A 144,179-nucleotide genomic window follows, 5' to 3' on the forward strand; every position below is an offset into this window, starting at 1 on the left:
AAATAAATAGGGGAAATATATGATTTGCCACGTGGCATTAAGTGCTATGAAGAAAAACAAAGCAGAGAAGGGGAATCGGGAGTTGGTGGGCAGTGGGTGATGTGTGGTCTGGGGGAAGTTCACATTGTAAATGAAGAAGTCAAACAAGGGCTCCCAGAGAGGGTGACATTTGTACAAAGACCCAAAGATCACCTGAGGGAACCAGCTCTGCAGATATTTGGGAGAAAGATATTCCAGAGAACTGATCATGTAAAAAGCCCACAGGGGGAGCGAGCCTGGCATGTATGGGGAGCAGCACTCAGGCCATTTTGGCTGCAGTGGAGTGAATAAGCAAAGGTAAGGTCAGAGAAGGTGAAGGGACGGGGGTCCCTCATAGGGTGAGATGCCACATAAGCCATGGTGACGATGTTGGTGATGAGTTGAAATGGGAAGCCACTTCCAAATGAGAAATGCAGGCAATGAGAGACCGTCCGGAGCAGTATGTGTGATGGCCTCTTCTTATAGCCTATTTTAACTTCCATTCCTTCCCAATAGCCTGTATCTGAGGTTTACAAGAAGAGGCCAAACCTCAAGATGTGGAGTCCTACTGCTCCGGGCTCCCCTGTGGCTGGGAGGTGAGGGACGCATTTATCTTACTGAAGTACCCATGATTTATCTTACTGAAGTCCTTGCGGACTGATGGAGGTACAACCATGGTAAGAGTCCAGCTCCTCCACGGGTATCCATCAGCATCTTGTTTGAAGAGTGCTCATTTCTGTTTCTGAACATCCATATTGCTGGGAAGTGGAAGCCGGAGGCCAGGCTTGGTACCAGAATCCACACTCCATTACGCTCCAGGTGCTACATGAAGCCCAGAGACTTTCGTCTCATGCACAGACAGACCAGTGTTGAAATGAGTTACCACGGTTGTTGTTCCACACCTAAACTACGCCAGGCGTGCACAGGGTTTGGGATACAAAGTCCCTGGTGTCATGGTCCTTAACTTCTAGAGGGAGAGAGAGAAAGTGAACACATAAACTGATGTGCACTCTTATGTCAGCTACTGATGAATGGCCTGTGGAACGATTGAGCAGGCTGTGGGGGTAGAGAGAATGGTTCTCCGACTGAGAGAGCAGTGCCCTGAATGAAGGGAGGGACGACCCATAAGACCATCAGACAATCTGGAAGAAGTGCATTGCTGGCAGAGGGAACGTCGGGGGCAAAGGCTCTAAAGTAGGAAAGAGCTTCGCGGCTCGCCGGAAAAGCGAGAGGCAGGTGCAGCTGGGTCTCAGGAGACCAGACTCTGCAGAGGGAGGCAGGGGCCATGCGAGAGGCTGGCCGGTGATAAGGCACTGCAGGTGTCTTCTCTGTGGTGGGCATTGGACAGTTTGGGGCAGAAAAGTGATGTGATCTGATTCCCATTTTGAAGAGATGGTTTTGGCTTTGTTGTGGAAGCAAGAGATACCAGGTAGGAGATGAGAGAGGATGGTGGCTTGAAGGTGAGAAGAGGGTGATGAGAAATGATCACACGTGGGCATATTGTGAAAGTAGAACCCATAGGATTTGCTGAGGGATTGGATATGAGGATCAGGAAGGACAGGAAGCTAAGGAAGACTCTTCGATCTAGATTTTTGGGTGAATTTGGGTGAAGTCCTAGGAAAGGGTTGAGGAAGTGTGTGTGTGTGTGTGTGTGTGTGTGGTGAGCCCAGGTTAAGTCTGAGATCCTATTGGACACCCTGGGGGAGATGAAGAGGGTTGGCCACAGGATATGGGATTCAGGTCAGAGATCCAAGCTGGAGGTTCCTCAATAACAGGGACAGTGGTGTTTGTGAAATTCTGGGGACGTTCTCCAGTAACTTCTTTCAGGTTTGTCATGATAATTCGTAGTATTGATGGAAGAAATAAGAGCTAAACTTTACCATGTGTTTCTAAAGTGATGAGTCACGATTCGTTTTTAGAGAATTACTTCGTTGAGTATGTCAGCCTGCTTTCCAAGACCATGTTAGGCCACCTTCACACCCCAACCAGTCTTCTACTAAGGAACCCTTCCTTGTCAGCCTTGCACTGTGCACATTCAACAGCTGGGTGTTGTGAAAAGAATAATGGCCGGTATGACCTCTGGGGTTATGAGTGCAAGTCCTGCCTCTGTTATTTACTGGAAGCTTTGTTTTGGGAGCACTAATGTATAAAGCTTACAGAATGTCTCCCAGGCAAAGTTCAGCTGTGCCTGTTGTCTTGGCTTTGCTATCCATTCCTTCTCCAGGCAGCAGGCAGCTTATGGCAGCATCACCTCCTCTAGCCAACGTCATTTCCTGGTCGTGCCAGCCTGATTACTTCTAATTGTCTTTGCTTCCAGCTGGGTCTCCTAGCTGGCGTTCTATGGGGGCACACAGCTAGTCTCCTAACCATCTGGAGGAAGAAGATGGGGAAGGAGATGGAAAAGAAGGAAGCAGCTGGTACAAGTCAACTGAGAAAGCTTTCCAGTGTGATTGGTAACATTTTTTAAAAAGCTAACTCATCCAAGTAAGAGAATGACCCATCTTTGACAAGACGAATGATTATATTTGTTGACTCCCCGCCAAGGCAACCAACAATTAACTGCAAATGCTTTTAGAAAGTTATCAGAAATACCCTCCCCTAGAACAGAGGGGGTCTTCCTCTCAGCAGCCATGAAACTCGGACTCATTTGAGAATCAGTGAACAATGACTCACTCATTTATTCAACAAATATTTATTGAACAATGACCATGTCTCAGGCACTGTGCTAGATGCTCTAGGGCAAATAAACTATCAAATAAAATAGCTCTCATTCTCCATGGGTCTAAAAGAGAGAAAAAGAAAGACATTCATAGTAACATAGGACATAAGAAGAATGTGAAATGAGTGGTATGACGTAAGAGAGGATGGAGAAGTGATTTGCCCTTTGCAGCTCACTGACTGCAGAGGGGTTTATAGGAAAGGGGACATCTGTACTAGGTAGAAAGGAGGCAGAGGCTGCAGATCAGAGGTGGGGGTGGCATAGGCAAAGGTATAGAAATGAGGAAGCCTGATCTGGGATGAAGACAGCTGAAATTTAGCGCCCAGGGAGACCCCAATGGAAAGATAAGAGATTTAGTTTAGGATAATTAGGGAATCTTCAATGCTGGATGACTGCTTTTCAACCAGATGTTTTCTGCATATCTAATATGAGGGCAATACATTGCTTTGTGTACTAATTTGTCTTACATGTAGGAATTTCTGGGGTTATTCCTTATTAAACAAGGTCATTTCAGAGAACAGGACCTGTAGTTCAAAAACCAGTTACTAAGCCCAGGGAGGCGTAGGATTTGTACTTCTCTTTGGCATCCATCCTAGCTGATGGAATTAGCAGTGAACTTGAATCAAACCCAGTCATCAGGCTTGAAAAAGATTTAATGGGCCTGGTTTTTCTCTCTCTCCTTCACCCCTTTCCTGACCTCCACCCCGAGAGGATGATTAAAAGGAAAGAAAATCTCTATTTCATTGTAAATGTCTTCTACCATTTCTGTGCCTGAAGCTATTTTTTTTTAAGGCCATAAAGACACTTTGACGAACAATCTCTGACATTCGCCTCACACCATAATAAAATTTCTAAATTTTCATATAGAGCTAATGTGCTGATATTAAAAAAAAGAAAATTATACTCTATTAATACAACACTGGGAGAACTCCAAAACCTTTTCTGAAAGAAGATTCAGAATGGTTTTGTCCCCTAAGTGAGCTCCGCATTCCTCATTTATTAGACAGTTGAACATTTACTCTGTAGGTTCTGTGCTGGTAATCCAGCCTGCAACCTCCCCCCCTCCCCCCATGTTACTGTCCTCTTAAAATGTGATCATTGAATCGGAGACGTTAAAGTGATTGGGTGGGCCTTGCAGAAACTGTGGGGGTGGGGTGGTGGCAAACTTAAGCACATCAAGGAGGAACACATTTGCTACTGTATCTTTAATATTGGGAAATGGAAACAGTGAGAAGACTCACAGAAAACAGCTCAGTCATAACAAGGCTGGAGTCTTGTAGCATGTGAATAGTTGATTCTAGCATACTATTTAACATGAGACCTATTTAAAATAGAAGTTTCTCTGGGTCACTTTTCAAATGGGCCAGATCCCTCAAGACGCTGAATTAATGACAGCTGTTCCTCCTCCCACCAATTTCAGAGTATTGAGATGGATCGTGGTATGCCGAACTTATTGGCTGAGGAGTCAAACGAAAGGAACTTGGCTAGGACCGACTCTTCCCTTCGGACTTGGACGTTGTATGATCAGGGGTTAAGTATGCATTAAACATTGGCGCCTTTTATCCGGCTGCTCAACAGGTAGCATTTTGTAAATGCCTCCCCCTACCTATCCTCGAGCTTCTCCCTCACGAGATTCCTCGTTTGTAGTTTGAGAAGACGTTGGGGAACCTGGAGAAGATCAGAATCGCCAGGGCAGCTATTACTTGTTTATGAGGGATGAGCACAGTCCTCGGGCGCGAGAACAAAAGCCTCTCGGAGCGGGGAGCTGGCCCACCTCGTCCCGCAGTCGCCGGCAGCATTTCAATGGAAAGCAAAGGTGTAAACGTACTAGCAGAGGTTTACACCTCTGCTACGCCCTGGTTCCTCACATTGCTGCTGCTACTATTATTGTTGCGGTTGCTCCTCCTCCAACAGAGCCATCCGGTCTGCATGCGAGCCTGGGCAGACGCCCCGCCACCTCCCCATCCTTCCTTCCACCCAACCATCCACCCAGGGTCCAGAGGGCCCTACAGTGTGCCAAGCCCTGGGCCGAACACTGGGCATCTAACCCACAGTCCACGGGGTGGGGAGCCTCCCTCCCCTCCTCCTGCCCCGGATGGGTGCGGCTGGTGGGGGGTTTCACCGCCGAGAGGTCCAGAAAGCCCAAGTCCAGAATCCCGGCGAGAGGCGCAGCTGGAGGCCGCCCGACCTGCGCGGCTGGGAGCGCGCGTCTTAGAGGCGGCGGGGAGACCGGTCTGGTGCTCAGGTGGCTCCGCCGCCCTTTCTGCCGCTCCCCTCTCCGGACCCTCCCCTCTCCAGCGAGGGTCGAGTGTGGCTGCTGCGCGCCGGGAAGGAGGGGCTACGAGGGATTTGAAAGTGCACAGGCTGCGGAGTGGAGCTCGCCTCTGTTCCCGCCGCCCGCGACCGGATTGAATTTCTGCAAATTCAAACTGAATGGGGCTTTCTTCTGCTGCCTTCCAGAGGGCGCCTGCAGCCCGCCGCGCGCTGCTCTGGGGCGGGAGCGGCCGCCCGGCGCCCAGCTAGGAGCGAGCCAGCGAGCCGGACTCGAGCCCGTGCGGGCCAGCCCGCGGCTGCAGGGCGAGGGCTGCGGGGGCGCCCGGGATCGCGGACCCAGGCACCGGACCGCGCCCCCGCCACCCCTCCCGGGTCAGCGCTGCTCCCTGCGCCCCCCGGCGGGGGGACTGTCATCAGCCGCCCTGACGGGACCCGGCGCAGAGTCCAGTGTCCTGAAAGGAGCCCAGGCGACCCTCTGAAGAAGAACTTCTTGGGGGCGGTTCCCTGGGACCCGGTTGCCTGGCGGCCGCTATTGTCTGCACGCGACGCTCGGCGGCGGCCCGGGGCGCGGGAGACGCGGGCCGGGCGGGGCCGGGCCCGGGGCGGCGGCGGGAGGAGCCGGGTCAGCAGGGGGAGCCGGAGCAGAAGGCGGAGCTGCGAGAGCGGGAGCCGAGCCGGAGGCGCGCGGGCCGCTTCGCAGCGCGATGCCCGCGGCAGCCGGGGACGGGCTCCTGGGCGAGCCGGCGGCGCCCGGGGGCGGCGGGGGCGCGGACGATGCGGCCAGGCCGGCGGCGGCCTGCGAGGGAAGTTTCCTGCCGGCCTGGGTGAGTGGCGTGCCCCGAGAGCGGCTCCGTGACTTCCAGCACCACAAGCGCGTGGGCAACTACCTCATCGGCAGCAGGAAGCTGGGCGAGGGCTCCTTCGCCAAGGTGCGCGAGGGGCTCCACGTGCTGACCGGAGAGAAGGTGAGCCGCCCGGGGCCGGGGGACCCTGCGGAGCGAGCGCACTGCGCGGGGAGTCCCGCTGCGGACTCCTGGCCGGCGCCCCCCGCCGCCCGCCTCTCTTCCCGGGTTGGAGGAGGGGTCCATCCCAACGCGCGTGCAGGCCCTCAGAGTTGGGCTACCCGTCTTTCCCGAGGGGTGGTCTGGGGTCAGCTTCCCCCGGGGGTTGCTGGTTTATTCTTGAAGCCGCCCGCTGCCCCTTTGCTCTGGAAGGGTGCCGCCTGGCGGACACCAGCGCAGGGGTGGGGGGCTTGGCCCTCAAAGCCAGCAGGGGCTGATCAGCAAAGAGGCAGGACCCAGGGCCCGAGTGCGGGAGTCCTTCTGTGGAGGGTGGGAGGGCCGCTCAGCCAGTCCTTGTGGGAGCTTAGAGTCTGAGCCCCCTTGTGGGCTCAGGGGAGAAGGAGGGGGCCAGTCCTCGCCACCTGTGGACGGGGGCAGCTGGGGGAAGTTTTTCGTTCTCGGAGGAGAGTTTTCCGCTCCCCCCTTTCACGCACCCTACCCACTCCTGTTCCTTCCTCTCCTCCATTCATTCCCTGTAAGGACCCTGCTCTGGAAGGTACAGACCTACACACTGAAACCCCCAGAGGTCAGAGGGTGAGAGATGCCTTATGTTTTTGGAAAAGGGGAAAGCAAAGGTAGTCCCCCACCTCCCCGTGACCCTGAGGGGCTCAGGCTGTAGCCTTGGGAGAAGTTAGAAGTTAGCTGTGAACCCCACCAAGCCAGGCCGACGTAGATCTAAGCGGTAACTTACCTCTGTGAGAAGAAACCCAAGATATGATGACTTACTTTTGAGGTGAGTGGCCCAGGCACTGGTCACCGCAAACGGTGAGGCCGCCCAGTCTGGGGGTGGCCTCAAGCTTGGAGCTGCTTCAGACCCAAGCTCACTGTCAGCTCAGACGCAAGGATCCCCCCAGCCTGGGGATTGCTCAGTGCTGGCCTGGGCGCAGCCCCGTTTTGTGGCCCATTGTCCCAGGAGGGCATTGGCAGTGTGGGAAGGACGGATGCTTCAGACTGCCTACCTACATTTCTGCCTGCTGACCTGAGATTCTCTGCCCGGCCTGGGAATTCCCGGGGATGTCCTGCTGTGGGACCTCTGACTGCAATGCAAGTTCCTCAGCCCTCCTGTCCCCAGTATCACCTGGCTTTCCCTCCTCCGTTCCCCACTGTGTCCCAGAGCACCTTGCATTTGAGCAAAGGTCTCCATCACCCTTGTCATTTGTCCCCTAGTCTTACAGACGCTCTGCATAGGGTGCTCCTTTGTTTTGGGTAAGTGGGGTTAGATTGAGTAGTTTAAAAAGTGCCTCTTGCTTGAATTTCTGTGCAGAAAGGGAGTGTTCAGGATGAACTCACTGAATTGAGTAACTTTTCAAGATGAAAAAAAACCCTCACTCCAGACCTCATTCTAGTCCAAAGGGAGCAGCAGCACATTTTATGCGTTCTCAGCTGGGCCCGACTTACACATCCTGTCAGGGCCCAGCTTCTTAATTACAGTGCGCTCACTTCTCCGTCCCTGTTTCAATTCATGTTGGCACGGGTGGTAGAACTTTATTTTCATTCCAAACATATAGGATTCAGTCTGGTTGTGTATGTTTCCTCTTGAAACGTAGCAAAGAGACGAGGCTTTATGCTGACAGCATAATGGCCAACATTACGAGCACATTTATCTCGCCTGCCCTGCTGTGAGGCTGCTTCTGGCTTCTCTCCACTTTCCCGTTCTGTGTCTCCAGCTCCTTACCGGTGCATTTTTGCTCCATCCCATCAGGCTGTTGGCCTTGGCTGAACTGCACGAGGTCGCACTCAAAGCTCCGTCCCTCCCTGGCTGCTTGGGTTCTGGAGCTCTGTGCTGGGTCCACACACACACTGCAACGTGGGAGTTCTGCCCAAATAGGGTCCCTGTGAGGAGCCACCTGCACCCCTTGGTGCTCACACCCCTTCTCTCTCATCTTCCTTAAATGATCAATCTCACTTCTTCTCAGCAAGGGGAGAGCTGTTAATTGGACATAAAATTATTGTGCTGGACTAATGGGTTGGATGTAGTTAAGGACGGTGTTTCTTAGCGGGAAGGAGATTGGGAGATGTCTCTGACATGCTCTTCTCCAGCCTGGAGCATCATGAGAAATCTGGATTTTAGTTCCCCTAATTGCTCGCTTTAAAGAAACAATGAGTGTCATTCATAGCTTTTATCTCCTAAATCATCCAACACCTTTACTGCTAAACTAACAGATTTGGGTTTTGGCAGATGGTAGAGATTAAAATGTGTGTGTGCCTGGGAAGGTTTGCTGAGTTCATGAGTCCCCATCCCCACTCAGGTTCTGGATATTGTCTGACTAAGGCTGACACAAAGGTGAAGTCAACCTCACACTACTTGCTGCCTTGCGTTCTCTTTAAAAGGTGAGCAATTAAGAGGGTTTCCCCCTGGGGAAGAGTTACTCATTGAGCCAAGCAAGGGGAGACCTTGAGGTGACAGAACCGGAGGAAGGGAAATGAAGAGTCCCCCACAGCGGGTAATATGAGTGGCCCAGAAAGGCCTCTTACCCTGATACTTTCCCCTTTTAGGGGGTGCATACTTTTTGGATAAAACACTTCACTTTTCTCCTTTCCTGTTTAAAGGGACACAGACCACAGTGGGAGGGGAATTAAGTCATAAAATCTGTAGTAAGAAATAGATGTATGCTCCCACACCACTTCCTGAGTGGAAGGATCCAGGGCAGCTAGTGGTGGAGAATCAGTTCATGATAAAACTGGAAGGGGGGATGGAAAAAGAGAAAAAGAGGGGGTACCCACTTTTGGCCCGTTTCCCAGTTGCAGTCTTAAACTATGCACTTTGTAATTTATGCCAAAATCCATAGAACTGTTGGTGTGTGTGTGTGTGTGTGTGTGTGTGTGTGTGTGTGTTGCGTTTTAACTTGGTGCACATTTCCAAAAAGATTTTGGGCGAAATCCTCCCTGGCTTGCTGAGAATTACTGTCTGAGTTCAGATGACAACCACCTACTTTTTCTGACTTTCATTTCAGGGTTCAATCCTATCTTATCAAGAGGCTTTTTCTTTCCCACCACTGCCTGCAGGGCAGCATTTTGCCTGCTTTTCCTCTGAAGTTGTTTGTTTGAAAGTCATTTGAATCTAGATGGCCCTTTTACTGCTCTGCTCTGGGCGAGACCTCATTTTGTCCTCATTAGCTTTGAGTTGAAGCAATCTCTGTTCATGTGGCTTTAAAAATAAATAATTCTCTTGGTCATGTGAAACTCTGAAGTGGTACCTTCTCAGCCAGGGCTGACTGTCTTTGAATAAACTTAGCTTGATGTTTGGAGGAGGAAAAATGATCAGAAAATCAGATTTTGAAAAGTATTCTCTGTGGCTCTGAGACAAAGAGGAAAGTTGCTGAACAGGAGTATCCAGTGATAACTTTGAAAGAGCCAGATAGATTGTGCTCACTGCCTCTGCCATTGGTCTCTGATACCTGTGACATGCATAGTCTCTGGCACATAATAGGTTATTAGCACATTTAAAAAAATGATAAAATATAGTTGGAAAGGCTTTTAGAGAAAAGCATAGGTATATCTCAGGTATAGAGCTTGTGCCATAGGCTGTAAAAAGGGGAAAGCAGTTGAAACCGCAATTACCTCCTTTAATAATTAAGTCTAAGATACGAAGTTGGGTACATACCGTGGTTGGTTAAGATGTTTAAATATCTCGTTCTAACCTTTGGTTAAAAAAATAATCCTGTTTATTGCTTTCATTGGAACTATTTTTGGACTGAAAATAAAAACTGCCTGCTTAGTAAGTTGCCAATAATTATGTGATTTGAGCACGATTGCCAGGTACCTGGAGTGAAGGAGTTACTAAAAATACAACTTACTATGTTTTGCAGAGCAGGAAATATGACTAATTTTAAAGGTGGCCTTTTGGCAGATCTGTTTTTAGCGAGTATTTCTGAAACAAACAGGTGCTAAATCCTGGTTTTTCTTTCTTTCTTTCTGGGTTTTTTTTTTTTTTTTAAGTGCTAAAAATTCAGGGGTAATAGCTCTGAGGAACAAGAAATGCTTAGAGAACTGGAAATTCCAATTAATCCTCAGCAGGTATTTCTTGGCAAAAAGGAGGCGTTTAGCAAAAGCACCTGCTCAATGTTGTATGTGACAAGGCAGTGCCTATAATTTCTGAGATTGCATGCTGCGCTGTTGGGCACAGTCTTTTTTAACTTCTTGCCCTGCCTCATCTTTTTGATGTGCTTGTGAATGGTGGAAATTGGCACGTAGGGCTCGGCTCCTAGTGTTCATTGATATCCAGGTTCCATGGACTTCAAAGTGTGCTTTGAGTCGGCACAACAGTGCTGAACGGTGCCCACGGAGAGGAGTACAACCCGAAATTTTCTCTGCAGGTGCTGGGTCACCCGCATGGGCTGGGTTCGATGGCAGCAGTCTGCATGTTGCTGGCTGTTACATTGCTGTGTGGCAGTCATTCTTCCTGGGGGTTATCCTCCCCAAGGTGTGGAAAGTGGAAGCTGTGTCTGCCCGAGGACATGGACAGGCTGGGTGTCCTCTATGGGAAGGTGGTTTGGGCACAAGGTGTCATTTACGTTAGGATAGGCACCCTGTTTTGATGATTCATGGAAACTGGCCGACCTGCTTTGTAAGCTAATTGAAACCCATAGATCCATCCCCAAGCCTTATTTTAGCAAACTGGTGAAACCACTTCCTCGGCTCAGCCTGGACTCTGGCCACTCCCAAGTGCTAGCCTGAATTGAATTTCACACTCCCTGATGGGGTGCTGCTGGCTGGCTGGTAAGATGACCAGTAGGAAAGTGGTGAACCACGGGTCTGAATAGTATCCGAGCAGGCTGATACCTTGAGACAAGGTAGTGAGAGCTATTGTGGCTCCTTTATCGTAAATACCAGCTCAGTGGTATAGTGTTGTGTGTTTTGTTTAAGGTCCTCCACGCATTTTTTCATTAGATGCTTGCAGCGACCCTGGGCATTAGCTAAGTGAGGAATGCCTTGAGTAGATTTTCTTTCTGGCATTCTCTATTGCTAGGCTGCCTAACGATAACCACAACCTAGGGGGCGTAAAACAACAGAAACTTATTCTTTGACAGCTCCAAAGGCCTGAAGTCCAAAATCCAGGTGTCAGCAGGACCACACTCCCTGTGTGGGAGAATCCCTCCTTGCCTCTTCCAGGTTCTGGTGCTTGTCCGCAATCCTTGGTGTTCCTTGGCTTGTAGACGCAGCACTTAAGGCTCTGCTTCTATCTTCACATGGTCTTCTTTCCTCTCTGTCACCTCTGTCTCCATATCTCCCTCTCCTTCCGTATAAGGACACCGGTCATTGTATTTTGGGCTGACCCTAACCCAGTAGGACCTCATCTTAATTCCATCTGCGAAGACCCTTTTCCAATAAGGTGACGTTCACACGTGGTTAGGACTTGAACGTATTTTGCGGGATACCATTCAACCTATAACTTCTTCTTAGATTGTTAGAATTGTGTTGCAGGTGATTTCCTGGTAAGCAGGCCTTGAGCAGGAGACAAATGGGGTCTTAGGGAATGTCCTCAGGATCAACACCTCTGAGGGGAGTGGTAGGGAGCAGCAAAGCGGTGGGAGAAGCTGGGCTCCAGTGCCGTCTGAAGCCCCTGACCCTGCCATGGTGAGCTGTGGACGGAGATGGCCCTTCAGAGGTGTCCAAATTGGGTGAGAGGACTGGCCCTTTATACCTCTGCATGAACCTGTCATTGGGTGGGGACAACCCAGGGAAGGGAGCATGGCCTTGGACAGTTGCCAAGGGCAGTTCCTGGGGCGAGCTTGTCCCTGAAAGCCAGCAGTGGCAATAGCTCGGGGAGGGAGCTCTTCAGCCCTGAAGCGAAATCTGGACATTGGGGCAGGGCGTCTACTGCTTTCCAAGACAGACAGGACCAGGGCCCAGGGGATCTTAAGTCCAGGCCAGTTCCACAAACACCTTGCTGACCCAGCTGTGATCCCTGGCAGCCTGAAATCTACGTTCAACCAGCAAATCCACGTTCCAAGCACTCTTAGTGTCCAGGAAATATTCTGGCCACATGTTTCTCTTCAGTTGGAATTCTTGGGGCTCTGTGTTGTGTTTGTAGGTACTTTTTTTATGCTGTAGTTGTTTCCTCTTTGATTGGGATATTCAAGTGGGCAAAAAAACCGGCTTGGGTCAGAGCCATTTCTTAACCACCTTTCACCACTTCCACTGTGCCAGCTCTGTCCTACCTAGCTAGGCAATTTCTAACGACTGGGTTCTTTTTGGTTTTTAATCATTTTTATGTGGTTTTAAGATTCATTTGGTTAAGTGTGGTGTAGTTAATACGAACACATGGTCGAACAGGCAACCCTGTTGTTCAGAGCTTGCGTTCTAACCAGCTGAGCCATCCGGCCACCCCCAGTGTCTTGCTTTTTTCCCTTGGCAATATGTCTTGAACATCCTTCCCAAAACTACTCCAGGACAGACTCATTCTTTTTGATTACTGGGTAGTATTCATTGTATGGAGGTACCATATCTACTTAACCATTCTACTAGATCGGCAAAGATCAAAAACTTTAAGAGTACAGTGTATAGACAAATCTAGTAGATTAAAGATGGTCCCTTGTTTTATCAATAATATTTCTTATTTGCAGGGTGAGTTGAGAATGTTTTCATATGTCCAATAACAATGAGCATATAATTTTTGTTAGTTGTTCATGTCCACTCACCATTTTTCCCTTGGGTTTTTGGCCTTTTCTCTTATTGATTTATAGGCACTTTTTATATATTAAGAAAATCAGTTCTCTTTCAGTGATATATTTTGCAGTTTCCTCCATCTTGCCCCTTTCCCTGTTTATTCTTTGTTTTTGTTTCTTGGTGATTCTTTCCATTGCAGAGGTCATTTCTTTGGACTCTACTACTAGAGAGGGATCATAGATGACCTTTGCATGTCCATGAATCTCCATAAATTGTATGTGTGTAGTTATATTCCTGGAGAGTGGGTCCATGACTTTCATCAGATTCTAAAAGGAGTTATTTACCCACCAAATGTTTTAGAGCCACCACCTTGCCCACCCATCAGCTCTGCTGACCGATTGAGGTTTGTGCATTACTGAGATGAGAATTTGGGTCACTTTGGTTTTTAGCACCTGTGCTAATTGGCCTAAAGTTGCAGAATACATTCAGCCTAGGCAGGCTGGTTATACAACCATGACCTTGGACTAGGGTCCAAGGATGCTTGATTTCTGCCCCTTGCCCCACTATGCCTGGGTCACAGACATGTAGATGGATCTTTGGAAAACCTTGACTCTTGATGGGAAAGCTCTGAATCCACGTCCCACCATCTCTTCCCAGAAAGGCAGGAGATACAATTTATGGCAGGTGGTTGGCAAGAAAGAAAAAGCAGAATATCAAGGGAAATGAAAACCTTTTAAAGAGCAATAGTCATCACTTAACTTGGATATAAAATGTACTAAGTGTAAGCACATGTACAAAAATATGCCTTGGGATTTGTGTATGCGAGGAGCCCTCTGGGCTATGGTCCTGGTGGAGGCAATAACTGGGTCCTGCCGTTTGGACTCACAGAGGTCACATGGCCTTGCTCTGATGACCTTGTCTAACTGCTCCTGTCCTTGTCATTCTCTGTATCGTCACCCTTTTTGTCTCTCCTCAGAGTGCTTCCCATCCCCTGTATTAGATTGCGAGGGCCACTGTAACAAAGTATCACAAACCTGATGGCTTGAATAGTAGAGATTTACTGTCACAAATCTAGAGGCTAGAAGTTCAAAATCAAGGTGTCAGCAGGACTGGTTCTTTCTGAAGTCTGTGGGGGAAGGACTTGTTCCAAGCCTTTCTGCTTGGTTTGTATTTGACTGTCTTCCCCCTGTATCTCCTGTCATTTTCCCTCTATGTGTGTCTGTCTCTGATTTCCCCTTTTTATGAGGACACCGGTCATATTAGGGTGTATCCTAATGACTTCACTTTACCTTGATCTCTTCTGTAAAGACACAGCTCCAAATAAGGTCACATTCTGAGGTACTGGGCGTTAGGACTTACTAATGCCTGAATGTTTGTGTCCTCCCACCCCAAATTTGTGCCTTGAGCTTGGACTTCCTGCTTCCAGAACCGTGAGAATTGAACTCCTGTTATTTATAAGCCACTCTGTCTATGGTATTTTGGTACAGCAGCTTCAATGGACTAAGATAAGACTTAAACATACAAATGTTTTGGGGGGAGACACAATTCAACTCATAACATCATTTGACCCCACGGTATGAGTTTATGGGTTGATGTGTTTACTGTTCATCTCCCCAATAGACTGTAAGCCCCACGAGGAAGGGATCATGGCTCGTATCCCTGGTGCCTGGAGTAGTACCTGAAACAGAGAAGGTGCTTGGGAAACGTGTTTTGAATGGATCAAAGGATGCTTTGATATTCCCAGTACACGAGGACAGTCTTCTGGATGACAGCGTCCACAGTGGCAGGGAACAGTCCTGGAAGCGCTGTCTCTGTTACCCCTTGCAGCTCCTGGGTGTGCCCGTGTGAGTGAGGAGATTGAACAGGTTGTGCAGCTGGCACCCTTTAGGAAAAATCCCGGCCCCGGAACAGCTGTGCCTTCTGCAGGGACTTGTTAAGGAAGGTACTTAGGTATCAGAGTCACAGGTGACCAGCCAGAAGCAGGAAAATATTTTGCCATGCTGTGGGATTGTTAATGGACTCCCAGTGCTTTCTTCAGGGAATGTACCAACAGTGCAACAGACGGGTGAAATTGCTATTTGCAAACATACATTTTTTTTTTTTTTTGGATGTTGCCCATGGAGATATATGGAGGTTTGGATCTGTCTCTTTTGACTGTAACTTTTTTTATATAAGTTTGTCAGTCTCCTAAGCCAAACTACTGCCAAAACATTTTGCAATCCTTCTTGCTTCTTTTGCCCGTTCTCTGAGCCATCTGATTCACTGTCATCTACGCCCTTGCGTTCCTTCTGCCATTTTTATCCCAGATTGAGTTCTTGTCCTACATCCCACCCCTTAGTTTTCTGGTAAGGGGTCTGGCTATCTTTCTGGCGCTGTTCAGACACTCTCGTTCCGTGAAGCTCCTTGGTCACCACCTGCTCTTTGCTAGAGCTCTGTGCCTGGCACTTAGGGGAGTGGACCACAGTGATGGGTGCCCACTGAGCCCAGAGCATGGTCCTGAGAGACCAAGGTAACAGAAGACGTAGCAGCTGCCTTCATGGTGTCTTGCTTTCTCTGTGCAGAGATGGTAGGCTGAAGTAATGATAGACTGCCACCAATTCCTATGTCTACCTGGAGCAGGACAGGGACTTTGTGACCTCTCAAGTCACCAAATACCCATAGGAAAGAACTGAGTCCTGCTCTTTGCTTTGCTCATGAGGCAGTAATACCGATGATGATAATGAACATTTATAGAGCTCACGCTATTTCTTGGCTCTGTCCTAGTTGCTTTGCTGAATAATGTAATTTATTCCTTATAATGGCCTTTTGTGGTGGGTACTGTTGTCCCGATTTTGCAGATTAGGATGACCAGCTGTCCCACAGTGTCTAGGACTCTTGACTTTAGCACCGAAAGTCTTGCATTTTGGGAAACTACTCAGATAATGGCAAAACCAGCTTCACCCAAGAAAACATTTTGATCAGAGTGTTTGGCATCCCATTGAGGGTTTTCCAATAAAGGTATTAATGAGCAGCTAATCAGGTCATGAATAAACCAAAGCCCAAAGCTCTAAGCATAAGTGGGATACCTGATGGGGCAAATAATCTCCTCATGTGGTTCTGGGTAGTGATGGGTGCTCCCCCCTGCCCTTTGTCCGGTATGCGAGGGTCACAAGGCACTCAAAGTCTCCAAGTGTGGTCATCAGTACTGGTCTGCCAGCCTCTATGAGTTCACTGTGAACTGAGGAGCACGAGGCTTTGTACGTGCGTGTGTGTGTGTATTTGTATAACTAACACACACAAATGTATATGTGAAGTCTGACAATGAAGTTCGTGAACTTGTCGCAACAATGTTGCTAACCTTTTTTGATATCAGAAGGATTATTCATTATGAATTTGTATCAACTGGACACAAACAGTTAATCAAGTTTACTATTTGGAAGTGCTGAAAACACTGCGTGAAAAGTTAGACGACCTGAGTTTTTCACCAACAATTCATGGCTCTCACATCACGACAATGCACCAGCTCACACAGCACTGTCTGTGAGGGAGTTTTAGCCAGTAAACAAATAACTGTATTGGAACACCCTCCCTACTCACCTGATCTGGCCCCCAGTGACTTCTTTCTTTATCTGAAGATAAAGGAAATATTGAAAGGAAGACGTTTTGATGACCTTCAGGACATCAAGGGTAATACGACAACAGCTCTGGTGGCCATTCCAGAAAAAGAGTTCCAAAATTGCTTTGAAGGGTGGACTAGGTGCTGGCGTAGCTTCCCAAGGGGAGTACTTCGAAGGTGACCATAGTGATATTCAGCAATGAGGTATGTAGCATTTTTTCTAGGGTGAGTTCGCAAACGTAATTGTCTGACATTTGCAGTTGACCTTTGACCCCTTGGTGCAAGGGTAGGGGTGCTGACCCCCTGCACAGTCGAAAATCCATGAATAACTTTTGACTTCCCCTACGCTTAACTATAGTTGGAACTTCCTATCTGCAGGTTTCACATTCACAGATTCAATGAACTGCAGATCGAAACCGGTATTTTTGATCCAAGGTTGGGACTCCCAGGATGCCTAGGGCCAACTGTATGCTAACAGCCTACTGTTGACCGGAAGCCTTACCAATAACATAGTCAATTAGCACATAGTTTGTATGTTATATGGACTGTATACTGTATTCTTGAACTATACATGTACACAGGTACATGTAACTTTTTGGTAGCAGATGTTCTTAGTGACGGAGGAGTGGGGACCCGTAGAGACTTTGAGCAGCTCTGGTTAGCATTCAGTCTTAGTTTTAGTAGCTTTCTTTTGCACTGGATGGAGAAAAATCTCTAGGAGGGGAGAGAGGATTTTGAATCACATGGTGACACTGCAAGTGCATGTGTCATGTCGCACACCCAACAGTCCTTAGGGTCTCCTTGTTAAACCTCCAAGAACTAAGAACTAACACAGGCTATTTATTTCAAACAAAGCACCACACCCAGTGCCTTAGCCTTGCTTATTATGAGACTCTCTGGAGCTAGAACAGCTTTTCCAAGCTCCCTTTGGGCTGAGAAGAGACATCAGAGGCAAACAGCATGAGGAAGTGCTGGGGTGAAAATGAAGGGGCAGGGAAAGTTGGCTGTGGAGTCTGGGAGCAGAATATTCTAGCATTTGATCTGAGCTCTACTTCAGTGAAACCAAATGGATAAAGATTAAGTGTTATCACTCATGCAATCTGGTTTTTAGTTGGAATTACTGCTGCTCTGATGGGGAAATCTGGCTTTCTACATGCATTCTTTATTCCAGGTTAAAAATTTAATTAGAGAAACTGGTCTATGACTCAGTTCTCAGTTGAACATTTACATTTAGTAATACGAATAATAATAAAAAAAAACACTTGTTTTGGAAACACTTCTCCAGGTTTGTAAAGTGACATTTTATTCTATTAAAAACTAACGTTTGTGAGCAGTAGGTGCAATTTCAAGCCCAATTTGATGTAATGAAACTTGAATTTCCCTCTGGAGGGAATGTGCTACATGGCTGTTGAACTCCCACCTAATTCATTACTCTGAGATGATTTTTCCTAGATCAGAATGAGCTTTTTATCATAGAGAGCCATTAAATTAAGGCACCAGAGAGTGTGTAGAGTGACAAATAGCTTCTTTCCAATAATCAGAATAATGTCTTCCAGGTTCCAAAAGGGGCATGTTTATGTAAAAATAGATACAAATCATTTAATATAAATCAGTGTTTTTCTTATGGTCATATATATTTTAAAAATAAAATCTTAAAGTATAAATATTTTATTTATTTTAACGATTTATTTTAAAATATAAATAGTTTAAAGTGTAAACATTTTAAAAATAAAATTTAAAGTAATTTGGACCAAGTAGTTAAGTGTTTTAAAATTCTTTAAAATCAGTCTAGTCATAGGTATATTCTAGAATATTTGAGGTTGTTAATCAATCAGAATAAATCCTGGGCTAATATTTGTTAATTGCCGTGTATTTTTCCTCGCATAGCTACTTACATATACACTTTCGTATATGCTTTTCATTATTAACTCTGCCACTTGCTACCATGCTTTACTTATCACATTTCATTATCTATTCCCCTTCTGTTTTAGGTACCTGAAAAAAAAATTATCCTTTTTCTTTTGAATAATTAAACATGATTTTTCTAAACTCCTGGTTCCTTGTGGGAAATAAACAGAAACACAAAGAAGAAAATAAAAATCACCTGTAATCACACAACCCAGTAATAATCACTATGGACCATTCAGGTGTCTGGGCTGGGTCATGTGAAACAGATGTATTTATGCATATACTTATACATAAACATATTCATATAGGCATGCGCGATATAACATTGTGGTGAACAGTGAACCAGATATATGATGGTCCCATAAGATTATAATAGAGCTGAAAAGTTCCTATGGCCTAGTGACCTCGAGGCCGTCCTAACGTCATAGTGCAATGCATTATTCATGTGTCTGTGGTGATGCTGGTGTAAACACACCTGTTGAGCTGCCAGTCTTATAAAAGTATAGCACATACGGTTATGTACAGTACATCATACTGGATAATGATAATAAACGGCTGTTACTGGTTTATGTAGTTACTACACTATACCTTTTATCTTTATTCTAGAGTGTACTTTTTATGGAAAAAAAAGTTTGCTGTAAAACGATATGCCGTGTTACACTGGCAGCCACCTCCTCATACATCTCGTGTTTACCACGTCTTTTGATTACACCACATTCTCTTGTGCTTGATTTAATCTCGTGTTTTGTACGATAACGTGCTATATAGGTTTGTCACCTAAGAGCAAGAGGCTGTACGGTATAGCCTAAGTGTGAAGTAGGCTGTGCCATCTAGGTTTGTGTAAGTGCACTCTATGGTGTTTGCACAATGACGAATTGCCTAACAACGCACTTCTCAGAATGTATCTTCATTGTTAAGCAGTGCGCGACTAGAGTTGATTTTTTTCCCCCTTTGAAGCCATATGTTCCAAAATGGAGATTACGATGTTCATATTGTAATCTTACTTTTCCCCCATCTTAATGATAGAGAACATTTTCCCATGTTGTTAAATATTCCTTTAAAATTTGATTTATGGAGATAAATAGCATTCCATTATTTGGAGTCACTGTAATTTTAAAAACTAGTTTCCAACAGTTGGCCACTGAGGTTATTTCAAAATTTTTCCTACGTAAGTAATACTGCTATTACTATCCTTGTAAGTACATCTCTGAACAATTCTTTAGAATAAATACTTAGAAGGCTTTCGACATATTGCCAAATTGCGCCTCAGAAAGACTATGTGAAATGACACAACAAGGTACGGAAATAACTTCTTAAAAGGGCAATTTTATAATAAGTAGGGTTAATCATAACCTGTATACTTGATTGAAAATTAGTTTCTTCTTTCTACTATTGTTAATGATTTCCCCCATTTTTCTCCTGTTTGTCTTACTGTTTTAAAGAAACTCTTTACATATTAAGGATACTAGCCTTTTATGTTTGTTTTAAGTATTTTCTGCCAGTTGGTCATTTGCCTTTTGATTTGTTTTGATTGTCTCCTTTTTGTGTGTGTGGAGGGGGTATGTAGAAATTTTATGTTTTGTCTAGTCAAACCAATTAGTCTTTTTTCTTTAGAGGGTTTGTTAATTGGTTTTTGCTTTATAAATTATCAGTAAGCCTTGACAGTGTTTCATTGTTGTCTGCAGAAAATATCTTTGTGTTGGGTAGGGATTTTTGACTATATTTTCAAACCTGTTGCGTAATGATTTAACCTAATGGTGGATGTCATGTACTAAAGCACAGGCTTTGGGGCTCACTGCCATGGGTTCCCATCACCTTTCAGTGACTTAGTAGCTGTATGATATTCTGCAAGGTATTCGATTCCTCTAAACTTCGGTTTCTGTCTTTGTAAAATGATGACAGTAAAACCTCATGGGAATTTGATTAAAAATATATGTGTGCATTTAAAATATATAATATAAATATACAAATATGTTTTATATATATGTGTGTGTATATATGTGTAAAGCACATAGCCTGAGAATATATTCCATATTGTGTTAGTGAACAAATAGCAGCTGGTAATTCTCTTCTCTGTTAGACTTGCACATTTATATTTAACTCTTAAAGGTATGTGTTACTTAGGCTCTTTCAGATAGCAAGAAACAGATACTTTGTCGATCATGGATGATGGAGTTCTATTTTAAGAATAAAGGGGAGGTGAGGAAGAAGATTATGGCTACACTTTTCACCTCCCTAAGGACTAGAAAGCCACTTGGGATGCCCCAGGGGGCCTAGAGGTTTGCATTCCTCCAAGTCCACTTCCCTCCTCTCTGCTTCTGCCAGGACTTTCCAGCAGCTTCCGTGGCTCCTGGGGTATGTTGCTCTGTTCAGAACTTCTCACTGTTGCTGCCTTTTCTGCCGCCTGGTATTTACTTTCTGCTTCCTCTAGTTATTCCTGGGTCCCCTTCCATTTCATGGGTTGGTGACAGTGCTAGGAAGGTATCCTTCAATCCTATTGGCCTAATCTTGTTGTCACCTTCTTGGCACTGAGAGTCCTTTAACAGCAGAAAAGCATTTTAACAGGGAAAGAAAGAGTAAATTTATAGATGATTCCTGACAAGTTACCAGGTTGGTATGGTGTGGAAAACATTACTGGACAACTTAATTCCCTATGTTTTGGCTTGGTAGCTAGCTAACTGTTTTCTCAACACTCAACAAAACATTTTTTCCTTTCCTTAGGGGTTATGATTTCTTTTACATTTGTTAACTGGCCCTTTGCTACAAGTCCCATTATTTCCAGTGTGACCTAAGATCTCTTTAGATTCCAGGGTTGGGCTGAGAATTTTGTCTTGGATTATTATTGGCCAAATTTCTGTGTTTCCAGTTCTTACAGTGCCTCCTAAACCCGCTTCCCAAAGGCTACTTTATTCTTGTACCTTTTCAGCTACATTTGGCTGCCAGGCGTCCTATGATGTGAGAATAGAATATTGATTGTTTCCTGTTGCCTTTGGGACAGGAATGCTTCTTGAATTAGAGCTAATTTTGGACTTTAAAGTATTAAATGTCAAATTTTGAAGACAGCATGTCTAAGATCTCTTTGTTATAGAGGGAAGGTCACCCAAGGCCCAGGGGTAGGAAAACGGAAAAGAGAAAGTAGCCGATGACTTCTAAATCATTCCCTCTGCACGCACAGAAAACTCTTCCCATTTTCATAATGTCCTTTTTTCTCATTTATTTCTTAATCTAAAACCATTTGCTAGGTGTACGGTGAGATCAGAATGCTCACTGCTGGAGAAATTTCCCAGTTATAACCAGTTTAAAAAAAAAAGATAAAAGAAAGCATTACCTTTACTTGGTTATTGGAGATGATCACGTGTTTCTTTAAACATTTATTGATTGTCTAGAGCTGCTGGGATGAGCTTTTGCACAAATTAGAAAAAGGTGCCTAGGCAGACCATTTAGAAAAAGATGTGCCCCTTTGGGTAGACCAGTTGGAAAAGGTTCCCCCTCTGAGTGGCTGCAGCTCCATGGTGCATGGTTTGGCAAGCAGACAGCATTTCAGGAGGAAAATAGTTCCTTTGCACCAGGGCTCACAGGTTGGCAGGCCGAGTGCGGTCTGGGTTTCTGTCCCAAATGGCCCCCTCCAGCAGGTGTTTTTGTGTAAGGCATCAGATGCACTGTGAATAAGGACAAGAATCAAATCTGCCCCCAAAGAAACCTGGGTCCTCGAGTCCGAACCAAGCTGTGAATCACAAACACAGACCTCATGGTATTACAGTGAACATGCTTCCTAAAAGAATGACAGATGAAGTGTCCTAGGGTTTTAGGGAATCTCAAGGAAAACTGCAGAATTGGTCCTGGTTCCTCTCTAGGAAAGTCCATCTTGTTGCTTTGCTCTGTAAGGGAAAGACGACGATGAAGAATGTGGGTGAGAAATCAGTTCAGTCGTGTTTGTGTCATTCACTGCCCAGGAGACACAATACATATGCCGGTATATGTAACAATTAGGATCTTGGGGAAATGCCCTTCGCTGGAGCCTCAAGACATGTGACCCTTCTGTTTCTTGAGTCATCATTCAACCTGGTAGAGGGGCCCAGGGTTCAGACTTCCTGTGTGTTAAGAGCTATCGCAACTTTTCAACTGGGGTCCCGTCTACCCCAATCTACAAGTTGGAAGAGAAAAATCTCCCCAAAGTGCTGATTGCTTGTCAGCCCCCTCTGCACATTTCCTTCATTGCCTGGGTAAATAGTGTGACAATTTAATAAGGGGCCAGTGACAGTTATATGCAAGTAGAGAGAATGAAAAACAAGAGCCTTTGAACAGAGTTTTTTTCCCCCCCTGGGAAAGGAACATGATGGTTTTGGATTTCTCTGTGTGAAATCTGAGAGGCTCATCCATCTCAGGGTGACAGAGGAAAATTTCAGCATTAAGAAAGTAACTTCAGATTTATCACAAGCAGCTGGGTGGGCTATGCCTCACTGGTGCCCAGGCGTAAGCAACCTTTTAAATATAGTTGCTCAGTGTGACTTCTGCCTCCGGAAGGGCTTGTGAGCTGGAGCTTGGGTGTTTTGCAGTGGTTGTTGAGCTCCTGTTGTCCTGACCATCTGTTAAGGTGTTTGTTAGGGGTTTCAAGATATTCGTTAGGAGTTTTAAGGTGTTTTAGAGTATTTGTTAGGGGCTGAATTATGCCCCCCCCCCCCCAATTCCTATTGGTGTTCTAACCCCAGTCCTCAGAGTGTGACTGTTTTTGAAGAAAGGGCCTTTAGGGAAGTAATTATGGTAAAATGAGGTCACTAGGATGGGCCCTAATCCAAAATGACCGGTGTCCTTACAAGAAGACAGACAGATTAGGACACAGACACAAAGAGGGAAGACCATGTGAGGATAGGGAGAAGAGGCCTCAGGAGAAACCAAACCTGCTGACACCTTGATCGTGGACTTCCAGCCTCCAGAACCGGGAGAAAATAAGTTCTGTTGTTTAAACTGCCCAGTCTGTGGTATTTTGTCATGGCAGCCCTAGCAAACGAATATGGTGTTTCTGTATCTGAATTGGCTTGGGCCCGGAGAGTGGGGCCAGCCTCGGAAATCACGCTGGGAAACTTCAGCGGGTTATTGAGACCACTTCCTGGTGGAATCCTCTCGCTTCTCTGGTAACATTTTCCTCGTGGAAAGAACCTGGGGTTTCTCTGTCACACCCCTTGCCTCACTAACTTCTGCTGTGTAGTGAATTGTATGATGTCCAGTTACTACAAGGCTGGGAACAACCTCTTCTCTCCATAAGGAGACTGATATTGCCCATTGAACTCCTGGTTTAGTTTTTCTGTGTTTTTTTTTGTTGTTGTTGTTGTCATATGGTGCTGCGTGCTGTCTAATTCCATGTGAGAATAACAAAGTCAATCAATCCATCAATCAATCAATCGATCAATCACATTTAAAAATCCCTCTTTGAAAATATTTAATCCCAGCAGGGGTTTCCATTTCCTTGCTGTATTTATTTTTACAGCCTTTAGAATAAAGAATAAAGCATTTTACATTTCTACTAGAATTTCTTAAGGGACACATTTAGGTATATGAAATTAGGAGGACTATTCACAAAGGTACTTATATTTTGTTTGTTTATAGAATATTAACACGTGGCTTATGAATAATTTGCATATGATTTGTGGGAACCCAAATGGCTATTCTCTGTACCTCTTAAAATGTTTACACTGAAAACGTTACGAATGACAATAGCATGTTGTCATGTGTACTAGTTTGCGAGGGTTGCTGTAACAAAGGAGCACAGACTGGGGGGCTTAATCAATTGAAAGTTACCGTCTCACAGTTCTGGAGGCTGGAAGTCTAAAATCAAGGTGTTGGCAGGGTTGGTTCCTCCTGAGGCTGTGAGGAAAGAATTTGTTCCAGGCCTCTCTCCTACTAAGTTCTGGTGGCTTCAGGCGTTTCTTGGCTTATAGATGGCATTTTCCCTGCATCTTCCCTCCATGTGTGCCTGTCTCTCTGTCCAAATTTCTCCTTTTTATAAGGACACAGTCATATTAGATTAGGGCTCATCCTCCTAATGACTTCATCTCAACTTGAGCATCTGCAAAGACCCTATTTTCAAATAAGGGTCACATTCACGGGTTAGGACTTCAGTATCTTTTGGACACAATTGGACACAATTCAACCCATAGCATCGTGTTAGGGTTTTTCTCCTCCTTGCCCTGTCTCGTTCACTCACTAGCCCTGAAGTAAAGAGCAAGAGATAGGCAAGATCATGGGGACAGTGAAGGAGATGGGGCACTCTGGGCCAAAATATACACTGCCTGGGCGTTGGTGTTCCATGGGCTTCCGGTAGAGAGCGCTGCCTGGACCTTCCATGGAGTGTCATCCTCTCTGTCCCCGGTTTTCTAGCTTTCTGAGACACTCAACCTGTTCCACTCCTTCTGAGATGCTAGGCACTGTTAGCTTAGTACTCATAGTGGAGTGATAGTTAATTTGGGGAGAGAAGCAGGGAGAGATGTTGTAGAAATGCAGGTGGTTGTGCTGATGATTGTCAGAGAAGATGTGGGATCCTGGACACACACCCCTGAGTTCTGCCCCTCCCCCACTCCCCGGCACGATGGCTTCCGTGGGAAGGCACAGAAGTGAGTGGCACAGGGCAGAATTTCTCAGCCTTATTGTTCATCCACGTGCCCTGGGGTGAATCCCCACCTGGCAAAACCATTTTATGTCTCATGGTTATTATCAGGACAAGATTTACATTTTAGTGTTTAATTAGGGCAAAAGGAAGTGTATTGAATATGTGTTTTGCAAGCTTTCTTTTCTTCTAGACTTTGGGATACTGTCTTCTGTCTTTTCATTACCCCTGTTGAACGTCGCTGTAGGGAAAGGTGAGACGGGAGGGGGAGGGTAGAGGCTTCCAGAAGTGTGAAGAGAAGGTGATAAATGTCACACTAGCCCTGTGTGAAGCAATGAGTTCCAGAACTTTGAGGGAAGGGGCAGTTTCTGCTGATCCTAAAAGAGACTGATTTGAAAGTGAAGCCTTAAACTGAAAACAAAACAAAACAAAACGAACACACCAAAATAAACCAAAAGAGAACAGATTAAAAAGAACCTATGAATTAAAAAAAGAAAAAAGAAAAAAAAGAAAGTGAAGCCTTTAATATCCACAAAGCATCCAATCAATATGCCTAAATAGTTGTTAGGAGGCTCTGGAGGAAGACCATTGGGGAAGTTATTCCCTTTTATGGCTTAATGTTACAAACATTTATAATGTATGTTAGAGTGGAAACAGTTTCAATGATTAGAAGTTGCTTTTAAGTTATCACCTCATCTTCTACTGTTCTGGATAGGTATGTAAGTGTAACGGAAAAGCTTATTCCACACTTGCTGCTATGGAGGATATCATCTTCAAGCCGACACTGATTACCTCCCCGGAACTAGCCTTACCTTGATCTCCTGTCTTTATATTCTGTACCTGTTTCCTGGGCCTGCCTTAAAGTATCGCAAACGAGATGGCTAAAAACAACAGAAACTCGTTGCCTCCACAGTCCTGGAGACCAGAAATCTGAACTCAAGGTGTCAGCAGGGAAACACACCCTATGAAACCGTAGTGGAATTCTTCCTTGCGTCTTCCTGGCTTCTGGTGGTTTGCCAGAAGTGTTTGGTGTTTTGTGGCTTGTATCTATGTCTCTCCAATCTCTGCCTCTTTTCATAGGCGTTCTCCTTGTGTCTCTTCTCTTCTTGTAAGGACACCAGCCATATTGGATTAGGGACCCTTCCTACCCCTGTAGGACCTCATCTTTCCTGAACTAAGTACATCTGCAATGACTCTATTTCCAAATAAAGTCCCATTCTGAGGTCCTGAGCATTAGCACTTCAGCATAGCTTTTTGAGGGAACACAGTTCAAACCCTAATACATTTCAAACCTCATTCATTGCCTCCCACCATGAACCACTGCGTCTCCCGATTACCTTCTTTGTCTTCCCTACTATTCCTGCTCCGAGTTTTGGCACCATCTCATTTCCTTAGCTCCTGTTGGGTTATTTGCAGCTCCTGTGAGTTCCACCTCCGAGTTGATTTTTTATTTCATCTCCTGCTGACTAGTCCCTTTGCCACATTTTGGTTTAGTGCTCATTAATCCTCCCCATCCCCAGTTTCTCACAGCCGTCATCCATCCTAACCATCTAGAAATGAACTCTATAATCATGTTATAGGCCTACTAAAAAAAACAACAAAAAAACAAAAACCTTGATTGGTTGGTTCCCTGTTACCTACGGGGAAAATTCCAAGTTCCATCCCCTGTATTCCGGACTCTCTGTGATCAGTCCCCAGGCTATGTTCTAGTTTTTCTCCCACCACCGTTTGTGTCAGCCCAGGCAAGGCGGGTTCTCTGTCCTCGGGGTCTCTGTCCTTTGTGGGGTCCTGCTGGTATGTCTCTGCCCCCGCTGGTGCCCCTGCAGGCCCATCTTTCTAGGCCCGCTGGAACGCCCCATTTTTGCATGAAGTCTGCCCTGATCTGCCCAGCCTGAAGCCATTTCTCCCGCTTCTCTGTCTCCTCTCATCCACGTGACATCTTAGGCATTAGAGAGCATGTGTTAGAATCCTCACCAGTTTGTAGGATCATTCAGGGTAGATCTAGGTTCCAGTCATGTTTAAAAGATACTCATCTGTGCCTGTCCTGATGTGTCACAAATACTGGTGCTTGGACAATTTGGTAGCACAAGGGTCTTCCTGTGGAAGCTCTGGCTGCACGTCTGAGGCTTTGTCATGGTCCAAAGGTTTCCTCTTTGAGTCTGGCTGCCTTGACAACATCACTCTGCTGAGCCCTGTGTGATACCTGGGTTAATCAGTACTCTGGAAATCAGCCTTTATCTAAAGTCAGCGCGGGTTTATTGTGGTTTATTTTTAACTTCCTGATGGACTGGAAGTGGTGGGAAAGAATTGCCCTGAGTTTCGGGATGGACCAGATGCTGGTAGGCCCAGAGTACTGTGTTGGTTCCCTGGGGCGGCCGTAACAAAGTACTATAACCTGGGTGGCTTAGAGCAACAGAAATTTATCGTCTCACAGTTCTGGGGGCCAGAAGTTCAAAATAAAGGTGTTGGCAGGGGTGTGCTCCCTCTGAAGTCTCTAAAGAAGGATGTGTTCCAGGCCTCTCTCCTAGGTTCTGGTCATTCTTGGCTTGTGGCAGGCAGTATAACTCTAGTCTTCACATGGCGTTCTCCCCATCTGCATCTATGTCCAGGTTTCCAATTTTTATAAGGGTGACGGTCCTATTGGATTGGGGGTCACCCTAGTGACCTTGTCTTAACTAATTACATCTGCTTCCAAAGCAGGTCACATTCTGAGGTACAGGGGTTAGAACTTCAGCATGAAATTTTTTGGGGGACACAATTCAACCCATGAGAAGTACTAAGTAAGCCCTGGCTTTCCCACAGAGCCTAGGGTGTGTTTGCTGGGGTGACTTGGGTCAGCCTCTGGGATTTGCCAGGGCAGAGCGGTGCTCCCTCAGAGGTGAAGGAGATGAGGAGGAGAGGGTAACCATCTCCATTTGCACTGTTCCCCTCTAGTCCCTGTAAAAACAATTCTGGGTCTGTACACCTGACTGTTGATACAGTGCCAGCAGTTTTTGGAGGCCTCAGGCTGGTGGCAAGAGCGACCAGCCTGGCCTGGGGATGCAGGCAGGGGTCAGCCCTGCTCATCTGGTCAGAAGGGATTGGGAGGCCCTCTCTGAGGAAGGTTCTGAGATCCCAGGGACCTAGCAGCCGTCACATCCATGTTTAGCTAATGCTGCAACTTGTGACTCGCCCTCTTCTGTTTCCACTGTCCTGCCTGGGCTGTGCCTTCCTCTGTTAAGTCAGTTCTGATCCTCGGTGTCACGGGACTACTTTCTCTGTGCTCGTACATATGGCACAGGATGTCTCATTTGGCAGGGGACTGACGCACACATTTGGAAATGATGCTTTTAAAGTGACCATTGTGGAAAGTAAGATAAGTTGTTTTGTTTTTGTTTCTCTTGGTTACATTGAATTACCTGATTTGGCCGTCTGTCATAATTAAACAACGCACTTGGGCAGCCATGGCAAGAAGTAGCTTAGCTGTGCGTTGAGAGTCAAATCCAGGCTGCATCACGTCCCAGCCGGGCAACCTTTGGGCACGTTTCCTAATCTGTGTAAAGTAAGAGTTTCCCCTCTTATAAAAAGGGAAGATAATAGGATCTTCTTCATAGGGTTGTGGGAGTTACACGGGACAACACACAAAAAATGTCTTGCTTTGTCAAGTGCTTAATACATGGGACTAGTTCCATTTGAGATTTATGTGGCATGGTGACGGGGCCATACGTGTGCCTTTTTTATTTGTTTTCACACTATGCAGCTGACAAAAGAAATGGCAATTGTTTAACTAGCTCATTAATTTTGTGTTTAGAGACAACTAAACTAGATAATTTAAATCACTAAATGGAGCCCCAGCCAGTTTGAATATTTACATAGCTGAAGTCGTCTACATTGATTGATTGACTGATTTATCTGGATCATGGAGACTCATGCCTAATTACAGTACGAACTTTTAATACTGCTCATATTATTCGTTAATCTTTTCTTTATGTAATGATAAAAATATGTTCAGTATAATGAGATTATCACTATTGATTCACTTAAAAAATACGATACTAATCAAAGTGTCTTTTTTTTTTTTTTTGTGGAGGGAGGAGGTAGGATTTGTAGCCAGTAAATCTTGTCTCCTACGACAGACACTTTAAAATCTTCCCAGCTTGATTTTGACACAACTAAGCTCCATTAATTTTGATAGAAGAAATGGATAACTATTTGAGTGCTTGACTCAAATCTATAGTATGGGACCCCGTAGGATAGGAAATCATAAACTGAGAATAATAACTCCATTCACAGGTAACTCCCCCCGCCACCAAAAAGAATAAAAAGTTATCTCAGAATTTAAAATGTATTTTCATAGTTAATGATCACATTCTTTTAAGTAGGAAACATAATTCTTTTATTGAACTCAATTCTAGAAATATTCATGTTGCTGTATGTGTATAACTTATATTGTTTATTACCTCTTCACCATTCGAATAGTAAAAAAAATATATTTGCTAGTTACTGAAAATAGTGTTGACTTGAAAATAATTTCAATTCTTGGACAAACAGGTGAACTGATTCTTGCCAACAAAATTACCTTTACAGCAGGCAGTTGACTAAATGACGAATAAAATGTCTATGTTTTAAAAGAATTCTGAATGTTGGTATCCTGGGTAGAATTGGAATAATTGTGTTCCAGTCTGGGAATTGCCACACTGCCTGTGTCACCCTGGGGAAGTCCCCAAACCTCTACCAAATATAGTTTACCCCCTCCCATGAATGGAAACAAAACTAAATGCCCAATCCAGTCTTAAATGGTCAAATTTTCAGAGGGATTGTGCTAAGAAAATTGCACTTTTGCAAGATGAGAAAGATTTTCGAGAAAATAAGAGAAATGTTTTAAGTTAGTCTTTCTAAAACATACTCAGATGGTATCTAATGGGATGAGCAATATGGATTAAAGATGGTTGGTTTCCTCTTTCTTTTTGAGAGCTGATTTGGGCAGTGTTACCCTTAAGTCATGATACCATTTAAGAAAGTTAAAAAATATCAATGGGAAAAATGGTCTCTTTAGGGGTGGGTGTGAAGTTTTCACCGGATAGTTGAAGTTACTGCAAGAGTTTTAAAGACCTTTTTATGGAAGAGGAAGCCAAAAACCAAATCTGTTTCTTCTTAGAACCATCTCGAGACCCCCTTTTCCTGTAAACTAAGCAGTTAGTCACAGATTTCTGTCCAGTATTCACATCACGACTATTCACCACAAAGGATTTATTGGCTTTTTAAGTTCAAATATTGAAATCTTGCCAGATTTTTAACATGGATGTACTTCAGGAAATCTTTTTGGGTCTGCTCTTGAGGCCCCTTTCTGTCTCTGTTTACTTTTTGCTAAACTTCAAATGGTTGAACAAATGGTAAAGAGTAGAAAGCATATTTATGTAGTGTTTCCTAAATATGCATCACTAAAAGCAGGTTAAAAAAAGCAACCCAAGGTGACAAATGCAAATAAAAAAGATGGCGGCCTTCTTGTTCCAAGATAAGCAGGAAGTAGATGTCCAAAATTAAGATGCAACAGATATGCTTATTTGTATAAAAACTTAATAACTTAAAATAGTAAGTATATTGAAATTTATAAGCAGGGAAAAGAGGTGACAGAGGTAAAAAGAAACTCATAGCACAGATTTTTGGAGTTCAGTTTACTCAAGTCACATTGTTTACACTTGGGAGTGTTGGTGAGTCGCTTCTCCTTTAGATTCGTTGTTTTCTTTCTTATTACTAAAATTTGTGAGTTTTACTGTGTGTTATAGACCAAGTTATGTCCTGCCAAAATTCCTATGTTGAAATCCTAACCCCTAGTAGCTCAGAATGTGACTATATTTGGAGATAGGGTCTTTAAAGAGGTGATTAGATTTAAATGAGGTCACAGGGTGGGCCCGAACCCAATCTGCCTGGTGTCCTTATAAGGAGAAGAGATTAGGATACAGATATGCACAGAAGGAAGACCACGTGAAGACACAGGGAGAAGGTGGCCATCTACAATTCAAAGAGAGAGGTCTCAGAAGGAACCAACCCTGTCATCACCTTGATCTCAGACTCTAGTCTCCAGAACTGGGAGAAAAAAATTTCTGTTGTTTCAGCCACACAGCCTGTGGTACTTTGTTAAGGCAGCCCTTGCAAAGTCAGACCCTGGGAGATGTTCATTAAAATGATTGAAAAACAACCTGTATCAAAAAAAAAAAAAAGATAAGGGAATCAAGTGCTCAATGTTATGGTTTCACCAAAGCAATCTCCATGCAGCCCCCACCCCATGCACACATGCGTGCAAACATGCACCCCCTCCCTCCGAGTTCCCTTGTTATCTGCTTGTGAATTCCTTGCTTTTCCTGAGAGCGCTTATCTGCTGTCGGTGGAGGCAGAGCATTCAGTATTCCCAGCGAGCAGAGCGGAGGCCAGGAGGATTTATGGTGTCATTGCAGGGTCACAGATTCTGCCTTTGTGCAGACTGACACCGTCAATGTACATGCATAAATCAGAGCGGAGTGGGAAAGAGACCTGGTTTTACCTTTCTGATGAACACAGGCACCAGGGCTACCCTGGTATTTGATGAGTGATTTAAGTGGCGAGGAAGGAAGCCCTGTGTGCAAGTGGCATGGGGAAGCCATCTGCAGATGTTTATTGAGGAGCCGCTGTGAATCCTGGGGGCAGGAGACCGCAGGGCTGTCAGGTATTCCTGAGCTCAGTTAGTGCACAGCTGTTACCTCTCCCTCCCTAGGCCTTTGCTCTTCCCCATCTGGGTGGGCTGCTGAACTCTTAGCCTCCTTGAGCAGTGCACATTCCTCAGCTTCGGAGGTCTCCAGGAGACAGCCCCTCTTCCCCGGAGTACTCACTTTCTTTTAGCCCCTGAATACGACCTGCATATGTCAGTTGTATTATTCCGCTGTGTTGTCACTATTATTTGCTCAGTTATAATGAATGGTCACAGTGTGTCCAGCACTTTATGTGATGTACCTTGGCCATCATCATTACCCTAGTTTACTGATGAACAATCAGTCTGATGTTTATTGAGGTTGAGGTTCTTGCCTGGGGTTTCTCAGTTCTGGGGCTCTGACCTTGGTTTTCTTCCCAAAAGCATGATTCCATTCTCACTACAACTGTGTAGGGTTGGTAATCGCATACACAGTTTGAAGAAGAGAAAATAGAGCCAGGCTCCCCTCCCTCTGTTCCTCCCTCCCTCTTTCCCTTCTTTCCTTCCACCACTTTTTTGTTCAGTGCTCTGACTCAGGCAGGCAGTGTGCTGGCTCCTGGGCTCAGAGGGTAAGTGATTACACTGTCCACACTGACCAGTTGTCACATGTAGCTGTTGAACACTGGAAATGTGTTTGGTCCACACTGAGATGTGCTGTAAGTGTAAAATGCACATCAGACTTCAAAGACGTAGTATGCAAAAAGGAATGTAAAATATGTCATTAAGAATTATTCACAATAGCCAAGATAAGGGAACAACCTAAATGCCCATAGATGGGTGGATGGATATATATGTTTTATACATATGTATCTCTATCTATCTATCTATCTATCTATCTATCTATCTATCTATCTATCTATCTAATTTATAAAATATAATATTTTATAAATAAATATTTATAAAATAAAATGATCTATATTCTACTTAGACTATAAAATAGAATATTATTCAGCCATGAGAAAGAAGGAAACCCTGTCATTTGTGACAACCTGGGCAAACCTGAAGGATGTTATTCTGAGAGAAATAAGTCAAACACAGAAAGACAAATATTGCATAATCTCACTTACATGTGAAATCTTGGCGGGGGTGGGGGATGGGAAGCCAAACTTGTAGTAACAGAGAATAATAGAAAGATGGTTGTGAGGGTGGCGGTGGGGTGGTGGAGAGCCTGGGGAAAAAGGGGGAAATTAAAAAAAATAAAACAGAAAGTAGACTGGTATGGCGGTTGCCAGGGGCTGGGGGGGAGGGAGTCATAGGAGTTAGTATTTAACGGGTACAGAGTTTCAGGTTTGCAAGATGAAAAGAGTTCTGGAGACAGATGGCAGTGATGGTTGCACAACAATGTGATTTACTTCCACTGAACTGTATACTTAATAATGGTTAATTTTATGTTAGGTGTCTTTTTTAAAAATCAAAGTTAAATAATAACAAAGAATGAACAAAATCTTAAGGACTGTATGTGTCACTGACTATTACGTGGAAACATTTAAAGAATGACAACTTTATTTGACTTAAAGCAATTGGACTAAACGAAAGTTGATAGAATGTAAGCTAGTCAAAGTCAAGTTTTGTTTAAAAAAAAAATCAGGGATGATGTCAGGGGGGCTGGTGCCAGACCATGGAGGATTTTTAATTTCTCGTCCGGGAATTGAGTTTCTTTTAAAGGTTTCTGAGCACCGAAGATAATCTTGCCATTCTTAGAAAGAAAACTCTGGTGCCTCAAGGCAGAGAAGAGAGAAGCAGGGAGACTGAGGGAGCTCTGGGAAGCCTCTAGGAGGCTGGCCAGCAGAAATGCGGGTGGTGAGGAAGGAACCTCGTGGAAGAGACTTGATGAATGGTTGCTGGGTGTGTGTGGGGGTTCAAGGGGGAGGGAGTCAACTGCCCAATCAACAGGTGGGGATGATGGTAGTCTCTGTGACAGGAGCACAGAGAGAGATTTTTTTTAGAGAGAAATGATGACCAGTATGATCACGGAGAGGATGGGTTGGAAGGGTTGGGGTGCAGGCTGTCCACTTGGGGTGTCCATTGGGCAAAGAGGACATTGCTGTTCTCAGCAAGTTGACAGTGCTGGCTGACAAGGGGTAAGGATAGTCACCATAACCAACTCACTATCTTTTGGATTCTGTGGATCTGTTTGCTTTTAGATGATGTCATTTGAGGCTTCTCTATATTGTCACTGAGTTATATCCTGGTTAATTAAAAATGGGGCTGACCTGGAAGAGAACTGGAGTGGTAAGAGGCTGCTGGGGGATCAGATGTGAAGGTATTTGAGACAGTTGGGTGTTCAGTTCTTTAACCAACATATTTATTGATTTAATATCTTTGGCACTTCAGGAGCCAACCATTGAGGGGAATACCATGATGAATTAATTCCCCATCGTCTCAAAAAATCTGTAATCTGTTACCGAGCTGGGCCTTTTTGACTGTTTTCCAAAACCAAAGAAATGATTCTAGCGTTACCCGCTTTAATTTGTACCTCCTTTCCCCTTTAGATTCCTGGGTTTTGGTAAATTCGTACTGAGCAAGTGATTTGGGGTTACTTTTATCCTTGTGGATAATAAATACATTTTGACAACGAAGGTAGCACATGTGTTCTAACTAACTGGGCAGGGTTTGGGGAAGAATTCCAACAGTTGCACAACTGCCAGGCACTCCTACCTTGCTATCTCAATATTCTCCGTTTTGTTTTTTTCCTCCCTTGCAGGAACCCGTTTCTGGGTTCCTACCAGCAGGGTGTTTCGAGGGTATTGACTGTAATTTGCTTTCAGAATCAGAGCTGGAATCGGGGTGCAGACAATCCCAGTGATGGGGGCTTCATAGCTCCATGGGGTGGGTCTCCCAGCCCTGCCATGCGGCCGACCTTAGTTTCTTCTTTGACTAGAGTTGAGCTTTTTGCATTTACTCCATGCTGGTTGCTGTTATTGTCACCAAGACAGTCCTAATGAGCTCTGTTGTTTAACCTGGGGAAGGAAACTTTTTTCCCCCTCATTTACAAAAAGACAGATTTTAGCTTGGAGCAGTGGGAGGTGGCCGGCAGGGAGCCAGGGGTCAGAAGCTGTCTCGCTCTGCTATATAAATAGACACAATTAATGGGCCCCCATAAAAGACAGCGATGTGAGTTTGCCATCTAGCATCAACTCTCTGTGAATTGGAACCACTCTGAAATTAATTATAAAGCCAGCAAAGGATATTTTCTGGTTTCTGTTAAATAAGTATCTTCCACACAGGAGCATGTTCCATTGGGAGGCGTTGCGTGCATTTACACATCCTGTTTCTTGGAAGTAGGCGTGACACCAATTTATTTTCAAACCTTCCCCCTGGGTCAGGACAGTCCCCACAGTTTTCAGCCCCTTCACACCGAGTTCAGGCGTTGGGGTTAGAGCCTGGAGCCCCAGACACCTTGGCCCCTTGTCAGTTTCTTCATGGCTTTTGGGGCCTCCTCCCTAGCTCACCCCTGCTTAATTCATTTCACCCAGCCTTCTTGTCACCCAGATTGTTTTGTTGTAATGTGATTTACAGGGCGAGCCATTCTGTCATTACGAATAACTTTCATAAAGGTTCTGTATAATTTGCTAGGGCTGCCCTAACAAAATACCATCGGCTAGGTATTTTGACATAGACTTTAAACAACAGGAATTTATAGTCTCACAGTTCTGGAGGCTGGAAGTCCAAGATCAAGGAATCGGCAGGGTGGGTTTCTCCTGAGGCCTCCCTCCTTGGCTTGCTGATGGCCACCTTCTCGCGGTGTCCTCAAGTGGCTTTTCCTCTCTGTGTGCACGTCCCTGGTGTCTCTTCTTCTTCTTGTAAGACATCAGTCCTGTTAGATTAGGGACCCACCCCTGTTTTCTCATTTAACCGTGTTCACCTCTTTAAAAGCCCTATCCCCAAATAGTCACCCTGAAGGTTAGGTCTTCAACATATGAATTTGCAGGTAAAGGGGCATAACAGAGTTGGATCTAGTTAGTGGAATCTTTTCCTTTCCACTGCACTTGGATTCATACATTCATTCACTAGACATTTATTGAGAGCTGTGTCTGTGACAGAGACTCTTCTGGATGCGGAGAGCAGGACAGTGAAGGAGGCAGAGAACGGTCCCCTCCCTTCCAGAGTTTCCATGGGGTCAGAAAGGTTTCACACTCAGTTAATGAGCTCTGGAGGATTTAAGAGATGATAAGTGCTACAGGAAAGTAGACTGGGGTAAGGGGGTTGTGAGGGCCAGGTGAGTGTAGCTGTATATAGGTGGGTCAGGGAAGCCTCTCTGAGAGGTGATGGTCCAGCAAAGCCTTGGGGCTGAGGGAATAAGCCTGTGGCGATGGCCCTCATATGGGAAAATAGGAGGGAGATGAAGTCAGAGAGCGAGCTGGCAGCAGGATGGGGGCGCGCAGGGGGGCGCGCAGGCATCGCCAGGAGTTTGGCTCTCCCTCCAGGAGAAACTGTGGAGATTGGTTCTTGCTTTTGGGAGCTTTCCTGTCCCTCTAGATTGGAGGCACTGGAGAAGGTGACAGTTCAGACAATATGGTTCAGACAAGGGGTACCCAGCAGGGCCATATCCCAGAAATAGATGTTAGGATGAGAGAGACTTAGGGTGGCACAAGGGGTGGCTGGGAAGAATGAGGCTTCTCCTGTGATGGAATGCCAGGGTCCCCAGGCAACACGTTTTGACACTGGTCATCGTGTCTCTCCAGCACCTCTTCTCCCTATGACTTCACCCAACTCTCAGCCAGGCTCTGAGGAAGCAGGACACTACAGCAGGGTGGATGAGGGCTCCAGTCCACATCCTTTAGCTTGGCAGTGATCCTAAATTTCTCTCTCTGCTCTGACTCACCCACAGAGGGTCAACCTCGATGCCCGTTGTTCAATGTCGCCTTTTCTACTTTCTAGCCTGAGCATTCAGTGTCTGGCTTCTGTCCAGGCCAAAGTGGAATCCACAAGGCATGCACGCAACTGGGGATGGCTGTAGCCGTCCACCCCTCCACTCTCTCCACCTCCCTCCCTCTCTTCCTTCTTTCTATCACTTGCACGTACATTGGCTGTGTCATTCGTCCAGTACACTTTTTTTGAGCTCTTTCTCTGTTCCTGATGCTATGTTAGGCACTGGGCTTGCAAGGGTGAGCCACCATAGGAGTGACAATGGGGATTGGTGTCAGGAAGGGGATTATTATAAGACTATTCTCTTATATGAGAACACTCATGTAGGAGGATGCTGGAACAAGGGTGAGAAGGATCCAGCAGGGTTGCTCATAGAGTCCGGGAAAGGTTCTGGAGTGGGGAGCGTGTTGTGCTGTGAGGAAGGAATGGCCTATTGCAGCCCAGTGGAAAAACAGAATCGAGTAGGGGGATTGTGAATGCCATGATGGGGGCAGAAGGCATGGGTGCAGGTGTAATTAGGCTGGTCAGGGAACCTGTTTGAGAAGGTGACATTTCTCAAAGGGGGCCTGTGCATCTTTGCACCACAATCATGCATGAGCTGAAACCATGTCCATAGGTGGCGTCACATTCTGTAATTTTGATGGTTGAAAGGAAAGACCTTGGTCTGCCTGTGTTGTAGCTGAGGGAAGGGAAGGCTCCAGTGGTTAGACTTACCCAATGCAGGAGTGGAAATGACAAAGAACTCATCATACTGACTGCCTGTAACAGGCTAGTTGGATCTTTCCTCCTTCTTTCCTTCCTTCTTTCTTTCCTTCCTCCCAACATTATGACCTCATTTACCCTTAATTACCTCCTAAAGCCCTGTCTCAAAATACAGTCACATTGGAGGTTAGGACTTCAACATGAAGTTAGATGGGGGGATACGGTTCAGCCTGTAACAGATAGTAATCTTGAACCACTGTAAAGAATCTGAATTATCCTCAGAATTGGGCCTGATGACCCATGTCTCTTTCATGGTGTACACTTGGCATGTAGAAAGTGTTGAGTGTCTTTTAGGTACTTAATAAATGTTCGCTGAGACAGAAAAGGTTCATTTGAGTTTAACATACAGTATTCCTTAAGAAACCAAAGTGTTCTGGAAAGAGCTCTTTTTGGCTAATTTCCATGTAAAAAGAAAATTCAGTTGATGAGGGCCTACTCTTTCCTCTGCATCTTGATTCTTTGAGACATTCCAGTGTAAAATCGCTTTGATTAAAGAAAGACTGTGAACTTTTGAAGACACAGTACACGTTGTATAATGGGTATAACATATATGTATCTTTTGTAATATTAAAGAGTTGTCTCTTTGATCAGTATTTTTTTTTTTCTTCCCTTCTGTCATATGGAAGATCCATTTCACATCTGCCTTTTCATTTTGGAGATTGAATGCATCAACAATTCTTGATGTGTTCAGAGTAATGAATTTTAAAGGCAGTGAAGGGTGATCCAGGATGAAGGGATGAATTTTAAATCCCGTTAACTCTGATCCTGTGTAGACAGTCTCAACTAAGTCAATATTTAAAGAAGATGAGAGACTCGACTGATATTAAACCACTGCCTTGGGAATTAAAAGCGACTCTATTCCAGAGAACTCAAATCACTGAAATGTCGTGCAGGCTTCTCTTTTTAACATGCTAACACTGCAGGTCAAGGAAATGCACATTTTTCCTTAGCTGAACTAAGCTTGAATGCTTTTTCACCCTTTCTACGGGCTGGTTCAGTGACAGTAAAATGGTAATGATAATAAGCGTCCATTTAAGGAGCCAGACATCGTGCTAAGTGCTTTACCTACATTATCGTAGGGACCAAGTGATTTATGGAAGTGTGTGCCATGACTGGGGCCAGAGGCTTCTGTGCAACCCTCATCCTAAGGACAACTTTATGTCGTAATTTTTTTCTCCTAATACATAGCAGGGGCCATAAGCATGAATTCCTTTCTGCCAATGGCACCTCTCTTGATGAAGTGGGATCCGCTGCTGCCATTGCTCCCCCTTTCCCATGTTGGAGGGGCTGTGCTCCCCTTCTATGCACAGCAGACCCCCGCAGCTCTTCCTGTTTTTCCTCAGGGTCTCCTTGCCTGCAGTCACCCCTTTTCCTCATTCTATGCTTCTACCCCCATATCTGCTACCTAGTCTCCTTAGATCTAGCCTTCTGTCTGTCTGTCTGTCTGTCTCTGTCTCTCTCTGTCTCTCTGTCTCTCTCTCTCTCTCTCTCTCTCTCTCTCTCTCTCTCTCTCTCGGCCTCGGGAGATTTTCTTTTCTTTCTTATGAGCTTAGCTATTTAAAAGTTAGTTTACTGAATTTATCCATCATTGGTAGGCATTTTTAATTTTGTTTTTTTTGGAGGGAGTGGGGGTGGGGGTGGAGAGGAGGGAGGGAGTTGTCAAACTGTTAGAAATGCAATTTCTCAGTTAACAAGAGAAGCTGGTGAAGAATCTGTTGGAGCTGTGTTATTCTCTCTACACATTTCCCAACACCACGAGACTTTGCTCCTTGTCTTGGAAATATGGGGCCATCTTTGAAGACAGATTTCTTTGTGAAATTTCAGGAGGCTTTGCAACTTGGATCTGGTGAAGAACTGGAGTCTTTGTTTTATTGGTCTTTCACAGCAAAATTGTTTTCCTTGATGTGCTCAGGATGATATCCAGGCTTAGACACTCCCCGACACCGCTGTCCCCTCTACACATTGAGGACCAGCTTGAGAGTCCAGTCTGGTCCTCGTACTTGCTCCTCAGTGAGCGTGTGCATATTTAATTTTGCTCTTCAAGACTCTCCTGTCTAAAGCAGTTTATCTTTTCAACGACAGACCCATCATACCAGGCATCACCCTGTAGAATCAGTGCCTGCAAACTCTGATTACTGTCAAATTAAATTAGATGCCTCCTTTGGCTGGTCATTGATTTCCTTTTCCTTAATTTTACTTCCGTGTTTCCCATTTCAGTTGTTACAGATGAAGTTGATGGAACAGTTTTGTGTACCCAAGAATGGCATTCCTTTTTCAGTATTGTCAATGCAGAACATATAAAGTTAGGGGATGAATGAAAACAGCCTGGTGAAGAGCTGGTGTTTGAAAATGGAGACAAAGCTTTATAGTAGGAAACTGTCAGGTGAGGTAGCTGAAACGTTCAGGGTTTTCACAGACAGGACTCTCAGAGCCAGTAGAACTTGGGAACAAAGATACCAAATGATGGTGGGGCACACACTTGGTATGTTAGCTTCCTGTGGCCGCTATAACAAATTACCACAAACTTGGTGGCTTTAAACAACAGAAATTTATTCTCTCAGCGTTTTGGAGGCCAGAAGTCCAAAATCAATTTCGCTGGACCAAAATCAAGGTGTCAACAGGGCCGTGCTCCCAGCAGTGGCTGTTGGGGTCGTCTGTCCTCGGCCTCCGCCAGCTTCTGTGGGCGGTGACATTCCTTGGCTGGTGGCCTATCGCTGCCATCTCTGCCTCCTTCTTCACGCGGTCTGGCCTTCCCCTCTGTGTAGCTGTGTGAACTGGCCTGCTGCCTCTGTTTGATAGGGACACTTGTGATGACATATAGGGGCTCACCTGGATAATGCAAGTGACTCGCATCTCAGAATCCTTTACTTTTTCCAAATAAGGTCACAGTCACACGTTCCAGGGCTTAGGATTTAATGTCTTTGGGGCATTATGTAACCTACTACAGGCAATAAAAGAGCTAAATAAATTATCCTCATAATAATTGTTGCTCTCTTAAAAAAAGGCAGGTCGTTTTACTGCTAGGTTTCAGGCTATTGTTTATTCATAGTACTTTGAAGAATTTCACTGCCAAAGGGTGTAATTTTTAAAACATTGCAACACGGACTCAAGCAAAGACGGAATCTAATTGTGCTCTTCAGCATCCATCTTTCTCCCCACCCCACAAGCTGATGGATGTGTGTGTGTGTGTGTGTGTGTGTGTGTGTGTGTGTGTGTGTGTGTTTTGGGGGGGTTTTGGTCATGAATGAGCACAGTTTTTAAAGTTTTTAGTCTAGCATCTATTGAACTAGATGGGGCCAAACTACAGCCAGAGTCTAACTCTAACTTCTGTGGGCAGACAGCGTCAGCCTTAGATTGACCTGGGATAGTACAGAACCCTCGCTTGTCTGGTCCCATTGGCTGATTGTCTCCTCTTTGTCGTGTCTTTGGATTAAGTGCCTGAAAATCCCCATTAAAATGAACTAGGAGGTCAAAAGGTACAAACTTCCAGTTATAAGGTAAATAAATTTCGGAGATGTAATGTACAGCATAGTGACTATAGTTAACGATACTGTACTGTATATTTGAAAGTTGCTAAGACAGATCTTACACGTTCTCATCACACACATACAAATTTGTAACTGTGTGATGATGGATGTTAACTAACCTTATTGTGATAATCATTTTGCAATATATACACGTATCAAATTGTTCTGTTGTACACCTAAAATAATATAATGTTATATGTCAGTTATATTGCAATTGAAAAAAACAACAAACGACTGTTCTCCAGAAGAGAGAACAGATTAAGTTGTTTACAGCTGTTTTTGCTTCTCAATGATTCATTCAGTTTGTAATCTATCTGTCACTTATTGTTTACAAAGTATTGTGTGTGGTGAAGAGGGGCATGGTCCCTGCCTTAAGGGGTGAGTGCTTTAAATGGTATCGCAGATGATACTGTGTTTCCCCGAAAATAAGACCTAGTTGGACCATCAGCTCTAGTGCATATTCTGGAGCAAAAATTAATATAAGACCCGGACTTATTTTACTCTAATATAAGACCTGGCCTTACATAATATGTAAAACCGGGTCTTGTGTTAATTTTCGCTCCAAAAGACGCATTAGAGCTGATTGTCCGGCTAGGTCTTATTTTCAGGGAAACATGGTAAGTGTGGAGGGAACATAAGGAAGTAGAGTTAAAAAGACTCTCTCTGGAAGGGAGGAAGGAATTGAGTTAACGGCTGAAGGAGGGGGGTGAGGTGTGGGGGATTTGAATGGGTGACGGGAGTGGCGTGAATATACAAGCTTGGGGAGTAACAGAACATGTCTTCTGGGAAAGTGAGGAGACCCGCCTGGGGACAGGATTCGGGGCTAGACAGAGGCTCGAGTGCTGGGCTGAGGGCTGTGGACCTTGCCCTCTAGGCAGGAGACCCTGAAGAGCTTTCAGAGAGAAATCAGAGTTCCAGACCCATTGATTCTGAGGCAGAGTATAGAGTGACTGTGAGGAGCCAGGATGGGCATCAGGGACAAGATGTGGGACATTGATGGCTGTTGGGGATCAGACTTTATTTTTTATCACAATCCTATGTCAAGGAAACAGCATTTGTGTCCCTTACTGAAAACATGTATGTATGTATCTACCTATCATTTATTAATACTTTATCTATTGACCCATATCACACTCCTGTATTAATACATTCAGTGCATTATGAAACAATTACACAATATACGTAAAAAAAGAGGAAGTAAATAGAAACGGAAGGTCCATTGTTTCCATCCTGCACCCGGGTGGCTCTCTAGCCTTGTTTAAGGGTGTCCCTTGGTCTGCTCAAGTCTCACTTAGAGACAGTGTGTCTGAGCACTAGGAGGCAAGGTCCTAAATGAACCAGACTGGTGGCATCATGAGCAGAAGGAAGGGAAGGTGAGAGAGGCAATTAGCAGGAGGAAGCCACGGGCTAGCAATGGCTGGTCTTAGAGAGAGGCGTGAAGATGTGAGAAAAGAAGAGGGCAAAAACAGTGGTGTGCTTCAGGACTTGGTGAGGGGTCAGGTGACTGCCACTAAGGAAAGGGGAGAGCTGGGAAGGGGTGCAGATTTGGGAGGAAAGGATAATCTTCCCTCCCCTTCCATCGCTCCATCCTTCCCTCTGTTCTTCCCTCCGTACTTCCATCCCTCCCTTTACACTACCTTCATGCAAGGCTGGAGTGTCTGTGCGTGTGACACATTGACAGTGGGGGAAGTGGCCCAGGAGGAGCATCCAGTGGGGAGTTGAGATGTGGCCATGGAGCAGCAGCAGGCTGGGTCCTGACGTATGGCCCAGAGTTCACCTTTGTGCTATTTCACCAAGGGAAAGAGGCAGCCTGGCCTGAGGGCCTCCCTGCCGCAGGGCAGAGAGAGGGTGGGGAGGAGAGTCAGGGTGCTGTGTCGTTGGACTTTGCATCCCCTCGCTCCCTAAGCACTCCCTGCAACTCAAGGTGGGGCAGCCTGGCAGTGTCAGGAGTTCAGGCTTGGGGGGACCAGAGCTGGAGGAATGATGGCGAGGCCTGAGAAGGGGCCGGAAGAAGCCGTTTGCTGGAGGAGAACTTGATATTTCATCCTGTGGTGAACCAACCCTTGACACTGACCCTTCCCATAGTCTTCCGATGACCATTCGAGTTTGCTTAAGTAAATTTCACTCTCTGCCTCAGTAATCGAATGTTTTGATCTTTGCCGACATCACATTTTTCTTTTTTCCCCATGATTCTATTTTAGATAATGTTTTTCTCCTGGTGCTGAAAGTAGTAGTATTTTCCTAGGGTTCTTGTGATCAGTCAGAATAATAATCTTTGCCTTCCGTGTCTGACAACGGCCATGTTCTTGGTGTCTCCTTAGGTGGCCATAAAAGTCATTGACAAAAAGAGAGCCAAAAAAGACACCTATGTCACCAAAAACCTTCGGCGAGAGGGGCAGATCCAGCAGATGATCCGCCATCCCAACATCACGCAGCTCCTTGATATCTTAGAGACGGACAACAGCTACTACCTGGTCATGGAGCTGTGTCCTGGGGGCAACCTGATGCACAAGATATACGAGAAGAAGCGGCTGGAGGAGTCTGAAGCCCGCAGATACATCAGGCAGCTTATCTCTGCCGTGGAGCACCTGCACCGCGTGGGGGTGGTCCACAGGTAAGGGCCACACCTTGCTGACAGTCGCTGACTGTGATGAATGGGCAGCACTGTGCTTTTTAGCATGCTCCAAGCGAGGCTGACTCGTTGCAGCATGGTGTGCAATTCTTCTGTGGTTTTGTTCCATGCTGCTGTTTTGTGACTTGGGTTCATGTCAATGTGGGGTTCTACGAGTGGCCTCTGAAGGCAGCGTGCCTGGGTTTGCATCTTGACTCTGCCCTTTAATAGTTTTGTGTCCCTGGGCAAGTGACTTAACCACTCTGAACCTTGGTCTCTTCTTCTATAAAATGGGAATCATAATGATACTTGTTTTGTGGTTAGTATAAGGGTTAATATAGAGAGCGTAATGAGTTAATAAGAGCTTGGAACAGTGTTTGGTACATAGTAAGGGCCATGTAAGTGTTGGTTGCTGTTCTTATTATTTGCGGGATAATGAGACCAGCTGTTCAGGGGCCTGAACGAGGCATCAGTGTTAAGATGGTATGAGATTGTTTTTCAGCTAGTGCTAGGGACGATGCTTTCATTGTGTTAGCTTTATCTGTGGTAGTTGCTCAATAGCTGTTTTCTTCAATTAAAGTGAATCACCATTCGAATTGTGAACTTGCCCTTAAAAGTGAGGGGTATTCCCCATAAGGCAAATCATTTTGAAAATCAAACTTGTTTTCTTTCAAATAGCCTGTTCCCTCCTGAGGAAGGCTCCATAAGGAAACGGAAGCAAAACACTATTCTTAGTAATATTGCCGTGGGTGGTGAGTGCCTACTTTTAGTGCTACACTAAATTGGAATGAATGAATGAATGAATGAATGAATAAATAAATAAATAAACAAATAAATAAAAGTGCCCTCTTTTCCTCCCAAGAAAGTGTTGACTTCACCAATAAATGTATAGTTCTTCCTTCATGGAATTATAATCAGTAATTACTCTGGGTTGCTGAAAAAATTTAGGGCTCGTGTTTAATGGATTCTCATTTTGAAAAACAAGATAAAGACCTAAAATATGTTGTATGTGTATATTCATACTCATAAGTTTAACATTTTTTTATTGAGATACAATTCACGTACCATAAAATTCACCATTTTAAAGTACACAATTCAGTTTTTTTTAGTATATTCACAGAGTTGTGCAGCTATCGCCACTATCTAATTTTAGATTATTTTCATCACCCCGCAAAGAAACCATGTACCCATTAGTAGGCATTCTCCATTCGCCCCTCCTACCAGCCTCAGGCAACCACTGGTCTACTTTGTGTCACTATGGATTTGCCTGTTCTGCACATTTCATGTAAATGGAAACAAACAATATGTGCTCTTTCATGACTGGACGCTTTCATTTAGCATAATATTTTCAAGACTCCTCCCTGCTGCAGCTGTCAGCACTTCATTCTTTTTTTATAGCTGAGTAGTATTCCATTGTATGACTATACAACATTTTGTTTATCAGGTCATCAGTAAATGGACGTTTTGGGCTGTTTCCACCTTTTGGCAGGAGTGAATAATTGATACTGTGAACATTTGTGTACAAGTTATAATGTGAACATATGTTTTCTTTTCTCTTGGAGTGTTCCACTCTTAGCCATTGCAGGGTCATACGGCAACTCTATGTTTAACCTCTGAAGGAAACACATCTTTTTCAAACTTCAACTTCTCACAGTGGCTTTTATCTGTTTGAAAGTCATTCACAGTCTGATTGGTGGGGAAAGCAGCTGTAGGCCTTTCAGTCATAGAACTTACTAACGGGATTGGCACCACGATGCTGTCCCCTGTCGTACCTAAACCTGGGGACACTGCGGGGGGAGTCCTCTGAGCCAGGCTTGACCAGGCACCATTACCGTTCAGGCGGCTTGTTTCCTCGCCAAGGTGAATGAAAGAACCTCTTCACATTCATATTTTTAGTCACACATGTTGTCACAAAATCACGCTTCATTAGAAGTCTTTTGAGTTTAGATCAGCAAGGAAGGGAACAGTCAGCCATTTCAGAGTGAATAACACTATTTTTGGCTCTTGCCAACAATACCCTGTGTAGCCTGCTGTGTCATAGCTCTGCCGTTATTAGGACAATGATGGTCGTCAGTGTGCCTGCTTTCTGTCTTTGTTTATTAGGATGACAAAGGCAGAAACCTCCTGGATGAATCGGTGTGGATTACCAACTCTATTGGTTGCCGTGGAAAACAGGACCAGGGGGCAGAGCTTTCCATGGGACTCTGGGTGTTATTACAAGGGTCTCGTGCTGTCAAAAATCCGCCCTGTGCTCAGCTTCTTGGGATTTCGAGTACAACAAAGGAAAAGCAAGTGAACTCTGGGTGTTGCTTACTGGTCTCTCCTGAAGGAAATTCTCCACAACACCTTTAAAAAAATTTTAACAAAAACTAACCCCTTTCAGCGCAATTACTGTCAGAATGTCGAAAGCATGGGTTTAGTAATGTTTTGATAGCAAAGATGGTGCCCTTTTTCTTCTTCTGAGCTGCTGCTTGCTCTCTCCTTGGAAATATATTCATAAGCCAATAATGGCTAAGGCTCAGGTCTTTGAAAGTTAGGGAAGACTGGAAACACAAGTGTCGTTTAAGAGGAATTCTTCATTTTTCTCTCTAGAAATTGTGTTCATGAGTGTCAGCACACAGGGACGGGGGTTGACTAGGTGGCTGAGACATCACATGAAGATGTTTGGTTGGGATATACTCATGTGTGGTTCTAACTGAATGTCTTGACTTTCGAAGATTCCGTACCCCTAATTTTTAGCACACATTAATCTGGCTCAGTGCAAGCATACTATTTACTGTAGCCCTTTTCCATGGTGGAAAATTTTCGCCTTCATGTAGCAAAGGTAAAATGAATTTCATAAATTATTTTGAGGCTAAATTTTTTTCAAACGAATCAGAGATTTCAGAGATGCCGGGTTGTCGCTGGTTCTGAGCAAACAAATTGGATCATCCAAAAGGACTTAGGATGAATTTTGGTGGCTACATAGTATCATTTAAAGGGCTTTTGGTTACGTGTGTTAGAGGATGCTTTAAAAACACAGTTCCTCATTAGGCTGATACTTATATTGTTCTGTCTCCTCAACTTGATGCTTAGCAGAGCTCTCTTTCCTGTGATATTAAATCTACGTATTTAGTTATCTCCCCAGAGCTATTTCAGTATCATTTAAAGGAAACAAATCTTTAAAAATCATGTAAATATGACAAGTAGAAAAAAAAAAAAGGGAACCTAAACTGGACCTGCTGTAGCTTTTGTGTCTTTTACTTACACTAGGGCTGTTAACTTTGGCAAAAGCAGAGTATATGTGGTCTTAACTCCTTTGCTCCACGTTAGCCTTGCCTGAGGTACTCCGCATTTAAAATCTAATGAGTTTTTCTTTTTTCCCTTTTTCTCCAACGTGCTCACCCAGCAGGATGCCAAAATCTGATGATTTGCCTCTTGTATATAGAGCGTTGACTCCTAACATCAATCATCAAGAACGCTGATTCTGCTAATTTGAGATTCATCTGTTCATTCAAACTAACAAAGTCCAATCAAACGATACAGACAAAACAAAACAGGGTAACACAATACCGCCATCTCTAAGCAGGAAGAGACAAGCCATGGGGCCGCAGGACTAGGAGAGGGAGACACATGATCAAAGGGGACTGGAGCCTGGGCTTGGATGTGTGTCAACGCAGCCTCCCCAGGGCCATGACCTTATTCATTCACCAATATTGGGAAGGGGCCCTGTGCGCTTAGAGGAATGCGGTGGAAGAGAGGGGCCCCTTCTTTGTTCTTGTCAGCCTGACAAGAAGCAGGCACAACCTGTACCGGGTGGTATTAAGAAGTTCTTTTAAATTTCAGGTTTTTGTGGAGAGGGAAGGGAGGGGAAGGCAGACGAAAGCGGAGTAACTTGTGCTCACATCCAGGGGCTGTGTGAGACCCCAGGGCCTTCCCCTGAGACTGAGCACATATCTGGAGCACATATCTGGTTATATATATCAAATATTCTGTGTTTAATTGGGTTTTAAAAAGTACGATGGAAATGTGAGATTTTACAAAACTCTAGTTCACCAGCTTTGTAGATTGGAGTGTACAGCGGTCAGCAGAGTGAATTCTGAAGACAGATCTCCTGTGTCCTCATGCCAGCTTTTACTGCTTCAAAGCGCCACCAGGCAAATCACTCAGGCTTCCGGGCCTCTCTTTTCACGTCTACACAATAGAAATCAAGGATTGTCCACTTCATATGGTTGTTGGGAAGATTCAGTGAGTCCATTCATCTAAAGTGCTTGATACCGAGATACTCAGAAAGTACAGCAAGCCCTCATTTAATGCTGTGGGTAAGTTCTGTGACGTTACGTGAGACCACGTATAACAAAACCAGCTTTACCATAAACAAATTGATACAAACAAGAATTAAGTTCCTACAATGTTACAAAGGGCATTGAACCACATGATGTTATTCGAGGACCGTCTGGTCTGACTACATGTAATTATTACTGAGTTTCATGTCATTTATTTTATACATTGGGGACTGAGTTAGTTGTGCTCAAGGCCGCACAGCTGTTCTACACTTGTACTGCCCTTGCCATCTTTGTCTGGCTGAATCCTACTCATCCTTCAGGTCACAGCGCCAAGATCACCTCCTCCAGGAGGCCCTCCAGGCTAAGCCCCTGGTTATAGACACGCCACAGCACTCTGCTTTCCAAGCACTTTTCACATAACTTACTTGTTTGATATGTCTTCTGCACAGGCCACAACCTAGCCCAGTGCCCAGCTCAGTGGGCACTTTGTTGAATGAATGAAGGGAAATCGAATGAATACAGCTAATGTCAATGTTAGCGCTGGGGTGGAAGCTTTCTGGTAGCCAGTCCATGTTCTTTCTGGAATATTCCATATTTTCCCTGGAATTTCAAGGAGGTATCTCCATTGACTTAGTACCAATTGGTTTGTTTTTCAGGTCACAACTTGTAGAGTGACATCTTTTTAATGAATGAATAGCTCTTTCATTTTATTAGCCCAGTTCATTTCTGGAGCATTGGGAGGACCTCAATAAAGGTTTTGTTTTGAATAAATAAAATCAGGTGCATGCTTAACAAATTATTCTTGTGTTTTACCAAACTGCCCATATTACAAATAAATCAAAGCTTAAAAAATCATTTGGTTTTAATACAGTGCCTTTGAAGATAAAAACCTAACCCCAAAAAACTATTTTTCACTGCAAAATGTTTATTTCCTTGGGGAGTTATGTGCTTTTCCTGGATGCTGTATTCTTGCTTATTACTAAAATTTATCTTGTGCCCATCTCCACAGGCAGAACTTTCTCCCCCAGACCTGATCCTATATGAGTTTGGTCTAGCCATCCCTGGGCCCCTTATCTCTAACCTTTCATTTGAGGACTAATGCCCCCAAATACTGTTTTTTTCTGCTTATCACCAAATTAATCACCCCTTTTCAGTCTTTCTGGAATCTCCCCCTTCACTTGTCTTAGAATCTTTAACTTTATTATCCTCACCTCTCACCTCTTCTCTGTTAGCATTTGTTTAGCCTGGAGTGGCCCACAAAACTCTTAGGCAAACTTCATTTTCTCATTTCCTCCTGCTAATGGCCCTGCCAGGTAACCTCATCTTTTGAGGCCATTTTTCAAAGAAGAATCAGAAACTCAGAGTTTAAGTGACTTGCCCAGGGCCAGTCAGTGTTCAGTATAGAGAGAACCAACTCCAGAGCCTGTCTTTCTTCACTTCCCCAGGCCGCCATGTTGTTTCACATTGAGCCTTTGCTCAGCTTCTCCACTTGAGTCTTCCCCTTAGCTTCTCTAAGTCTCACTCTGTCCTTCTCTCCCTTCCCTTGAATCCTGGTTGTCTCCGGCCTCCGTTTTATGCCACTCAGTTCCTCACTTTCATGTTGGGTCTCAACCCTGAGTGGCTCCCCCAGGCTCTCTCTTGAGTCCCTGCCCCTCAGTCTATTTGGGTTTGTTAGAGGCCCAACCTTTGACCTTCACTGCTGGGCTCTGCATGGCCTGGTGAAACCTGCGAAGAAACTCTCCTTCATTTCCATCCCAGTATTCTAGATGAGTGTGTGTACACATGCATGTGTGCACACGGACACACATGTACTCCCACATGGGGGCATACACACCACAACACGTATCCACACATGTGCCCTTTCATACATACCCACATATGTGCACACCCATACTATTCCCATATGCATGCATATTCACATACTTGCACATACACAAATGTTCATGCATTTGCAATATACACACACAAACCTGAGTGTGCCTACACTCAAGTGTACACACACACAGGTGTATACACACACACACACACACACACACACACATTACCGCTCCCCACTGCCCAGTACTGTTCTTGCCTGCCTCTTTGCAGGGTCCAAGCAGCGGCTTCGCCCCCACTGGGCACCATTATGTTTGTTATGGCAATGGGGTTCTCCCCTCCTAATTGTGGCTAGTTCACTGTGGCCAGTCTCCAAACCTTAGAGATTACCATCTTTAAAGAAATGCAAGGAAAGTTTAGGCGGGTAGAAGAGGAGGGCGAGGGGTAGCTTGTGGGTGAATCTTTAATTGTCAGTCGTGGCTTGTCTGAGCTTGTTCTTTTGAAATAACCTAAAACAAAGGGCTGGTGATTAGGGCTCTCCCCTTGAGCCCTCTCTCAACCTCTGACTCCCCTCCACCCACCGCGCCAAGCAGAGTAGAAAACTCGACCCAGTGCCAGGTCTGTCGAGGGCCTTGATGAGAACCCCATTGGGCAATTCTCCCTGGAACTGCCCAGTTAGCAGAGAAGGGGCCAGAAACCTCTGTGACTGTGCCCGTGGTGGCTCTTCTCCCTGGGCGCCCTCTTCATGGACATTTCCTTTGTTTCCAACATATGGGGCCCCCACTCCCTCATCCTGGGAACTCGATCCAGCACTGCTATATTAGGGTGTACCCCATTCCCTTTCTTACTTGTCTTCACTCTTCTTAGAAGCTCCTTTGGCCAAGGCAAACCTACTTCCCCTCCATCCAGGGGCCATTTTCTTCTTCCCATTTGTTCTCAGTTATAAGTTCACCCTGAACGTCCTGGCACAGGAAGGAACTCTGCACCCCAAGACCATGCAGGAAGAGCTTCCTATGTGTCCCTCCGCCCCATAGTGATCGATCCGATCAAGGAGCATTAATGTGAAATTGAGCATTGCCTCTGTCATTGAGTGCAAACTGGTCAGCTGTCAAAACCTTCCTTCCCATATGGCAAATCTGCCACTTAATAGAGCCCAATATTTTACTCTCTGGGATGGAGCTAGAGTAAACATCATGCTTTCACACAGACCACATGTGAAACCAAAGGGACGTTTTCAGGATAACGCAGGCCTACCAGTATTTTATTTTTTAAAGGTACGTGGTAACACACTAACACTGAACCTTATGAATAAATTCATCCTTTTCTATTATTTGTGAAGGTGTCTCTCAATTTTGTGGTCTCTTGGGATCATTTCTGGCCTCTTTGGTCATCGTTGAGTAGTGGGGCAGAGGGTCTGAGTGGCCCGCTGTGTTGAATGGACTGGTAATTAATTGAAATGCCTGGTAAGGCTGCTCCACAATGAATTTCCTGAGTGAGGTGCTTGTTTGTAGCCAAACCATTCCTAGTAGTCATCTCTTAGGAAAGGGAAAAATACCCCGTATCTACTTTTAAAAATTAATAGACTTTATTTTTTTAGAGCAGTTTTAAGTTTACAGAAAGATGGTGCTGAAATGACAGAGTTTCCACATCCTTTCCAACCTCGTTCCACGATGTTTTGCTATTATGAATGTCACATGATAGTGCAGTCCATTTGTTACAGCTGATGAACCAACATTGGCACAGTGTTATTAACTAAGGTCACTGGCTTACATTAGGGTTCATTAGGGTACTGTTTATATTGTACATTCTATGGGTTTTGACAAATGTATGATGCCATGTAGCCACTGTCAAAGTATCATAAAGAATAATTTCATCACCTTAAGAAAAAATGTGGCCCACCTATTCATCTTCCCCGTCCTCTCCCAACCTTTAGCAACCAGTGACCTTTTTACTATCTATAGTTTCGCCTTTTCAAAAAGGTTATATAATGGGAATCATACACTACTTCACCTTTTCAGACCGCCCTCTTTCACTTAGAAACATGTGTATGAGTTTCCTCCGTGGCTTTCTGTGGCTTAATAGTTCATTTCTTCTTATCTCTGAATAATATTGCATCATCTGGATGTACCGAAGTTTGCTGATCCATTCACCTACAAAGGACATCTTGGCAGTTCCAGGTTCTGGCAGCTCTGAATAAAGCTGCTATAAACATCCATGTCTATCAATTTTCAACTCATTTGGGTAAATAGGCAAAAGCTACTTTTAAAAATGTAAGTTTAGAGCCTGTTTTCCTACAGAGTCCAAAGGAAAGTGTTTTCCCCCTCCTTCCAGACATATTTCAAAAGACAAAGCAGGAGGTGGAAATAAATGAAGCTGAAAGAGGCCGAATGTTCCTTTCATTTGGGTAGATTAGGTATACTGATCTGGACAGAGACTAATGGAGCTAGTTAGTCTCTAACTATTAACTAGTCATGGAACCTCTAGGCAGTCAGATTGGTGATTGCTGGCATCTTTTACAAACCTTGACAGAAAGGTAATGTATGGGTAAAAACCCCTGGTTAACCAGGTTTGCTCTGAGCATTTTCCCTAGGGGCCTGGGGTGAGTATGGGATGCAGTGGATGGGAAGACAGTGACTTTTAAAGGATTTATTTTTTCTCATTTTGCCTAATAATTACATTTTTTATACCTCCTCCTTTGGTTTTATGACATCTCCCCAATTTTCAAAAGTGGATGTTTTTTTTTCTTTTGCATTTCCTCTTATTTTTAGTCTTCCATTTATATCATTCTTCTAATCATTGTGATATTCTCTAGGCTTTTGTGGCCCCAGAATTATCTCACTTAGTTTTATTATTCTTGGCAGTGGCTCTCTTTTACCTTGCATTTTAAAGCTGTTTTTTTCCATAGTATTTGTTCCGAACCAACTTTCTCCGAACCAATATTTGTTCCGAACCAACTTTCTCGATGCTTCAGCGGGGCTTCCACTCTTTCCAGGGAAAGAGGCTTAATTTTGCTGGAAACAAACTGTGGCCTTCCTTTAGATTTCAATAGTGCTGCTGCTTTATAATAGGGTTTGACAGAATCACAGTTCAGGCTATTGCTGATGCACTGTTTTGTGTGTGTATGTGTGTACTGTATATTGGAATTAAATGAATATGCTTGAATATAAGGTCAGGATTAAATCATGTCCTAAGTATCCTAAGGAAAGAGAAAGTACCTTTCAGAGTCCTTGCAAAGTCACTCGTAGGATGAGGGCATAATCTCAATTACTTTATTTTCAACAACAAAGGACTAGCTGGAGAAGACCCATTGACCTTGACTTGACTCACTGATGACTTTGGGTGCTTTGAGAAGTCACCGAAGGAAACCAGTAGGAAGGGAAAAAAAACAACCTTTTACGTGGCTTTCATAATAACTTCCAGGGACATGGCCTCACCATTGCTAGCCAGGGTTTGTGAGATCACTCTAAAAACAAATCACTGAGCGGTTATTTATAGAAATTTTTAGTGGGTACTTATTATTTAAATAGCTTGGGATATGATATCCAGCAAGTGCGTCATACACAGCTTCAAAAAGTGCTTAAATCTCAACTATCCGGTCAACTTGAAGATGGTGTTACACTGGAAACACTATACCATGACTCTGTCATCCTCGCCCTGCCTGTGACAAGTTTTAATAAAATTGTTTCATAAAAATGTGATGGTGTGGGAACAATATTTCTGAAGTTAATTATATTATCAATGTAGTATATGCTCTTAAGTATGATGGTACAGCTTCATAGATAAATAGCATAAGTAGCCATTTGATAGTTCCATTGCATTTCTAAAAATTATGTGTTTGTGTTTTCCAAAAATCTTTTTCTGAGGGCAGGGTCTTCCCACTGGAAAAGTAGGGGGATCACCTTATATTTGGGGTCACCCTGCATTTGGACATATGCGATCCCTTTTAAAGGGTGTCATCATTTTAACATATTCTGTGTATTGTTTTATTTGAGCTGACGTGAAGGTACAGAATTCTTCCTTCCGTTGGTAGCTGCAAGTTTCAATGCAGATCTCCCCGTCTCATCCAGTTGTCCAGGCTTCAGGTTACCACCCATCTTCCAATGTTGAAATTCCTGAGACACGTTTTAGAGCTCACCTTTTGTCAGCACTTGAGTCCTTACCTCTTCTTCCCACCTTGACCTGCTGCCCTTGGTGGTTCCCATGACAACAGCTCCCCCGTTGTTCTCCCCCAGTCTGCTCCCTGTGTCTGCCTCCCTCACCAGCGTGTTGTCCTGGACCTTCCCCCAACCATTCTCTACCCTCCTCCTGGGCAACCTTCTGTCCTTTCAAGGCTCAGCTTCATCTGAGTTTGAACGTTGGTGGTCTGCAGGCCAAATCTCGCCTGCAAAGTTGGCCCATTCTGTGTGGTTGTTATTATTGTTGTAAATGTGAATTTGTTGCCAACATTTAAAAACCGGGATCAAATCCAGATGTCGAACTTCTCGTGGAAAATGGGATGAGCTAGTGGTGCTGGGACGGAACTGTGAGCGATTGTCCCTGTTAAATGGGACTCCACTCTGCCATTTATGATCGTCCCCCAACTGCTTCCTTTTGTCTCAGGACTTGGACGTAGTGCTATTCGTCGCCTTGTTTGTTTATCACGATTATGCTATTCCTTTCCTTGCAATAGAGATAAGGGGTAAAAACTAAATTCTTTTGCCAATGTCTCTATTCAAAAGTAAGAAAATAAAAGCTGGACCAAGAATGCTGTGTTTCCAAACAACGGAAGAAAGCATGTGTGTGTGTGTGTGTGTGTGTGTAAGAGAAGAATATTCTTACATATTTAATATGCACGGTGTGTGTGAGTTCACAGGCTACCACTTAAGATGCTTCTAGTCATTGACCTAGATAGTTTTGATGACCAAATATATGCTTTTGCCCACATTTTGTTTTTTTCTTTTCTGAAATCCAAAACGATCTCTTTGGTAATAATGTAGATTCATTATTTACTGAGTAGCTGGGATGTGCAAAGGTACTGGGGTACAGTGGTAAGCCAGTGAGGCATATCTTCTGCCCTCAAGAAGCTTATAGTCCTCGGCACACATTCCACAGACACCTCACACTCAGCATGATCCTGAGTGCTTTTCTCTCCTACCTCCTCCTGTCCTCCACATCAATGATTGCAGACACCCATAATCTGATTAGTGATCTCCATTCCATCTGCAAACTTAATTCCCTGTGATCCTGTAACGTTAACTACCATATAGTCAGGCATAACATCAGGGATTAGGACCCTGACATCTTTGGGCTCCATTTGTCTGCTCACCAGAATATCTGCTTGCTAAAGAGATCAATTATTATCACCGGCGAATTTGTGGGTGACATTTGGACTCCACGCATAGAAGCTGTAAGGACTGACAAATTATATCTGCGTTTTGATTTTTTTAAACTGCTTTCCCAAATCTGTTTCTCACTCTGGCTGGCGTTGCCCACCATCTCACCGACATGTGGCACATTTGTAATTTCCCTGGCAGTTCAGGTAGCACCTGTCTTGATGAGGTCTTCCTCTGTCTCCTAACCCCAGTTCTATTTAACTCTCAGGTTTCTGCTTTAATCCCACTTCTTCTGGAAAGTTTTCATGATTTGTTCTGCCCTCAGTGTTCTTGGTCTTCTCTGAAATCTTCTAGCTTTTTAAAGTCTGCAACAATGAACTAGACCATGTTTTATAAACATTTACTTCTGGAGTGTGCATGTTTGGGCAGAAAGCTTCAAAGTGACTCTCAAACCGTTCGTTTTCCTCAGAAGCAAAGTGTTATCCCACTGCTTCAAATGCCTGTCTAAAATGTTGTGTGGTTGTATTTGTTTCAGAGACTTGAAGATAGAAAATTTGCTGCTGGATGAAGACAATAATATCAAGCTGATTGGTATGATTTTTTTGTTTGTTTGTTTGTTTTAAAGCAGGATTATCCTGTAAGTATTATGTTGTCAATTCTCAGTTATTTATTTCTGGATTATTGGCTTAGAAAATTATTCCTTGTCTATTTTTAATCCCCAGACAATGCTTCTAGATCACCTCCTTTTACCTCCCATATTTAATAATGGTTTTGAAAATGAAAATTAATTTTAGTAATAATTTAAACATAATTAGGAAGCTCCAATGCTGTACCCACCAAAGGTTGCTTATATGTTATTTGTGTTATTCAAGCTTCAGCCTCTCCATAAATTCAGATAGACCTGAATTTTTAGAGGGGTTATTTTTATTTGGATTCACCATAAAACTTAGTAAAAAGAGGGGGAAATAATTTGGTTCAGAAGTGTTGCCCTTAGCTTAGTTATGTCTTATTTCACTTTTCAATGAATGTAGACGTACCAAAATAAGGAGAAACACACTTTACCTTTTTTTTTTCATATAATCTGTCCAAGCCCCGTAGTACAATGGTGGTTGTGCAGAGAGAAACCCCACAGTGGGATAATTTAGAGGTCTGTACTGATCAGAACGAAGTTCCAAGAAAGAGTGAGTCATACTTAGTTCACAATTCAGAGTCCATAAGCGAATTCACTCTGTGGCTCCTTGTCCAGAAGAATTCCATTTTAGTTTACTTCAGTGATGGCTCTTGGCAAAATTTCCAGGGCATCACTTTTACCCAGATGTTAGACGGCACCGTCTTTTATGTTTCTCTTTTCTTTCTTTTTCCACCTCAAGTGCAAGGAATTTCTTCCATCTCAATGGCTTGAAAAAGATTTTTCTATTTGGGGATAAGAGAAGGAGCAATAGAAATTTGTGAATTTAACTTTTGTACTAAAGAAGGAAATTTTGTGTGGCACATGCTGAAAACTCAAGACTCTCTAAATATATTACACAAATGACCAATTAGATACTTTGGAATCTCAGTTGGCTCTTAACCCAGTACCAGGCAAGGGGCTTTGGGGACTCTAGACCCTTGGCTGGGTGATTAAGCCAAGGGTGACCCTTGACGGGTGTTCGAATACACTCATTGTTAGATTAACAATGAAGAGGAAACCAATTTTTTTCCCAAAAAAGATTTTAAAGAATGTATTCTTAGAATATTCTTGGACAACTCAAAGAGTTTTCTTTTGATCAAATTGCTTTACTGTTGCATCTTAGTTGTCTTGAGGACCAAATACAGCGGCATTAGACAAGGCAGATGGTCATATGCCTGCAGGATGTCTCTCTGGTCCTCATTTCCAGGGTCTGTGGTATTTAACACAGGCACGTCTGAGTGGGGGAAGAAGAATGGAGGCAAGGAGGGACCTGTAACTTGTCTTCGGAAAACATGGAGGTGACCGGGACAGAGTTTCCCTAACAGCACAGAGATTGTCAGCGAATAGGTTGTGTGAAGATCGGATGCCCATTACTGTAAAAGTTGGAATAATTCATTTCCCCCGTGCATCATCCAGACTGAGGCTGGTGATTCTAGCCAAGTGCAGCCCACTGGGGGGCTCTCACACCCCACTACAGCGTTGCCCATACTGTTTTCTTTCCTTCCATTTTTGCCCCACCCCCACCCCCATCTGCCTCTATGCTTACCCTCTCTTCTCTCTCCCCAAGGGATAGCTCTAGATGACCATTTATCAAACTAGAAATGTACTGGCGAATAAACAGTGTTGAAAAGCACAGACCTTTCATTGGTGAGAAGTTTGCTGAGAAGATTCTAGAGGAACCAATCACCGTAAATGGTGGATGCGTTTATAAGTAGCTTACAGGTTGGCCACATAACAAAATCTGTGCAAATAAGATGAAGAAATGATGGACCTAAACTTGAGCCCTCGTTCCCCTTGATGTGACTGAAATGGTGGTTCTTTGGGTACCAGGAACTGTTTTATTCGAATGCCCCTGAGTCTTCGCCTCTCAGTTTGGCAACAGCTGGGTTGGGTCCCAAACAGGCCTTTCAGCTTTTTGAGCCAAAATGGGCCTGTCAGAAACCAGAATTCCCAAAACTACTGGAAAGGAGGCTTTGATAATTAGATTTCCTTTTGTTAGAGCTTTTCATGTGCCTTCCAATTCTGTCCTGACCAGATAAAACCAAAGAGCCCTAACTCATTCTTGTAATCAAAGAAGACATAGTACCACCCCACAGGGCAACTGGAAACTGCATTTTGTTTAGCAGAATCTGCATTTCCTCATTTTTTTCATATATGGAGTAGGCTAAGGAGGGAAGGGAAGGTGCTGGAGGGAAGGACATCCTGGTGTCTTGTGGGTTTTCTTGCCCCTGGGTTGGGCAATTTGGATAAATGTCTCTAGGACGGTCTTTTTGCAACTTGAAAGCCCTTTGAACGTTTTTCTTCAAAGGAATTTTACCCAGTTGTTTTTCCAAGGTTGATTATAGTTATTACCACTTCTTCTAATAGTTTCTCTTTCTTTGAAATAAGTTGATTTAAATAAATTTACTGAAGTCCTGTGAGCCATGTTTCAAATGAACTAGAATTAACCGGGACTCAGATTTGATATCATCAGGATTTTTCCCTTCAGAAACAAAGCAGTCTGATGTTTGATAGTTTAGTATAATCTTAAAACGTCAGAGCCACAACTTAGAACAATGTGGCACTTCAGTTTTCCAAAGCAGCATTCAGTTGGGTATTTTTTGAGATTCATTTTTCAGCTCTCAGAAAATTGAGTAATAATTGGCTTATGTGTTCACCAAATCAAATTGAGGCCAACTTGTGTGACATTACTGGGAACTTCTCTCCGGTTTCACAATTCTAATTATAGGCATATGTGTAAATTTTTAATAATTACAATTACGAATGTGCAACGTACTGGTTATTGCTCCACGATATATTTTAAATTAAACCCTTTCAGCTAGGTCAACGTAAGTCATTAAAATGCAGATTTTATCTCCTCCACTACCCAAACCCTCTGCTAATTTATCTTCTTGAAACTGTGCTGAAGACAAGGCAAGACTGTGTTCCCAAGCTTGCCTGGGAACAGTGTGGGATGATCTGGCCTCTTATCTTGCTTGCCCTGCCCTGTCTGCTATCAAGTACTTCATTATAGACCCAGGTTCTGGGAGTTGAGGAAGTGAACTGAATGAGGTAGTTCTTTGCTGTTTTTGGAAGGAATACCGTGGAGATTAGGAATGGTGTCCTTTGTTTTAATCTCAGAAATCTAGAGATAAGTTTTCTGAGACTCCTAGGAGATTGGGCCTCTCACGTGGCTGCTGATGAACTTTTTCTTAAAATGTTGCCCTAAATAATGTAACCTTTGTTCATGGTGCTGTCTTTCATTCCACCAGAGTGGGTGCCCTTGATGCATTCGTTGTTTCATTAAAATTCCTTTAGGTTGACTTTCAAATCCAAAGCATTTCAACAGCCCATCCAATGTAAAGCTCAATATGATTTTTTTTCTTGTAAAAATATTCACACACCCCTCCTTCTCCCACTGCAGTGATATTACAGGGTGGGGCCTGAGAACAGAAGCCTTGAGAGCCTTTTGAACAGAGATCTCCTGAGATAGGAATCTGAGAGCTGGTTCCTGAAGGGCCTTCTTGGCTAGGTCATGATGAGGCTGACTGGTGCTGGCTGAGTGGAGGAGAAAGGAAATGGGGGCCAGGTGAGGGTGGGGGTGGGAGAGTGGGGAACAAAGGAAGAGAGGAGAAGGAAGGTGAAGAGAAAACAAATTGAATCATGAAAACATACAAGCAATGGAAGAGTTAAATGTGTGAACATGCAACATTTTCGGTTGGTTTGCCAATCGCTGTTGTAGGTTCTGATTTTTTATCTCCAACCCTAAGTTGGAGACTTTGGTGATTTTCAGAACCTTGAAGAGTTTTCAGCACGCTGCCCAGATGGGGTTTGGAAAAGCTCTGTCATTACACAGCGTAACCCAATGACTGTTGGGAGAATTTTTCGTGGTGCACCTGGACCCATGGTGTCTAGCATCATGGACTCGCAACCCCATTCCGTGTTTCTCCTGTCCTGAGCTTTCCCACAGCTTTCCTAACAGTCGTGCATGTGGCAGGTGGAGACATGTTATAGTGCAATTAGATATAAATCCTGCTGGTTGAGAAAGTGCAAGGGTTTTGTTCAAGCCTTGGAGCTAGTCTCTGACCACGGCCCCTTTCTGACAGCCCAGAAGGCTGACAGTCTTCTGTTTGGGGACCAAAACCCATAATATTTACATTGAAGTTCAAAGGAAGAACCGTGATCTTAATTCTGAGCTCAACAAAGATTGAGGAAAGATATCAGATAAGGACAGAACACTAAAGCTCTCTAATTACCTGTCTTTAAGATCAAAAGTAAACACAGCACAAAAAACAGAATGGACCCAGGTCGTTTAGATACTTTGGGCTCCTCTTTCCTCTTTCCAGTTGCCTTAATTACCTAGGAACAAAGCTGCTACTGCATGAGGTCACTTAAGTCTAGTTCTCACTGCTATCTTTCTGGCTTTTTTTTTTTTCCAGCCAGCATTCAGCATTGTCTAAGTCACCGAGGATATATATTTTTCCCTCTTTAAATCCCCATATGTTTGTTGCTGCATGCATTGGGAGCATTTTTAAAAGACTTGCATGAGATGAAAACATTCAGCTGAAAAAGTCAGCTCTACATGGTGGGATCGTATCACGTGGGGTGACACTGACATCAGCCAGAGAAATATCCATCTTCCTTCAGCCTTCCCTCCTGCCCCTTTGACCACTCGGAAGCTGCGTCACTGACTCCAAGGCCCTCTCCTTGTTCTCGCTTCCTGCCTCAGTCCTAGAAAGCAAAGCCTCTCTTTTTCCTGGATGACTCATTTCCAAGATTTGATAGAAATATGTTTCGGGTCAACATTCTTTTAGCGCTTGCTGGATTTTATAGTGAGGCCTGATATAAAATGTTTCCAGTTAAGGCAGGGAAACACCAGCTGACATTCTTTTGTCTTGAGGCCCATATCCAGAGGTTAGTTTGCAGCTGCTGGTTTTCCTTTTGGATATTAAATGATGTGTTACCCTGACAAAATGTTTCCTTTCCGGCTGCCCCACTGTCCCTCCCCCCTTCATTTACACAATTTTCTAATTCGGAGTCCATTGTGTCCTTCCCTCTTCACAGACTTTGGTTTGAGCAACTGCGCGGGGATCCTGGGCCACTCGGACCCATTCAGCACACAGTGTGGCAGCCCTGCCTACGCCGCGCCGGAACTTCTGGCCAGGAAGAAATATGGCCCCAAGATCGATGTCTGGTCCATGTGAGTTATCGAACATATGAAAGCGAATGCTCCCTCCTTTTGTCTCTGCTGCCCTTTCCTTTTGAAGTAACGGCATATTTGATGAGAATGTATTATATTATCGGCTCTGGGATATACATTCAGTGATTCTTTGGGGCCCGGCTTTCCTCCTCTGGTCCCTCTGGTCCTTTGCCCACAAACTGCCTTTACCAAACTGCCTTTACCAGAAACTGCCTTTACCAAAATTCATTTAGATGATGGGGAGATAAGCAAACAAAGTTCTGTCCTTCCAGAACTTGCCTCTGGTTTCAGGATCACTCATATCTTTCCCCTGCTTGAAATCCTCTCATAGCTTTCCATCTGCATCTGAATAAACTCAGCCTGGGCGCCTGGGCCACTCTCCCTGCAGGACTCACCTCACCCCCCAAACCCCCACCCCCGCTCCTGCCTCTTCATCTCCTACCCCACCCTCTGCTCCCCGTTCCTCGGACTCAGTAGCCTTTGTTTCATCTCTTCCATCTCTGGGCTTTGCACATCTGTTTCCTTTGCCAGGAATGCCATTTCCCAGCTCTCCAAATGGCCTTTCCATTCCCACATTCCGGTTTACATCCAGTGTCACCAGTGCAGAGACCGGCTCTGAGTTTCCTGTCAAAATGATCCCCTAGACTCCGTCTCCTCACCCCTTTCATTTCCTCTCCAGCACCTCATAGCCGGTGGTTTTCTTGTTTGTTAATCTGTTTAGTGTCTGACTTCCGCATGGGAAAGGGTGCTGCCGGATGGTAGAGCCCCCATTGGTCTGTGTCACCAGTGTCCAGCTCGGTGAGGGCCACCAGGGGTACACTCAGTAAACAGTGGAGGAAGGAGGCCGGGGCTGCTGCAGGGGCCCTGTCACTGCATCCGGGTTCTTCGTGGTCCTCTCATCATCATGTGTGAACGGTGCCGGAGCCATGCAGAGCCCTGGATACCGGGGTAGGGACTAGACTCCTGGCCAGTGCGCTTCAGGTGGACAGAGGGTGGGCTCCTGATTGAGATATCGAAGCTAGAGATGACAGGGACTAATTTGAAGCAGAAGTGTGTTGATCCAAAACTTTTCTGAAATTCCCGTACTTCTCTCCATTTCATTATACTTCCCTTGTCCAGGCTGGAGAAAAGCTAAAATTTACTGCATGCATAGTGTATGGCAGGCCCTATGTCATTTAATTTCCATGGTAACCCAATGAAACCATTACTCTCTATTACCCACGTTTTATAGAAGAAGAAACCGATCATAAGAGAAAGTAATAAAATTCTCCAACATCACAGAACCAAGTGGTGGAGCTGAGATTTAAACCAGGCAGTCTCTAGGGTCTCAAGATATACGAAATCTGGAATATGGTGCAGGTGGCCCTTGCTCGGCCCCAGTGGCTCGGTGGAAGCATTCTCCCTCTCAATTCATGTCCCTCTGTCCATTCTCTAGCTAACTTCACACTGTTTCCTGTCCTGTGAGCGCAGTCTGCCTCCCTCTAGATTCAGCCATTGAATGTACAATTCCTTCAGCAGGGAATTCAGTTTTCTGGTCTTGTCCCCTTTTCCTTTCCCTCTTGTTTTATGAGAGTCCCCCTGGGCAGTCCCCCTGGGCAGCCCTCCTGTCCCCGCAGGTGGCTTGGAGGCCTCCCTGTCTCAAGTCCCCTGATTGCTGCTTTCCTGGCCGTCACCCTGTGGTCATTGGGCCATTCTTCCCTGCTGGAACCTCTTGTACTGCAGGCCGAGGGGCAGCCACCCCCCCTTGTTTCAGAGATCCCGCAGCTTCTGGCACAGAGCCTGGGCTAGAAGGAAGGAAGGAAGGAAACAAAGGAAAAAGAGAGGAGGGAGGCGAGGGCGGGACAAGCATGTCATTCATGTGAGCAGAAGCTGGAGGGTCAGGGGCTATAACTGACCGAGGAAGCAAACAGAGGAATGTCACCAGTGCAAGGGTTTAGAACTGAGAGGAATTCTGGAACTTCTGGCAGAAGAGTGAGAGGAACCAGGCACCCAATGAGAGTCTGAGGCCTACAGAATTCCCTGAACTCTCCCAGAAAGAGCCAGCTCTGCCCGGAACCCTGGCTTGTGAGCAGGGGATGAAACCTGCTAGTCAGGAATCAGCTTCTGTTCCTGAGCAGCAGGTTAATCATCCCCGCGGACCCTCAGGACACTGATGGGAGGAAGGCCAGAGGCACACACAGTCTGTAAACTGTGGAGCTGTACTTGGTACCCAGGGCACAGCCTGAAGCTTGAGGGCCTGGTTATCACTGCCCCCCAACAGGAGGTGTGGTTGAGACTGCAGATGGAGGGCGTGTGGTCTAAGGACTCACCCAAGTGGCTGGGGCCACACAGAGTGGGTGGGAGTAGCAGCTGGCAGCAGTGGCAGAGGACGCTTTCTCGTTGAGGTGCCCTGGGTCGTTTGGTTGGCATTGCTGAGCCGACTCCATACTGGACCCAGAAGGGCCTGAGAATCCTTCTCGACTCAGCCCCACAGGCAGCTCCTCCCCATGGACCAGAGTCGGTACATGAAATGAAATCCATTATTGGTCCCTTCCAACGCTGCGGAATTCTCCGAAGTGTCTGGCCCATAATTTCCCTCATTAAATATTTATTGAATAAATGAGTGTGCATGTTTGAATGTATAATCACCTTCTTTCCTTAACAGTTCTGGAACTCACTTACGCTAAATGGAAAGCTATGAAAGGGACAATTTGTGCACCAAAAAACAAAAACAAAAACAAAAAAACGGGGTGGAGGAGTGAAGAGCCTGAACCACCAAGAGATTCAGGGGTGTATGTAACTGTGGTGATGAGGGGTATGGGAGACATAGTGATCAAAGGGAAGAGGACGCTAGGTTGGAGAGCAGTAGGTTTGCTCCTGAGGATTTACTCTCAAGGGAACTGGACAATATGGTGTTGTCACCAGTTGTCATGGTGGTGTGGCTAAGCCTATGGAAGGGAACCCTTTCCAGTCATAACTGGTGAAACAGGAATCTCCTCAAAGTCTAGAAGTGGTGGTAGAAGGAAGGAGCCCTGTGGGTTGTCAGAGCTGTAGGGCCTCTTGTCCCCTCTCCTGCTAGCTGTAAGATAGGAACAAACCCTATGTCCTGTCTGGGGAAATGCAAAGGGAAAGGAAAAGCACAGGTTGCAAAAGGCAGCACCGTCTGAAGGTCAGTTTTAAGCTCCAACCTTGTTTCTATCCCTCTACCAAGTCCCTAGACCTGGGGAAGGATCTGCATTTAGTAACCACAGGTGCTCCATTTCTCAGTTTCGGGCCCCGTGATTAAAACAAAGGGACCTGGCCCGTCGCTACTTGCTGTGTCCCTATCAGTTAACCCGAACCAGAAATAATGGAGGCATGGAGGAGGGAAGGTGGAGAGAAGCTGCAGGAAGGATGGAGGTGACCCAGGACCAGGACTCCTGGACTCTCACTTCCCTCCTCCCCCCTGGTTACTTGGCATGGTTGGGCTGCTCCTGAGGCAGCTGGACAGTTCTTTGCTAAGCTCCACTTATTGCATCTTTGTTTTTTTTCTTCGAAAAGATGACATGCAGCAGAAGGTCTTCTGAAACGCTCTAATCAGGCCTCATTCTTAGTCCTGGTGCTACAAAGTCACCTATGTGAAAGCCTTTGCTGAATGGTAATGCACCTTGCACATATCGGTCTTTAATTGATCATGGCACAGCCCTGGAGGCCGAGGTGGGACCTCCCTGTAGACCAGAAACTGCAGCCCCATGGGCCCCTGTCCTGGGGCCCCACGGTGGGGAGTTGAGGTGGAGATGCTCACCTTTGCTCAGCCACGGAGGACCATGTTTTATTCTTTCTTATACGCAAGGGTTCCCTGGAGCAACTCTGGAACATTCCCTAGGGGATGAGGCTGCATGATCCATACCCAGTTCATGGGGATGGCATAAATCAGGCTCTTTGTAGAAGCTGTGATAAAGCTTAAAAAAATAATAGGAAGCTATGTGAGCCACATACGGCTGACCAGAGATTGGTTCATTCGGCAAATGTTTGCTGAGTCAGGCCATGTGCTGAGTTTTGAGTGCACGCACAGTGAGGAGTAAAACCGCCCAGGGGGACCCTGCGCCTGTTGTGACCCTTGTTAACCCTGACATACCTCCACCTGAGTGACAAGTAGTGTTCCAATGGCTTTGCCCAGATGAGCTCATCTCATCCACCTAACAAACCTTCAAGGGGATGTCCCATTATCCCACTTCACAGATTAGGAAACTGAGGCACAGAGAGCCTTAGACATTTGCCCAAATAACAGCTAGTGTGTGATAGAGCCAGGATTGGACTGAGATGTTTTGGTTCTAGGTTTTGCCTTTAATTGTCACTCTCTGTGGCTTCTCCTGTGTTGTACTTCCTCTTAACAGGGTTTGCAGTCTAGTGGGGCCGACACATTTTTAAAAGGCTATAAACTGAGTGTGGTAACTGCTGTGGAGGAAGTGGGAACAAGGAGGGGGGTGGCTTCCTGAGGTCATGACCTCAAAGCCCAATGCTAAGGATGAGAAGGAATTAGCTGTAGGAAGAGGAAGGTGTCAGGGAGGAAGGCTCTAGGCAGAGAGAAAAGGCTGTGTGAAGGCCCTGGGCAGGGAAGGTGTGGGAAGGGGTTTGGATTTCGTCCTAAGCTTAGTGAAAGACCATTGGAAAATTGTAAGCAGGTGGGTAGCAGAATGTTATGGGTTGAATTATGTCCCCCTCCCAAAATATATGTTGGAGTCCTGACGCCCAGCATCTCAGAATGTGACCTTATTTGGAGATAAGGTCTGTACAGAGGTCATCAAGTTAAAATGAAAACATAAGATCCAGTATGGCTGGTGTCTTTATAAAAGGGGGAAATTTGGACGCAGAGAGAGGAAGAACGCCACGTGACAATGAAAGCTGAGACTGGGGTAATGCATCTGCCTACAAGCCAAGGAACTCCAAAGATTGCCAGCAGCGGCCAGAAGCGAAGGGAGTGGCACGGAACAGATTCTGCTTCCCAGCCTCAGAAAGAACCAACCCTGCCGACACCTTCATCTCAGACTCTGAGCCTCCAGAACTGTGATAATGATACATTTCTGTTGGTCAAATCCTGAAATCTCAGGAAAGGTCAAAAGTCAACCGATGAGTAAAAAACTCACCACTCCTGATCTTGCCAGGAAGCCTGAACTAGTTCCTTTGTTGAATCAAGTTCGCTAATAGACAAATGAAACAGACTGAATGCTTGGTCATCTCTCACCCAACGGAGTGTAAGCCTCCATCAGCCACCCAACAGAGATCACCAGGTGTTCCAATCATAAAACCAACTTCTCAGTCATTGCTGTCACCTATAGATAATAAATGATTGGCTACGTGAAAACCAGAAACAAAAGAAAAACACAAATACGTAGAATTTTGTTCACATGATGGTGGAAGAGTCCGTTAGAGTAAGAGGGCAAATCCTAGCGCATAAGGACTTTTCTGTGTCACATTTGCTAATGTCTCATTGGTCACATGGCCAAGCCCAGCATCAAGAGGAGAGATAGTCTGCACCCCTCGATGGGGGGACTGGCAAGGAATTTGTGGCTTTTTTTTTTTTTTTTTTGCAGTCTACACACTTACCTACTGTTGTGGACTGGGTATTGCATCGCCCTGCAATTTCATCTGTGGAAACCCTAACCTCCAACGTGATGGTATTTGGAGGCTGGGCCTTTGGGAGATGATTGGGTGTAGATGAGGTCATGAGGGTGGAGCCCCCTTGATGAGATTAGTGTCCTTAGAAGGAGAGATGACAGAGACCTTGCTTGTTCTCCAACATGTGAAGACACATTGAGAAGGTGGCCGTCTGCAAGCCAGGAAGGGAGCTCTCACTAGAACCCGAGCATACTGGTCCCGTGGTCTTGGACTTCCAGCCCAGAACCGTGAGAAAATAAATGTCTGTGGATTAAGCCACCCCATCTGTGTTTTTTGTTATGGCAGCCCAAGCTGACCAAGACACCCCCTTACCTGCAAGTCTCACCTATGAACAAAGAGAGGCACAGTGCAGAGAACCAATACGGCTGCACAGCTGGGTAACTCAAGAAGGCATCGGAGGTTACTTTAATCGGTTCCTGTGGGATGAGGTGGAGTTTTCCAGGTGGAGAAGAGGAGGGGGACTTTCCAGGCAAAGGGAACAGCATATGTAAAGGCAGAAAGGTGATTACCTCTGGTACTACTGCTCTTAATCGTTGAGAAAGTGTAGAACTCCAGAGCCTTCTGTAAGAGATTAATTTTCCACTGCTTTGGGATGTTGTGTCTGAGATATAGTTAGGCTTCTGTTTGGTGCTCACGACTTTGCTGTCAGAATGGGAAATGGAAAACCCAAAGAGAATTTAATTTAAAAGGCTGTTGAAAAAGAGAGTGAAAATGGAACCAATTTTCTCCCTGGGTCAGGCATCCCTCTTTATTGCTCTGAAACAACAACAGAATGAAGAGTTCATGTCCAAAATCAAAAGTAAACGCGCCTCTCCAGAGGTTTTGGAGCTTGAAGGACAGATAGGGCCTTTCCCCAAGACTTCTGAGTCAGACTAAGGAAGAAAACCAGCTTGTCATTCAAGGAAGCCTTGGCAAAGAAAGCCCTTCCCCATACATGGGGCCTCCAAAGCCTCCTTCTCTAGTGAATCAGGAATTACCCATGTTAATGGGAAATGTTGCACTCTGTCTTGGGGTCTTGGGGGTGTTCTCTTATTCTCAATGGTCATTATTTTCATATATAGACCATATATAAATACCTTTAAACTCATTCACTTCTTTCCTTTAACCCAGATGAATGAAATACTTACATCTGAATCTCCAGTGAACTTTGAGATTTCAGATACAAAAACAAAAATATTCATTCTGGTGCAATGAACCTTTTTTATTGCTCACTGACTTTTCCTCAGAGTGGCATATATGTTAATTAAAGAAAAACCTTACATGCAGATGTACTTTGCAAATGAAAAGAATCAAAATTAACTTTATTTTCAGAATATTATAATGCTCATTTGAGAACTTCGGTGCATCTCTAAGTGTAAAGAAAATGGAAATTGAGAGTTCTATTCCCAAAAGATTGAAAAGGCAACATTTTTTCAACCAAAGCTGTTCTTTGCTCTCTTGGGAGATACCTGGGGGCCGGGGGTGGTGGCAAAACGTCTGTGTGAAGACCGGGTACCTCATGGAGAGTTGTGTACAACACACTCAGCCCACCGTCCCAGACTCAAGGAATCTGTTTTCACTTCATGGGAAAAATCTCTGTCCCCAGAGCTGTCCCTTTGGAGGATAATTTGGCCTAGGGAAGCCCTGTTGTTTCTAGCCCATATTAGACCTGGGTATTCAGGAGGGCAAGTGGGAGAATTTGCTCCAGGCCTCAGATTCTGTTTCATAAAAATACTACCAGAAACCGTCAGCTACTGCCAGGGATAAAGTATGGAAAGATAACATTTTCTCTCCATTTGGACTCCCTTAAAATGAAGGACGGCAGGAGAAGGAGACGGAAAGAGGAGACATGTGGCTCCTTTTGTGTAGTGTAGGACTTTGGACTTTTATAAAACCTAAGACATATTTTTTGTACCTAACATGTGCATTTAAAATAGAAAGGGAAAGAAGAGAGGAAATGGAAAAATGTTTTAACAATTCACATGACAATAATTTCTTGCTGAAAACAGACCATTTTATGGAGCAATTATGAAGTTTGAGATTTTCCAAATGAGTGGATCTGTTCCCACTCTACTTTGAAGACCTTTAATCAGAAATTGTATTGAAAGTTGATACTGAAAGATGGAAGGATGTTGCTTTTAGCTAGAGAGTTGTTTCTAATTTTTTTCCAAGGCAGTTTCTTTCTGGAAGAACCACACAGAAGCAAGGTGTGTTAGCGAAGGTGCTCTCAGCTGCACTCTGGTATAAACTGGGCAGTTTCTGGGGATCCTGCCTCCCTGCCCTATGAGGACTGGTAATCAGACCCTCCACCTGCCAGGAAAGCTTTGTCCCTCGTGTCTTGTTAAGGTTGCTGGCCGACCTCCCCAGGGATGGCAGGTGATACCCCAGCATTTCCTCCAGGGAATACTTTTGTGTGTCAGACTAAATATCAGGACCATCATTTGGCTCCTGATTTAATCCCAAAGGTCCTGCATTTGTATTTCCTGGGGCCCTTCCCCTCTTCTTCCAGCTGTCCTTCAGCGTCACTTTTTCTTTTTTGACATCAGAGTATTCCAAACTGGCCAGTATTTTCTTCCACCCAACCATGTGTCACATATATGTCTTTCTGCTTCAAAAAACCCGAATTGTATTTGCTTGTTGCCCTCCTTCATCCCTGAGTCTCATTCTTTTATTTCTTTAAAACTATCTCTGATTCTTGGGGGCTCCATGTGTGCCATGGAGAAGCTAGAGAGCCTCTCTGGGCCATATTTCAAAAGACACATCAGGAAATTCTGAACATGTTTTGAAACTCCTGCTAGTTCTGTGGGATTATAGAGATTTATAAACTGCATTCCACATTTTTCCTGGGTATTCTCACATACTTCCGAAAGGCCAAAGGGACTAACTAGATTTCTCTTTATCCAGATAGGAAAGGTACATGAAAACTTGAGGCGAGAGGAATAAAGATGCTCAATCTGGTTTCCCTTTTAAAATCTCCTAGAACCACATGACTGTTAACTTAGCCTTCCGTTATTATTTGGCAATCAGATACAAATTGTAGCTTCTTTCTCCGATTGTTTTTTGAAGTTTTGTGATGAATCCCTGGATCACATGTGTCAGGCACTGAATTTACGCCAGGCACAGTGTCCAGTCTTTTCTATGACTCAGTGCATTTGACCCTCATACAACTTGAGGAGGGATTATTATTATCCGCATTTTGTAGAGGAGAGATCCTTGGATGAGAGAGGTGGGTCCTCTTTAAGGATTTGTGACCATTTTTGTTGACAATAAACTCCTCCAGGAGAAGTGGAATTCTGGAGTCAGTTTGGTGAAATAACCAGTTAGAGTTACTATAAAAACCACTTGCTCAATCCTGGTCTGACCACAGACAGAGTTTACTTGGCACCATTTTTAAGAGAAGCATGTATTACCTTTATGTGTGGTCCCAGCCAGATAATAGAGAATGGCAGTGAGTTGAGATTTTTGTCATTTTCTGCAGCCAGTTGGGGACAAGGAGATAAGAAACTTGATGTCTCAAGGACTCCTTGAAGAAAGAAACTTTCATAAAGGTTTTAGAGTTGGTTTCCTGGCCCCATATTCCATTCATCGAGCTCCTTCAGTTGAATCCCATGCCATTACCATAACGTAACGGTAGCATTCTGTAACATTCGGCACTATTTTATGCACCCCACCCGTGACAGGAAGTTCTGTGTCCCCTAAAGATAAAGGGACATATAAAAAGTCGTAGGGCAGTTTTCTTGAAATTTTTTGAGTGTGGTATAGTCTTCTTGTAAAGGAAGAACATTCTTGGTAAGCTCTCTTCTTGACTTGTTATTTTTATTTAAATTTTGCTCAATGTTCACAAACGTAAAATTGAGCATTTTATTTATGGCGCTGTACAAATAAAAAAAACAAAAATAATTTACAAGTTAAATATAACCAAGACCAAAGAAACCTCCAAATACTCAAATTAGCAGCACGAATTACATGCCATGGCTGCTGTCCTGTGAGAACTGAATTGCTGAGCAGTCTGTAGTTCTCACTACTGGGCTGGACTCTTTGAGCTGGTCAGGCGGTTCTGAGATCACTCAACTCTCGCACCCCTTTGCACTCTTCTGGTGGCTTTCAGACTTGAGTGTGCATCTGAAACATCTGAAGGACTTGTAAAGACACAGACGGCAGGGCCTCACCCCCAGAGTGTCTGATTCAGCAGGTCTGAGGTAAGGCCCACGAATGTGCATTTCTAACAAGTTCTCAGGTCATGCTGCTGCCCCTGGTCTAGGAACCATTGCACTACTCATCAGCAGGACACTTTCTTTGCCACAGATATAAGCCCAGAAACATCATGGATGAATGAAGTCCACCTCGCCTCCTTTCTCAGCGTGTGAACAGCAAAAGTGGTATATTTTGGCAAAAGCTGTGTGTTGGTAAACAAATGCAAAAAAGCAGGCTCTGAAATCGAGGGTGTGCAATGGAAGGTGTATGTGGTTGTTTCGTGGTCATCTGATATCCCTGGGTAGGCTTTGTGTACAAAGCTTTGTTCAGTATATTACCAAACAGGAGATAGAAATTATAGCTGATGAACTCCTGAGATTATGTCAATGTACCTCAGTTTGAGAAACACTGTATGGGTTGGGTATTATAAAACACCTACCTGCAGAAAATATGCTATTGGTTAAGTACCAGCCTCTTCAGCCTCAAGTATGAATGTTAGAGCCAAGATTAAGGCACAGGGAGATGAGCAGGGACAGGATACACTGAGCTCGTCCCGCAACTAGTGGGCAGACGTTCTACGCAAACTTTGACTTAGTATTGGGAAGCCCCTCCTCGTGCATAGAGTTGCCCCAAATGGAATGATGAGAGGCTACATTTGGGAGACCGGAAGCAGCTTGTGTCAGAGGCTGTTTGGTGGTCTCCAGCAACTTTGTGGGATGTTCCAAGGGGTTTCCATAAAATCTTTGTGTCCAAGACCCCTTTGAGTGCAAAAATTCTACAACTTGGGGTCCCTTTTAGACTCTTCTTCTGTCAATCTCCTAGAATCCCCAAAGCAAGGACCTCCAAACACCTCCAAAATGCAGCATTGCATCGTAGGTTCTCAAACATGTAACCAGCCCTAATATTCCTTGCCTCCGCCCCCAGACTGGCTCTTCCCCCCAGCTTCCTCAGTTCTGTGACTCTTACCACCGTTCCTCCAGCTTTCCAAGTTTGAAACTTGCCACATCCTCTTCAGAGTTCTCTATCGTTAATTTGCCTTTCTCTTTCCATTGCACGCATCACACCCACTCAAACTGTAATAGCAACGTGCTGGATTTACTGCCACAGTCTCCTGTCCCTAATTCTGTGCCCCTTAAATCCGCTTAATACCAGATGACTACTCCCCAAGTTATTTGGCCATAGAACTTTAATTCACCCAACATCGATACTTATCCTGGGGAATGTGTTCCACTGCACACACACACACACACACACACACACACACACACAGGGAAACAATGCTCTAAATGGTTTGCGTAGGCTGTGTTCATTCTTATCTCCATTTCTTGGCCTATGCAGTTTGTCTTGTGCCTCCTCACATTCAGGCAGCCAAAGCCATGTAAGTTCACACACATGCACTACCCCGTAAGAGGTTTCCCATTTTCAGGTCCTTATTGTAGTTCTCTTTCTCCCTTAGTTGAACTCCTCTGTGGTCAAAAGCACACAGGTCAGTATTTTCTTATTCCCTCTGTACTCATTGCTGCTTGAAAGGATTATGCTTATCTCTTTGTTTACTTGTTGATTATGTCCCCTCCCCCCCAATCCAAGATGGTGGGTCCTTGTTTGGTTCATCCCTACCCCCTGCCCGGGACAGAGAGTCAGCCATCAAGTATTTGTGGAATGAATGTTTATGTATCTGTCTCCCTAACTAGACTGTGAGTTATGGAGCAGGAACTGGGTCTTAGCGTCTGTCTGCAATTTGAGAATAATTTCTAGCTGGAGCCTGTGGGCTCCATACCTGCCATCGTCTGGAGTGTTGTAATTCAGAGGCGCCTCAGTGGCATTGGGCCCCAAGGGTCTTAATTTCAATCAGTCTCATTGGATTTGTTTTGACTGGAAATCCTATTGCCTGTTTTTAAAACGTATTCCCCAGGGCGCTTTTGAACACTTGAGGCCTCTTGGCAGGCAGGCATTTCATCTCCATCAGGAAATCTCATCAAAATGATATTAGGCTTATACATCAGGAAGGTAAAAATTCTCCAAGAAGATGTTGCTGTTCTCTAGACTGGCTTTGAACATAAGCAGTTAAACCCAGTCAGAGGGTATTTCAACCACATCAGAGATACTGGGCCACGGCTCGGTGGCAGAACCTCACAATAAACAATGATATAAAAAGTAAGAATGGGAAGGAGACACCCCTCCCCTCCAAGGAATTTCTTTACTTACAGGCCAAAACAGAATTCAAGGGAAGAGCAAAATACCAGTTTTTGGTATACGATTTTCATTTGAAAGGGCTGAGCGGTTACAGGGCGTGTGGCTAGGCTGTGACTTGTTCTCCCATGCAGCGACTTGCCCTGTATTTTTGGGTCTGGCCTCCTCCAGGCTCCACCTTATAAATCACACTCAGAAAACCACATAATGTTGAGACTCTGCGTTTATTGAAGGTTCCTAACATTTCCCAGGTATTTTTCACATAATATGGTCTGGACTTCCATCCAGAAGGAAGGGGAATGGTTTCCTCACCTCAGGGGGGCAGCTTTTGGAGCTCTCTAGACACCTCTTACTTCCATACCCATTGTCCATGTCTCCACGTCGCCACAGGTGTGCCTTTCGTTTTTGCTGCTTCAGGGTGGTGCTGAGGGTTCTAGAAGGATGACTATGAAGAGGCCTCTCGAGGTCAACATATCAGTGACAGGACTGAAACTGGGCCACGCCTGTGCCCTCTTTGTCATCCTCTCCCCGAGGGCCTTCTGGTCTCATGCTTTGGTGTCTCTCTTTTCAGAGGTGTGAACATGTACGCCATGTTGACTGGGACCCTGCCTTTCACAGTGGAGCCCTTTAGCCTGAGGGCTTTGTACCAGAAGATGGTGGACAAGGAAATGAACCCCCTGCCCACCCAGCTCTCCACAGGTAATGCACTTGCTGTTTTGGATTCAGGGCTTTAGGACTGGGGCAATTATCCTGTTTGGGTCCATCTGAAGCTACAGCAAGGGTATTAGGGCTTATCCATGATTGTAGGTCTCTTCCCAGTATTAAAACTAGTCTCAAGAGTGGTTGGGTTTCCTTTCTCTAAATAGCCACTCCTGTCATCTCACTTCAATCCTTTGCTTTTCCATTATAATTCTGAACCCCTAACTTCCTCCTTCTGCCTTCTGCTTTAAACACACCTATGAGAAGGATCTTATAGTCGCCCCTGGAAAAATAATTACGGGCTTCATTGCTTGAAAACTCACCATATTATAATGTGGACTTTGAAAAGAGCGTTTATAATCCCATTTCTATTGTGTCTTCCCTAGTCTATTCACTGTAAAGAAATATTAGTTGAATTCAAGTTTGGTCTGTAATTTGTTTCACTATTTGAGTTTTTGAGCCCGTTCAAAAGTTTTTAAATATGCATATATTCAGTTACTTGATTAGACTGAATCATCAGGTGTGTTTGGAAACTATTCTCAAATTTTAGCTGGTTCACATTTCAGTAAACAGTTTATATTAAGGTTTGGTTTCAGATCCAATAAATTAGTACAATTTGTTCTTTTATTTGGAGTACAGTTAACTTCAAGTTCCTGGCCTTAGGCTGGTCTTGCCAACCATTTAATTGGCTCCTTAGAATAAACTCAGCTTCACTGAGATAAGGCATGTGACACACAACCTCCTTCCCTTAAAAAAATAATTATTTAATTTCAACCTGTGGTACATGGTTAAAATATAGCATTTTTATTTTACTACTGTTAATGTATCTTTCTTGAGGTTATAAAGCATCTATGAAAGTGGCCCTGAATCTATGCTTGCCAAATGGAATCCAAGCTGAAACGTATTCTTGTATGTAATTATCTAATTTGGTCCATACTTTCACCTTTGCTAGGGAGGGTAGACTCTCTCGAGGCTGAAAGCAAAGAAGGCATTATGTAGTTATGGAGTTAGGGAAGTACTTATGTACTTAGGGAAGATGAGTTACAGTTCTGTTGTTATAAAAGAAATATTTCTGCCCTGAGAGCAGTAACTCTTGGAATTAGAAAATGTGCAAAATGTTGAACGAATTGCTATTTTTAGGCTGCATAGCTTTCAGGTATGTTGAAAGTACTGCAGAGCAGTACGAAGAGTGCTCATTCATTCATTCCATAATTCATAGTCAGTTATTCCAGGAATATGTATTTTGTACTGACTATATGCTAGGAATGTTCTAGGTACTAGGAGGACAAAAGACAAAACAGATTTAGTCTTCACTCACATCGAACTTACATATCAAGGGGTGAGGCAGAAGGACAAGTAAATGTGTGATGTTTGTGTAAGTGTAATAAAATAAATCAGGATGAGGGGCTAGAGAGTAAAGATAGGTTTTTTGTTTGTTTGTTTTTTAGCAAATGAGAGTTTAAAATTTTTTTATTGTGGTGTGACTATACCTGTAAATTCACAGTTGTAAGAAATCATAGCGATCTGCCTATCCTTCACTCAGTTTTCCCCAATAGGTAATAGATGGCATAACTGTAGTGTAATGTTACCATCGGGAAATTGACAGTGACAAAATCCATTGCCCTTATTCACATTTACATGTTCGTGTGTGTGTGTGTGTGTGTGTGTGTGTGTTGATGTATATGTGGTTCTATGCAATGTTATTACAGGTGTAGATTCAGATGACAGCTATCACATTCAAGATACAGAACAAGTAGTTCCATGACAAGGCTCCCTCTTGCTACCCTTCTGTAGCCATAGATACCTCCTTGCCTCCTACCCTCCCTAACCCGTGTTCTCCATCTCTATAATTTTGTCACTTCAAAAATGCTATATATGTGGCTTTTTTCACTCAGCATAATTCCCTCGAGATCTGTCCAAGATGTTGCATGTATCAATCCTTTGTTTCTTTTCATTGCCAAGTAGAATTCCATGGTACAGACGTATCACAGTTTGTTTAACCATTCATGCATTGAAGGACATTGGGTTGTTTGTAGCTTTGGTCTATTATGAATAAAGCTGCTATCAGGTTTGGCTCCTTAAATAAACTCAGCTTCAGGTTTTTGTGTGAACATGTTTTCCTTTCTCTGGGACAAATGCCTAAGAGTGAAATTGTGGGTCATATAGTAAGCACACATATAGTTTTCTAAGGAACTGCCATTCTCTTATTCAGAGTGGCTGTTCCATTTTGCATTCCCACTAGCAATGGGTGAGTGACCCAGTTCCTCTGCAACTTTGCCAGCATTTGATGTTATCACTTTTTTTTTTTAAATTTTAGTCATTCTGATGGGGATCTAATAATATCGTGTATAATAGAACCACTAAGATTTAATGTTTACCAATAAATGCAATCTTTCATAGCAGTCTCTTTTCAGGGTTGTGTAGTCATAATTATTGCCATCTCTCAGAATGATGCTGGAGTTCCTCTTATGGTTCAGGACCCATAACAAAGGACAATAGAAGGATGTTTGTACTCCCATGCCTGCAAAAGGTAGATGTTTGAATCTCAGTGAGACCCTGAGGAGCTGGAGAACTGCTTCTCATTGTACTGGTCAGTATAGGCCAGGGTATGCTGCAGTAACAAATAGCCCCCCAAATCTCAGTGGCTTAAGACAACAATGATTTATTTCTCATTCATGCCACATATGTATCAAGATTTGGATCAAGGGTTGAAGGGTTCTGCCCATCCTAGTCCATCAGGGTCCCACACCATGGAACAGTCACCATTTCAAACATATATGATCCTTGCAGAAGGAAGAGAAATCTAGAAGATCTCTCATCAGCAGTTAAATCTTCTACTAGCATTCCACTCATAGCTCCTGACTTTCTAAAACATGTCACATGGCTTCACCCAACTAAAGGGATTGGGGAAGTGCAACCCTACCGTGTGTCTAGAAGGCAGGAAGCCAGAAATATCTATTGAACAGCATTAGTGGGAGCAGTCTGTGGGAGGAGGAATGGTCAGTTCAGCCTGTGATCATCACTGGGGTGGGTCAGGCAACAAAGTCAGGGTGGGTGCATTAACAGCACAAGGAAATCAATCTCATTACTTCAGAACCAACCTGGTTTTACCCCCACATCTATACCCAAACTGAGTAGGCCAGGCTCTTAAGTGTTTTCTGGATGTGAAAATTGAGTTTCCCCTAAAGAAGTAAAAGTTACACCCCTGAGAATATAGTCAATAATATTCTAATAACTACATACAGTGTCAGATGGCTAATAGACTTATTGGGTGATCACTTTGTGAGGTACATAGATGTGTAATCACTATGTTGTTTTGTACACCTGAAACTAGTAAAAAAAATGTTGCACCTCTGAAGAAGTTAAAAAAAAAGTCCAAAGGAAATTCCAAAGAACATATGTTAGAAATGTTCCGAGCGATTTCAGCATCACCAGAGTTGGTGACCCACCTCGAATAGCTCCTTTTCTGAGCAGACAGTTTTGACTTTGGCCTTAAGCTCTGTGTGTGCTTGTTAAAGATCTTCACATTCCTACAGGATTTTGTTGTCTTGGCTTGCCAAGCATGAATTGCATTTTTATATCTGATTTTACATTAAGGAATCTAGACTCACTCCCCCCCCCTTTTTTTTTTACTATTGGAATATGTAAATATCTCTCTCAACTAGGGCTTTAACTCTTTGTGCCAGGCATCAAGCATAGTGTTTGCACATAATAGATGTCTGGCAAATGGAGGTTGCTGACTTTGGGTTAACATGTGTGGCCTGGGGAGGCAGCCCCCAGGTTCTTCAACTACTCAGGCTGGGAACTGGCCCTATGTGGTAGGGTCCGGAGCTGTGCACCAGCTGCTAAGGAAGCTAGGGCATCTCATCTTGTTTACAGAGCAAATGACTTCAGTTTTAGGGATCACCCACTGCCCTTCTGACAGCCTTGTTTCTCCAACTCTGTGCCCTGTGCACCCAACCAAGTTTATCTCTTCTCTCTTCCAACCAGCCTGGTCCACCTTCATTTATGATACCATTTGTTTACATCCCCCAATAAGTTTACCAGTAAATAAGAGTAGCTGCCATTTAGTCAATGGCCACATGTGAGTGCTTTTCATAGATCTCTTGTTGTCATAGCAACTGCAAGGTAAAGACTATTATTCCCCATTTATCAGTGAGGATAAAACTGAGTCTCAGATTAAGTAGCTTCTCTATTTTTGAATGTATGTCTGCTTGACCCCCAAACCTGGATTTTCCTACTATTCTGTATGCGTTTCTCCCTTATTTATTTAGTACAAGATGCCTCTGCCCCCATCTTCCCACCCCAGATTTGGTGGTATTATCTGTTATCCTTACGTGTGGAGTAATACCAAAACTGAAGTGTCCAAATTGAAAATATGCCATTTTATGACGTGTCTCACTAATGCATCTTGCTTATTTGATGATTCTGTCCTTCATATTTGTAATGATTTCTCTACATCTATTGCTTAATAGTGTACTTTTTTTTTTAGATTAAATTGGAAGAATTTCGGCCAAATTTGAGTTGGAAAAAATGCAATGTCATTGCCCTTGTGAGTCCATTGTGCACGGTTTTGAAGCATTGTCCCTCGTGTGTACTATGGACAGGTGCTCTTTGGCTTACGATGGGTTTATGTCCTGATAAAGCCATCGTAAGTTGAAAACATTGTAAGTTGAAAATGCATTTACTACACCTAACCTGCAGAACATCACAGCTTAGCCCTGCCTACTTTACATGTGCTCACAACATTTGCCTTAGCCTACAGTTGGGCAAAATCACCCAACACAAAGACTATTTTATAGTGAAGTGTTGAATGTCTAATGAAATTTATTATGTGTATCACTTTCACACCATCGAAAAGTCCAAAAATCACAAGTCGAAACATCATAAATCAGGGACCATTTGTAGTTTGAAAGCTTAAGCTTTTGGGGCCTTTCCAATTCTCGCTCTAGACACTTGCTGTTTCTGCTGGTTGGCGCTTGTATTTCACAGTCATGAATGCCTTTCACGGCTTACGCATTTTTCAGACAGCTTACCTTTTCATCACCACACCTCAGTGATGGCACTCATAATACATTCCAAACAATCGCTTCACGTCAAGAGGTTTTTGTACGATGAAGTCACCGAAGTGAAGCTGCAGACGAGGTGTTAGCATGTGTGAGGGTTGAGTTAATGCCAATTAAGATTCCTGAGAAGGCTCAACTGTCAAATAGTTGTCAGTGCTGCTTTCACCCAGAAGGTGACAAAGAAGCCTCAAGTGGGGATGGGACTCCACTTGTTTCTGATGGGCTACACTAATGTGATAAGTCTGGTGGCTCTGCGTTCTGTGGCCCTTTTCTAGGCACAGTATCAAGCCAGTCCAGACTTTGGAAAGCTGATGTCTCAGGAAGGGAAGTAGGTTTTGCACCTGAGTGGTGAGCGCCATGTGTGTGATGGGAGCACGGAGAGAGGGAGCACTCCTTGTGGGTCACCCCCACTCTCAGGCCTGAATGGAGAGCCCACGTGCTAGCTCAGAAGACTGGAGTGTGACGGAAGCAAGGCCACGCCTGCCACGGCTCTCCAGGACAGTGGAGAATTGTTGTAATCCTTTTTGCTCATGAGTCACAGGAATTTTCAAGACCCTAACACCAACTTCAGAGAGCTCTAAAGATGTCTTCAAAGTCCTTTTGGGACCTTAGTGCCATGTTTGTGATGTCCAAAGTAATAAAATTTGTCTGTAGAGATTTGGACTAAAATTACTCGGGCTCATGAGCAATTTATGGAGATGCAGAGTGCTTGGTTCTGAAAATAGAACAAAAATGCTCATTCAGTCTGTTTTTAGCTCTTCCGGTTAATCATATTCTGAGAAAGCCTGGCAGTAGCCTGGGTTGTTGTTGAGGTCCTTTGAGGGTACGTGACAGAGATGTCTCAGAAAAGTCAGTATCTCAACAGCCTCCCCATTTCAATTCATTAAGCCCACATCGTTTTTCTTTGACCAATAGATGCCCCTAATTAAGCATCCACCAGACTTTTGCAATGTAGGGGAGTTGAGAGAACAGAGATAGAGAACCCCTCTTTTTGGAGATCTGTTTGCTTTTCAGACCGGTGAAGAATATCTTAGGAAAGTTTTATTTGGAGACTCAGCTATAAAACCTGAGTATTAAATGTATCTCATGACTGCTCTGGTGGCTACACATATCTTTTTACCTACTACATTTTTAAAGGGAAATGACCTTCTGGTGAACTACATCAACTGTATAGGCTCTCCCCAGGAGGAATCACCTGATGGCATGACCTAGCAAAAGTTGTCTCTTTGGGGTTGATCCTGGCATCACAAGTAGCCTCTCTTTAGATGGCTTCATTTCCTCCTGCAGAAAATGGGTTTGACAGAAAACACTCATCATTCTGTAAAGGACAGTTTTAAAAGGACAGCTAAAGCCTGTGAGAAAGTGAGAATTTTTATGATTTTTTTTCCTCAGAAGGTTAGATTATTTTAGAAACCTGAAAAATAGCTTTGGAGAGAAGGATAGAAAAATTTGGGGACCAAACAAATTAAGGTGATTTTCCAGGATCTATTATTTGACATATTGGAAATTGGACATCAGGTACAACACTACATGAAAAATGTTTTTATATTGCAAAGACAATATAACAATGGTCCATAAAATAAGGAGTATAGGATAATAAAATATCATGATCCCACAATGCAAGCAAGACAGACCATCTTCTTTTTGAAGCAGTCGCTGGCTTTCTTCATCCACATGAGAACATGCACATTCGCACGCTGAACAATTTTGGGGCCTGTTACCTTCATGTGAATTATAGATAAATTTTTCCATGTCTTGTAGTTGTTTCCATTGTTATAAATCTTGAAGGATGCAAATATTCTATCTGGAGATGAACCAATTTCCTATCCCGAGTGCTGGGTAGACAGAGCACTCTATAAACATTACAGAGCAGGTGCTCTGTAAACATTTGTTAGCGAAAGGAGACCCCGGGCATCTGACAAAACCATTTTTGCCCTGGATGGAAGGGAAAGGGTCTGTAGGGATTTTGTAGTTTGTCAGTATTTCTCATCTTTCCCTTGCTCACCATGCTCAGCGTAACTGATGTGACTGAAGCAAACTTTGGGGAGGCTAAAAAAGAAGGACAAATTTTACTAGCGTACTTTGCAACCAAGCAGCCCCTTCATTTTTGAGGGACAGCACAAAAGGAGAAGGCCCATCAGGTAGATGTGGGTTTCCAGTGTGGTGTTTGCCAGAACTTTGTACATGAACTACAACTTTAAAACTTGAGTCACTGTTAGAGATTACTTAACACTTGGGCAAAAACTGGCTCTCTGGTGTTCCATCGATCTGACTGACTCAGCTCAGTGGGCATGGGTTCTGGGTAGCCTGGGTTCTGTACGGTCAGTTCAGACTCTGGGGACTAAATGGGCAGCCATGGAGAATGGCTTTAAAAAAAAGACCAGAAAAAAAAACACAAAAAAACAGAACCTCCCCAGCCTCTTGAGACTCTGGGTGTCTGTCGCACAGTGAGGGCCAAATTAGAGGGTCTAATTTAGAATGCCTTGACCCTCTGCTTCCTTTCTGAGTGCTCAAAAACTTACACTGAGATCAAGCATTTTCTCTTCACTTTCTTTCATCGCTTCAAGCCTGTAAATTGAGCATCTCTGGCTCACAAGAGATGGACCACAAGAAAAGATCACAGGTTGTGTTGGGAAGTGCAGGGCATTGGGACCCAGAATGCCTCTTGCTTTACCATGTACCAATTGCATCCCTTGAACAGGCATTGGCTCAGGAGAGGTGGTGTGTCACCTGCCTTGAGTCTCAGCGGTGTCTGCGTTCAGCCTGTAACACTGGTGTGTTCTTTGTCTAATGTCTTCCCAGGAGCCATCAACTTCCTGCGCTCTCTCCTGGAACCTGATCCTGTGAAGAGGCCCAACATTCAGCAGGCACTGGCCAATCGCTGGCTTAATGAGAATTACATGGGCAAAGTGCCATGTAATGTCACCTATCCCAACAGGTAACCAAGTGCAGACAACAGAGGGACCCCTTCCAGGGCCAGATGGGGCCTGTCCTACGTGCCCTGAACAGTTCTGGACTGGAAACTGTACATGACTCAAGGACAAGCTGCGTTTTCTCGTGGCTGCCCTTCTGCACTCCACACCCACACATCCACAGACAAGCCCCCCTCAGTGCACAAGAGGAAGTGTAGACAGGCAATCCCATGCACCCTGCAGGGAACGCCCGGTGGAGGGTGGATGGAGGCTAAAATCCAGGCCACATTCCCTTTGTCAAACCTGCTACCCAGGGGCTGTTTCTTCCGAGAGAGGTGTCTCTCTCTGATTCACACAAAGAGGTACTTTAGACTAACTGTGGCCTGAATGAGTGTGTGTGTGTGTGTGTGTGTGTGTGTGTGTGTGTGAGAGAGAGAGAGAGAGAGAGAGAGAGAGAGAGAGAGAGAGAGAGAGAGAGACCCATGGGTTCTCCTGCCAGCATCAGGCAGAATCAAATGGAGTTGCCTCTCTCCCCCTTTAAACCACCCTCGAGCTCTTCCTCTGCTACTTCTTTGCTGTGATGTTTATTTCAGCCCTGAATCAGTCCCCTGCCTTAAAATGTTGGTTGTAGGAAGAAAAGGCAATCACAGGAGTCATTAGCTCTAGGCCCTGTTTCCCCATGGACTTCCTGTGAGGGCTACCCCTTAGCAGATTCTATGAGGAGGAGTCTTTAAGAAAAGAATCCACAGCATGGAGACACTGAGGGATGTCACATCTCCACGCTGGGGTACTGACTACAGATTTGAAAACGAGCACAAGAAAACATTTCTTTGTACTTTTTTTCTGCTCATTTAACATGTGATTATAACTAACTTGAGTGAGGAAATGCTCAGTTACTTCAGACCAAGTGTGGAGACCACCTGGGTCAGATACTGTCCAGGTTTGGGACCCACATTGACTCCTTCTCCTTCAGAACCAGAGTGGCCAATCTCTGATGATAATAAGAGACCCACTGATGAAGGGGGACAAATGGGGGATTGACAGGGCAGGGAAAGAGGTGTCTTCTTGTGTTCATATTTTCAAAATGCTCAGGAAGGTCTGGAAACTTCCACCAAGGCTTATGAAAGCTGTGATGCTGATTTCTCCAAATGAGATGGGCTTTGTCTTCTGGAGGAAATTCTAGAAGAACTTAAGGGGGCATGGGTAGACATTCCTGGCGTCTGTCTCCACCATCCTGGGTCAAATTTACACTCCCCATGGCCTTAGTTGAAGTGGTTGCATCTAGATTTCTAGCAGTTGACTCGTGGGAGTTAATTTAAACAAAGTCTAGGTTACCAAGGAAATAAACTGGTTTCCAACACCGGCTCGATTTGGGCCAGTATCTGAAACAGACACCAGAAATATTACCCCGATGTGAGACGGAAAGCCAAGCTGAGGAGCCATGCCTTGTTACCAATGCTCCCTCAAAATGAGAGCAGCACACAGGTATACTTTCTATTAGAGGAGGGGACATTGGTGGCAGCCAAATTAGTCATTAGGCTAACATAATCACGGTCTAAGTGAGAATGATCCGTCCACTCAGCATGGCTGCTGTTGAAAGAAGTGGAGCTGGTGTTAGAAACATAGTCTCCCCTCCTTGTTGGGCAAATCTTCATTCAAAAAGAATCATGCTGTGGTATCTCATTTTGTAGTTTTTCCCCAGGCTGTAGACAGGTTTTTGTAGGTTAAAACTTAAATTCAAGCATCCTATACTGGTTTTGCTTGATTTGGAGTTTTTGAACTTGGTCTTGGTCAGAAGCCTAAAGGCTGCAGATTGTAAAAATGGTTAAGATCTTGGATAAGAAATGAAATAGCACTCAGTGTCTTCTGTTTATGTAAGGCCCGTTACTTATATTATAATAGAGGCAAATCAGTGTTCAGTTTTTAAGTAACAAAAATGGAATTCTAAACTGCTGGGGATGGCATATGTTATTTACAGTCTTTATTTTGAAAAACGTTTAAGGCAGGGGTCTACAGAGCACTCTAACCAGGTGTGCTAGCTAGCCTTCTGTTCACAGAGTGCCCTATTTGTATCTTCTTTCTGGTTTTACCAGCCCACCGATGAATGGAATAAGAACATGTGACCTGAGAAAAATATTTTCTTTATGAAGCTATAAAATATACTTTTAGCTCTGGAGAGGGTGGGAAGGCAAGGAGGTCTTCGGTAAGACAGGTCAGAGTTAGACCAAAGTGGTATACAAACGGATTCCATGAGAATTTACTCAGAATTATACCTAGTGTTCTGGAACATTTTACCATTGTTTATATCATCCAAACATGGAGAGATAATACAAATTCAGTAATTGGAGAGCCCCAATGTATACGTTGCTTCTTGAAAAATGTTTAAAATATTACTCTCAGCCAAGGGTCAGTTGACAGTCAACGTTTTGGCAGAGCTCTCCTGTTTTTGAAGAGAAAGGATATGAAAGACAGAGATGGGGTATCTGCTGCTGCTCATGACTCTCCTTTCACCTCCAATGCCCAGCCCCATCCTGGTGGCACCCACATCTGGAGCTCTCTCCCTTCTGGGGCCAGCTCCTGGTAGAGGGTGGGGCTAACTGAGTGTGGCTGTGGTCTGATTGGCCAAGGGCCAGGCATACAGGCAGTGGTCTGATTGGCCAGGAATGGAGTCAAATGACTGCTGATTAGCCATGGGCAGGGCCACTCCAACATAGACATTACTAGGTAGTTTCAAACAAGGAAGCTTTCTGTGTTAAGTGTTTTGGCAATCTTCAAGTAATTGTATTCTTTCTCGACAAACATTTTTTTTACCATGTGTTAGTCTAACCCCTTTCTTACCTGTTATCTAGAATTTGTGATTTTTGTGACCAACAGGAGTGAGGAAGGTAGTTCGTGGTTCCTTGGGTGCTTTTGTTTGGATGGCACTTAGTCAAAGTTAGCGCAGGGAGTGCTGATGTAGATTGCACCGTTTGTGGTGGAAGAGGGTCTGCATACCTAGGTCTGCTCTTTCTGCCCCTAACAACCGGCTATGACTTGGCAAGTTGCTTTCTTTTTCTTGTACCATTATGGGGTTGTACTGTGTGGTTTCTCAGGATATTATGGTTCTGAGATTCCATCGAAAATGTCTTCACACCCTTAGGCGGGGGTCTACAGAGCACTCTAACCAGGTGTGCTAGCTAGCCTTCTGTTCACAGAGTGCCCTATTTGTATCTTCTTAAAGGATTTAGGATGTTCTAGCTAATGAACATTCACCCCTACAACCAACATACTCTCTATACTCTGCGGCCTGCTTTCTTGTTCTCCATAGCCACTTGGAGTGTCTGTTTATTGGAGAGGCCATAAGTGTGGAGGTTTAGCCTATAGACTGAGCCAGGTTGCCTGGGTTGGTTTCCGGGGTTGTTAATTCCTGCCTGTGTGACCTTGGGCAAGTTACTTCTCTGCTGTGGGCTTCAGTTTCTTCATCTGTAAAATGGGTAAATAATAGTACCTATTCATAAGACTGTCATGAAGATTAAATGAATTTATTTTCTCTCTTCCCCACTGGAATATAAACTCCATGAGGCAGGACTTGTTGAATGAATGAATGAATGAATGAATGAACGAACAAATGAACGCCTGGTATTTCTTTGGCACTTGATCCTAAGGAGTTTATCTTTATAATACTCCCATTAAGAAGTTTTAACCTGTCCTCTGAACCTATCCCACTTTACAGCTGAGGCCCAAATTCCCTATTTGTGAACTTGAGCTCACACTGTTCCTTGAGCTCACACTGGGCTAGCTCCTGAATACTCTCCTTTCCCAACCTAACTTACGTCCAACTTAAGTGTGGGCTCCACCCAGGTCCAATAAATGCATTTTAAGGAGAGAATGGCCAAATTGTAAAGAAATCTGGGAACAACTGGAGGAATTTGAATATAGTCTAGATATTAGTGAATATTAAGAGATTACTAAAATTTTGTTGGGTGTATTGCGATCCTGCAGGATCGCATGTCTTTGGCCTTTAATGATGCTCACTGGGGTGTTTAGGGATGAAATGTCATGATTTCTGACTTAAAATACTTTAGCACTAAAGAAAGAAATGCATAGAGCAAGCAAGCATGGCCAAGTGTTAGCAACTGGGACATCCAGGTGGTGGGTACACCTAGGGTAATTATACTACGCCGTCTGCTTTTCTGTATATGTGAACATTTTCATCATAAAGAGTCCAGTGAATGAAGGATGAATGAGTGAATGAATAGACCTGAGTGTCCTGTGCCTCCCTGCTTGGGAGAATCCCCAAGGAGGCCCCGAGCCTCTCCGTGACGGTGGGGAGGTGACGGGTTCTCTGCCCCTGTGCCGCGCAGGATTTCCCTAGAAGACTTGAGCCCGAGTGTGGTGCTGCACATGACCGAGAAACTGGGCTACAAGAACAGCGACGTGATCAACACCGTGCTATCCAACCGCGCCTCTCACATCCTGGCTGTCTACTTCCTCTTAAATAAGAAACTCGAGCGCTATTTGTCGGGGGTGAGTAGGGCCCCAGCGGCGGTTTCTCTCTGTGGGAAAAGGAGCTCTTACACACAAGGTTTCTCCTCCTGGCTGACACCTGATCTCAGCTGTTAATTTCAACTGATGTGAGGCTGAGTTTCCTGAACTTGGGGTAAAATAGTAGCAAAACCTGCTTCTCAGGTAGCTAGCGCTTTTTATCTGAGGTGTTTTTCCACATCGTCCTACAGAGGTGAGCCCTGAGGAAACTTGTGAAAGATTCAAGCCCCTTTGCCCTTCAGTTGCTCTCTGCCTTTTCTGTTCTGTTACCTCTTAGCTCCTTGGGTTTCCTCCTGTAAAGGCATTGGGGACTTGTGTGGTCATACACACAAGTTGGGGAGCAGTGCCTCTCAGGCAGGTATCTCTAAAGCATGGTGTTGGAGAAAGCCTCTATTTACAGTTACTTTTCCAGAAAATAAGAATGAAATTGAGCTTCACTAGCTTGACCGTGGCCCCCTCTCTCAGTCTGGGCATCAGAGAGTCCAGGAGGCTTGGGTCACATAGGAGGTACAGCTGAGAATCCCACTTCCGGGGGTGAACAGTGGTACCCTCATGCCTTGGTCACCTTCATCGTTCTGCCACAAGCGGTTCGTACGTGGCTAGGTAAGGGAATTTACATGCTTTAGCAGCTAGGATGTTGTTTTGACTAAATCATCTCTCTCCAAATGGACAATGGCTTAAAAATAACTCCACAAAGAAAATTGGATCAAAGGCAGAAAGGACTCTCCTACTCAGAATGGTGGGGGCTGACCAGATCTAACAGGAAGTCCGCCACAGAAATTCAGGATTGTCAGGAAGCCCATCTGAAATTTGATTTCGTACCACTGTGAAGGATGACCTTCACCTTGTGTGTATGGCACTTTGAGATCTGATTGTATGGGGTTGTCACTGTTAGGAAGACGTTTAGAATCCAGAACATGAAGATGAACTTCTAGAGTTTTTTTAGTGTTACTTAAAGTCACATGATAATCAGCCCACCATTTCACAAATGTTCACTAAGCGATATGCTTAGACACCTTTTGTGAGGTTTTTATATTAGAGGTAAAGATGAAAATCCACCCACAACTAGGTAAATAATGTTCTCCCTGCTGTGGAAGAAATGACAAAAATAATGCCCAGAAGACAAGATGGTTAGAATATGTCTCTTTGGCGAATAGATTTGGGAGACATCTAGAAAACATTGCTGAATGGATGGTGAAGCTCGGCGGAAGGTTTGTTAAACAGTTGGATGAAAGTACAGATGTTTCTATGCTGATTCAGCTTAGGGTATTTGCTGCATTTTGCTTCAACAAAAGAAAGAACTGAGGCCAGAAATTATCCACAGAATTACTTTTCTGGGGGAACCACCAAAGGAAAGATGTATACGAGAAGAAACATTTTCGACAGTAACAGTCTTTTAAAAATAAGAGCAGTTTTATGGGGAAAAAAATGCTTCATGTAAGTACCCATGGGATAACATTTCTAATGGGGACAAATATGCAGCTTTTGGGCTAGATTTTAGAGACAGTGTCATATAAGAAGACCATACGTCCCTCATTTCTTTCTTATTTTTAATTCCTATTTTATTATATATTTTATAATATACATGATATACTAGTACAGTGCTGCATGCTTATAATTTACAAATAAATATGCATAGTTTGTAGGTGCCTGCATACAACTTTTTCACTCACTTGGGCTCAAGTTCACACCATTTGGGACCCCCACAGTAGAGGACAACAGTTAAGAATTTACATAGTTCTTAAAGTCAAAGGAAGAAAAGAGGATCAACATGCTGATTATCTTTTCAAATGATAAATATTGTTCAAAAATTAGGTTTTAGAAAGTGTTTCCGTGCAACTGTGAAGTTCATGGTTTAACCTATTTAAAAGATGACACTGCTGCTTTCCTATGTAAGCTCGCAGATTCAACCATTTTCCGTTTGACAGAACTAGATTTTTGGACGCCGATCAATGAAATGGAGGGACTTTAGTTTTCTAAATACTTTCTTTCCTGTGTCTACCACCACATCTACAGATATAAACTTGGTTATCACACTCTTCCTAAACTTTCACGCAGCTCATCCCATGTGAGAGAGACATGTGTCTGAAGCTCTTAGGCGGTGTCTTGATTTGTCTGGGGGTCCTGTCATCTGCTGTGTTTCTGCTCCTCCCCTTGCCCAGAATCGGGGTTGCAAGTATTGCCGTGTTGCAAGGCTGACCATGACTGTATCTACTGAGAATGTTCTCTGGAAACTCAGCTCATGGCGTTCTAACTGGAGAAGGTTCTTATTTTATTGTGTCCACTGCACACGTAACCCTTAAATCGTAGGACATACCTGGTCTGACAACCAGTGTCTAGGTGAGTGGCTGCTTTTAACTGGAGTGAATTAATGCCCACAGACAACCACAGCTGGTCTGCTCGGTAATTTCCACAGATGGCTAATTTAATTGTACTGTATGCACCGTCCCAGCTGTTAATCTTATCAACCAGTTACTAACAACGCATATGTAATTTTGAAAATGAAGCTACTGAACTAAAAAGTAAAACATGGGACCTTAATTATTTGCCACGTCTCCCCTTCTCTCTTGATTCTTGTTTCCTTTTTCGAAAGCATGGATTTTCATTCGGAGATCCTGCAGTGACATTCTGTGACAATTTGTTGGTAGATAAATTCATTCATCAGTCATTTAATTTTCACCTGTCTGCAGATGGAGTAGCACCTAAATCGTGCCCCCAGATCGGCATACATGCAGTTGTCTGGCTTCTTCTTTAAGCTACATTATGAATTGCTGTGACTTTTGGAGTGGGGAGAGCAGGCAGGGACTAAGGCTGTTTTTAAATAAGCAAGATCTGTATCCTATTTAGCAGTTCAATAAAATAAGTTATTCTTCCCAGCTCCCATATTTCTTCTTTTACACCTTGGAGTAGTCTTCACTGCACAGATGAAAGAACTGAGGCCAGCAAGGTCCAGTGACCTGCCCAGGGTCACCTGGCCCTTTCCTGGCAGAGACAGGAGCAGAAGTAGGTCTCCTGACGCTGTCCCCATGCTGCATCCTGCCTGCAGGCTGCCTCCCAGGAGGCTTTGTGTTGCAATTCACTGTCTTGCCAACCACTTTCTTAGCCCAGCACCGGTTTAAAAATTAATGACTGTTTAACGGACACTTCTATTTCCTATGAGTTAAGCCATGCTTTTTTCTCTTCTTCTCTGGTAGAAATCTGACAACCAGGACAGCGTCTGCTGCAAGACCCAGCTCTACCAGATAGAAAAGTGCAGGCCCAGCAAAGAGCCCTATGAGGTGAGTAACTCCCCCCACAGGCAGAACCCAGGATCTCGCGGAAGAGTGGATTTCTATTTTGGGAGGAGACTGGAAAGGAAACCAGTAATTGTGGGACATAGAAGTAGCCAAAGACAAATACTTACTTAGTTGAGCCCTTGAGAAATGGTTTACAGTGGAGCCACCGTCGCTCAGTCTCCAAACCGCGGTTCTCAGCTGTGGCCACACATTAGGGTCACTAGGGGCATTTAAACATATGGATGTCCAGGCCACACCTCCTACCAGTTCCATAGAATCTCAGGGGCGAGGTCCAGGGCCGGGGGCGGGGGCATCAGTATTGTTTTAAAGATGCCTAAATGATTCCATGGAGCAGCCAAGGTTGGAATCCAATGCCAGATCTCCAAAAGGTAAAAGCAAGTGCTCAGAAATAAAAGGGAATGTTACCACTTGGCATCAGGAGAGAAAAGTAAGGTGAGGAACGGAAAAACGTTTTGGACAAAAGCTTGATTTTCCAGTCAGCGGTCCCTGGTTACTTGATGCTACCTAGCACATACCTGAGAGAAAATACCAAGATTCTTGGATTTCAGAGTAAAAACTAGTACCATATGGCCAATTGTTTTGGACCCCACATACACGCTTATAAAGAGACTGTGCCTGGGGACTCCAGACCCAGGGCCAGGACCCCCAGGTGACCACCCTCTCCACCCCGGACTCCTCACACATCATTTTTGTCAAGCGGGGCTCCTCTGTGTTCTCAGTGATTTCCCTGGGAACCCACTTCTGATTCCCCGGCCACCCTGCAGCCTCCCTCTGAACCCCCCCAGCCACAGGAGCCTCTCCTGCAACACCCAGGAATTCCTTTTGGGGAGAAATCAAAAAGCAACCCTACATCTGTGCCCTGCAGGAGGTCCATGGGCTTGCCCACTTCCCTGTTCCATTTTCCAACTCAGAGTTTTCATCCTGATTCCACAAGCCTTGCATGTCACCAGGAAAGGAAATTCTCCTGGGGTTTAAGAATTGGCAAGTTTACAGTGAGTTGTAAATGAGCACTGCGCTGAGCTCTTTGGCAGCAAGAGAAAGCAAGAGGGACACGGCCTGAACAATCCAGCGAGGCAGGTGACATGGGTGCCATATGTCAATGTGACAGGAGCACTGGGAAGGGGCCACCCTGAGCGTCGAGGCCAGGGGACAAGGGCGCAGCTGTCCAATCTAGACAGAGACTGGGAGATGGCACAAGTTAAGGAGGCAGAGGAGAGGAGACGCTGGTGACCAAGAATCCAGCAACGATGACGGGGGCTTAGGGAGGGTGCAGGAGGCACTTAGGGAACCATGCCAGGGAGACCATGGGAAGAGTCAACTGTAACACGGTCAGTGGTGTCAGCTGAGCAGCTGGTTGTTCTGGGGACCTTAGAGAGAACAGCTTGGTGGAGGTAGCAAAGGCAGAAAAGAGAGTGCATGGATTTAGGGGGAGTGGGAAGAGGGGAAGTGAAGATAGCATACATCTCTCTTTCGATGACATTGGCAATGAAAAGGAGAGGCCATGTCCTCTGCTGGAAGGAGGAGTGAGGGTGGGGGAGTAAGGGTGGGGTATGGAGTGACAGCAGCCAGGGTGGGGCTTAGCCTCAACCCCAGGCTGGAGGCCTCCGTCCTCTGAGACAGGCTGCAAGGCCCAGCATGATAAGGATGGACATAAGCTTTTGGAAGGTAGGTGCATGGGCTGGGGCTGAGCTGCAAACCCACGTGTGGCTTTTAGGCAGAGAGCAGGAGAGTGGAAGTGGTGGAGGGGGCACACGCCCCTGAGCTCCAGACTCTCTGGCCAGTTGCTTACTACACCTCTTGCATGAGTGAAGGTTTTCTCAAATCTAGCACACCTGAAACCAGCCCTTACCCCATTCTCTGTCTCTGTCAGATGCCACCCCTCCCACAGCACAGGGCAGGAACCAGGTGTCCTTTTAGCTCCTTCCCCTCATCCCAGAGCCGGTCTGTCACCAAGATATGCCAAGATGACTCCCAAAGCTCTCTTGTTCCCATCCCATCCTCCCGGCCTGGGCCCAGCCATCATCACCTCTGCCCTGGACCTCTGCCACAGCCTCCTAACTGGCGTCCCTGCTTCCCCATGACTGCCTGGCGCTCTCTTCTTCCCCTGCCGGCCAGAGTGAGCTTTTGGATTATGTCCCCTCCCTGCTTCCTTAACGTGGAAGGTAAACTCCGTGATGTGACCACTAAGCCGTGGGTTGGACTGGCTCCTGGCTCTGTGCTCACTCCCACAGGCCTTCAGATTTCTGTGCTCTGGGCTGTCAGAGCTGTGCACACTCTGTTTCCTCTTCCAGAATGTTCTCCTCACCTCTTTTTACTAAGTTTATGTCTTTATAGCTTCAGATCCCAAGGCAGTGTCAGCTCCTCATAGAGCTCTGCCATCGGGTCACATCCCTCCAGTACAGGCTGTCACACCACTTTCTGCATCCTGGGACTTGCCCCATTTGCAGAGTTTCATTTGTTCAGGGGTTATTTGATTAACGTCTCTCCCCTCCTCTGGACTATGAGTTGCTTAAGAGCAAGGACTGTGTCCTTTTTGCTCCTCCCAGTATCCCTGGAGCCTACACAAAGCCTGGCATGCAGTAGGTGCTCAATAAATATTTGTCAAATAAACAAATGAAAGAATAAAGTGGACGTCAACCTGAGTCTGAGAAAACAGATAGAGTTGGGACAGCACCTGGAGAAGGTAGAACATCCCAGGTGGGACACCTAATTTGATGAAAGCAGAAGGAACACCTGCAACACAGCACACAAGTTGCACTATCATCACGGCATAGACGTGCCCTAAGGCAGGGAGGGGCCGAAGACAGCCGCTTGCTCTGAGGGTGGTCACCTCAGCTGGGACCCCGGGGAGCAGAATTCACTGCTAGGCCCTCCTTTCTCTTGGTTTGCATTTGACTCTTCAGGGCCTCAAGTAACCGTGCAAACTTAGCTGCGCCATCCACGTGCCCCTGAGAGCATGCCCTAAGTGGCCTCTAAGCCACTTGGCTGAAGCCTTGTCCTCGGTTGCCCTGCGCTTGTGTGTTTGAAAGTGTCAGAACAGTGGTGGGATAGGGCCCTCTTTTTTTTCATCCAAATGATTTTTCTTAGATGATTATTTCATTTGGTCTGAAAATACATGGTGTTTTAAACATTTGTTGAAATATTTAACAGCCGGAGTTTAAATAGGAACACTAATGGGAAACCAGCATTTCAATTTTCTGTGATCCATTTGTTTTCTCCAAAATGCGACAATACTCCTGCTAATTAAATTACAGGCTATTACTAGACTTGTCTCCCTTGGAACCTAGAAAGTGATTGGGACCAGTTAGAAAAAGTGTTAAGAAAGTCTAAAGAGCCCAGATTTTCTAGGTGGAGCCCATGCAGAGGCTCTGTGGGTTCCATTCTGGTTGCCATCAGCTGGTCCAGGACGAGAAGCTGGTGGGGATGGGGTGGGCTGCAGTGGGGAGAGGGGCGGCGGCTAGAAATTTCAGGTTGTGCACAAGTTGGCTGGGGAGAGGCTCAGGGTCGTGTCCCCATGCCGAATGCAAGCAGGCCTGTTTGTTCTTCTCAATTCCACTTCTTTTTCTCCTAGGAGACAAAGGAGCTGAATTAAGTTGAAAAACGTTCCCTTTTGGGAGTTCAGTGCTGTGATGTTACGACTTGACCACTTTCTTCACCTCTTCATCCTGTAAAAGGCAGAGATTATGTCTATAAAAGTGGGACACTTCGGTGAGGTGTCTTATCTAAGAACACGTCAGCCCCACACCCCAGGGACTCCTCTTTCTAAAAGAGGGGGCCCTTGAGGACCGTGGGGTCAAGGCCGGGCAGTGATCACTTTTAAATTGGCTTATGAAAACCATAAGAGATAGAGCCAGAGCCATTTTTGTTCAAGTCCTTAAGAATCATGATAATTTGCAGACGAACGTACACTGGATCTAGGAGGGCTTCTGTAGTGTCAAAGGAATAGAGCAGTTTTGGAAGAAAAGTTGTGCCGAGGGTAGCAGAGGGACTGTACAAGTTTGCTAGGGCTGCTGTGACCAAGCACCACACACGGGGTCCCTTGAACAACAGAAATGTACTGTCGCACAGTCTGGAGGCCGAAGTCCAACATCAAGGTGTCGCAGGGCTGGCGCCTCCGAGGCTATGGGAGAATCTGCCCCAGGCCCCTCTCCTGGCTTCCGGTGGCTGCTGGCACTCTGTGGTTCCTTGGCTCGTAGGAGTAGCACCCGATCTCTGTTTCCACCGTCACGTGGCATCCTCCCTGTGTCTGTGTCCAATATCCCCTTTTTGTAAGAGCTCCAGTCACATTGGTTAAGGCCCATCCTAAAGACCTCATTTTAACCTGACTTCCTCTGTCAAGGTAACACCCACAGGGCCCTTCCAAACAACAAGGAGAGCCAGCTTTCACACGCTCCACTGTCCCCAAGCTTCACAGGGGACACGACAGGCCTGTAGTGACCCTATCTTCGAATAAGGTCACATTCTCAGGTTTTGGGGGTGAGGACTCCAACATATGAATTTGGGGGGAATACAATTCAACCCATAACAGGGACTGTAAGTTTAAACGTAAAATATGAAAATGTTCTCACTGTGTCTTACTTCAAAATCTATACAATTCTTTAAAATGGAGTTTGGAATCAAGGCAAACAATCCAGACTATCAGAAATCAGAATGGTAGTTACCTGAGGGACTGGGAGAGGCCATGGGTGGAGGTAGGACGGACTTCCAGCTGTGGGTGGGTCTTATTTCTTGATGTGGGTGCCATTTCCGTGAGTATTTGTGCTGTTTGAGGAAACGCATTGAACTTCTCACTCATCATTAGAGCATTCCTCCTTATGTGTCTTAGGCTTTAATAGAAAGCTTACCTAAGCGAATCTATTCCGTGTGTGATGTAGGACATCTGCTGCCTGCTTCCACGATGATTTAGGAGTTTGGTTTCTTGTCTACAAACATTGAAATGAATAATTCTCAAACAGAGGTGCAAGTGGTAGGAGGAAGAGTTTAGGGAAAAAAAACAGGTGCAGCTTCTTGAATTGCTGAAAAATGCTGGTTTTCACAGGCCTCCTTGGACACCTGGACTAGAGACCTCGAATTCCATGCTGTGCAGGTAAGAATCTGGGATTTATGATGGATTCATCAGAGTTCTCCAGAGAAACAGAACCAATAGTGTGTGTGTGTGTGTGTGTGTGTGTGTGTGTGTGTGTGTGTGTGTGTGTGATACTCGGACACCCGGGGAAGAGTTGATGTTTCAGCTTGAGTTCCTTCTTCCTCAGTCTTTTTTTCTCAAGGCCTTCACCTGATGGCACAAGGCCCACCCACATTGTAGAAGATAATCTGCTTTACTCAAAGTCTACTGATTTAAGTGTTAATCTCATTTTTAAAATACCTCCACAGCAATATCTAGACTGGCGTTTGACCAAACCCTGGGTACCATGCCTAGCCACGTTGACACATGAAATTAACCGTCACACATGCCCCTGAAGGTTGGCAGATCTCTGCCTAGGGCTCTGGGCTCCACACACCCCTGTCCTTGCCTTCATGAAAACATGCAGAATCCTGTTGTGAGTGGGCTTATCAGAATCCCCTCAGGTCAGACTGGTGCTTTCTATGTTTAGTCGACTGTTGCTGTACCTATACACTTGGCTCTGCAGTCGTGTTTCTATCTGTATGAGAAATGGGGTTTGTGACAGTCCAGAGCTTTCTGGTTCAGTGAGTGGCCTAATATATGAACCAAGCCCTCTTTTTCTCAACTCATTCGATGTTTTTCCTACGGCAAAATCAGGCCGTGGCAGCTTTCCCTTATGTGATGGGCAGCAAGGAATCAAAACCAACCATCAAACAACAGCTGGGCCCCTGGACCATCTCAGGTGCTTACAGTCCACACCAGTTGTGATGTCCCAAACAGCCAGGTGAGGTCAGTTCATCATCCACAGGACGCCAGGCTCCAGGAGAGCCATGCTGAGCTGCCCTTGGTAGTTACTCTACGAAAACAGCTTTGGCTTGTCCAGAGTCTCCAGGGCTTCTCTGCTGCCGGCCTCATTCCCCATGGTCCTATTTCATCTCCTGGGCGGCAGAGTGAATTTCCTGGGCAGTAGCTCTTCCTGCAGCCTGGGGAGATGAGCAGGTGCGGCCACATCTGTCCTTGTTAAATTGACAAAGCAGATGCGATGTGAGTTTCATTTTTATACTCCAAGAGCTGGAAGGACCCACTCTTTTGGTTACACTTCCCCCCTCAGAGGGAGGTGACTTGCTGCAAGTCACCCTCTGCTGTGCTCACAGGAGGAAAACCAGGAAGGAAGGGGGAGGGGTGCAGCTCTTTGGAACTCAGGAGGCTGGAGTTGCAGGGAAGAGTCTGAGGGGACCAGCTCCTGGGAGATCAGATCAGGGTCCCAGGACCGCCTTCCTCCACCCACTTGCTGTCACCCCTGCAGACCTTTCCTTCCAGAAGCCTAGTGGATCATCAGTCCCTGGCTTCTTCTTCTCCTCCATCAAACGATCCATGACGATTTGAGTCTTGGTGGAGAACTCTTTATGGGGCCCCATTTTCAAAGTGTTCAGTTTTGTAAATATCCACGCACACAGGCAGTGGGTGGTTTAAAGAAAACAAGAAGCTGTTCTGTGTGGGGCTTGCATCGGGGGCCTCCTGTGGTCCCCTCTCTGATCTGCCTTGGGGGGCTCGGGGCTGTGAGTGGGGGTCCAAACTGGACCTTTTGAACCGACAGCTTTAGATCCATCGCCTGCCCTCAGGCTTGTGGGTATATGAGAAGCACCTCTGGAGAGACCCCACAGGCTGCAGCCGGCCTGCTGAGAGGGGGACACGAGTGGGCACGGCATGCCAAAGGAGGAGCATAATTAATCCCTCTGAAGATCTGTTTCTGTTATGTAAGGCACTTCAGTATCTTGCTCCCTAGGGAATGTCTTTTGGAGAAAGTAGGCCGTGCACATGAAAAGGTGTAATTAGATGACCCACTGCATTTGATAACCTGTGCTTGGAGGTCACTAAGATTGGCTGGTTGTAAACAAACACGTTTGCTGTGGGCCATGGACCCTTCCACGTGGACCGACCCAGCAGTGTGTCCCCAGCAGGGAGCGGTCAGGTGGTCAATTCCTGGCATCCTCAGAGAAACTGGTCACTATGAAATCACCCATTATTTTAGGCTGGAGGAGGGGGTTCAGGGGTTCAGGGGGTTCAGCGTTGGGGAGAAAACAATCAGTGCAGGATCCTGGGCTTAAGTTCCACAGGGTGGTCAGAGCAGGGGATTCCCCCAGTTTTCAGCCCTCAGTCCATTTCCCTTTCTTTGGCCCCCACAACGGGCTTTCTTCTTGTTGCCAAATATCCTTGTTGGTTGTAAGACAGAATTCTAGAACCAGCCTCAGTCTCTTTCTACAGAAACTCATGCGTTGTACCCCTCTTGGTGCTAATGAACCCCATCTGGGTGGCGATACTGGCCCCCCAGAAAGTTTACATCTGGATCCTTTAGCTTTTGAGAAGCCAGGGAGATTTGGAAAGGAGCCGAGGTGAACCCATGGAGACGCCCACAAAGCAGTCCAAAGGAAGGTGTGCTCGTGGTCAGAAGAAAGCTGTCCTGAAAAGGAGGGGACTGCAGTTTTGTCTCTTCTTCTAAATACTGTTTTACAATGTATCACCAAAGTGCGTTTGATTGCATTATTCCTGTTTAAGGTGTTAACAGGTAGACCTGTTGACTTTTCTCATAAAAAAAAAGAGAGGTAGAAAGAACAGAGCAAAGGGAGGAAATTCTGCCAGACTTCTCAGGACAGGCTCCTTCAATGCTTGGGGGAAGGGGGGAACCATGAAAGCTCATTTTCTTTTGCCGAGAGAGGAAGGGAGCCTATTAGCATTTGCAGAGACGGGGAGAGGGAAAGGTGGAGAGTTGTGATTGGCCCTAACCAAGGTGACCTGGACCAATTGGGCCCCTTTCCTCTTTGTAGCTTCCTGTGTGATGACCTGGAACACGAGGCTTTGTCCCTAGCACCCCGGGTACCCACCTGGAGCCCTAAGACTGTAGTGTAGTCTCTGTCCCCGGCAGGCTCTGTGTCTGTCCTTCCTGTCTGCCACTGGAATCGCCTGGTCCTGCCCCAAGCGCCCAGAGGGCAGTGTGGAGTCAAGGATTAAGAACTCTGAATTTCAGAGCTGTGAACATCTGAGCTTTCCTGCCACACCTGGGTGAATTCTTTAGCCACTCCAGCTGTTCCCTTGTCTGTACGAGGGGATAACAGAATTTGCCTCGTCAGTGCAGGTCATGCTTTTCCTATAGTGTCTGGCACTCCGAGTGTCCTGGAGGCTGGAGGTGGCTGCCCAGACACTGGAGAAGGAGTTGTTGGAAGCGTCGCCTCTCATTTCTTCCCATGTCACCCCTCCACTAGGGAGAGGCCACTTCAGCCAAGGCTTAGACCCCTCTCAGTGACAGTGGAAGCTCAGCTCAGCTTCCCCAATTTCCATTTCTTCCCTGTCCCCCTTTCCCACTCAGAAACTAGACATACTGATCTTCAGTCCATAAAGGCTTTGAAGAGCCTCACGGGAAAAGGCTGTACCAGTGCTGGATGTTTCCTTGAGAAGCTTTGCAACATCAGTGAAAAATAGATGAGCTCCTTTGAATTGCAAATGCTCTTGAAGTTTAAGGCAAAAATGTGAAAATCTGTTTTTGTTGTTTTTCCCCCTGTTTCGGGGTGAGGTCAGGGATTCAGTTAGCTCTGTTTAACAGTAAACATCAAGCACAGTCTTTAGGGCCAGCAAAAGAATAATGTCTTAGTGGCTTCATCCTTCCCAGAAGCTTGAACTTAGTTCGTTTTAATTCCTTTCGGTTTCCACTCGCATTTTTTTTTTAACATTTCGATAACTATTTATTAAACCTTCTCTATGTACCTGGCTTTATGCCCGAGGCTGTGGGTTTGAAGATATGATAGTCAAATTCACGCCTGTCAGAGAGATTATAATCGAGTTTAGTGAAGGCAAGATGACGTCAAACATAGCTAAATTGTGTCATTTTTAAGTATACAAGTAAGGCTCACATGACCAGAGGGTGGAAAAGAGTCACGCACTCAGCCAGGGTGGCACAGGGCCCCCTGGGTTTCTTGTCCACATCCTGGGCTTGACTGAACACACAAGAACTGATGGTTAAGATGAAGTGGCTACATTTTCTTTGCAAAGTTGCCTTTGCGAAACCACTACTACGGGGAGAATCTTAGGACTCTACTTTAAATAAGACAGCAGATTTCTAGAAGTCCTCATCTGCTTTGCCTTAGTTTGTTCAGAATGTTCTAGAATAATTGACCTCTAGGTATGACCTTGCCCTTGCTGGAATACCTCAAAACAGCACAGTGCAGGGAGCTGGGGATCATGGAAGCCTGTTTGTGGCCCCGGGAGAGGGAGGTAGTCTCCCTGGAGCCTCCGCTGGGCCTTAAGAGCACAGACTTGTGAAAAGCTGGGATTTCTCAAACCTACATGGATAACTCTTCAAAGAGGAATTGCATTGTATATTCTCATGTGCGTTTGAGTACATATGTTTGCTTCTGATTTGAAGGATAAAAAGCCCAAAGAACAAGAAAAAAGAGGGGATTTTCTTCATCGGCCATTTTCCAAGAAGTTGGACAAGAACCTGCCCTCGCACAAACAGCCCTCCGTCTCGCTCATTACGCAGATGCAGAACACCAGGGCCCTGCTGAGGGACCGGAAGGCCCCCAAGTCCGGCTTTCCCGACAAAGGTGGGTGAGCTCGGGGTACTCTCCAGGCCTCTCGTGTTAGCTACGTGGCTGCTGTGCGCCCCTCATGGATGGTTGTGTGGGCCCCTGGGACACACACTGTTCCTGTGCCTATGAGAAAGCAGACTTAATGCACCTCAATTAATCTGGAAGCCACCAAGGTCCAAACTGCGTGGTATTGGCCACCTGTACAGGCAGGATATGAGAAAGCCCAGATGGGGTGCACAGTTTTGTAGGAGCAGAGATGGGGTATGTGATATTGTGGGTGCACAGATGGGGTGCACAGTATTGTAGGATCAGAGGTGGGGTACATGATATTGTGGGTGCAGAGATGGGGTACACAATATTGTGGGTGCAGAGATGGGGTGCATGGTATTGTGAGTGCAGAGATGAGGTATACGATATTATGGGTGCAGAAATGGGGTGCATGGTATTATGGGTACAGAGATGGGGTACACACTATTGTGGGTACAGAGTTGGGGTACACACTATTGTGGGTGCAGAGATGGGGTATAAGGTATTGTGGGTGCAGAGATGGGGTACATGGTATTGTGGAAAGAGATCAGGGTATAAATTATTGCAGTAGAGATTGGGGAGCAGGAATATAAATTGGGTTACAGAGCTTGGGAGAGATGGTATTATAGGAGTAGATATTTTGGGGTGTATTGTACTGTGGAAGCAGATATCAGGGTGCATGGCATTGTGGGAGCAGAAATTGAGGTACGTGGTATTGTGAGAACAGAATTCAGGGCATAACATATTGCAGGAGTAGAAATTGAGGTACAGAAGTAGAAATCAGGGTGCATGGTGTTATGGAACCATGGACAGCTTTCAGGCTGCAGGGGCAGAGATTGGGGTGTGGGGGCCTTCACCAGGAAAGTGGACCCTGAGAGGGCCTGAGGTAGGATTGATGGAGTTTGGGCCCTGAGGTGGGGGGAAGGTGCTTGTACCCCAGCTCTGCGACTCCTTGTTGCCCCAGATCCTTACGCTCTGAAGATTTTAATTGGTTCAATTACTTGTGAAAGGAAATCTACCTGTCAGAGCTATTGGGTGGATTAAGGGAGCTACACATGTGGGCTTCTCCCCATCTTTCAGAGTCCATCACATCAGATAACTGATAAACACGAGTCTCCCTGCTCTGGGATGAGCTCTGAGGGGTGCGGAAAGGAAGCCCTGCGCAGGTTTAACTCACACTGTGAGAAGGGAGGGGTGCACAGGGAACTGGCGAAGGTCCTGAAGCCAACTGGCGAGGAGGAGAGCTTCTTATTACTGAAGGGACGGGAGAGATTGTGCAGTCCAATCTTCAATCCCTTTATTTTAAATATGAAGAGACTGAGGGTCAGAGAGGGCCATGGCTGTCTGAGATCAACCATTGCTTCCCCGGAGAGCAGGAAAGTATCAGGGAAGCTCATACCTGGTTCTCACCCAGAGAAGAACAATTCCATTTGGTTCGGTTTCATTCTCTAAGTTTCAGAAAGGCAGAACCCCTGGAGGAACTCTGCCCATCCCCCTGTAGTGAATTCTCCTTTCTGGCTTTGTAACCAGCACCAAATTCAGGCTCTTAACCATGGCGTTCTATGGATCTCCCCATGGAAGTCTAGGTCAGTGCTACGTATTTGGGGGTAACTGTGACACCCCAGAGCTGGAGTCCATTCCCTGGTACTTTCCTTGTCTGGAGCATGCATGCTCCAGTGCTCTGGAGCCCACATAACTGCTAGCACTGAGCACGTGCTACGTGGCGGGCACTGTGTCAAGCTCTTCACTCTACCCAGTGAAATGATTCTCACCCTCATTTCTAGAGACAAGGACATGGGCACAGAGACATGTTCAGAGAGCTGGTGACTGGCGGAGTCCAGATTTCCAGCAGCCTGGCTCTAGAGCTTTCTTTGCTGAGCAGTGCAGCGTCCTCCATCCTGGTAGGGATGGAGGAAGAGGAGCAGATGAACTCACGGGGTCATGTGTATGACCATACCCTTTTGCTGGGGGTGATGCAGAAGTGTCCAGGTCCCTGCCTTGGGGGCAGGGAGATCAGCAGGGCACCTGGGGGAGGCATCTTCTCAGCATCTATACCTCTGGGAAGTGAAGGAAGCAGGACTGGGCAGACGGAGAAGCTGGGCTCCAAGCTGGGGGCACGCAGCCATCTCAGGAAGGGGAGGGGCTGCTCACATGCCAGCTGGGATGCTGGAGACATTAGCCCTAAATGAAATGTACTTCCGTCTGCCTGTGAGTCTCAAGCACCTGTGCTGGCCTCAGGAGGAGATTTTCTTTGGCATCTGTGTATGTATTTACAGAAAGTGAAGAGGATTCCCAGGGCTCTCGGGTGTTCCCAAAATCGCTTCCGGTGGGCAACAGCTTGCTTTCCTGCTGCTGGGCCTTGATGGGGGCTTATGAACTGTGATGGTAGAAAAAGGAAGTTCTGACAGAGCTTGTTTCACAGGAACTTGGCGTGATTTCCTTCAGCTCCAAATGGGTGGGGGATTCCCCTTTCTTTTCTGGCACAGTCTGCAAGCCTGGATTCCAGTCTGTGCCAACTTGAGATGGAAACCTTGGGGATTGGCTCATTGCCTGAAATATAGAGATGAGGAGTGTTTCGCCCCCATTCAGAATTGGATGAGGCTTCCGTCAGGTCAGAAGTCATAAGGGAACCTTCAAAAGGAAGGGAATTCTGGTACGGGCTACAACTAGGATTGACCCTGAAGACGTTATGCAAGTGAAACATCCCAGACACATAAGGACAAATACTGTAGATTCCACTTACGTGAGGTGCCTATCCTAGTCAAATTCAGAGACAGAAAGTAGAATTGTGGTGCCAGGGGCTGGGGGAGGGGGAACAGGGAGTTATTGTTTAGTGGGTACCGAGTTTTAGATTTGCAAGAAGAGTTTGGTTTCACGCTAAGTGAATGTACTTAGCAGGGTTGAATTGTACACTTAAAAAATGGTTAAAATGATAAATTTATGGTATGTATTTTTTTCCCCAATTTTTAAAAAGTCATGAGGGAGCCGCTCCTTCCAAACCTCACAGGTCCTCAGCGAGCTGGGCTTGGTCAGTGTCCTTCCAGCAGTTTTGTCATTCTGTTGAGCCAGGTACCTTTTTTATTCAAAGGCTCTTTGGCAGTGTCCAGAATTTTAAGCAATGGAAAGGAGAGCAGATGTTAAACGGCTGCCACGAGGCAAACCAGAACCCAGGAGACCTCCTGTCACCAGCCTTCTGTCTCCTCCCTTCTAGAAAGACCTTCTGGTCCCTGTGGGGAGAGCCGGATGCTGGGGTCTTTGCTTCTTGGTTCCTCCTGACCTCCCCACGTAGCACACTGTTGCAGTCCGCCTGGAGGCCGGAGCAGGCGGGGGAAGGGCCGTGCCCACTGTGTATGTGGCTGTCTTCATGATTTCCTTTGCTTTCTTGGTGTGCAGATTCCTTTGGCTGCCGCAATATTTTCCGTAAAACCTCAGACTCCAATTGTGTGGCTTCTTCTTCCATGGAGTTCATCCCTGTCCCACCTCCCAGGACCCCCAGAATTGTCAAGAAACCGGAGCCCCCTCAGCAGGGGCCTGGGAGCACCAGCATCGCCCCCAAGGAAGACCCACTGATGTTGGATATGGTCCGCTCCTTCGAGTCTGTGGATCACGACGACCAGACAGAACTGCTCTCCCCGTCCCATCACTATAGGATTCTAAACTCCCCTGGGGGCTTGGCTCGTGGGAAACCCGGGGAGCGGACGCTCTCCCCGGTCCTGCTGCCTGGAAGCCCATCACCTCTCCAAACTCATCCCACTATGGTCTCCTTTGCTCATGAAGATAAGAACTGCCCCCCAAAACAGGAGGGCGTGTGTTCCCCGCCTCTGGTGTCCGGCAACAGCACCACACGACCCCTGGGGAGCCCGAACTGTGTGACAAGCCGAGGCAGGTTCCCCATGATGGGCATCGGACAGATGCTGAGGAAGCGGCATCAGAGCCAGCAGCCCTCTGCAGACAGGCCCCTGGAGGCCAGCATGCCACCTCTGCAGCCCCTGACCCCCGTGAGCCTCTCCTTTGACATGGCTGATGGCGTCAAAGGCCAGTGTTAGCCTGGGCCAGCAGTGGGACCGTGGGTCTTTGTAAGGAGAGCAGTGGAACAGCTGCACGTGCCGGTCAGGGTGGGACGACTCCAAGGCCTCTCGTGGAGCCTTCTTCATGGCCATGCAGTGTCCCATCTGTGGAGCAGGTGAAATCCACAGGCCCAAAGCCTGCACTGCCCAGTCCTGTGTAGGGACCCCTGGAGATGCTGGGATTCCCTAGGAGGGTTGTCTATGGGTGCCGCCGGTAATCGTTCACCTCCTCCTTCCTCCCACTTACTCACTGGCCTTCCACTCACCTCCCTCAGCTGGACTCAGGGGTGAACACCATGCATCGGCCTCTGGGTGACTCAGATTAGACTGTTACCAGATCTTTTTTCACTGTGTGCTCTGTTTGTGCCTCTCTGGATCATTCTCTTTTCAGCCATCAGCCAGAGTCACATGGGGGACTGACGGCAGTGTCACAAAGCAGTTCCTCCAGACCACGGTTTCCCTGCCTTTCGTAGAGGTGCATACCTGGAGCACCGGGCCCCAGGAACCTCAGAGGAAGAGGGCAGGAACCTCTGCCACCAATACTGCCCCCTCTGGGCGGAGAGGGACAGCTGGGCAAAGACTGGTCTGAACAGTGGGGACCCCAGTGAAAGGAAAAGACCAAAGGGGGCACTCATTTCTGAACTAGATCTTTTTTTTTTTAATTAGGAAAATACCTTTATTAGTTTTTCAATGTTCCAATATTCGATGTAAACACCTGAAAGAAAATTTTCACAGTCTTTTCTTTGTTTTTGGTTGAAACTTGCTAATGGTTAAATTATCTCCTCCAAAGATGATTTTTCTTTACGTGATGTCATTAAATCGAAGTAACATGATTTTTAAAAACCTGATGGAGAGATGAGAAGTGGTTCCACCAAACTCATTTTCACGAGAGGATAAGCGTGGAGGGCATGAAAACTCACATAGATGGTGTTTTGTGGCTGGTGGCCTACGGTGATTGATGGCCCTGCGTTTGTGCCATTGTATCAACATAGCCCTGATCCTTCCAGAAGGCATAGGACAGAGTTTCAGTTGGTTATTCAGAAGGAGAGAAAATGGTTAAGGTTGAATTTGGATGCCTCTGGAAGGTAAGTTACCTTTAAGCTGGCCATAAAACAAGTGTGGTTAGAGCTCAGCTACTTTGCTGTGACATATGAGCAGGCTTGCCTGCCAGGGATCATATTCAAAATATAGTACTGTGTCTTCTTTGAGGAAAGCAGGCTTCCTCAAACAGGCTTTGAGTCCGCGTTCTGTTTTCACACTCTTCACCAAGGATCGAACCAAAGACGAATCTCCGGTTCTGTGTCCCTGCCGTCCCTCTGTGCGTTTTGTGGAACGCAGTGTTGTCTGACCGTATCTAGCTGGAGCCTGCCAGGGGGGTGTCTCCATGTGGGGCCTGGGCCCTGGCGCTTGCTGGGGACTGCTCAGTCGTGAGCAGAATTGGGAAAAGAAGAAGAATTGGCACAGGTTGGAGAGCAGTTAATTCAGGAGACAGAAGACACCATGGTGTGGAGTCCTCAACTGTTGACTAGAGCAGGCATGACAGAAACCACTGCTTTGACCACCCCACGGCTAGTCCCCTCAGCTCACTGAAACAGGCCACGGACCTTGAGAACTGCAGAGCCCGCCTTCATTTCTGTGGCAGCCAGCCCATGCCAGAGATGGGTGGGGTGCTTCTTCATCTTTGCTTATTTACCAGTAGAGACCTCCCTCTGCCCCACACATCTCTGACCGAGCAAAGAGAGAGCAAATGTTTGGCTGACCCCGAAACCACTGCGATGGCAAGTCTTGGCCTACCGTGACCACACCTGGAGCTGCAGCTTCCCCAATGACGGGATCGCCTCAGCTCTAGGCCTTGTTAGGAGGGAGTCAGGCTCCTAGCTGTTGGTGTGATTTCTTTGTATGGCCCCAGACTGAGTTCTGGAACTTTCCATTGAAAAGAGTTTTTTAATCCGAGAAAAGAAAAGAAGCATCTGAAAGAGACCCTCTGTCCATTTGACATGAAAACATTTGGTTTTGGATCAGTGAAGAAACCTTTTTTGAAGATGGTTTCCAGCTGCAGGTGTCCCGCTGTGCAGGTTCCCAGGCTGTGTACCCGTGCCTTGTGAACTTGTAGCCCTTGATGTCTCTTTCTTGTATTGGACTTTCCTTGAGAACGTGAGCGTTTCTGTGTCGCTGTTATCTCATTGGGACATGTTTCCTGTTCCTCAAATGCTTCAAGAACAGCTGTAGACTTTCCTACAACTAACTGACCAGGTCACCATTGGTAACTTGAACTGTGAACTCAGGTTTATTCTGAACCCAGTGAGAGGTGAGAGGGAGTGAGGATGGGGGGTGAACTGTATTTTTTGTGTGAGCACCTGACAAATCTATGAAATCGAATGAAAGAAGAAATGTTAAATTCTTTATTATTTTATTATATTTATATGGAAAACTTGACTCTCCCTTTGGTAAGTATAAAGCGTGTTGTCTCTTTGACCCATAACTGTCTCTCATGAGTCTGCACCTGTGATCTCAGTCAGCCTGTAGTTACTGATGGAAATGATTGAACTGTCTTCGTGTGAAGTCCCGGAGGAAAAGTCAACTTTAATTGTACAATTTGGTCATAAGTAAGGACTGTATTTATGTGACCATTATTAAATGTATGTACTTTTATAATGACTGTGAAATACACTTTTCCCTCACTCTGGCTGCTTCATTTATTTGCTGATACGTCTTAAAACATCGAGTACATTGCAATTAGTTGTACCATCTTCTACATCTGGCACAAGGAAATGACAGGATGCAAATGGGAATCGAGTTGTTGGGTGTTTGAGGGCATTTTCTGCTCCAGGATTCCTACTTCATTTCACCTGTAACAGGTATGTCTACAGAAGTCTATGTGACTGATATATGGCAAATGGCAGTTCAAGATGAGTCAGCATTTTTCTTTTTTGTGAGGGGCAATTCAGGATTTCCTGTGAAGACTCTGAAAATGGCACGTGACGAATGACATCTGTGAGCATTACATCTAGGTTTTGTCCTTGTTTTAGGCCTTGGGAGGGAGGGAGAAGAGGGGTGATGAGGTGGAATGGGAGGGGGGTCTACAATGGCTGTTTGGATTGTCCCAGTACTGACTTCATTCATAACTGTTCACAGAAAGCTTTTCGTATATGCCATCTTGCTCTAGCCCATGTGTCCCCTGTACAGTGTGGCTCAGAGGGTGGCATGGTAGAAGGTGAGAGCCCCTACAAGAAGCTCTGAAGTTTAATGGACCGGGGATGGGGGAGCAAGAATAAGCATCTAGTTTTGATGATGTTTCTTTTAGTAATCAGAACATTTTAGATCAGAAAGGGACCTGAGATGGTCTGGTTCAACCTCAGCTTTTTTGAAGAAGAGAAAACTGGGGCCCCATATTGTTTAAGGACTCCCCATGGTCCTTGCATGAGCTAGCCCTGGGGCAGGTCTGGGGTGCAAAGCTACCCTCAAAGAACACAGAAAAATCAGTGTGGCTGCCATGGATGGAGGGGACAGTCAATAGCAGATCAAGCTGTCATTATAGCAGGTATCTTTGAGGTCCCTACATGGACCAACTGTGCATTTTTAAGTCATTCCCAAATTGTGTAGCTTGAGATTCTGAGCATCACACTCCTTCCACCACCCACCATTGACTCTTGAAGCTAAAGAAAGACTCTTTCCTTCTCAGCAGATATCCCAAGAAAGCAGCAACCCCCAAACAGCCTTGTTATCTACTCTAGCTATAAAAAGGCTCTTGAGTTTTATTAGATTAAATCCATAAAACTTTTTTTATATATACATAGCCATGTCATAAAGTAAGACAAATTCAGAGAGAATGCAAAACTGATATTTTTAGGGGAAGGGGTGTCTGGAAGCCCCTTCATTTTTGTATTTGTTTTCTTTGTAGGACCCTTTGTGTGCTACAGGCACTGTAAGAATAATTCAGAGCAGTACTGGGAGCTGGTTCAATTTAATGTCATCACTTTTCAATGAAAGGAGTGTATTTCCTGAGTAGTAAATGAGTGTATTATTTGTGGCAGCTTTTTTGTCAAGGGAACTTTTCAGACATCTGTTTCCAAAGACAAATGGGAAATATATATATATATATCCATACTTATTTTCTGTGGACCTGTTTTCAGAACACACATTTTTCTCCAGGACCTGATGTCAGTGGCACCAAGGGGCTGGAGGTGAGCGAAGGATGGGGAGTCTTTCAGCCTTTGCAATCCCCTTCCACAGGTATACCCACATCTGAGACAGCATGTGGATAAGGAGATATTTTGGGGAACTAGCTCTTGGAGTGTAAAGTAGCTTGCTACGGCATAAACTCAGGCATCAACTGGAGCTAAGCGACATCAAATTAACCAATAGTACATTGCAGATTAATGCCACAGAGCTGTGTTATTCCAGGTTTAAAAAAATGGCTTTGACTTAAGAACCTGAGTTAGTTACATAATATATTTTCAGCACAGAAGATGGCCCATAAGCTATTTTGAAAGTCTCTGGCTGATATTTTATAAGCCCTCAGGAATGACAAAAATTTATTCACTCTAGGCCTTGTTACCACAATCAGCTGAAGAAGGGCAGGACACAAGCCTGTGTCAGGAGCCAGGCTTCACATCCACAGTTAGGCAGTGAGTTCATGACAGGTCTGAGACAAGAATGCCTTCCAGGACTCCTGCATCTGTGTTCATCTCTTCTTTGGTAACCAGCGTGTTAGATTATGCTTTGCTATGATAACAAATTAAACCCCACATCTCTGTGACTTGCCCAATAAAGGATTATTTCTTGCACAAATTTTTGTGTGGTTTGGACTCCAGAGCAGCTGTCATCCATGTGGTGACTCAGGGATCCAGGCTGCTTCCAGCTTATGGCTCCATCCTCTCAAAATGAAGCCTCTCTAGCTGCTTCAGCAGAGGGAAGGCGAGCTGAAGAGTTTTCCACTAGTCTTTGTGTGCTTGATGAGGGCTGAAACTAGTCTTAAGGTCCTGCCTATGAGCAAGAGGCTGAGAAATGTAGGGGAACATGTGGATATTTGGGGTGCAGTTATTGTTTCCTCATGGGACACAGATGCCTACCATTTAAAGATCCCCTAAAATTGAACTGGCTTTTCACATTGTTATACAACTACGGCATCTCTTAGTGTGTAAGGATTATTTGTTCTAAATAAGGGGATAAGCATTGTTAATTATTAATATTTAATTTAAGAGGTATTAATGGACTGAATTGTATTCCTCCAAAATTCATATTGGAGCCCTAACCCCCAATACCTCAGAATGTGGCTCTGTTTGGAGATAGGGCCTTTAAAGAGATGAGTAAGTTATTATAAATAAAATAAGACCACCATTAGGGTGGGCCGTAATCCAATCTGATTGATGTCCTTATAAGAAGAGGAAATTTGGACACACAGAGGGACACCAGATAGAGGAAAGACCAGGTGAAGACACAACAAGAAGGCAGCCATCTACAAGCCAAGGAAAGAGATCTCAGGAAAAACCAGACCTGCTGATACCTTGACCTTGGATGTTCAGCCACGACCACAACTGTGACAAAAAAATTTCCGTTGTTTAAGCTACTCAGTGGGTGGTGTTTTGTTATGGCATCCCTAGCAGACCAACATGGAGGGAGGCCAAATAGAATATTGATATAGTCCACAAACCTTACAAATTTTGTCTCATTTGCTGAATCCCATTTACCCCTTTCTTATAACTAAATTACTCCCTGTCCTTTTTGGGAGTGAAATTCCACTTTTTCCAAGTGTCCCCTGTGAAATAGGCCCTGTGCCAGTTACTTTAAAGTATATTTCTTCATTAAAAAATTTTTCTGTAAAAGGCATGAGTAACTATTTTACACTTAGTGGACTACCATGCAGTCTCATATGTATTATACTTCTTTGTGTTTTCAGTTTTGTTTTTGTTTTTCACAACCCTTTAAAAATGTGACAACCGTTCTTATCTGGTGGGCTTACAAGAACAAGCTATAGCCGATACTGGCCCTCAAGCTGTAGTTTGCTAAGGTCCTGCAGTAATCCTCCCAAGAACGCTGTGAAGTGGTCACGTTGTCCATTTTACAGCTAGGTTTAGGTAGCTCGTCCAGTTCACACAACAACAACTTCTACAGTCACACACTGCAAATGTTTATTTTAGAACTCAGCACCTGAAAGGACAATAAAGAACTCCTTTTGTGATATCTGGGCTTTTATTCTCTCAGAAAGAATCCTTGGGAGACACAGTAATGAGCTGGTTAGGGTTAGTCTGGTGAAAGGATTTATCCAAAGGGAATTTGGAGGTGGGGAGAGACTCGGGCCTTTCTCTTTGCAGCTCCTTCCTGTATGGCTGTTGGTTGATTTCCAGGGGTGGTTGCCATCCACAGACATGGCCATGCTTCAGGAGAGCTGTCCTGGTTACAAGTCTGCCGCTGCCCTTTAGTCCCCACTCTCAGGTTCATCCCTGCCTTCATCTGCACAGAACACGATGCAGCCCTGGTACACAAATCATTTTCCATCCAAGCCAGTTTCCCCTTCTCTTTGTGAATGGCCTCTCAAAGATGGGCTCTTGTTTGTTTATAAAAAGTGAGAGCTTACTCAAAGTCTTAGCAAACGAGTCTGAAACCTAGAGCAGATGTGAGGTTGGATGATGCCTTCTAGACGAGTCATCGCCGTTACACCTGAGTGATGCGGTATCACCATGGGTTGGACACGCGTTCCCTCCCCTGAGTCAGAGAGCTTTGAAGAGCCTATTCAGAGTCCTTCCCACCACGGCTACTTCAATTCTATGAGCCATTCTCACTTTCACAGCATTTGGGTCCAAATCAGAGAATCACGGGCATCTTGGGGTTCACCCAGCCCTATGCTCAGTTCCTCGGGAGTTTGGGTCAGTTCACAAAGAGCGCCAAGAGACACAGATTCTCAGAATAATCACGAAGCAGCTTCTTACAACAGAGTCACTGCTAATTAAAACAACAACACCTTTACTTAAAACTAACATGTCATGTATACAGATGCAAGATCAGTATGAGACTTGTGAGTCCAACCCTCATTGTCTTCTCCACTTCGGGACATTTCAGGGAATAATTTTAAGAAGCAGAGATCAGTGTCAACCTTCTCCATTTATAGCCGATGCATAGCTGAGACCAGAATGGAGGAACAACGCAGTGAAGAACTCACAACGTGTCAGTGGCAGCATCTGCCTCCAGGATCTGTGACCCCAGGTGAAAGCCCAGGTGAAAAGCCCAGAATTAAATGGGGGCCTGGGGATGCTTAGGAGGGTCATGATGTCTGGGATCTACTCACTGCCCTTTGCAAATTTTAGGCCACAGAGATGGTGGACATGGTGATGATCATAATGGAGAAAAAGGAGTGTTTGAAGGAAGAAGCTATGTGTAAGTATTCTTTTCACCTTCCCAAGCATAATTGCTGCCCTCCTCTGGGTACTCCTAGTGTGTATACTGCAGCATTGAGTAATTGTTAACACATTCCTGTGTTTTCCAGGGCTCTGGGATGCTGTCTTACTGATCTTTGTATCTATGGCCATGATTTAAATACATGGATGGATGGATGGATGGATGGATGGATGGATGGATGGATGGATGGGTGGATGGGCAGATTGATGGGTGGATGGGTAAGTGGGTGGATGGATGAGTGGGTGGAGGGATGGGTGGGTGGATGGATGGGTGTGTGGGTGGATGGATGGTTGGGTGGGTGGATGGGTGGATGAGTGGATGGGTTGGTGGGTGGAATGATGAATGAATAGGGTTGAGAGTCAATGTTGAGAGGAATTAGATACTTTAGGTTAGTGGATGGCTGAAAGCACTTAAGGGAAAGGAAAATGCTCTCCTACTTCAGAGTATAAAACTTCAAATGCATTATTAACAGAGAAATGGAGGGCTTGGGAAACAAATAGAGCTATAACTTTAGGGACCAACACCCATCACAGAGGGCAACCAGACCACTGTCTTCTCCTACCATAGATCTATTTGCTATCCTGGAAACAAGTAATCATGGACCTGGGTTGTGTGGTGAAGTCATTGTCTCCATTTATCAAATGTATGTTTATTTGATGACTTCCCTTTGGTGAACTTATAAAGATTTGGCAAGAAGATGAGGCAACTATGAGAGAAACTGGGACAGTTACCTGTCTTACCTACTCCACCTGCACAGCTGTTTATTATGCCAGTACAATGAAGCCCAAACTCTTCTCTGTGACCTAATACCAGCTCTGAAATACTCTGTTATCTTCACTTTTATGTCTCCTCACCTAAACTTCCAACTATGTTGCACATAAACCATGTAAAAGCTAAAAACAGTTAGATAATGCCTTTTTACAAGGGCGATATATGGCTAATCAAGATGGCATTCACACACTGTCTCACCCTTGTTGACCTAGTCTCTTCCCCACTGTTGGGGGTTGAATTGTGTCCCCCTCAATCTATATATTAAAGCCCTAACCCCTAAAATCTCTGGCTGTGACTGTATTTGGATATAGAGCCTTTACAGAGATTATGAAGGTAAAACAAGGCCATTAGAGTGGGCCCTAATCCAATCTGACTGGTGTCCTTATAAGAAAAGGAAATTTGATCACAGAGAGAGATACCAAGGACGTGTACTCACAGAGAAAAGACCATGTAAGGACACATCAAAAAGGCAGCCATCTGCAAGCCAAGGAGAGAAGCCGTGGTAAAAAACCAAACCTGCCAGCGCCTTGATCTTGGACTTTCAGCCTCCAGAACTATGAGAAATTAAATGTCTGTTATTTCACCCCCCTCATCCGTGGCATTTTTTTTTATGGCAACTCTAGCAGATTAACCCACCAACAAACCCCAGGTGTGGAAATAATGAAGATCATCTAACGAGAACACACAGAAGCTGTGTATAGGGCTTGCTGTAGCAAGGGAGTCAGAACCATCAGTTGTGTTTGACAGAGACTCAACAGCAGGCAGAGAAATGGGAAAGCTTTATAGTGGAAGAAAGGGAAGGCTCAGGTGTGTGCTGACTGGAGGCTATTGGCCTGGGGAAGCTGGAGGCAGGCTCATGGAAATAGGACATCTTACATGATTGGTTTGGGGAACATATTTGGCTTTTTCTGGTTGGTTGTGAGTTGGAAGTGGGGGCAAAACTGGGGAAGTTGGCAGTCACTGACCAAGTCCTGATGGTCTGGACCAATTGCTACAGAGGTTGTGGTTTGGCTTTGCAGGTTACTGAAGAGGTTGAGGGTCAGAGTTCTACTGTCACATATGGTCTGGCCACTGTCCATTTGTGTATTTAGCACTCACAGGGGTGGTAGGATGCCTTCTCACCCCATTTGTCTGGTTGTATTAGTTTCCTGTGGCTGCTGTAACAAATTACCACAAACTTGGTGGCTTCAAACAACAGAAATGTATTCTCTCACGTTGCTGGAGATAAGAAGTTTGAAAGTAAGGTGTCATCAGGGCCATGCTCTATCTGAAAGCTCTGGGGAGGATCCTTCTTTGCCTCTTCCAGCTTCTGGTAGTTCTTGGCAATCCTTGGCATTGTTTGGCTATAGACTCATCACACCACTATCTGCCTCCATCCTCACGTGGCCTTCCTCCCTATGTGTCTTCACATGGTCTTCACACACCAGTCATTGGATTTAGGGTCCTCCCTAATCCGGTGTGACCTCATCTTAACTAATTATATCTACAATACTTCCATTTCCAAATCAGATCACATTTTTGAATTTTAGGGGAGACACTATTCAACCTACTATACTGGTTAAGGGCCCTCTTTGTCTATTCGAAGCCTGGCAAGTCTGAACTTGCCATGGGCCTTGGTCATGATGGGGGAGTCAACCCTGTGAAGTCTTAAGATGTCCAGAATAGAGGATGCTAGGAAGTGACCCTTTGGGTGGGAACTTTGAGATGCTTAGAGACAGGGAGGAGAGGAATCCAGATCTGACTATGTGGAGTGATTGGCAGGCCCACCCCAAGGAAGGCAGACACTAAGGCCAGGTTGATGCTCTGATTACCTCCTTACTTAGACTGCCACAAAGGAACTAGGGAGAGGGACAAATGAGGAATGTAGGAATGCTTTGAACAGTGGGTTATGAAGTCTTGAAGTGACCTGTGATTCCCTCTAAAATCCATGGATCATCAACATATTTTTGGCCTCCAAACTATATCTTCAGAACAGAATATTCTCTGAAGCTTCGGGTATGTTTATCAAACTCCAGAGAAGGTCCACACTGAATTCAGTGTATCCAGAACAATCTCATTCCCCAGACCAGTTTCTCCTGTACTCCCTTTTGTAGTGAAGACATCACAGACTCCACCTCAGACTAAGCCTCACCCTGGACCACACTCTTGTCTACCTCCCACATCTAGTCCATTCAAAAATCCTATTAGTTCCACCCTCCAAAGATGAAGGGCTAGCAAGGGCTGTCAGTACAAATCCCACATGAGAGGCATGAAAACCACTCTCATTTCACTCTTGCCATTTAGTATGGTGCAATGTAAGACACATTAAATCTAGAACCATCTGCAAAATAGGAATTTGGGGTAAAAGGGTAAATGTGAGGATTAATTAGTTAACACATGCAAGACGCTCAGAACAATCTGGTACAGAGGAAGTCTGTGGAAGCATCAGCTACTGCGTGGTGGTTGTGTCATGCTTTTGTACAAAGCCGAGGGGCTCATTCTCAGCCTTGATCTGCATGGAAATGCTATGGATAAGTTGCCTCACTCTCTAGAGAACAGATTGTTCACCAAAATAAAACAAAAACAGAGTTGAGTTCAGCTCCTTGAGAGACTGAAGTCATATTTCAGTGTTGCTGCCATTTTTCAAAATGCTTTGTGGAATTCTGTTTTGATGTTGCTCTTGGCATTTATCATATTCTTTTTTTAAAAAGACTTTTTATTTTGGAAAAAATTTCGATTTACAGAAAAGTTGCAAAGATAGTTCCATACACCCCTCACCCAGTTCCCCATTATTAACATCTTATATTCCCAGGGTACATTTGTCACAACTAAGAAATTAACACTGATGTGTTACTATTAGCTAACCCCCCAGACTTTATTTGGATATCAGCAGGTTTCCCATTAAAATCCTCTTTCCATTCCGGGATCCAATCCAGGGCATCCCATTGTATTTCATTGTCATGTCTTCCCAGTCTCCTCTGGTCTGTGGCAGTTTCTTAGGCCTTTGTTGTTTTTCATGACCTTGAGAGTCTTCAGGCATACTGGCCAGGTGTCCTGTGGAATGTTCCCTAACCTGGGTTTGTCTGTTGATGTCCTCATGAGTAGACTGGGATTATGGGATTTTATAAACAATGCCACAAAGGTGAAGTGCCCTTTTCATCACATCATATGAGGGGCTACATGGTAGCCACAGAGCATTATGGATGATACTAACCTTGAGCACCTGGCTAGAGTTTTTCAGCCTTCTCCACAGTCAAGTGCCTGTTTTTCCCTTTCTCTAGTCTTTGGAAGTTAGTGACTAAGTCTAGCTCACCCTAGTGGGAGAGTGAGAGGTGTGGGGAATCAAGCTCCCCCTCTCCTAGAGGGGGGAGTATTACATTATTTGAAATTCTTCTTTAAAGAAGATGCATCTCTTTTTCCCTATTTATTTATCTATTTATTCTGTCACTCATTTATATCAGTATTGACCCATGATCTCTATCCTATATTTTAGGCTATAATTAATACCGCATTATTTATTTTGCTGCTCAAATTGTTCCAGCTTTGGCCTCTGGGAGGTCTTTCAGGTTGGTTCCTATGTCCCCTTTGACAAGTTTCCTCCTCTTTGTTTTTTGAGCAGTTCCTTACTTTCTTGCTTTCCAAGATGCTCCTGCCTCAGCTTGTATTTTCACTGCCCCGGTTCCAGAACCAGCCTTTGATTTACAGAAAAGTTGCAAAGATAGTTCCATATACCACTCACCTCCAAAGAGCCCTGGTTCAATACTTTCTTGTGAATGCCACCAAGAGTGGCAAATCCAATTTCTTTATGAGTGGATTTTTAAAATATTTTAACAATCAAAAGTCATTTTGAATCGTATCTGGCGAAATACATTGGTAATTAACGTTTTTCATCAAAAACTGTGCCACGGAAAGTAGGTAGTGAGCCAAAGCGTGGTTGAGAAGCAAATCATAGCCAGAGTTCTTTTAAAAAAGTATTTAACATTCTCCAATCACTTTCGTATTTATGCATTAAAAAATGATCACCTCTCTGCTTTTGTGGAATGAATTGAGTAGGAACAATGTCACTGGTGTTGAAGAAACGAATGAGCACTTTCTTCACTTTTCATTTCAACATGGGTATTTTTCCTAAGTCTTAGGGATGTTGAAGGTTTCCACCACAAACGTTGACGCTTTGCTTCTGGATTATAATAGAAACATTATGTTCCATGATCAGTTACTGTTTTTCTCAAGAACATGTGTGCTTTATTTTTTCAAACCCCCCTTGAAAAACCAGAGCAAATGTCAAGGCTTTTTAGTTTTAACTTCATCATTCAAAATCCTTGGCAAGTGTCCACAAAAATTTTCGTGGTGTTCAAGTTCTCGTCCATCTGAATGTAACACTCTGGTCATCATGCTCACAATTAATTGTCCAACATGCTGACCTCTCAGCATTTCCATTGCTCTTGTGAGTGACAAGGCAACTCCTTTGTGCTACGTTGCTAAACCATCTCCTTCCTCTCTTAAACCTTCCCTGACAATTCAAAAACTCTCTTCTTTGCCATCTGTTCTTGGTTTTTTTCTCCAAATACTTCTTTTTAATATGTCAAATGTCTAGCTTGCCCATTATTTAACTTTATACAAAACATGAGATTTTTTGCTCTTAACGCTATCGTTTCGACTCAGGCGTTAAGCCATACGTACATCTTCTACCCTCTGGCACAGACTTGCCTACTTAATATGGGAGTCCTGCTGCCACCAGGCAAAGACGGGTTGTAGCAAGTCTTTTTTAAGATCAGTCTTTGATTTCTGTAAGGCCATCCCTTTGGGTACACAGAAATACACTTCAGTGGATGGACACATATTCGTAGTGCAAAGATAAAAATGTTTATCCTGTCTCTAATGGTTAATTTTATGTGTAAACTTGACTAGCTGCGGATTTCCCAGATGAAACATTATTTCTGGTGTGTCTGTGAGGATGTTAGACAAGATTAGCATTTGAATTGGTGGACTCAATAAAGCAGATGGCCCTCCCCAGTGCAAGTAGGCACCATCCAATCTGTTGAAGTCTCGAAGAGAACAAAAGGCTGAGGAAAAAGAAGTTCTCCCCTTTTCTCCTGCCTCACTGTTTGAGCTGGGACATCTCATGTCATCTTCTACTGCTTTCAGACTGGAATTTATATCATAGGCTCCCTGTTTCAGGTCTTCAGTCTCAGACAGGGTTTTCCTGGGTCTCCAGGTTGCAGATGACAGACTGTGGGATGTCTCAGCTTCCATAATCCTATAAGCCAATTCCTCATAATAAATTAATCTCTCTCTCTCTCTCTCTCTCTCTCTCTCTCTCTCTCTCTCTCTGTCTCTCTCTCTCTCTATATATATATACATATATATATATATTATATGTATATATGTATATTTATATATATAATATATATGTATATATTCTGTTTCTCTGGAGAACCCTGGCTAATACACTGTCCTTAGAAGAACCATATGTCATTAGGCTAGGAGGAACCCCCAGAAATCCCCCAGAGCTTTATTCTGTAGAGGCCCATAAATGACAATAAGCCACTCCAATTGCCTTACTTTGATCCAAATCAATTCCAACTTGACTCTGTTCTCTTCCTTCTTCTTATTCAAAACTCCAAACTTATTGATGTTCTCACATATGATGCCTCCACTTCTCCATGTTGTTTCCCCATGCTCGTACCACCTTGTTCTGGCTTCTGCCACCATTTCATTGAAGTTGTTCTCCAAGAACTTCCTCGTTGTCAAATATAATGGACATTTTTCGTTTATTTCACTGGACTGTCTCTGTTATAGACTGAAATGTGTCCCCACCACCAACAAATTCATATGTTGAAGCCCTCATTCCCAATATGACTATATTTGAAGATAGGGTCTTTAAGGAGGTAATTAGGGTAAATGAAGGCATAAGGGTGGACTCTAACAGGACACAGAGGACAGACCATGTGAGGACACAGTGAGAAGACAGCCATCTAAAGTCAAGGAGAGAGGCCTCAGGAGAAACCGAACCCACCAACACCTTGATCTGATACTTCCAACTTCCAGAACAGTGAGAAATTAAATTTCTGTTGTTTGAACCACTTAATTTTTGGCATAGCAGGCCCTTGAATAACATTTCATTCCATGTCGTTTCATTACGACATCGATGAGAGATGCTGTAGGAACTAACTCTTGTTTATATCAATTAGCCTATGGTAAAATTGGTTTCATGATACATCATTCTGCCACAGTTCCAAGACCCTGTTGACAATGTTAAGTGATGACTTAGTCTATTCTGTTGTCAGCCCTAGCTGACTAAGATACTTTCCTTGTAGAAACTCTTGGCAATCCCAATTCTGTAATTCTCCTCTTACTTTTGACTCTACTTTGTTGCCCTCCCTCAGGATTTCCTCTTCCCTCACTCTCTCTAAGTGTTGGCCTCTCCATCTCCCATCCACAGCCATAGCACTTTCACTCATTGTCCAACTCCTACCTGCAAGCCAAGGCTGTTCACATCTGTGTCTCCTTGAACTTCAGATGTGGGCGTCCAATTTCTCATTGGAAATCTCTCAGCTATCTCATAGCCAACATGTGCAAAGCCAAACTTATCAGTTTCCCTTTAAATCTGATCTCATTTCTCTATTCTCTGTTTTTATCTGCCCTGAGGCCCCCCAGGCCAGAATCCTGGCTGTCACACTTGATTCTTCTTTTCCTTCAGCTCCCATATTCAACCCACCTCAGGGTCTTGTGTTTTCCATTCCTGCAGTGAAGCCCCTTTCCTTCAATAGCCTATATACCAGCCTCTATCTCTGGTCAAGCCTATTGCAACAACCATCTAATTGGTCTTCTGAAATCTATCCTTTGTCCACCTGGGCCACGGCTTTTCCTAATGTTAAACTCTGACCATGTCATTCCCCTTCTTAAGGTCCTTCAATGGACCTAAAATAGCCATAGGCTAAAATCCTCACTCCTTAGCAAGAATACACGACTCAGGGCAATCTGGCCCCCGCCATCTTCCAGGCTCAGCTCTCACCATTTCTTGTCTATGACTTTGTGCTTAAGTCATGCTCAGCAGTTCATAGTTCCCCCTCCACATCTGCTCTACTGCGCCGCTCTCTCCCACTTTTCCTGCCCATTTTGTAAGACCATGTCAGATATCCCCTCCTCCAGGAGACATCACTGTCCCCACTCTTACCCTCCTGGAATGGGTTGCCATATGCCTGTATTAGTTTCCTATTGCTGCTGTACCAAGTTACCACAAACTTAACTGTTTTAAACAACACATATTTATTCTCTTACTTTTCTGGAGGCCAGAGTCTGAAGTGAATCTCTATGGGGTTAAAATTAAGGTGTTGTCACGCTGGTTTCTTCTGGAGGCTCCAAAGCTAGACTCTGTTTCCCTGACTTCGGATTTGAGGGGCTGCCTGTATTCCTCAGCTTGTGGCCACTTCGAGGTGCATCACTCCCAGTTCTGCTTCCGTCATCACACCTCCTTTTTCTGACTCTGACCCTCCTTTCTCCCTCCCTCTTACAAGAACATTTGTGATTCAATTGGGGCCACATGGATAATCCAAGATGCTCTCCCCATGGCAAGACCCTTAATTTAATCATATTTGCACAGTTCCTTTTGCCACAAAAAGTAACACTGGTAGGTTCTGGTGATTAGGATGTGGGTAACTTTTGTGGGGGCGCATCATTCAGTCAACCACTGTGCCCCTCCCTGATTCTCCCACCATAGCTATTTATGTATAGCCTGATCACTTCACTTGTTGAGTTTATTTATAATTGTCTAGTTCTGCATCTGTCTTGCCCTTCCTACCCCCAACTGCATGCTCTTCAAGCATAGGAGTCATATTTTTCTTATCTTGTGTTCCCAGTACCAGCTGTGCCTGGAGCATAAGTGCTCAGCAAACCTTTGTAGAATGATGGAATGCACAGAGATCTCATCCTGGTTTTAAGACCCGACCTTGGGCTAGATGCAATGTGTACTGAGATCCCCCAAGAATTTGGCTAGTTTGGAAAGGAAAGGGCACATCAAACTGTTTGCTTCCTTGTACTCTCTGCCCCTCAAGCCCAGAGAAGCAACATGTGTCACTTTCCAGGAGCTGCAGGTCTGGGCTGCACCGGCTGGGTAGCCCTGCTGAATCCAGGTGGGGAAGGCTCTCTGAGGGTTCTTCCTCTAAACACAGGGCAGGTTTGAGGTTTGGAGATGTTAGTCTTGCCGGTTTTTCATGTTGCCAAACCACACAGAGTTGGAGTCCATGATCTCATTTGGAACCACCAACCACCTTCCCCACTGTGGTGTGTGGGCTGTGAATTTCCTTGATTCTTGGCCAAGCCACAAGCTGTGGGATTGGGGCCACCATCCTCATCTCCCAGGGAGGGAACCTGGCGCCTTGATCTGGGGTGGTGCCCAGTGACCCCACTGACTTGGGAATTATGAGGCCGTATAACCAGCTGTTTGGAAAAGTTACTACAAGGCCCCATGTCCTTCTGCTCTTCAGGCTCCTGGTGTGGCTGGTGGCTTGGGTCCTAAATGTCTTCAGGTCCCTGTTCCAGACAGATTTGGAGGAGGAGGCCTGAGGGAGTGCTAGTGTTAGGAGCCAGTTTGTTGATGAGCAACCCACCAAACTTGAACAATAGTTAAGGCAAAAGGGCTAGAGCAGCCCAGATGACAAACTGTGTCTGTGAGGTACAGATGGGAAAAGAGCCATTTCAGATTTGAGTCTGGGAAGAAGTGTTTACACTAACAATGACTGAATCCAAAAGCAGAACCTTTCCTTCAGTGGCCTGACACTAGCTTGTCAGGAAAGCAGCTGGCTTGGCAGATACAACGAGGCCAGTGTATTAGTCTGCTAGGGCTGCCGTAACAAAGTACCCCAGGCTGGGCAGCTTAAAAAAGAGAAATAGATTGTCTCCCAGTTCTGGAGGCTACACGTCTGAGGTCAAGGTTATGACAGGTTTACTTCCTTCTGTGGGCGATGCGGGAGAATCTGTTCCCGGCCTCTCTCCTAGTTTTTGGTGGTCTCAGGAAGTCGTTGGCTTGTAGCTGGCCATCTCCCCGTGTCTTCACATCATCTGCCTCTGTGTGTATCTATCTCTGTATCCAAATTTCTCCTTTCTATAAGGACAGCAGTCATATTGAATTAACCCCCCCCCCCAAAGACCTCCTCCTGAGTTGATTATGGCTGTAGAGACCCTCTCTCCAAATAAGGTCACATGCTGAGGTCACATACTCAAGGTTAGCACTCCGAAATATTTTCTTTTTTGGGGGGGACACTATTAAACTTGTTACAGCCAGTCAGCTGGGAGATGGGAATTTTTGCTCAAACTTTCCCAAACTGACTTTTCCTTTCTAGAAAAGCTTTCTCTGCAGTTTGTGGTGTGGGTAGTGATGGAAGAAGGGGGTGAAAAGAGGTGTAGGAGTCTGATGAAAGACATCAGAGCCCCCACATTGTGACTGAAATTCATAGACAAGCTTCCTGATTGCTAGTGACAATGACACTCATCTGTTTGCAGCAATGATATTCTTTCCTGTTCAGAATGGAGGCCCCTGTCGTTAGCCTGGCAGTGACTGATGCCTTTGTGTCCTTTTCAGGAATTGGTCTGCCTGGTTTTCATCTCACCGCTAATCATAGGGATGGTGATGGCGATTCCCCCAACGAAAATGCATTTGCATCAACAAGTAAGTAGATTTATAAAACCATAAATATTTCTTTGTCAATACATTTTGCGTGAGTTGCTGGAGATCTTAAAACAAGACTCTGTTTTGGCCCTTGGCTATCAAAGGAGACATGTTCCTATGCATGAATAGAAAAATAACAGAGGATTTCATCAAAGTAAAGTTTTTTTTTTCCGAATTGTAATAATACAGTTATATTTGAGCAAGTCTGTAAGATTAGAAAAAAGGGAAACAAATGTTTCTCCCAAAATCCATGACCTAAAAACATTTGTAATTTTTCTATACATAAATATATAGAGAAATATATTTATAAACATATAAATATATTTTATATATTTAAAACATATTTATAAGTATATTTTTAGTTTATAAATGTGTTCTTACCCTTTCTGTAGCTTGTTCACTTATTATTTTTTTCACTTTTTATTTTGAAATAATTTTAGGCTCAGATAAGTTACAAACTAGAGAGTTTCCATGTTTCCTTCCCCCAGATTCCCCAGTGATAATATCTTTTCTTTTTTAATTGTGGTAAAATATACATAACATAAAATTTACCACTTTAACTATTTCTACGTGTACCGTTCAATGGCATTGAGTGCATTTATATTGTTGTGCAATCATCCCTCCCATCCATCTTTAGAACGTTTTCCTCTTGCAGAACTGAAGCTCTGTGCTCATTAAACAGTAGCTCCCCTTCCCACCCTCCCCTCAGTGCCTGTCAATCACCCTTCTTCTTTCTGTCTATGAGTTTGACTACTCCGGGAACCTCCTCTAAGGGAAAGTGTGTAGTATTTGACCTTTTGTGACTGGCTTATTTCACTGAGCATAATGTCTTCAAGGTTCATCTGTGTTGTAGCATGTATCAGAATTTCTTTCTTCTTTAAGGCTGAATGATAGTTCATTGTATATACGTACATACCAGTTCCTTTATCCATTCATTTGTCGATGGACACTTGGGTTGCTTCCACCTCTTGGCTATTATGACTAATGCTACTATGAACATGGCTGTACAGACACCTCCTAAGACCCTGCTGTCACTTCTTTTAGGCATATACTCAGTAGTGGAAATGCTGGATCATATGCAAATTCTATGTGTAGTTTATTTTTTAGGAACCACCGTACTGTTTTCCGTAGTGGCCATACCATTCTACATTTTCACCAGCAATTCATAGAGGTTCCAATTTCTCCACATCTTGCCAATACTTGCTATTTTGGTTTTTTTTTCTTTTCTTTTTTCTTTTTGGTAATAGCCATTGATAAAATCTTACATAACCTAGTACAATTATCAAGAATATATGTGTCGTTAAACCTTTTTTCTTTTTAATTGCATATGCAATCTTTGTTGCCACCAGCTTTATTTACTGAACAAAATACAAATACATAACACAAGCATGTGGCCCTGTCACTGAAACCTGTCCATCAGTATCATTTTATTTGGCATCTTCCTCGTCCATCAAGGGGCCAGGGCTTCTCTGCCATGTGTGGACTCGTGAGAAGGAGGGAGGAGCTCCTAAACAGCCTGGTGCTGTGCACTGTGCCCGGGCCAGCAGGTCACTGGCTCTCCTGTGTCCTGGCTCTCCCAACTTCCTGAGCCTGAGGACCTGGAATGGGGCTGCTGAGTGGGTGACCAGAGACTGGCTGGTGTGTGCTTGGCTCCTTTTCAGCATAGTGGTTCAAGAGACCACCAGACTTGGAAATATCACGATACGAGGCCCAAAGGGAGCATTGATTTCTATCATGGGTTCTTGAGGCTCAGAAGAGAAAACAGTTTGGGGTTCATTTGGGTTTGAAAGAGGTTCGCACTAACAACGGCTCATGGCAGATGCAGAGTTGCTCTGGTAATGACTATGCTTGACCTGGACCCTAGGAAGCCAGGGCAGTTGGACCTCAGGACAGCAACGACCCTTGTTTCCATTCACTAAAATACCCCATAACTGCCCAGGGCACTGACAGCCCTGCCTCCAAATCCGTAATTACAGATCTCTCCTGGTTTAGTTTTCTGTCACTGCCATAAAAAGTACTACAAGGGGAATGGCTTAGAGCACAAAAACTTATTCTTTTATAGTTCTGGAGGCCAGAAGTCCAAAAATCAAAGCTCTTTAGTCTTGGGCACATATCTCCCTGTCCCACACTTTGCTCGTCTATAACATGGGATGGTGTTGACACGCCTGGTGCTCTCCCCAGGTCTCCAGGGATACGGTTTCCCCATTCTGTGCACGCTCCCCTCGGCTTCTGTGTGCTTTCCTTCTACCTTCAGATGCCTGCTACCAGGTCTGCTTCACCTGCAAGGGCCTGGAGCAGAAGTGCCTGGGAGTTGACGTCCCTTGGGGCAGTCCACAGCCTCGGTGCTCCTTGAAGATGATGGCCAGAGTGCTAGCCTTCCCATCTTGGGAGGGAGCTTGCAATATACATACTTACAGCTTTCTAGGAAGGGTAATGGAGGGCGTGGAGACTCTAGGTAGTGAAAACTGGACTTCCCCAGTTTTCACTCTGAAAGCCTATTGTATTAGTCGGCTCCGGCTGCCATGACAACACGCCACAGGCTGGGAGGCTTGAACAACAGACTTTTATTTTCTCACCATTTTGGAGGCTGGAAGTCCAAGATCAAGTTGCTATCAGAGTTGGTTTCTGGTGAGACCTCTCTTGCTGGCTTGTAGACAGCCCACCTTGTTGTGTCTCCCATGGCCTTTTCTCTGTGAAAGCACAGAGTGAGATCTCACAAATTTCTTCTTATAACAACACCAGGCTTTAGGATGGGGCCCCTGCAGTTATGACCTCAATTAACTTGAAGTACTTCTTTATCTCCAAACATAGTCACACCAGGGGTTAGGGCTTCAACGTAGGAATTTTGTGGGGACACAATTCAGTCCATAACATCCCCCATGAAGGCAGGTCACAGATCGACTAGCAAGACGCACGAGCCTTTCTGGGTGAGAATCCTGCCTCTGGCCTCTTGTTGATGCCTCTGTGCTTGCATGGATAACGTGAGACCCTTGCCTGGGCGGCCACAGATGTGCCTGGCACTGCTGGAGGAAACAGGGGTTTCCAGGCCCCCCATCCCCCCCGCCATGCTTTTCTCTCCGCCTGACCTCTCCCTTTGGCCACTGACTGCAGCCAGAGTCAGAGCCAGGAAGACGTGAGTGGCAGGGACATCCCTGACACTGGCCCTGCAGCGTGACTTGGGGGGAGCTTCCCAGAGGACTTCACGTTGGCAAAGGGCAGGGAAAAGGAATGAAAGGCAGCCTCTCAGACATCCTAATCTGCTGCCGGGAAAAGGCATGCCACTCTGGCGCCCAGCCTGTTCCCATCCATGTGTGCCAAACAGCTCCTGGGCGGACACAAACGGGAATTTCAAGGCAAGGCTTGTATCTGCGGTCCTCCCTGCCGGCCATAAACCCCGGCGTGTGAGTTTCAAAGACTTGAGGCAGAATGTACCCACCACAGTGAGTTAGGCCAGTTTATAAAAGAAGCCCCAAATAGGGGTTTTGTCAGCATTTCTGTTTCCTATGGCCCTGCTATTTGATTTAAATGTTTTGGTGAACTTCCCTGATGGTCACAGTGGTGGTTGCCAGGGAACCACCAAATCTTCCTGTGTTAATTCTGGAGAATGGTTCCAGAATCCTTCATGATCCCAATGTAAGAATTTCCCCCTGTTCACCTCACTTGGAATGATTGCCAAACTTTCCAACTTGCATTTCTGCCAGGAAGGTGGGCTGCACGCATCCAGCCTTGCAGACATTTCGTAGAGCTGTCACTTTAGGAAGTAGAATGTGGATAGGCCAAAGCACAAAAGAAATGCCTTATGATGTTTCTGCAATAAGAAAAGCTTCAAGTTCAGTCCCTGATACCTCTCTCCTAATGGAATAGAAGGCAACTAAGGGAAGGGAATAGGAAATAGAAATAAAAATCTTTCCTGCGGTAAGTGAAGGGTGGAGGGGGACATGTGAACATTTCCTCTTGCATATTTCTGTTCGTAGATAATGCTAGGTGGTCAGCTTCATTTCAGAGGGGAGTCCAGCCAGAAAGCTCTCAGCTGAAACTCCAAATCTCAATTTTCTCTGAGGGAAGGAAGAAGAGCTACTAACAAAAAAGTTACCTGGTCTTTCGACAGCTCATTAGTTCTGTTGTCGACTCGAGTGCACATGTGATGGGGGGAGGAGGGGTGACTGGGGAAGAGTTCAGGGAGGAAGAAAGGGAAGGTCTGGGCAACACGGAGATCAGATGATTTCCTCTTGCAAAAAAAACTCAATACTTGTTGTCAGCTCTCATTTCTCCCAGTGAAATCTCCACATGACCGATGGCAAAGCAAAAAGTCCTGTCATCTCACAAGACTGCCTTGAGTTATGATTTCAATAAATCCTGGATACCATGCTTTTATTAAATCCCCAAATACCTGCATCTTTTGTTGGTATACTAGTATTATTTCACTATCATAAAAACCCCCGAAGTCAGACTCATTTACATCCTGAGGCATACTCATGGAGTTATAAGCTTAAAGATCTTTTTACTTGGAAGGAGTTGAGACCTCCCCCAATTGTTTAAAATCCTCCCAAGGAATTGTACTGTTTTTCATTCCTTTTTATTCTGGAGTTACAAATGAGGTTGAATATCTTATATGTATTAATCATTTACATTTCTCCCAGAGCCTTCCACTCACATCTATTTCCTTAACTCTCTCATAGAACCATTTTAAAATTATTGGGGAGTATGGGGAATGCTAAGGAAAACATGAGAAAGCTGTGGTAGGGGATGATGTGTGAGGAAGGGGAGGGAAAAGGAGAAGAGAAAGGGTCTCAAACCCAATCCCCAGCCCAGGACACCAATCACCTCCCTTTCCCCAGAGCTAGATTCCCTGCAGTTCATTCCCATGTTTCCTCCAAAGCCAAGCCCCGCCTCTTAGGGTAGATCCCTCTTCTCTAAGATAATTCATTTTCCCAAGACCCTTCTTTTTCAGTCATTCCACCTGGAAGGAGAGGACCATCAGTCCTGGATCCCAACCCCCTCTCAGGTGGAACTTGTCTGAGGACAAGTCATAAACAGATGGTCACGGTGACCCTGTCTCATATGACAAGTAAAATACCAGTGTTTTAATTGGTGTGAAGCAAAAGAAATATCCATATCCTAGCTTCATGATTTTTCCTTTCCATCTGATTTAACATTCACATGAATATTCAGGCTCCAACCCTCGAGTGGGGAAGCAGAGGCTGTCCCCTCAGAGAGCCCTGCCCTCACCTTCCTCCTTCCTTCCTTAAAGGATGGAAGTATGCGACGTCCATCCCTGAGTCCTATGTCAAGTTTTCTTCTATAATGGTTTGCAACATTTAATCCTTGCTGTCGTGTAGGAAATTGCCTTGATCTTGCCGTTGCTGCCAAGAACACCCCCCTTGAAAACAATTCCAGGGGTCCCCAAACAGAGAGTGTACAGACCAAATTAAGACGCTTGAATCTCATGGTTTGTGAAATGAAGGAATGGGGGTAGGTAGGTACCACAGGTAGGATAGCGTGTGAGGGAGGTGGAAAAGCCATTTCCTGAGTCCTGGGTCATGAGAGTCACATGTCCTGTCTCTCTGCAGCCTGAATCCACCTTCTGCAATGGTGGTGTGGTGCCAAGGAGCTCCGCAGGCAGAAGGGGCCTGGAATCCACACATGCTTGTTCTAGAGAGACACAGGGGCGATTAAGCACAGCCATCGCTGTCGTTTGTCAGCTAGCTTGCTGAACAGCTGTGGGTTTCATCTGTGTATCTTAAGCAGAGCACATGGGATTCAGACTGGGATATAGTGCGGGTCACAGATGGGAGTCCAGTACAAGGACAACACAACCACCAGTTTAGCGGTGGCACGACCCATACCTTATAACCTGGTGTTCCCATCCCTTCCTATCTATAGGTAGCACTCTTGTTAATCCATATTTTTTTTTTTAATCACATAACGTCCTTTATAGGTTCCTAGTTTATTTTCTATGCTTCACATTTCTAATGAATTCTGCTTATGTCTCACAAGCTACTTGCTTACTCCTTGTTTGTACTTCTCCTTATCAATTTCATCCAACCCATTTGTTTTCCTGTCCTCTGTGATAGGATTGAATATCTTCAAATAATATGACAAATTCATGTTATACCTGCTTGTGTCCTGCACTTGAGATGACAAATTCCCAAGATTACCAAATAAAAATACAAAAGAATTGGATTTGTCTCATACTTAAGTCATGAAGACATTACCTCCATGGAAGGTGTCAGAGGGCTACACACACTCAGATTCTCACCAGCCCCCATCCACATCGCTGGCAGGTCCCAAGGATGCAGGACCTATCTGGAGTAATGTTTGCAGGTAGTATCTGACCTAGAAAAGATAAATGGGCTGAGGCATTCAGTGTGTTTGGATCAACCAGGCCCAGAGAAGCGAGTGGATGGCCTGTGTAGTGCAATTCCTTTGAGGGGAGAAAGGAATGTCACCTTTTGTGTGGCAAAGAATTCAGCCTTGCCCAAAGAGAGGTCTGGCTTTTGTTCTCTGTGTCTGGGGAGGGATTCATAACCTTCCTCTTGCCTCATTTTTTCTTACATTAGAGTTAGCTGCCGGATACCTGCCTCCCAACCTAGATGATGATTCCCTTGGAGGCAGGGACTTCATCTGTACCCTTTGTGTCCGTCTCTAACCCCTCACTTCGCAGACTACATTAAATACATTAAATGTTTATTTAATTGAATGAAAGTGGATTCATTCAAAAGTGACCGAGCTCTAGCTATAGCCTTCAGAGAGAAACTCAGTGGATCTTCCTCCTATTTTGAATGTCCACACCTTATTCTGGGCTTCTGACTGGATCTGTTCTGCGAATTGAGGCTCAGCTCAGAGAAGCTGGGAGCATATTGAAATAATTCAGAAAGAAGTCTGATTCTCCCACGCTTGGCGTGCCATCTCTGAAGTATTCCTAGTCACACCAGGTGTATAGCAGTCAAAAACAGTTACTTTTGTGTCTTCACGTCCTCGCCCTACACACACACATCCCAAAGACAGAGGCTAGTTTAAATCTTATTTTATACAAAAAGCTTCAGAAAAGATCCTGTGTGGCAGGGGATATGAATGGCTTGAGAACAATCCCTGTCTGGGTGCAATGGGAATGATTGAAGTGCTTCTGGGCGTTCAGTAGCTTCATGGTGACATGAAACGTTGTCTGAGAAGAGAGGGGCTAGGATTGGCTTCTATTGCAATGACCCTTGGAGCTTTGGGCTAGAACGTGATTTGGCACATTCTAGGAGGAATCCGAATATCAGAACAACTTCCTTCTCTTCACATTGTCTTGAGGCCTATCCAGTCTTAAGACCTATGACTCTTTCCTCCTTTGCTTACCAGGAGCCTGGCCTGCGTTTGGGGTTGGGGCTCCAAAGTGGTTACATTGCAGCCCTAAGTTGCTCAGGGTCGAGTGGAGGTGAACGCCAAGCACACGATAATTGCAGCATCAAGGGGTGGGCCTCACGTGCCCGTCTTCACCAGTCCCCCGCCTTTCATTTTTCTGGGCCTTTATTTGCAATGGACAAGGGACATGTTCTCCATTGCAGTGAAGCCATGGGTTCAAGGCCCATCCCAATTTGATGTTGCCCTGCGGACTATCCTATACACAGGGTACCAAAAAGTGTACACACATTTTTAAAAAGGAAAACTGTATTAAAACTGTAATACTCAAGGTATGCATATACCAATAACAAAAGATGAATACAAGTCACGTTTGACTTCTGCAATGACAAGAGGTGCTCAAAGTGGTTACCATCAGGGTCCAGATACTTCTGATGATGGTCAAGTATTGCTTGAGCAACACTGCTTGAGCAGTGGACCAAAGTGTCCACTTGTATACATTGTTTTGGAACCCCTGGTATAGAAATTTTGGGCATGTCACTGGGCAACAAAAGTGGAAAAAGGACCAAAACTGCCCCGGTCTCTGGCTTGGGTCTATGGCCCCACAAAGGGAAGGACCCTGGGAAGCAAGAGATACTTTAAGTTGGGTTTAAGGGAAAGGTCTTATTTTCATAGTGATTATAGCAGCTGGAAGAGAGAAACAACATTGGGAGATGGGAAGGTGGGAACTGAACGGAGCGAACGGTCCAAGCCTGACCTATGAAGGGCTCTGTGACAAGGTAAATTGAAGAACCGATTCAGGCATGACAGTGCACACCTGCGTAAGGTGCCCTGCGGGCAGATGCCCACATCCCTTCTCACCATCTCTGCCACTTGCACCCTGGTTCCTGCCACCACCATCTTCCTCCTGGACTATTCTCCTTGCTTCCATCTTTGCTCCTTTACAATAAGCACAATGGCCAGAGTGATCCTTTTAAATGCATGAGGCTCCAAGTTTCCTTGGGCTTCCCATCTCAGCAGTAAAGCCAAGGCCTTTCCCTGACATGCCTGCAAAAGTCCCCACCCTGACTCACATGTGTTCCCTTCATATTTTGTTTCCTTAAAGCACTTATGTTGTCTTTGGCCACCTGCACTCCTAAACCACACTTGGAATATGCACTCCTGGAGCAGAGCCTGGCTCACAGGAGCCTCTAACCTGATGAGTGTTATTTACTGAAGGAAAGAAGGAAAAAATGAGTGGCGAGTGGTGATAATTTGTCCTCTGGAATCTCCCAGATAATGAGGAGCCACAGCTGAGCTGCTGGCACAGAGCCCCACAGCAGGAATGTGGGGAGGTCTGAAGTCCCAGGAGCATGGGATTTGGGGAAAACAATTGGATCACCTCAGTGACAATGGCCAAGAGACAAGCAGAGTCCTGGGCTGCAGCACGAGGGCCGGGAGGACTCTGTGACAGGGCTGCCCCAGAAAACACTCCTTCAGACTCGTTTATCCTAGGCCAGTACGAACCTCACAGAGAGCCCCTCCACGTGTCCAGCTGGGCAGAGTTGAAGCCCACCCCAGATGGGCCACACACACACACACACACACACACAGGCCTGTCTGTGTCTTGAGAAAGTTCCAGCAGCCTCCTGCTGGGGACGTCATCTGACTTGTACTCTGTGAGTTTATTAACTGTCTACTGTGTCCTTCCCAGGGAGGGATGGAGTTGATTTGAGAGCGTTGTCCAAAGCAATTCATCTTTAGGAGCAGGGAAGGAAGGTGTGTGTGTGTGTGTGTTTGTGTGTGTGTGTGTGCACACATGCATGAAAGGGGAACTCCCCACTTTAAAGCTGCAGGATCACAGTGGTCACAAAGCTACACGCCCATAGTAGGAATACTGCACCTAGACAGATCATATTCAAATGGCGGAAAATCAAAGATGCAGAGAAAATCTTGAAAGAAGCCAGATGGGGAGGGAAGTCTTACCTGTAGAGGAACAAGGGTAAGAATTACTTCAGATTTCTGTTCAGAAGCCATACAAGCAAAAAGATAATGGAGTGAAATATTTATAGTGTTGAAAGAAAGAAACTACCAACCTAGAAAACTGTACTCTGTAAAATTATCCTTCAGAAAAGATGGGGAAGGAAATACTTTCTCAGACAAAAATAAAAAATAAAAAATGAGGGAATCACACATCAGTAGACTTGCCTTGCTAGAATTTTAGAAGATTTCTTCAGAGGGAACAGGTTAGAATCCCAGGTCCACATGAAAAAGGAAGAGCATTAGAGAAGGAATAAATGAAAGTCAAATAAAATATTTTGTTTTACTTATATTTCATTGATCCAATAGACAAGAGTTTGCTCAAAATAATAATAGCAACAATGTATTGTGTGATTATAGCTTGTGGATAAGTGATATGAATGACAGAAGAGTTATAAGGGATGAAAAGACAAATCGGAATACTCTGTTATAAGTTATTTGTGACAATCTGTTAAGTGGTAAAATGTTATTTGAAAGCAGACCTACATCAGTTGTGAATGTGCATTGAAAACTCAAGGGCAACTACTCAAAAATTTTTAAACGAAGTAAAATTGACAGACTGAGAGAAGAGACAAGATAGAACCACAAAATGCTTAGCTAAAACCAGAGAAGGCAAAAGAGAGAGAAGATAACTAACTAACTAACTAAATAAATAAATAAATGACAATGAACAGAAAACAATAACAAATAAGATAGATATCCAAATGTATCAATAATCACATTAAATGTCAAAGATCTAAATGCATGAATTAAAGGACAGAGATTGTCATAAGAAATCAAAAAACAACACCCAAGTGTACATTGTGTACAGCAAACCTACTTTTTAAATTAAAGTTTATTGGGGTGACAATGGTTAGTAAAATTACATAGATTTCAAGTGTACAATTCTGTAATACATCGTCTGTATATCACATTGTGTGTTCACCACCCAGAGTCAGTTCTCCTTCCATCACCATGTACTTGATCCTGTTTACCCTCATCTACAACCCCCCTCTGCCCTTACTCTCTGGTAACCACTAAACTATTGTCTATGTCTGTCAGTTTTTGTTTTTTGTTTGAGCAAACCTATTTTAAAGACAATGATTTGAAAACTAAAAGGATAGAGAAAGATATACCATACCAACACTAATTGCAAGAAAGCCAGAGTAGCTTTATTATCAGACAAAGCAGTCTTCAGAACAAGGAGAGTCATCAGTGATTTCCAGAGGTTCAAGAGGAGAAAGGGAGGGATGAATAGATGGGGCACAGGGGATTTTTTGGATGGTGACACTATGCTGTATGATACATGACATCATGCATTTGTCAAAGTTCAGAGAATGGACTTCAGTTGATACTAATGTAATAATCTTGGTTCATCAGTTGTAACAAATGCACCACACTTGTGCAAGGTGTTAATAGTCAGGGGACACTTTATGGGGAGGGAAAAGCATATATGTGAACACTGTACTCCAGACTGCGATCAGCCCCAGTGCCTCTATACAGGAGATCACTTTCTATTCCAGAGCAAAGTTAGGGAAAACTGTTTTCTAGAACCTGCTGGCCTCTTTCCCCCCTCCCCCAGCCCAGCTGATCTGCTTTGGATGCTGTGTATCTGTTTATACTCCCAGGGTTGTGAGTGGTCGGTTGTGGCCCTTGGAAGGGAGGCCGAGCTGTGAACCTTTCCCAAGTGGAGCTTTTGCCCCTGCTGCTCCCCCTGCAGCCCACAGAGCCCTGGAAGTGTCAGGGGTTCCCCTGGGTCTTCAGGCCCCTCAAGAAGGAGGAAGGTCACGAAGCGAGGGCTCAGGAATTCAGGGTCACCTGCAGGTTTGACTCAGTTTCCACAGGAGCTGGGTCCTGAACAGCCACAAGCACAGCAGAATACCTGCATTATTTTCTCTTTAATTTTGATTGATCTCTTTTTACTTTAGTTACTGTTATTTAATCAAGGCTACAATTGCTCTTATTCAAGCAGATACAGCATTATATATTTTTAAAAATTTTATTGGGGTGATAATTGTTAGTGAAATTACATAGATTCACCACCCAGAGTCAGTTCTCCTTCCATCACCATATATTTGATCCCCCTTACCCTCATCTCCCTCCCCCCATCCCCCTTACGCATTATAATTTTAAGTTAGGATTTTAAAATAGAGATTCATTAAAAATAAAGATAAAAATAAAGTTCATTTAATATAATTTGTGTGAATATTGACATTACTTGTTTACATGTTACATGTTCGGACCCTCTAGATTGACATAAGTATTGTATTTTGACTGAAAGAAAAGGTCCACTATTACTCTATCATTGACGTTTGACATAGATAACAGATGTTTCAAACAAAAAAAGACGATTTTCATATGCTGTGAGCTGTTATTAGAAATCTGTACAAATAATTTAATATTTACCTGAGTGAATTCTGATTGCTTTTTTGAAAACAATTGAAAAAACCCTAAACAAAAACAAGACTCCATCAAACTTTATAACATTTTTATTAGATTAGCCCTAAGTCCATAGATTAATTGGGGCGAGGGGGGGGGTTGAAATTTTGCAACCAATTTTTTCTTTTTTTCATAATTTTTAAAAACTTTTTTGTTTTGTTTAAGGTATTGTTTGTTGTTTAGGTGGTTCTAAATTTCATACCATTAAAATAAAGGTTTTCCCTTGGTGGCAAAGGGACACACACACACTCACACACACACACAAACACACACACACACACACAATGCAGATACCAGGCTTTTCACTGGTATGTCAGTGACAGAATAATGTAAAAGTAAAGTGAGCTACAAGATTTCAAAAACATTTTTAAAGGAAGAAAGAAAGAAAAACCATGCATATACAGTTTGTATATACACAAAACTTACCTAACTCATATATACACACAAAGGCGAGTTGCCTGATGTCCCAGACAAGATTCCACCAAGAAACACTGCATCATCGGAAGTGCAGCAGATGCAGAGAGTGCGATGAAGGCTCAGGTTCCCAAGCTGTTGGAGGGGTTAGGGAAGGACCAAGTCTGGGGGCTGCCAGGTGCTAACAATAGGGGAAGCTTTCCCATCTTGTGCCTGGAGGGAGATGGCGGAAGTGGTTCACCTGGGCCAGTGAGGAGCTGTCACGGGGAGCACAGCTGACCCCACCCTGTCCCCTTCTGTCCTCCCATTTACTGCTGGAGCAATGGGTGGCCTGCTACTCACAGGGCCAGCCTGGAGGAGGGGCACAGCTCAAGCCAGTTGGTAGAATGACCAGTACACTTGAGTTTATTCGAGCGAAAATGTGTGTCTTATCACATTCCTTCACATCATTTAACACCTGTTCAGCTTCCAGAATGTTTCAGCACTGTTCTAGGTGCTTGGGAAATCAGCGATGGAAAAACAACCCAGGGAGGCCTTTTCATCCTCCGAGATTCCATTCCAGGTAGGAAGCAGATGGTGGTGATGGCAGAAGAGGAGAGGGAGATGACAAGGTCACAGGCTGGTTTGGAGGCTGTCCCTGGGCTGGTTCCCTCGAACCTCTGCAAGCTCCTTCTGGCTGTGACCTCAGCGGGGCCTGAGCCAGCATGCAGCCAGTTGGCTCTGCTGAGGCTGCTTTCCTTGTGCCCTGCCGGATGCTGGAGTCCCAGCCTGGTGCTGAGAGACTGTGGCAGTATTAGCCGGCACCAGTGACCAGAGTGGAAGCGTCACACGAGATTCACCTTCGGAAGCCTCTTGCTTTCTTACTGTATGTGATCACTTCCCATTTGTGGCTGTCATTTTGTAGCTAGACCTGGTCCCTTATTGCCGGACTCAGCATAGCGTAGCGGTTAAGGTCTGACTCCTGGTACCACTACTTGCCAGCTGTGTGCCCTTGGCCAAGTGTCTTAACCTCTCTGTGTCTCAGTTTCTCATCTGTAAGATAAGAAATGTAGTAAATAGTACCTGCCGTGTGTGGTTGGTGTGATGTCATGAGATGACACCAATAACAATGCCATTTTCTCCTGGACCAAATGCAGCTCCAGAACAGTGAGATGAGCCAGGCCTAGAAATCAAACAGGTCACTGAAGGTGAGGCAGTTCCCTGGGGCTCCAGCCAGCTGCTGGGGATGCAGGGGGTACAGCCAGCCTGGCGTGGGCTGGCTGAGCAGGGTATGATGGCAGTGGGTCAGCTGGGTGCTTGGGGTACTTGGACGGTTTTACAAGAGGTAACAGTAGCCACAGGGAAACTGGTGTGGGCCCCCAGGCCACCCTGGCTCACTGAACTGTGGGACCCAGGCTCCTCTCCACAAGTTCTCCCTCAAGCCCCCAAGGGTGAGGCAGGGCTGGACCTGCAGGTCAAAGGCTCTGTGGTTGGAGCTGGGCTGGACATCACGCTGGTCACCTCTAGAGGTGGGGTCATCAGCTCCAGGGAGATTGTGAATGAAGCCAGCTCTCTAATGACCTTCACGAGGTTGGAAGAGTGAGACTGAAACTCCGACAGGGGCACAGACACTCCGCATCGCTGGGAAGTGGGTGGGTTCTCTTTTTGGGCTCTTGAATGTCCCCTTTACCTTGTCCCACACGCCTGGGACTCCACGCTGTCCTTTGGCTGGCCTCTAATGACCGCCTATCGAAGTCTGCCCTTTCCCCACTGGGCTGATTTAAAAATAGCACTTTCTTCTCTTCCTTCTACTCAAATGGCCTCATTCCCGAATACTCATCAGATGGGCAGGAGATGAAACTAAACCCATGGCTTGATCCTCTCCTGTGAATGGCTGACAACTGTCAGGAACGTTCGTTTTTAAAAACGCTGCCCAGTACCCAGGTGACTGTGGAATTTGAAGAGGGGTCAAGCAATGCTTTTTTCTGATTCCAATTTTTCTTGCTTATTTTCTACCCCCATCTTCCTCTCTCCTACCCTCCTCCCATCCCCTCCTTTCTCCCTATTGGGGTTTTTTCTGTTACCTGAAAGTTGCAGCAACAGGGGAAAAGGGGAAGAAAGAGGTGTAATCAAACATTTATTTTTAAAAATCAGACTGTACTTTAATTTCTACCTCTCCAGATAATAATTTTTTTTCAGGCCTTTTAGATTTTTGGTCAGGGGTGGGCAGGATAGAATATCTGAGTTTTCTGGTCTTCCCTAAAAGTTTTTAAAAGAAAATTCTAATTGCTATCTAACATATATACATGAACGTGTACTTTGCACACCTGAACATACTAAGTGCACAGCTCAATGAATTATGACCAAATGAACACCCTAATGGAACCACAACCCGGGGCAAGGATTGGCATCTTCTCAGGTCTTCAGGCTCCTCCCAGTTTGTGACCTTCCGTCGGCTCTGAATCCTACCAGCCTAGGTTGGTGTTTAAACATTATATATTTGTCGTTGTTGAGCCTGGCTTCTTTCCCTTTACATGGTGTTTTTGCTTGTAGCTGTGGTGCACTCATTTCATTGTTACTTAGTGTTTCATTGTATGAAAATAATCACTGTTTATTCATTCTCTTGTAAATGAACATCTGGGTTGTGTGTTTTGTGGGGGGGGGCTTTCATTGTTGAACTATTACTAATAATGTGACTGAACATTCTCATTCCTGTATTTGGGTAAATATATATACCGGGGGTGCCAAAAAAATGTACACATATGACTTGTATTCATCTTTTGTTATCAGTATATATTGAGTATTACAATTTTAATACAGCTCTTTCCTTTCTTAATCTGTGTATACATATTTTTGTCACCCTCTCTATATATATAACTTTAGTAAAAACTGCCAAAGTTTTCCCAAAGGGTGTACATGGAGTTGGCTATGTTCACCTACTTAACAGCATATTAAGAGTTCCATCTATGCCACATCTTTGCCACCAAATAATATCGTCAGTCTTTTCTATTTTAGCTTTTAGCTTTTCTGATGGGTGTGTATGGGTTTCCTTCTGGGTTTAATTTGCATTTCTCTGACTTACTTAGACTTTTGTTTTTAAATCTAATTAAAAATCTTCTGGCTGTGGCCTCAGCCCTGCTCCATGGCAGACCCAAGACAGGGAAGAGAAACATTTTCCCTATGGATAGCCAATTGACTCAGAACCATTTATTGAAAAGCTTCGACTTCTCCTCTGTTCTGAGGTGTGAATCTTTTGTTATAAATCAAAACCAAAAGTGTTCATATATCTATGGTTCTGTTCCTGGATCCTCTACTCTGTTCCACTCGTCTGTCTGTCTGTCTTTTTGCCAATAACACACTACCTTAGTGACTGTAACTTTCAAATAAGTCTTAATTTCCACGTAGAGTAAGCACTTCATCTTTGTTTTTTATCTTTAGGATTGTCTTGGTTATTCTTGAACTTCTGAACTTCCATACACATTTTAGAATCAGCTTATCAATTTTCACAAATATCTACCTAGATTTTGATGGTGGTGGCATCTAATTTACATTGTGACTGCATTAATCTACTTGGGGAGAATAGATATCTTTATATTAATGAACCTTCCAACCCATAAACATAATATATACCTTCATTTATTTAGACCTTTAATTTTTCTTAATAATATTTTATATTTCTCTGTGAAGGGGTCTTGCATATCTTTTGTTATGTTGATTCCTAAGTATTTGATATATTTGATCCTATTATAAATGGTACATAGTTTAAAGTTTTCACTTTCTAATTATTTATTAATGGTATATATGAGTACTGTTGGTTATTGATTTTTCATCTTGATCTTATCTTCAATAAAATCTAAATTCGCTTCCAAAAATATTCGCATCAGTTAGCATCTGTATTCATTTCCCAGGGCTGCCATAACAATTCATCACAAGCTTTGTGGCTTCAGACAACACAAATTCATTCTGTCACAGTGCTAGAAGCCAGAAGTCCAAAAACAAAGGTATCAGCGGGCCGTGCTCCTTCTGAAGGCTCTAGAGAAGAATCCTTCCTTGCTCCTTCCAGTTTCTAGTGGCTCCGTGTGTTCTTGGCTCGTGCCAGCTTAGTTTCCACTCTGCTTCCATTTTCATGTGGCCTTCTCTCTCTACGTCTCACATCGTTCTCTCCTTTCTCTTAGAAGGGCACCCACCATGGGATCTAGGGCCCACCCTAAATCCAAGATGATCTCATCTCAAGATCCTTAACTTGCTTACGTCTGCGAAGACCCTGTTTCTAAATGAGGTCACAGTCACAGGTACTAGGGGTGAGGACGTGGACATACTTTTTGGAAGGATACAGTTCAACCCACTATAGCTTCCAAGCAAATACATGTTTAATCCTTTTCCCACCCAAGTGAAATCCTGCACTTTGCTCTCCCCTTTGCAGTGCATCTTGAAGATTCTCCCATATCGGCCATTTGAGAGTGCCCTCGTTCCCTCGGAGGCTGCCTAGTTTTCCACTGTGGGGAAATACCACTATTTAGGGGACCCACCCTCTATTGATGGGCATTTGGGAAAGTCCGCTGTCACATTCTAGCAGTGGCTTCGGTCTCTAGCCTTGGGCTCCGCCGCTGTAAGCCGGGAAGCTAGAAAGATGATTGCAGCCTGCCTTCTAGCTGCCACGTGTCAGGGTCTACAACTCCCCAACCCTTCCTCCTGTGTGCTGTCATGGGGGCTCTGGGAGAAAAGAGAGGGCAGCACTACCTCCCCTGCTTCGTGCCTGGGCACAGATTGCTGGTGGTTTGCACATGTGGGAGGGAAGTGCTGGAGGAGCAAACAGTCCTGACTCGGGCGGAGGAAGCTTCCTGAGTGAGGTCCAGATGGCTGAACACTCCTGCCCCGTCCATGGTGTCAAAACCAGTGGCTTGGAGTGCTGGGAGGAGAACGATTGCCAGAGCTAGGTACCCATTGCCAGCCGCATTGCCTCCCTTCGGAAGCACAAGCAGGGCTGTCCCCAGCCTTCATACCGTCCAGGAAACTTTTCAACTTCTTGCCTTTGTGTTGTAATCCTCTCGGCAACCTCCATGCCTTATTAAGGTCTGGGTTTCTGAAATGAAAACCAGATGCTGGACGTCTCAGTCCTGTGAAGGCTTTTCTAAAACTCCTGAGCAGCTTGTCTCAGATAGTACATGGCTGCCACAAGCAGTGTGGCTGCTGGTGACACCGGGGTGCTCAAAAGCTCTGCTGAAAATAACCATGTGTCATAATATTATTCTTCAGCATGGGTTAATTATAGTCATTTTTCTCAGCTCGCAGCAGCTAGAAAATCCTTAGTGACATGCGAGGATCCAGGTTGCTGGCATCTGATGCATCTTGTTTCTTTTGCCTTCCCACTTGCTTCGGCTTACCTGGCCTCTGGCAAGAGGCTGCTGTCTTCATTCCTGTAGGTCGCTTTGGCTGGTTTGTGCAGTGGCCTGTCACCGTGCTGGAAGCCAGATGCCCTCACCCACTGGCATAGCTAGTGAGTCCCAGAGCCCTAATAGGGGTCGGTGGGCATAGGACGCAGCCACACGTGTCCCAAGTGTCTTCCCCAATTTATCCTTTGCACCTGGAAAGGTTCCTGTTTCTTTGTAAAAGCAAAGTTTTCAGATACCCAAACCAACAACCAGGGTGTGTGGGTCTCCATGGCAGAGTGAGGGGAGATGGCTTGGGGTGAGCAGAGACGGATCTTCTGGCTCTGGCTCTCCCAGGAACGCTCTGGTCCTGGGGTCCACCGTCACAGACACTGAATATCTGAGCCTCCGTTTACCCATTTCTGTATTCAACCAGGTGCGGAGCCTACAGAGAAGAATCAGGCACAACCCAAGCTCTCAAGGGGCTTACGGCCTCAGGCGGGAGACAATCATGAAAAAAAGGGCTTCAAGGTGTTCTCGGGGCTTCCACAGAAGAATGTAGGTGTTGATCAGGAGGACACAGTGGAGGAAAAGCTCAAATCTGCCCACACTGGAGATATACACTGGAGATATTCCACGGGACTGTGGAAAACCCCGTGGGCATAAAAAAAAGGGGGCTCCTAGAGGCTAGAGGTGGAAAAAGTGTGCCTTGCCTGTGTAGGGGTTCAGAATGGGCCACCCCAAGATGTGCCTTAGTGGTATCAGATTATTTTGAGCTAAAGGCTACCGAAACCCTGAAGGCTCAAGAGAAACTTCTGCTCCCCCTCTTAACTATCTAGAATAATTTAAATTAGGAACCTGGCCCAGGATAAGAGTTATCGCCAGAAACTTTTTACTTATCTGTATGGCAGGGCAAACTAATAATTCCTGAACATGTGTTCTCCCTGCAGTTACCTTCTGGAGCTCCAATGTGCGTTACCTCATCCCTAGCTCAGAATGTCTGATATACCTCAATTTCCCTTTCTGTCTCTGACTCTCTCATATATATGGGTTTCCCATACATGTGTGTGTAGTTAAATTTTGTCATTTTCTCTTGTTAATCTGTCTCATGTCTATTTGATTATTAGACCAGCCCACACAGCTTAAAACCTTTGCTATTTGGTCCTTTATAGAAAAAGTTTGTCAACTCCTGACTTAAACCAAGGTAATAATGTGGAGATGGCAGAAGGGTATAGGCCCAAGAATGATGTAAAAAGAGTAGAATTAATGTGCTTAGGCCCCTGTTGAACATGGAGGGAGAAAAAGAGATCATTTTTGTAGCTTGGAAGCTTTGGTAAGAGAGAAAAACGATCCAGGTTTCAGGGGAAAATAATGAATTGGGTCTTGGACCTATTGAGTTTGAAGTAACTGTGAAACATCTAGGTTGGGATACATCTTTCTTAAGAAAGATGTAGAAGCTAGAGACGAAGACTCAGAAATTTTCAGCCTGTGGAGAATTGATGAAGCCAGGACAGAGAGGGAAATGGCCTAAGACAATGAGGTTTCACCATGTAGAGGTCACAGCTCTTTTTGGGAATCTACTAAAAGTTTTGGCCTTCTCACCAGAAAAATAACACACTCAAAAGTCTCTGTATGGTTTCTGGCTCCAGAATCATGGACATCACGAAGTTGTAGACTCAAGGTTAAGAACCTCTGGCCTGGAACAAACTTGAGAGCAAAAAGGGGGTCAAGCATAGGCTTTGAAACATAGGCTTTTGAAACACAGAGGTTTCAGGCACATCAATCTTCAAAGCATGAATAGAGAAAAAGAAGCCTGTGAAGGAGGCCGTTCAGAGAGTTGGGAAGAGAAGCAAGATGCTCTAAGAACTAAGCCAAGTTGGAGATTGTCCCAAGAAGAATAGATTGAATGATGAAAGTGCTTTGTGCTGGGGGCGAAGTTCAGCCACACGATTGAAGCGTCTATTTGGGATTTGGCAGTGGTGGTCATTGGTGAGCTTGGTCTGGATTTATCAAGGGAAAGCTGGGGCTGGGTGAGGGCTGGGATGTGAATGGGAGCTGAGGAAGGGCAGACAGTGAGTACGGGCTCTTTTGTTGAGGGTTTGGATGTGAGAAAAGGAGAAAGCCGTGGCTGTAGTACTGGGTGGAATACAAGGAGCCAAGGGACACTTAGTATGTGGTGCTGGTATTGTCTTAATCTGAACGTGATATATAGTCCAAAATACAATAGTTTGGCAATAAACCAGGCAATAAACAAGACGACGTTGAAAATATAGAAGTAAGCAGAGAAAACTGAGGAGCAAGATTCTGGTCCTGAAGAAGGTGGTGCAGGTGGGTGGGGAGTAGAGGTGTCAGGAGATTTCACTGCTGACTTTCCAGGTTTCCATACTCCCCTCTACTCACCAGCAACACCTCGCTCTCCCTCTACCGCCAGAGTGACTTCAGCTGAATATCTGTGACCTCCTTTGGTCCTTCTTGCCAATTTGTGATAAACGCTGATCAGGTTGGAAAAGTTTCTGTATGCAAAAAGCTTCGCTTACCTAGAATCTCACCAAAAAAGTAGATTCGAGCCTAAGTAACATCTGAGCTCAAATTTATTGATGCCATTAGCTGCTTTTAAGGGAAGAAAAAGTGGATGTTGATAGTTTAATGACAGTTATCTTGTTGAGTGGCATATAAAGGTAGTCGTTTTAAGATGTTTGAACCAATCAAATATACACTATGACAAATGAGAGGTGCAAATTAGTAGCAAATTATATAACAAACTATTCTTTTACAGGTATTGCTGAGTTTAAGAATTCCTATACAGGGAAATAGAAATTACATTAGTAATCGATCAGTGTACATTTCCAGAGAATTGCTAAAATATTCCTGTAAATGCTGAGTGTGGGAGGCTGTTCCTTTGGTGGCCCCCAATGATGCTGGTCCCTACCAGTATTCCCTCCCCTTGAATCTGGACTGGCCAAGACCTGCTCAAATGTAGAAAATGTAGCAGAAATGATGCTAAGCCAATTCTGGGTCTACGCATTAAAAAGTCCAACAGCCTTCTCCTGTTGTGCTTCTGACGTGTAAGAAGTCCAACTACTCTGAGATGAGCATACCACGAGGAAGTTCAAGCTAACTGTGTGAAGAAGACACATGGAGGAGAATCAGGGACCAACTCTTACTAGTGCCGAGGCCCCAGACATACGACCCAAGGTGAACCATTTCAGCCAGCCCAAACTGGACGAGCTGCCATGTTGCCACTATGTTGAGAGACAAGCTCTCCCCACCAAACTCGATTCATTTTGCAACATCTTGAGCACATAATAAAATGGTGGTTATTTTAAGCTACTAAATTTTGGGTATATTACTTTTGTAAGAGTAGATGACAGAAACACAGAGGTTTCAGGTACATTTAAAACATACAGAATGGGAGAAAATCACATACATTTAACATTTGCAAAGGATCGGTCAGTGGAACTGGCTCAGTTGTTTAGCCTTGGGTGGGGAGGAGAGGGATAAACTTAGGGCCTTGACTTAATCCTACACAAAATTAATTCCAGATACTAGTTGTATAACGTTTCTGTAAGATGTTATAAGACATGTTAGTAAGACTATATTCATCAGCTTTTGTTCTAATTGTCAAGGTGTACGGATGGGAAGGGAGCAGAGGCATACATACTGTATACTCCTTGTATAAAAGTCCTAAAGTCCAGATAAGCAAAAAAAGGAGAAAGTGAGATTTATCTACAGTCCCATTACACTGTCGAGAGATAACCACTGTCGGCATTTTTGTGTATATTCTTCTGGGGATTTTCCATGCATGCTAATAATCATAAAAGTGGGCTCTTTTGTGTAATTGTTATGATCTATTTTGTTTTACTTTGTATCACGAACATCTTTTCATGTCTATCAATAATGTATGTATGAGGGCTGCATAATATTACATCAAATGGATGTTCCATAATTTGTTCAGTGAAATTCTGATTGCCGGACATGGAGGCTGGTTCCAATTTTTCAATTCCATGGTGAGTGCTTCAGTGAACATCTGTGTAGTTAGATCTTTGTGCACATATATAAGGTTTCTTAGAATAAATTCCAATAACTGGAATTGCTGAGTAAATAAGTTTGCGTGTATTAAAGTCTTTCCAATATGTAATTTCAAATTGCTGTGAGGAAACAGACTAAAAATATCCACCTTCCCCAGTAGTTTCAGAGTAAGTTTCCCTGCATATATCTTCTCCCAAACTCTAGGTAAAATCACTCCTTTGGTTTCCAAAGAAGGCACTACCTCCTGAAAATTGTTACTAGTGTTTGACTAAAGTGGACCTGTGCTCCAACTCCAAATGGCGAAACACCATGTGGAGGGTGAGTGGGGGTCTCAGCTAGTAAAGATTTCAGGTTTTGTGGTCCAAGAGGTAAACATAGTCATTTAAAAATATAAAAACTGTTCTTAACTCCTGCTTGTACCAAAACAGGCAGTGGGTGAATTTGGGCCTTGTTTGGGTGGCAAGTCTACGTTGGGTGATTCGTAGGGTGAAACTTTGCACAGAAGTCCCCTCTGGAAGAATTTACTAGAATCCTAGGTTGCCATCATTTTGTGTGGCCTATTAAAATACCCCAGCCATGGCTCCGGTACCTGAGGGGGCCATGGCTGTGTGAGCGTGTACTCACAGTTATAGGGTCGCCAGCTAGAGGAGCCTGTGCTGTCACGTCGCTGTTAGGAGACGGGGCTCATTCTCACTGTATATTTTATAATATGAAGAGTTTTTCCCCCCAGATTATAGACATATTACATACTTGTAAAAAAGTACAAAAAATTATTAAGACACGCACCTTTCAGAGGTAACCTCTGTTAATATTTTGGTTAATTTCCTTGTAGTGATGTGTGTGTGTCTGTGTGCATGTGACTTGTGCTTGTGTGTGTGTGTTTGTGGGTGACACACACACACAGAGATACAGACAGAGATAGAGAGACAGAGAGATGAAGAGACACACGGAAAGAGACAGAGATAGACAAAGATAGAGAAATGATGGGGAGAGAGAAACAGAAAGAGAGATAGGAGAGAGACAGAGAAAGATGGAGAGAAAGTAAAAAAACAAGAAAGCAAGAGAAATGGGTGGGGTGGGAGGAAGAGGAGGAGAAGTGAGAGAGAGAGAGAGAGAGAGAGACACTCCAAAACTGGAATCATATTTGTATATTGTGTCGTGTGTTCTACTCACTTAGCCCTGAGTTACGAGCACCATTGGTTACTTGATACCGTATCACATAATTGTGCCTTTTTCAAACGAATTCCCAGCTGATGGACATTGGGTCTTTCCCAATTTCCCAATGTTATAAATGATGTTACATGAGTATCTTTAAATGTAAGTCTTCATCCATGTCCTTAAGCCTTTATTATTTCCTTAGAATAAATGCCAAGAGCAAGAATTGCCTTTCAAAGAGTGGGTGTGTATTTAATATCTTTTATACACATTGTCATTTGCTTTCCAGAGAAGTTGCACTAATTTATGGCAATGTACTCACGTGATCATAATCACATCCTTAGGACAACATAATTTTCAAAGTCTTTGCTAGTTTTGATAGCTAAGATGACATTTCATTGTTGGTTTAAATTATATTTATTTGATTTTTAATTGATTTTACTACTTTCATATGTATGTTACTATTGGTATCTCTTTTGTGAAATGTGTCTGTGGGGACAGAGTCCCAGAGAGCAGATTCCAAGCTCTCGGCCTCAGTAGATGGCCATCAGCTCTGACTAGTTGGCCGTCAGCTGTAACCAGTTAGGCATTAGCCACTAATATAACTACCATGGCTACACTAGCAAGTGCGGATTGCAGCTAGCAAGCGTGGTTAGCAAGTAGATTGCAGATTGCAGCTCATGTTGATCCTACTTACTGTAGAATCTCGCTGCCTGGCGGCCAGCGAGACTGGGGTGCAGGAAGACCCCTCGTTGGGGTACTAGAGGATGTTTGCTTTTGTGTCTCGACCAGCCTCCATAGAGAGCATAGTGGTATGACTCCCCTATCTGGGTGTGGGGACAGAGCCCCAGAAAGCAGTTTCCA

The 144,179-nt window shown here is 44.8% G+C and overlaps 1 protein-coding gene across 1 annotated transcript; it reads left to right on the forward strand.

Annotated features, from left to right (window-relative positions):
* The first annotated feature begins 5,498 nt into the window (after positions 1 to 5,498).
* On the forward strand, positions 5,499 to 105,462 carry HUNK (hormonally up-regulated Neu-associated kinase). The gene is made up of 11 exons (XM_081065251.1): positions 5,499 to 5,976; positions 42,968 to 43,260; positions 55,185 to 55,240; positions 60,363 to 60,498; positions 73,070 to 73,197; positions 81,066 to 81,201; positions 85,519 to 85,681; positions 88,894 to 88,977; positions 94,034 to 94,081; positions 98,517 to 98,697; positions 102,103 to 105,462. Exons 1-11 carry the CDS (start codon positions 5,716 to 5,718, stop codon positions 102,753 to 102,755), a joined length of 2,139 nt encoding a protein of 712 aa, XP_080921377.1. The 5' UTR covers positions 5,499 to 5,715; the 3' UTR covers positions 102,756 to 105,462.
* The last annotated feature ends 38,717 nt before the right edge of the window (positions 105,463 to 144,179 follow it).

This window comes from Rhinolophus hipposideros (genome assembly GCF_964194185.1).
Source record: "Rhinolophus hipposideros genome assembly, chromosome: 2".
NCBI lineage: Eukaryota > Metazoa > Chordata > Mammalia > Chiroptera > Rhinolophidae > Rhinolophus > Rhinolophus hipposideros.

Excerpts from the sequence above, each read along its gene's own strand:
- HUNK (XM_081065251.1), top strand. The coding sequence starts at position 5,716 with ATGCCCGCGGCAGCCGGGGACGGGCTCCTGGGCGAGCCGGCGGCGCCC. Across the intron at positions 5,977-42,967 it reads ACGTGCTGACCGGAGAGAAG|GTGGCCATAAAAGTCATTGA; the intron begins GTGAGCCGCCCG and ends GTGTCTCCTTAG. Across the intron at positions 94,082-98,516 it reads TCGAATTCCATGCTGTGCAG|GATAAAAAGCCCAAAGAACA; the intron begins GTAAGAATCTGG and ends TCTGATTTGAAG.